This window comes from Pelobates fuscus, chromosome 4, assembly GCF_036172605.1.
Source record: "Pelobates fuscus isolate aPelFus1 chromosome 4, aPelFus1.pri, whole genome shotgun sequence".
Lineage (NCBI taxonomy): Eukaryota > Metazoa > Chordata > Amphibia > Anura > Pelobatidae > Pelobates > Pelobates fuscus.
The window spans coordinates 375,861,844-376,006,022 of NC_086320.1; the positions used below are offsets into that span (position 1 = coordinate 375,861,844).

The 144,179-nt window shown below is 42.8% G+C and overlaps 1 protein-coding gene across 5 annotated transcripts; it reads left to right on the plus strand.

Annotated features, from left to right (window-relative positions):
- The first annotated feature begins 13,225 nt into the window (after positions 1 to 13,225).
- On the plus strand, positions 13,226 to 110,373 carry GJC2 (gap junction protein gamma 2). Of its 5 annotated transcripts, XM_063452793.1 has the most exons (3): positions 13,226 to 13,241; positions 41,301 to 41,396; positions 107,828 to 110,373. In XM_063452793.1, the coding sequence occupies exon 3, from the start codon at positions 107,848 to 107,850 to the stop codon at positions 109,078 to 109,080; it is 1,233 nt and encodes a 410-aa protein (XP_063308863.1). In that variant the 5' UTR covers positions 13,226 to 13,241; positions 41,301 to 41,396; positions 107,828 to 107,847; the 3' UTR covers positions 109,081 to 110,373. The 5 variants fall into 5 exon arrangements, with proteins under 5 accessions (XP_063308863.1, XP_063308865.1, XP_063308866.1 ...); XM_063452795.1 differs by lacking the exons at positions 13,226 to 13,241; positions 41,301 to 41,396 and adding an exon at positions 46,187 to 46,357; XM_063452796.1 differs by lacking the exons at positions 13,226 to 13,241; positions 41,301 to 41,396 and adding an exon at positions 54,342 to 54,360.
- The last annotated feature ends 33,806 nt before the right edge of the window (positions 110,374 to 144,179 follow it).

Below are 144,179 nucleotides of genomic sequence, written 5' to 3' on the forward strand. Positions count from 1 at the left end.
CTGTATACATCAAGCTATACTATATACATTAAACTATACTGTATACATCAAGCTATACTCTATACATCAAACTATACTGTATACATCAAGCTATACTATATACATTAAACTATACTGTATACATCATGCTATACTCTATACATAAAACTATACTCTATACATAAAGCTATACTCTATACATCAAACTATACTCTGTACATCATGCTATACTCTATACATCAAACTATACTCTGTACATCATGCTATACTCTGCACATCAAGCTATACTCTGTACATCAAGCTATACTCTGTACATCAAGCTATACTCTCTACATCAAGCTACACTATGTACATCAATCTATACTCTATACATCAAGCTATGCTCTGTACATCAAGCTATACTCTGTACATCAAACTATACTGTATACATCAAGCTATACTATGTACATCAATCTATACTCTATACATCAAGCTATACTCTGTACATCAAGCTATACTCTCTACATCAAGCTATACTCTCTACATCAAGCTATACTCTCTACATCAAGCTATACTCTGTACATCAAGCTATACTCTGTACATCAAACTATACTCTGTACATCAAACTATACTCTGTACATCAAACTATACTCTCTACATCAAGCTATACTCTCTACATCAAGCTATACTCTGTACATCAAGCTATACTCTGTACATCAAGCTATACTCTGTACATCAAACTATACTCTGTACATCAAACTATACTCTCTACATCAAGCTATACTCTCTACATCAAGCTATACTCTCTACATCAAGCTATACTCTGTACATCAAACTATACTCTGTACATCAAACTATACTCTGTACATCAAACTATACTCTCTACATCAAGCTATACTCTCTACATCAAGCTATACTCTCTACATCAAGCTATACTCTCTACATCAAGCTATACTCTCTACATCAAGCTATACTCTATACATCAAGCTATACTCTATACATCAAGCTATACTCTATACATCAAACTATACATCAAACTATACTCTATACATCAAACTATACTCTGTACATCAAACTATACTCTGTACATCAAACTATACTCTCTACATCAAGCTATACTCTCTACATCAAGCTATACTCTCTACATCAAGCTATACTCTCTACATCAAGCTATACTCTCTACATCAAGCTATACTCTATACATCAAGCTATACTCTATACATCAAGCTATACTCTATACATCAAACTATACATCAAACTATACTCTGTACATCAAACTATACTCTCTACATCAAGCTATACTCTCTACATCAAGCTATACTCTCTACATCAAACTATACTCTATACATCAAGCTATACTCTATACATCAAACTATACATCAAACTATACTCTATACATCAAACTATACTCTATACATCAAGCTATACTCTGCACATCAAGCTATACTCTGCACATCAAGCTATACTCTGCACATCAAGCTATACTCTGTACATCAAGCTATACTCTGCACATCAAGCTATACTCTATACATCAAGCTATACTCTATACATCATGCTATACTCTATACATCAAGCTATACTCTATACATCAAGCTATACTCTGTACATCAAGCTATACTCTGTACATCAAGCTATACTCTGTACATCAAACTATACTCTGTACATCAAGCTATACTCTGTACATCAAGCTATACTCTGTACATCAAGCTATACTCTGCACATTAAGCTATACTCTATACATCAAGCTATACTCTGTACATCAAGCTATACTCTGTACATCAAGCTACACTCTGTACATCAAGCTATACTCTGTACATCAAGCTATACTCTATACATCAAACTATACTCTGCACATCAAGCTATACTCTATACATCAAGCTATACTCTATACATCAAGCTATACTCTATACATCAAGCTATACTCTGTACATCAAGCTATACTCTGTACATCAAGCTATACTCTGTACATCAAACTATACTCTGTACATCATGCTATACTCTGCACATCAAACTATACTCTCTACATCAAACTATACTCTATACATCAAGCTATACTCTATACATCAAGCTATACTCTATACATCAAACTATACTCTGTACATCAAACTATACTCTATACATCAAACTATACTCTATACATCAAGCTATGCTGTATACATCAAGCTATACTCTGTACATCAAGCTATACTCTATACATCAAGCTATACTCTCTACATCAAACTATACTCTATACATCATGCTATACTCTATACATCAAACTATACTCTCTACATCAAACTATACTCTATACATCAAGCTATACTCTATACATCAAGCTATACTCTATACATCAAACTATACTCTGTACATCAAACTATACTCTATACATCAAACTATACTCTATACATCAAGCTATGCTGTATACATCAAGCTATACTCTGTACATCAAGCTATACTCTATACATCAAGCTATACTCTATACATCAAACTATACTCTGTACATCAAACTATACTCTATACATCAAACTATACTCTATACATCAAGCTATGCTGTATACATCAAGCTATACTCTCTACATCAAACTATACTCTATACATCAAGCTATACTCTATACATCAAGCTATACTCTATACATCAAACTATACTCTGTACATCAAACTATACTCTATACATCAAACTATACTCTATACATCAAGCTATGCTGTATACATCAAGCTATACTCTGTACATCAAGCTATACTCTGTACATCAAGCTATACTCTATACATCAAGCTATACTCTCTACATCAAACTATACTCTATACATCATGCTATACTCTATACATCAAGCTATACTCTATACATCAAACTATACTCTGTACATCAAACTATACTCTGTACATCAAGCTATACTCTGCACATCAAGCTATACTCTCTACATCAAACTATACTCTATACATCATGCTATACTCTATACATCAAACTATACTCTCTACATCAAACTATACTCTATACATCAAGCTATACTCTATACATCAAGCTATACTCTATACATCAAACTATACTCTGTACATCAAACTATACTCTATACATCAAACTATACTCTATACATCAAGCTATGCTGTATACATCAAGCTATACTCTGTACATCAAGCTATACTCTATACATCAAGCTATACTCTATACATCAAACTATACTCTGTACATCAAACTATACTCTATACATCAAACTATACTCTATACATCAAGCTATGCTGTATACATCAAGCTATACTCTCTACATCAAACTATACTCTATACATCAAGCTATACTCTATACATCAAGCTATACTCTATACATCAAACTATACTCTATACATCAAACTATACTCTATACATCAAGCTATGCTGTATACATCAAGCTATACTCTGTACATCAAGCTATACTCTGTACATCAAGCTATACTCTATACATCAAGCTATACTCTCTACATCAAACTATACTCTATACATCAAGCTATACTCTATACATCAAGCTATACTCTATACATCAAACTATACTCTGTACATCAAACTATACTCTATACATCAAACTATACTCTATACATCAAGCTATGCTGTATACATCAAGCTATACTCTGTACATCAAGCTATACTCTATACATCAAGCTATACTCTATACATCAAGCTATACTCTATACATCAAGCTATACTCTGTACATCAAGCTATACTCTGTACATCAAGCTATACTCTATACATCAAACTATACTCTGCACATCAAGCTATACTCTGCACATCAAGCTATACTCTGCACATCAAGCTATACTCTATACATCAAGCTATACTGTATACATCAAGCTATACTCTATACATCAAGCTATACTCTATACATCAAGCTATACTCTGCACATCAAGCTATACTCTGCACATCAAGCTATACTCTGTACATCAAACTATACTCTGTACATCAAGCTATACTCTGTACATCAAGCTATACTCTATACATCAAGCTATACTCTGCACATCAAGCTATACTCTGCACATCAAGCTATACTCTGCACATCAAGCTATACTCTGTACATCAAGCTATACTCTGCACATCAAGCTATACTCTGCACATCAAGCTATACTCTGCACATCAATCTATACTCTGTACATCAAGCTATACTGTATACATCAAGCTATACTCTATACATCAAGCTATACTCTATACATCAAGCTATACTCTGCACATCAAGCTATACTCTGCACATCAAGCTATACTCTGTACATCAAACTATACTCTGTACATCAAGCTATACTCTATACATCAAGCTATACTCTGCACATCAAGCTATACTCTGCACATCAAGCTATACTCTGCACATCAAGCTATACTCTGTACATCAAGCTATACTCTGTACATCAAGCTATACTCTGCACATCAATCTATACTCTGTACATCAAGCTATACTCTGTACATCAAGCTATACTCTGTACATCAAACTATACTCTGCACATCAAGCTACACTCTGTACATCAAGCTATACTCTATACATCAAGCTATACTCTCTACATCAAACTATACTCTCTACATCAAACTATACTGTATACATCAAGCTATACTCTATACATCAAGCTATACTCTATACATCAAACTATACTCTGTACATCAAACTATACTGTATACATCAAGCTATACTCTATACATCAAGCTATACTCTATACATCAAACTATACTCTATACATCAAGCTATGCTGTATACATCAAGCTATACTGTATACATCAAGCTATACTCTATACATCAAGCTATACTCTATACATCAAGCTATACTCTGTACATCAAGCTATACTCTATACATCAAGCTATACTCTGTACATCAAGCTATACTCTGTACATCAAGCTATACTCTGTACATCAAGCTATACTCTATACATCAAACTATACTCTGCACATCAAGCTATACTCTGCACATCAAGCTATACTCTGCACATCAAGCTATACTCTGTACATCAAGCTATACTCTGCACATCAAGCTATACTCTGCACATCAAGCTATACTCTATACATCAAGCTATACTGTATACATCAAGCTATACTCTATACATCAAGCTATACTCTATACATCAAGCTATACTCTGCACATCAAGCTATACTCTGCACATCAAGCTATACTCTGCACATCAAGCTATACTCTGCACATCAAGCTATACTCTGTACATCAAGCTATACTCTGTACATCAAGCTATACTCTATACATCAAGCTATACTCTGCACATCAAGCTATACTCTGCACATCAAGCTATACTCTGCACATCAAGCTATACTCTGTACATCAAGCTATACTCTGCACATCAAGCTATACTCTGCACATCAAGCTATACTCTGCACATCAAGCTATACTCTGCACATCAAGCTATACTCTGCACATCAATCTATACTCTGTACATCAAGCTATACTCTGTACATCAAGCTATACTCTATACATCAAACTATACTCTGTACATCAAGCTATACTCTGTACATCAAGCTATACTCTGTACATCAAGCTATACTCTGCACATCAAGCTATACTCTGCACATCAAGCTATACTATATACATCAAGCTATACTCTATACATCAAGCTATACTCTATACATCAAGCTATACTCTATACATCAAGCTATACTCTGCACATCAAGCTATACTCTGTACATCAAGCTATACTCTGTACATCAAGCTATACTCTGCACATCAAGCTATACTATATACATCAAGCTATACTATATACATCAAGCTATACTCTATACATCAAGCTGTACTCTATACATCAAACTATACTCTGCACATCAAGCTATACTCTACACATCAAGCTATACTCTACACATCAAGCTATACTATATACATCAAGCTATACTATATACATCAAGCTATACTCTATACATCATGCTATACTCTATACATCATGCTATACTCTGCACATCAAGCTATACTCTATACATCAAGCTATACTCTGTACATCAAGCTACACTCTGTACATCAAGCTATACTCTCTACATCAAGCTATACTCTGTACATCAAGCTATACTCTGTACATCAAACTATACTCTGCACATCAAGCTATACTCTACACATCAAGCTATACTCTACACATCAAGCTATACTATATACATCAAGCTATACTATATACATCAAGCTATACTATATACATCAAGCTATACTCTATACATCATGCTATACTCTATACATCAAGCTATACTCTGCACATCAAGCTATACTCTGTACATCAAGCTATACTCTGAACATCAAGCTATACTCTGCACATCAAGCTATACTCTATACATCAAGCTATACTCTGTACATCAAGCTACACTCTGTACATCAAGCTATACTCTGTACATCAAGCTATACTCTCTACATCAAGCTATACTCTGTACATCAAGCTATACTCTGTACATCAAGCTATACTCTCTACATCAAGCTATACTCTCTACATCAAGCTATACTCTATACATCAAGCTATACTCTGTACATCAAGCTATACTCTGTACATCAAGCTATACTCTCTACATCAAGCTATACTCTCTACATCAAGCTATACTCTATACATCAAGCTATACTCTGTACATCAAGCTATACTCTGTACATCAAGCTATACTCTCTACATCAAGCTATACTCTCTACATCAAGCTATACTCTATACATCAAGCTATACTCTGTACATCAAGCTATACTCTATACATCAAGCTATACGCTGCACATCAAGCTACACTCTGTACATCAAGCTACACTCTGTACATCAAGCTATACTATGTACATCAAACTATACTCTGTACATCAAACTATACTCTGTACATCAAACTATACTCTGTACATCAAGCTATACTCTGCACATCAAGCTATACTCTGCACATCAAGCTATACTCTGTACATCAAGCTATACTCTGTACATCAAGCTATACTCTGTACATCAAGCTATACTCCGTACATCAAGCTATACTCCGTACATCAAGCTATACTCCGTACATCAAGCTATACTCTGTATTTTAGACTACATTTTCCCATTTCAGTTTCAATTTGCTAGAATTCTGAGTTTACAGAGAATATATGTCATCACAGTTTTATTGACGATGTCCTGCTACATATACATTCTCTTGTATGTACGTAGTGGGGAATTACGATGCAGTATAAACATAACTAACCCCATTCAACCCCCCAATAACGACAGACAACTTAGTATGGATGAACAGGCCACAGTATTTATTATAACATAAATAAATTACTGCATAACACATCCATAACTTTATTTATTAAAACTCTTCTTTTCTGTAACCAAATTGTTAGAAATAAATAATCATAAATTAACATATATACATATATAACTCAACACATAGTGTTATACAGTGACCCAACCGGCCTTGCCAATAAACATACAGTGGTTCCTAATCACCACTTCCTCTTACCTCCCCCCTCGTCATAAATCAAATCCTTCCAATGCCCGCCATCAGCCAACCTTATCCACGCTCGATGGGCACGACACCTCAGGCAACCTAATGTTAACCCTTTGAAGCAGGGGAGGTTGAGACCTGCCAACTTATTAAACTCACTCCACCCATAAACATAACCCCTTAAACTTAATTGGCAAGGACATACTCCCGGCTCGCTGTGACTAACTAATACTACACGGGGTGGGCGTGCGGGAAGCTGTTTGCTGGCCCGAATCCCAAGTGGCACTGAGATAAGACCTCCCCCCTACTAACTCACATAGACCTAACCCCATCCACACACTCTTCCCAAGACACTCCCATGCATCTCTCCCCACACTCCTATATGTGCCCTTGTCCGCGTAGCTGCGCTATCTCCCCAGGGCCTGAACTTGCTGCAAAAATGTTTGTTATTGAAAACTCTTTTCCAAGTACCGCCAACCCTTGCCTGAGCTTGACTGGAGTTATATTCCACAGAAACTTGTGAGCAAGAGGTTACAGCTGCTCCTGGTCTGTACTCCCACCAACCTCAGCCAGACACTAACTGAACATAATAGAGAGCTCTACTCCAACAAGGGGAGGCAACTATTGACAGCTATTGGTGCATGGCCTTTCTGCTGACACATACTGTTACTAGGAGGCTGAATGGGGAAAGATTGATAGTTTTCAAGACCTGCTGATGTTCACATTTTATTTTATGTGTAGGTCAGTATACTGAGAGCTGAAGCCATGAGGCCACTATTCAGGCACTGTGAGATCTCCATTCCCCTCTCTCTCTCTCTCTCTCTCTCTCTCTCTCTCTCTCTCTCTACCCACTGCTGCAATGCCGCCAGATGACCTATGAGAGGCGTCTCTGATCCTCAGTTCAGCCAGGAAGATGAATCAGACTGAAGAATAATACCAGGAAGACTGATAGACTAGATCTTCACACCTTGGCAGCTACAGCTCCTACCCCAAACTATCACAGGGAGAGCATGTGCCCTGGTTCTCTCCCTCTGGATCCCCAAACTATCCCAGTGGGAGCACATGCCCTGGTTCTCTCCCTCTGGAGGCACCTCGGTTTGGAGAAAAGTAAATTGCAGGAAACCCATTTAATAACTTTTCTTTGTCTCCCTGACCCTAAACCCTGTTATGCCAGATTATAATATATATATATTTTTTAAACCATTTCCTGAACCTTTAATGATCACTTTGCACACAGTGACTTTTATTCTGAGGATCAAACATAAGGCAGAATTTTGTAGAAACCTTTGGATATAGCACGGGATTAATTCATGGTTAAATTAAATACTAAAGAAATTAAAGAAGAGCAGAGACTTACCCATGATCCTGTGGTGAGGTCAAGTTCTGCCTGCAGCCCAATCCACCTTCGGTGACGTCACGCGCCCTCACTGCTGTGAGTAAATGTCATGGAGGCTGAGCCGAAGAGGGGAGGTGTGCTGTCATTGGATATCTTTTTATACACACGGTCTGGGCCACTAATGACATTGCCAGGACTTTGTGCTGGGATGCAGGACATGCACTAAGCACTGGGCCCACTAGGTGGCACTGCTTGACTGATATATATTAATTGTAACACTACATGTACATAACTATATGCAACCTCTAGTCCAGAACCGATGCCATGCTGACAAAAAAAGGATAAAAAATATACAGGCCTATTCTTTTAATTTTATTGGTTTCGTATTTTTAATGAGTTTCTAATTCAGTCATTAAGTGTGTAAGATGCATTTGGGTGCCAGTTGTCCCCACTGGATTCAGTTTGAATCGTGAAAACAATGTTATTTACAGATCGTTTACCCTCCTCAGCCACTTGGAAGCTTTCTGCCGTTTATATGCTCAAGAAATTGTGTCCCTTTTTGGCAGGGCTGGATTAAGAGCCTATTGGACCTGGTGCTGACAATTATGATGGGCCTAATTATGGAATCTTATGGACAGAAAACACTAAAACAGTCATACCTCCCAAGCGTCATGTATCTGTGGAGGTGGTGCTGGAGAGAAACTCACAGGTTACAGCTATCAGTAAACACAAACCCTATAATAATCTCTCGCCCTTTATCTTTCAAGTAAATCCATAGCCAATAAAAGCAGTTTCGGTGATGTAGGATTTCGGTGGACAGGGTAAAAGGGTGGACCACTGATGTGAATCACGTAACCAGAACCGTCCAAAAGGGACAAACATGAAGGATGACCAACCAAGGGTTCCAACAATACCCCCTCATTCACACACACATTCACACACACACTCACACATACACCCACACTGACATGCCACATAAGAACACCCTCACATTCTTACACACAGCCACTCAACAGAAGACTACCCCACATTCCCACACAGTCACACTGTCACGCTACACAATATTATCCCCACATTCACACACTGTCATGTTACACAATATTGTCCCCACATTCACACACTGTCACGCTACACAATATTATCCCCACATTCACACACTGTCACACTACACAATATTATCCCCACATTCCCACACTGTCACACTACACAATATTATCCCGACATTCCCACACTGTCACGCTACACAATATTATCCCCACATTCACACACTGTCACGCTAAAAAATATTATCCTCACACTGTCACACTACACAATATTATCCCCATATTCACACACTGTCACACTGCACAATATTAACCCCACATTCACACACTGTCACACTACACAATATTATATCCACATTCAAACACTGTGACACTACTCAATATTATCCACACATATTGTCACGCTACACAATATTATATCCACATTCCCACACTGTGACACTACACAATGTTATCCCCACATTCACACACTTTCACACTACACAATATTATCCACATCCCACACTGTCACACTGCACAATATTAACCCCACATTCACACACTGTCACACTACACACTATGATCCCCACATTCACACACTGTCATGCTACAGAAGATCACAAACAAATTTACACAACACACAGAACATCTTGCATTCACACACTGTCATGCTATTCAAAAACACCCCTCACATTCACACATCCCACGTTATGAAAGAACACTCCCACATTCACACTCAGTAACTTAGTATAGATTGTTTTAGAGGATGAGGGACAGTTTGGGGTCAGTTGCTTAAAGCTGGCTGCTTTGTATTGTATATAAACTATGTATATCCCATGAGATGGAATGTACATAGAGCTGGTATAGGTATTTACTAGATACTTTATAATCCTTTAATTAAGTCTTTAATAGATTTTCATTTGTTATTAATTCACCGTGTGTAGCATTTAATCAATGTCACTGCCTAGTGAGACAATGAGCAAGTACCTTAGTGATCAATGATTGTCAAATCCTCAACTATAGTAAATAATCTTTGACCCTAACATCTAATTCCTGTATCTAACCAAACCTCTACACCAGTGCCTAATCCAAGTGCACGTAACCTACAGATACACATATTTGGGAAACTGCAACCATTTTTAGAGATTTGACTCCACCCCTGATGTGGTTACCCAATCAGAGCTCGATAATTAAGGGAAAAAAGCTGACCTGTCTTTGAGGGCGTCTTGGATCTGACAGCCCAATGCAAAGTCAATGAGTGACATCAGAAGTCCTGTTAGAGCAGACTATTAGACGGGTCTATACCTAGAGAATGGGGCATGTTTTACATAATTAGTCGTCCCCTCAGCAGCATCTCCAGCCATCAATACAGAAGGGGGGGCGTGGAAACTGCAGGATTCATTACGACAGACACACATTTATTCTGGTTCAGTAAATAAATATTATTTGTTTAGTAAATAAAAGTGTTAAAGAATTTTCAAACCTGGCTATAGTCACAGTATATGTAATCCAGCCTCTATTTTACCGTTTAGATTTGGTTCAATTCAGAGTTTATTAAAATTCCCTGAAGAGTTTGAAATGTAAATCGAAAATTATGAAAAACTTACAACAACAGATTTTAGGTGAGAATTTAAAAAAAATCTCAATTTCAGCTCCTTTCTTTTCATCTCAGCTATATTCACCTACAATGCGCTCTTTGCTATTTCTCCGCCGATCTCCGTTTAGTGAATAAGACCCTCTGATAGATGCCTGCGCTGCTCTGTACTTGGTCACTAAAGCGCGATCGCTCGTCTCCTGTCAGCGCCAGCTTCACTGCCAGCCAGTCTCTCTGTTTCCTTTCATTACTGGAGACGAATGTCAGTTGGTGAGCGCGTTCCAGGCTGGTTTATTCCTGCTCAGTATGAGCTGTTCCCAGGGATTTACAAGCAGCAATGCTGGCAGCCAGATATGTATGCTATACATGCCTACGGAAAATATGCAGCGGGGCTACTTCTCACTGGTTCCATTAGTTCACTCTGCCCTGATATTGCAACATTCTCTACTTAGTGAAAACGGAATGAAAAAAAGATCAGAGCTGTATTAACTATTAGGATACTCTAGCCTGCTAGGCTACTGCCTAGGGCCTAGGGGTTTCAGCATGTAGGCCCTGTATTAGGCCCAGCATACAGGATGGATTATGGGATTTGAATTTGCTTAGTTTGGTTTTCTTTTTGAGGTTCGAAAATAAAGCTCAGATGATGCATGTTAACAGCTATTATCCTAGTTTATTTGGTTTCTTTTTACTTCTGAACATGTTAATGGCGTCTGACTGAATCCAAGGCGCAAATTATTCGCTTAATTCTTTGTAAGGAATTACGTCAGGTAGGATATAAGCTGGTGAGTCTAATATGGTTAATGGAAAACACTATTGAAAAAGACGAATTGTTGAGTGAAACTCAGACATCATGACTTCTTCATTTTTGGGGGTAATTGTAACAAGACACAAAAATATGTATTAGTTTTAGAAAGACTTAATACGTATCCATTCAAAATTTTGCTCGGAATAAAATGTTTCTACAATGTCTTGCGTTGTTTGAGTGTATTTCAAATGGTTTCGCATTTGGTTATCACAGTATCTTTAATGATGATGTCATTTAACTGTCGCGGTTAGAGTTAGCGTTTACTAGTGGGCAGGAGGTATTTTGGGTTATAGGACAATCCAATTACATTTAGGAAATTATTCATTTGTTAACATAAACTTTAAGTCGTAATATGTAGATTTAGACAGACAGCAAAGTTCTACAGTTTACAATAATGTCACAAATATGACTGTCAGCTTAAATAAGTTAACATTCCCACTTCAGCCACTATTCATTATATTTCTATGTTTTAAAGTGTAAAATAAAGCAAATTCATACCCATACGTATCGATTCTATAGAACTCAGAGCTCCAGGAAAATCAACTCATAAACAGGCCGTGTCCTATAGTGAGAATGAACTCGTCTCTGACATCATCAACCGCATCATAAGTCAATTTTAGTTAAATGGAGAGAAGGGATTTTTTTAAGTGCTTTAACGATAAAAAGGCATTGAAAACAAATCATTACTAGAAAGTATACACATTTAAATATATATATATATATAAAAATAAAATATGCAAACAAGAGCATTGTTTGAAAAACCGTTTTGACAAGTTACATGCGATTATCAGAGTTTTATTAAATGGTAGAACTCCCAGAGGAGTGATCGTTCCCCTTTATAATAACTCTGCCCGTTATAGCTCTGGATAGCTCCAGTTTAAGTAGCTCCCTGTTTTACAGATCGCTATTTACTTATAGACGTGATGTAAACGTTAGAGATACTGGCCAGACTCAGAATTAGATCCAATCACTAGCTCCTATAAAATCTCCTAAAATACCAGGTTCTCCGGCAGTGCTCCTGTCAGTTCCTCTGTCGATAGATGTAGGGTCTACATGTGCAAACAGGATGATAACGGGGTGTGGACGGTGGAAATCAGCCAGGACATGCCCTCATTTATATGGCTTGTTGGATGTTTAATGTCCACATCACACCGAGGAATCCTCTCTGACACGGCTCTGTAAGTACCAGCTCTGCCCAGCCTCCATCAGCTGAAAAGAGTTATTCACGAATTGGAGCATCGTTAGGAAGTCAAAGTCAATTTCAGATTCTTAGACCAAAGTAGCTGAACTGGACGCATAGCTGACTTGGAGAATATTTCGAGTTCGGCTATTTTGGACTGAAATGTGAAACTTTGAATTCTCAACAATTCTTACTTTATTGAGTAACTCTGTCTTGTTTAGCAGAGATACTATGTATCGCGTTACCATTATTAAGAATCTAGGAAGAAATAGACTATATTTGTAACTCAGTAGTGTAAACAGTTTATCAGGTTATTCATTACACTGGGAATTGCTGCAAATTAAAAGTAAATTTCAACATTTAGGTCACAATACCTGATGGTAAAACAGCTGGAGAATGTTTCCAGATTTGAAAATTCTAACCTAAATTTCGAAATTCACTTTAAATTAATAAATTCCTGACCTGGCTATGTTGGCTTAAACTTTGCAAATCTGTAGTTTAGCAAAGAGTAGGCAATCTGTGGCACTCCAGATATTGTGGACTACAACTCCCATAATGCTGGCAAAGGGGGAGATGTAGTTCACACATCTGAAGCACTGAAGGTTGCCTATCCCAGCGGCCTAGGCCATGCCATGGTGTAAGATATGGTTGCATAATCCAATTCGATGGTATAATGTGTGTCTGGGTTCTATGTCTGTGCTGTGTAATATGTGTCTGTGCTGTGTAATATGTGTCTGTGCTGTGTAATATGTGTCTGTGCTGTGTAATAGGTGTCTGTGCTCTGTAATAGGTGTCTGTGCTGTGTAATGTGTGTCTGTGCTCTGTAATAGGTGTCTGTGCTGTGTAATATGTGTCTGTGCTCTGTAATATGTGTCTGTGCTGTGCAATAGGTGTCTGTGCTGTGTAATATGTGTCTGTGCTGTGTAATATGTGTCTGTGCTGTGTAATATGTGTCTGTGCTGTGTAATATGTGTCTGTGCTGTGTAATATGTCTGTGCTGTGTAATATGTGTCTGTGCTGTGTAATATGTGTCTGTGCTGTGTAATGTGTCTGTGCTGTGTAATAGGTGTCTGTGCTCTGTAATAGGTGTCTGTGCTGTGTAATGTGTGTCTGTGCTCTGTAATAGGTGTCTGTGCTGTGTAATATGTGTCTGTGCTCTGTAATATGTGTCTGTGCTGTGTAATAGGTGTCTGTGCTCTGTAATAGGTGTCTGTGCTGTGTAATGTGTGTCTGTGCTCTGTAATAGGTGTCTGTGCTGTGTAATATGTGTCTATGCTGTGTAATATGTGTCTGTGCTCTGTAATAGGTGTCTGTGCTCTGTAATAGGTGTCTGTGCTCTGTAATAGGTGTCTGTGCTCTGTAATAGGTGTCTAGGCTGTGTAATATGTGCCTGTGCTGTGTAATATGTGTCTGTGCTGTGTAATATGTGTCTGTACTATGTAATATGTGTCTGTACTATGTAATATGTGTCTGTGCTGTGTAATAGGTGTCTGTGCTGTGTAATAGGTGTCTGTGCTGTGTAATAGGTGTCTGTGCTCTGTAATAGGTGTCTGTGCTCTGTAATATGTGTCTGTGCTGTGTAATATGTGCCTGTGCTGTGTAATATGTGTCTGTGCTGTTTACTATGTGTCTGTGCTCTGTAATATGTGTCTGTGCTGTGTAATAGGTGTCTGTGCTCTGTAATATGTGTCTGTGCTCTGTAATAGGTGTCTGTGCTGGGTAATAGGTGTCTATGCTGTGCGATTATCTTTTAGAATCTTTTTGCTTTTATATTTATTTTGCTAACAATGTTTACTGTTTATTGTTCGTTGTGCAACTTGTAGGATATTTTCTTACATTAGTTTTATGGTGTGTGTCTCTCTGATGTGCGACACCAACTCACTCACTTCATTGTGAAATGAAAAGAATACAGTTTTGGCTAAAGTTGCAATTATTGCTATATCGCTGAGTTGGAGAAAATTTCGGTCTCCGATCTTGTGGTTTAATGTCACATATTCCATTTTAACAATTCACATTTACTTTAATTATAGTCTTCATTCTTCGCTTTATATTTGTTTCTTGTTTTCTCTTTTAATTTAAAATAAAAAGTTTGAATTGTCCGGGACTTAAAGAGAATCCCAAACTAATTTCAAATATTACAACAAAGTAGCCAAACCGACAATAAAACTGTAGTATTTTTCCGATTTGTCTCTCACCATCTCTAACATGAAACTCACGTTGAACCCCTGACAATTCACACATTAGTGAATAACTCTGTGGAAGGTGACATTTCAGAGTGTGCAATGAATATCAAGCAGGACCTGTGGGATTGTGCATAAATAATGTTTTTAGCAGGAATTTTTACAGATTGCATCTCGTTTTGTACCTCACCCCAGAAATGGATCTTTATATTTACCTCCAAGTATTTTCTAAAATTATTGGGAGAGATTTTTTTTTAAAACGTGTGACAGTAGGAAAACTGGTGAGAGATTGTGAAGTGGAGCAATCGCTGTGGAAACCAGTGGGATCAGATCATCTCTAGTTTTACATTTTTTCAGCACTTGTCTGATCGCAATGCCAATGTCCACGTACAAACCCAGAATCCCTTTTAGTTACTGTAAGTGGCTTAAATGGGTTAAGGAAGAATTATAAAAAAGAAAAGGCTACTGTATTACACCATACATGATTATTCCCTAACTTGAGCACGTTAACATCATACATCCCTCTATATATAGGGGTTAGTGGTTTTGTAGGGCTCCACTGTATTCACTGGTGTGGGCTTTTGTCACTCATTAAATTTTAGTATTTTTAATGAATAATTAATTAAGATGTGTTTCTGCTTTTGGAACACACACCTTGTTTGCAAATATGTCAGTGGGAGAGAATTACGTCTGAGGATAATGAGAAGCACAGATGGGGAGAAGGGAACATGGCGGGGGGGACAGTGTTGCGAGACTGTAAGTTGGGGGAAATAGAGAGGGCATCTAACAAGACACATGGGGCGTTTGTCACAGAGAGACTGAAAGAGGGGGTAAAATACACAGGTCGTTGACAGCGGTAGGTTAGCTAAAGAGGTCGGTGGTTGAGTTAATTTATTTTTTTGGGACTGTAAAAGATCTTTTTTTAATACTTCTGCAGTCACTGACCGTACTGGTAAGAATGAGTTTGTTCGCCTACATTTTTCGTAGTTGTTTAGTACATATCCTACTTTAGACTATTTCAATATGTAAGAGCAGTGAACATGATGGTGAAATGTCATTTAAGTAAATGATTTCAAGGTAGAGTTTGCATGAAGAATTTGTGTGGATGAATTGAGTGGATGAATTGTGTGGATGTTTGTGTGGATGTTTGTGTATGAAGCACAGTTGGAGAACGTGACTCCCCGGTTACTGACATGCGCACTAGACTCATTCCTGGATTATTTACACCCGTGGGAGGAACGTGAGCTGTCAGCAGCCGGTGGCGAGACCTCTCATACAGCAGGTGCTTCCAGGGTAACACGCATTTATTTAGTGTAAAAAAATACTTATATCAGTACAATGGGTACAGAGAACTGTTATATTCCCCTGGAGTGTAGACAGTAATCCAGCCGTATGAACAAAGTAACAAAGAAATATATCCCCGGTGGCAAAGGGGTCATATTTCCTTCAATGCAAAAGTATATCACGCATTCAATAAAGCCCCAAACATACACTGAAATAACTATATTTCACCAATTGTGCAGGCGGTTTGTACTTTACCTTCTGAACCACCACAAACCTTTTATATTTAAAGTGTGCATGGTATCCTTAAAGGAACACTCTGAGCACCATAACAACTTCATTGTAATTAAGTTGTTGTGGTGCCAGAAGTGTTCCTTTAACCCTTATTCTAAAGCCACTGCCAGATACAACGAAATAATAATTTCTTTTTATTTACTGTTTTATTTGAAAAAGGAGAAAATGAACAACACGACGATGACTTCAAAGAAAGACAGCTATGATTGCAAATTGGTTACCCCGGCCTTAAAATTTAAATTCACTTTGAATTCACTTGAAATTCTCGTTTTAGTGAATAATACTGAATGTCTGGAATGTTGCTATTTGGTTTTAAGGCGTAATATAGTTACAGAATGTGTAAAATAAACACATCAGGGAACGGACATTCTGGAGGACAATGATGAGACATCTTAACGAAGATACAAATGTTTATATCCAGTAATTGTCTATTCAGAAGCCTTTCCAAGGGACACTGGGGTCACTGTCAATTCAGATCACTTGGGTGTGGGGTCATCGTGGTGACACTAATAACTACAGACTCTGCTGTCCCACCTTGAGTCTGCATCGTGTCCTTTCAAAAGATCACAATGAGGTTATTCAATAAATCAGGTGTCATTGTTGCTTGTTTTAGTAAAGGGACACTCTGCTGCCCAAATAAAAAATAGAAATGTAAAAAATTGCAGTTAAGCAGATATATCCCAATAAAAATAGGAATGTACTGCATTTTTTTCATTGTGGGTATATCTAAAACAGCTTTCAAAAATTGTAGATCTCTTGTCTGCAGCATTTGCAAGCCCTCCCCTTCTAACTCCACCCAGACTTTTTGTGGCTATCCAATCGCAGACTTCCTAATGCAGCTCAATGAGAAGTCTTTGCAAGGCAGGTGCTCTGGGCAATTGCTGCCTCTTGAGTTTATCTCCACTGAGCTAACCAAACCAGGAAGTAAAAGGACTGGGTGTCTGATTGACAACCAGATGGGTGTAACAAGGTTAATTTATAAAAGTGCCAATTTCTATGGAAATAATGTACAGGTCCCTTATCACTTCTCTACAAGTCCTGGGCTAATGAATAAATCTAATCTTTGCTTTCCTTAGGGGCCCCTATGGAAGCCAAACATGGCTTTGTGCCAGCAGCTATCAGGTAGAACTTGCTAATCTCTACTTCATAGGCAAGATATGTGAAGAAGTTCTCAGTGCATTTACACAATGTGTAAAGAAAAAGAATAACCCGCCTTCAAGTCTAGAACCTTAAACAAACCCTCTAACCTCCAAAACCAATAAAGCTTTATGTAGTGGGGTTTGTGTCTAGATGTGGTCCCGCAGTCTGACATTGCTCATTTTAGTCAGTGTGCCTCTAGTGGCTGTCAATCAGACAATCAATCAGAGAGTCAGACAATCAATCAGAGAATCAATCAAACAATAAATCAGACAATCAATCAGGCAATCAGAAAACCAACCAATCAGACAATCAATCAGAGAATCAGACAACCAATCAATCAGAAAATCAATCAGAGAATCAGACAACCAATCAGAAATCAATCAGACAATCAATCAGATAGCCACTAGAGGCACTTCCTAGCGATGACTATAACATATTTACTTGATGCAGATTAAGAAACAGCGCACTCATAAAAATACAGTTTTCAATTTTATAAGGCTACTTAAAATCACTTATTGCAACAAATATGGGGATTCGGTTCCACCATACGGCCATATGGTGTTAAGCCCACCACTACTTCACAGTACCCCAATATCGGTGTGTCCTACACTAATTCCAAACGTGGAAGACAAATTAAATAGTGCTGGTTCACTGCTAAAGTGTATTTCAATAATGTGAAATGCAGGTTCTCCGCGTGCCCCCAAATCCCATTTTGTCTTTGCTGTAAAATATTTACTGTCTTCACACTCTGCGTCATGACGGTGCCAAACCCAGTTAAATCTCTCTATAGAGGAGTATAAAGATTTTCTCTATAAGGAAAATTTGATTGGTGCAGTGATTGCCGTGTGTGTGCAGTAGGCCCTCTTTCTTTTGTATGTAGAAGCAATTGACTGGCTAAGATCCTCCGACAGGATGGCCTCACACTAAAGAGGCGGCCAGAGCGAAACTGGGAAGCCGCTGGACAAAAGGTGAGTTTTATTGCATTATTTTACTGTCCATAGGGGGGCTGAATAATCAAACAGGCACCAATAACTCCCTTACGCTATAAATACATATATGTATTGATAAAATTTGAGTGTTTCTTAAAGAACTGTATTTTATTTCTTTTATTTTATTTAGACCAGTGGTTTATAGCCAGTATTCTACGAATGCACAGAGTATGAATATTTTGATAATTGCCAGGATTAAAATCTTGGTTAACTTTGGACAATATTGTTTGTTGTTATAATTGTTTATTATTGTTACATATCTTTTTTAGGAAGGCTATAAGTAAATATGGCCGTTATAAGCCACTGATAACAGTAAATAATATCACGTGTGCCGTGGAAACTTTGCCTCTCACTGACGTGTGACCCACTGGCCTAAACAATCAGACATTTAATTAAAGTAATCCGAATTGAATCATGACTAAGATTTTGCCGTCGGATTGTGTTCAGTGTCAGAATGAGCTCAGCAAAGTCTCTGTTATTGTCAGACTGTAAGATGTAAACTCTCCCTCAATACTCCAAGGCTAGCGAACAATTACTGATATCACGGGACGCGCAGCACAGAGTCACAGCTGGATTAACCCTTCAAGCAATACGCAATAAACGGGTGTATCACGCATTAGATACCACACCGGCTTTCAAGGATTTAACGAATTATCATGTTAACTGGTGCTGTAGAAAATGCTGGCACTATAATATATATATAATAACAGTAATAAACACAGAAGCTTTGTATAAAGTACCAAGCAAATGTCAGTGTGATGATCCTCTCGCTTATAATTTACTGACAGTGACCATCAGTGGACAAATGGCCAACATTGGATGGAGCGATTTTAAGGACAAATGTTATATATTTTCACTTGTCATTTTTTATTATATTTAATGAACCTTAAGGATGTAAAAAAAAAAAAGTGATCATTGATTTCCCTTTTATCTGGTTGAGTGTCCATGTTGGGTCAAACTCTACTGTTATCTGACCAACTTCCTCTCAGCCTAACGATTCACACAGAAGATATAATTATATTTTGCTCTGCAGGGAATGTCTGAATGGGTAAGACAGCCGAGGTGGCCCATGGTGGTCTGGACAGACTGACCATTTGTCTGGACTGATATCCAGATGACCGCTGCAAAAAGCTGGTCCGGAAATCAAAGTATTTTATTTTAATACAGCACACTTTGAGTCACATTGTTGCCATCAGTCCAAAAACCCTGGTACATTCCTAAATAATCACATGTTGAAAATGCCAAAACCAAAATCTACACAGCTATTCCAGCTTATGTTACTCATACGCCCTTTAACCCCTTAAGGACACATGACATGTGTGACATGTCATGATTCCCTTTTATTCCAGAAGTTTGGTCCTTAAGGGGTTAAAAGAGTGAGCAGATACCACTGAATCACCACACCCTGTCCAGTGTACCCAACTGCACAGTCAGAGAGACAGGACACCAATCCCAGAGTCATGTACCCTATCCCACAACTTTCCCCCAAGGGAAAGTGAACTCACTCATCCCACAGTTGTGTACCTCATTGCACATCTAATGTACCCCATCCCACATCTAGCATACCCCATTCCACATCTAGGGTACTCCATTGCACATCTAGCATAATCCATTCCACATCTAGCGTACACAATATCACATCTAAGGTACCCCATTCCACATCTAACGTACCCCATTCCACATCTAAGGTACCACATTGCACATCTAGCGTACCCCATTCCACATCTAAGGTACTCCATTGCACATCTAACGTACCCCATTCCACATCTAACGTACCCCATTCCAAATCTAGTGTACCCCATTCAACATCTAGCGTACCTCATTCTACATCTAGCGTACCCCATTCCACATCTAGGGTACCCCATTCCACATCTAGCGTACCCCATTCCACATCTAGCGTACCCCATTCCACATCTAGCGTACCCCATTCCACATCTAGGGTACCCCATTCCACATCTAGGGTACCCCATTCCACATCTAGCGTACCCCATTCCACATCTAGCGTACCCCGTTCCACATCTAAGGTACCCCACTCAACATCTAGTGTACCCCATTCCACATCTAGGGTACCTCATTCCACATCTAGGGTACCCCATTCCACATCTAGCATACCTCATTCCACATCTAGCATACCTCATTCCACATCTAAGGTATTCCATTCAACATCTAGCATACCTCATTCCACATCTAAGGTACTCCATTTAACATCTAGCGTACCCCATTCCACATCCAGCGTACCTCGTTCCACATCTAGCTTACCCCTTTCCACATCTAGGGTACCCCATTCAACATCTAGCGTACCCCATTCCACATCTAGGGTACCCCATTCAACATCTAGTGTACCCTGTTCCACATCTAGCATACCCCATTGCACAGTCAGGGTACCTTTCCCACCTATGAATACCCAAATGCAAAGTGAATGCGACCAACCCATAGTCACACATCTCATTCATTAGCCAGCGTGTTCCATGAATATGCATTTAATTTGTTTTGCATGTTTTCTTTGGGAATATAGAAATGTTTGGCTTTCAATAGCTGCAGATCTAGTATCTGCAGCTACTACAAACCCTTCCCAGATTTTTTGTAACTGTTCCCGGCCTTAAAATTTAAATTCACTTTGAATTCACTTGAAATTCTCGTTTTAGTGGATAATACTGAATGTCTGCAATGTTGCTATTTTGTTTTAAGGCGTAATATAGTTACAGAATGTGTAAAATAAACACATCAGGGAACGGACATTCTGGAGGACAATGATGAGACATCTTAACAAAGATACAAATGTTTATATCCAGTAATTGTCTATTCAGAGGCCTTTCCAAGGGACACTCGGGTCACTGTCAATTCAGATCACTTGGGTGTGGGGTCATCGTGGTGACACTAATAACTACAGACTCTGCTGTCCCACCTTGAGTCTGCATCGTGTCCTTTCAAAAGATCACAATGAGGTTATTCAATAAATCAGGTGTCATTTTTGCTTGTTTTATTAAAGTAACACTCCGCTGTCCAAGTAAAAAATAGAAATGTAAAAAATTGCAGTTAAGCAGATATATCCCAATAAAAATAGGCATGTACTTAATTATGCATTTTTTCATTGGGGGTATATCTAAAACAGCTTTCAAAAACTGTAGATCTCTTGTCTGCAGCCTTTGCAAGCCCTCCCCATCGAACCCCGCCCAGACTTTCTGTGGCTATCCAATCGCAGACTTCCCAATGTAGCTCAATGAGAATTCTTTGCAAGGCAGGTGCTCTGAGCAATTGCTGCCTCTTGAGTTTAGCTCCACTGAGCTAAACAAACCAGGAAGTAACAGGACCGGTTGTCTGGTATTTGCTTTAAAATCTGCACTTTTATAAAAAGAGAAAACAAGTACATACTCTTTACACATAAATTACTTCAGCGGGCTTGAATGCCTTGTGTATTTGGAGGGATCCTTTAATTCAAATAATGTAATAATTTTATTTAAATAAAGTGTTAATAGGAAGGAGGCTCCACACAGTACAAGGTGTAAACTTTTTATATTGGGGATAATAAGTGAGGATTTTGGTGATTTCAACTAAAGCATTTTATATTATTGTATCTTTTTAGCACTAGGAGACTACAAAGCAGATTACTAGTTATTGTGTGAGTTCACAAAGCGGAATAGTTTCAGATTCATTCAGTGATGCTGAACTGTGACATTGAGAGTTTCTCATTCACTCTGAAGGTGATACAATGTTATTTCATGAAGGTTCACGTTACTGTGAAAACAATATTTAGCAGAGGCTGCTGGGAGATACAGTCATGTGACTTTGACTTTCAACTACAGTATGTGATCAGTTGTAGAAATTTTGAATTAGTTCAACTACTTCGTGCACTAATGTCTGTCTGTCTATCAATTTATTTTCACGCCAGCTAGACCATATAGATATCTTCTCTAAATCCATTGTACAGCGCTACAGAACTTGCTGGCACTATAGAAATAATAAAATAATAATAATAACAGACACTTGTGTAACATTCAGAATGCAGGAAAGTCCTTTGTATCTGCCACGATGACGGGACCCTGATCACTTCACTTTACAATAAACAGGTTTCACCACAATTTTCCTCCTCCATTGTTAAAAAATAAATAATTCACAGTTTGCATCTAGGTTATTTTTTTAACTATGTGATTTTCTTTGCTCACATTAAAAGATATACTAAGATCACTTCTTCCGTACACAACATAAAGTCCTGAAATGAATAGAACAGCTGTGTTTGTAGAAAGCCCACCTGCAGATAATGTGCAAATGTATCCCACAACTCCGAGCATGTGGGTACACGCTTAGAGACATTGTATGCAGCCGCATCTTATGGCGGCTATACACACAGGTGCGGCAGACCTCTGTGTTTGCATGCTGACGGTAAAATATCGGAAGTGTAAGAAATCGAAACTTTTATATTTTATTCTCTATAAAGTGACACCAACAGAATTGTCCGGAAATAAAAGGGAATTTCACATTTAAGTCCAGGATACTGAATACTGAAAATATAGCCAACTTGTTTTTCCTCTACGGCTATTTTTACCGTAAATTTGAAATTCACTTTGAATTCTCACTTTACTAGTACAGTCGTGATTTGGAGCCCTTTCCTGCCTTCCCGAGGGTTTTCTTTGAAGTTTGATTTCTGAGGTCATCAGGTGAAAGTTCCCAGAAAGCGCAGAGCTATGACATCATAAAGAGCACTCCTGGCTGAGTCAGGATATTGCAGGACATGTCGGCCCACATCTCAGCACTTTCATAGCACTCTGCGCACAAGCAGTCCCAATCAGCGTCGTGGGTTGTGAGTGATGTATATTGTATCACTTCCACATCAGACTGCCGTCCAGCTACCATCTACCACAGTTCACACATCTCCCAGTGTTAGAAAGTTCGATTTAGTACCTGGCTACTATTTGCTTACGAGTTTCCGGCTCTCTATTGTCACTAATAGAGGCGGAGAGTGGGTTCTGTGGAACCCAGGTAAGAAGTCAAATCATTCTATGGCACCATGGCAATCCATGCACCATAACCACTTCAGCGAGGTCTAATGATTATAATGCTTAGCGTGTTCCTTTAAATCAGATCCATATCTGTTTCCTCCATGTATTCTTTGTTTTAATGAGACATATATGATTAACTGGTGTCAGCCTTTTCTTACTTTTACATTGGCCAGATTAGTGCACCCCCCTGCACCGGCCCAGTCCTGTTTGAATGTTTGCTCCTTGTTTACGTCCCATTTCCCAGTTTAAAATCTCTTCCAGCTGTTTAACTGTCATGTGGCTCACACAAACACGCTCAGAAACAGAGCACTTCCCTTCCTACATTAACATTTAACGGGACAGTAAGGCCTGTGCTGGCTTTTGGGAACGTTCGGGGTTAATCTCTCCCTCTGCGATGCTTTGGTTCTGTAAGCTTTCCAAGCAGTTAAAGGGACATACACTGCACCCATACACGATGTATGCCCAGCTCCAAGTTCCATTAGTTAAATCTCTTTAAGGGATATAGATCTGCCCACACCCCCTGCCTCCATTCCTCCCTAAATACACTCTTAAATACAATAAAAAGTACATTTATACAGTATATTTCTTCCCAGAGTATCAGTACCCCCAGGGGCGGACTGAGAGACTTTGGGGCCCCGGGCAAAATTAGATCCCAGGCCCTTTCAAGGCCAAATATATGTGCATTAAATAAATGTTAAATATAACTCATAATACGGCATTCCTTTGGATGTGTATATTGTGAAGACCTGTGTATTAATGCATGTTTGTATTTGAGTCTGTGTGAATGCACTTGTGCATGTCTGGATGACTACATTTGCTTTTTTTGTATATAGTGTCAGTGTGAATGCATATGTGACAGGTGACAGAGTGTGTGAGGGAGAAGGTGACAGGTGGAAGAGTGTGGGAGGTTGTGACAGGTGGCAGATTGAGGGGGTACCTGGTGGCAGAGTGAGGGAGGGGTTGAGTGGTGGCAGAGTGAGTGGGAGACACAGTGAGGGAGGTGTCTGGTGACAGAGTGAGGGAGTGGGTGACTAGTGACAGAGGGAGGGAGAGGCGGTGACTAGTGACAGAGTGAGAGAATGGGTGACTAGTGGCAGAGTGAGGGAGGGAAGAGATGACTAGTGGCAAAGTGAGGGAGGGAAGGGATGACTGGTGACAGAGTGAGGGGATGACTGGTGACAGAGTGAGGTAGTGACTAAGTGAGAGAGGGGGGTGACTGTCACTAGTCACCCCATCCCTCTCTCTGTCACTAGTCACTCCCTCCCTAACTCTGTCACGTGCTCTGTCACTAGTCACCCCCTCCCTCACTCTCACTAGTCACCCCCTCACTCTGTCACTAGTCACCCCCTCACTCTGTCACTATGTCACCCCCTCCCTCCCTCTGTCACTAGTCACTCCCTCCCTAACTCTGTCACTGTGAGGGAAGGAAGGGGTGACTGGTGACAGTGAGGGGATGACTGGTGACAGAGTGAGGGAAGGGATGACTGGTGACAGAGTGAGGGAAGGAAGGGATGACTGGTGACAGAGTTAGAGAGGGGGTGACTAGTGACAGAGTGAGGGAGTGGGTGACTAGTGACAGAGTGAGGGGGTGATTAGTGACAGAGTGAGGGAGGGAATGGGTGACACAGTTACAGAGGGAGGGGGTGACTAGTGACAGAGTGCGGCAGTGGGTGACTAGTGACAGAGGGAGGGGGTGACACAGTGACAGAGTGAGGGAGATGGTGACTAGTGACAGAGTGAGCGAGGTGGTGACTGTCACTAGTCACCCCATCCCTCCCTCTGTCACTAGTCACTCCCTCCCTAACTCTGTCACTAGTCACCCCCTCCCTAACTCTGTCACTAGTCACCCACTCCCTCTGTCACTGTGTCACCCATTCCCTCCCTCATTCTGTGTCCCTCACGCTAGTCACCCCTTCCCTCCCTTACTCTATCACTAGTCACCCCCTCCCTCACTCTGTCACTAGTCACCCCATCCCTCTGTCACTAGTCACTCCCTCCTTAACTCTGTCACTAGTCATCCCCTCCCTCACTCTGTCACTAGAGTGAGTGGGTGACTAGTGACAGAGTGAGGGAGGGGATGACTAGTGGCAAAGTGAGGGAGGGAAGGGATGACTGGTGACAGAGTGAGGGGATGACTGGTGACAGAGTGAGGGGATGACTGGTGACAGAGTGAGGTAGTGACTAGTGACAGAGTGAGGGAGGGGGTGACTGTCACTAGTCACTCCTTCTCTCTGTCACTGTGTCACCCGCTCTGTCACTAGTCACCCCCTCACTCACTAGTCACCCTCTCCCTCACTCTCACTAGTCACCCCCTCACTCTGTCACTAGTCACCCCCTCACTCTGTCACTGTGTCACCCCCTCCCTCCCTCTGTCACTAGTCACTCCCTCCCTCCCTCTGTCACTGTGAGGGAAAGAAGGGGTGACTGGTGACAGAGTGAGGGGATGACTAGTGACAGAGTGAGGGAGGGGATGACTAGAGACAGAGTGAGTGAGGGAGTGGGTGACTAGTGACAGAGTGAGGAAGGGGGTGACTAGTGACAGAGTGGGGGAGAGGGTGACTAGTGACAGAGTGAGGGGGTGATTAGTGACAGAGTAAGGGAGGGAATGGGTGACACAGTGACAGAGGGAGGGGGTGACTAGTGACAGAGTGCGGCAGTGCGTGACTAGTGACAGAGTGAGGGAGTGACAAAGTGACAGAGTGAGGGAGATGGTGACTAGTGACAGAGTGAGGGAGGTGGTGACTGTCACTAGTCACCCCATCCCTCCCTCTGTCACTAGTCACCCACTCCCGCACTCTGTCACTAGTCACCCCATCCCTCCCTCTGTCACTAGTCACCCCCTCCCTCTGTCACTGTCACCCATTCCCTCCCTCACTCTGTGTCCCTCACGCTAGTCACCCCTTCCCTCCCTTACTCTGTCACTAGTCACCCCCTCCCTCCCTCTGTCACTAGTCACTCCCTCCTTAACTATGTCACTAGTCATCCCCTCCCTCACTCTGTCCCTAGAGTGAGTGGGTGACTAGTGACAGAGTGAGGGAGGGGGTGACTAGTGACAGAGTGAGGGAGGGGGTGACACAGTGACAGAGTGAGGGAGGACGTGACACAGTGACAGAGTGAGGGAGGACGTGACACAGTGACAGAGTGAGGGAGGGGTGACATGGTGACAGAGGGAGGACGTGACTAGTGACAGAGGGAGGGAGGGGTGACAAGTGACAGAGGGTGGGGGTGACACAGTGACAGAGGGTGGGGGTGACACAGTGACAGAGGGAGGAAGGGGTGACTAGTGACAGAGGGCGGGTTGGGGTGACATAGTGACAGAGGGAGGGAGCAGGTGACAGTTAGGGAGGGAGTGACTAGTGACAGAGGGAGGGGTGACTAGTGACAGAGTGAGGGAGGGGGTGACTAGTGACAGAGGAAGGGTCACTAGTAACTGAGGTGACAAGTGACACAGAGTGAGGGGGTGACTAGTGACACAGTGAGGAAGGGTGACTAGTGACACAGTGTGGGGGTGACGAGTGACAGTGAAGGGGGTGACTAGTGACAGTGAAGGGGGTGACTAGTGACAGTGAAGGGGGTGACTAGTGACACAGTGATGGGGGGTGACTAGTGACAAGGGGGGTGACTAGTGACAGGGAGGGGTGACTAGTGACACGGGGGGTGACTAGTGACACGGGGGGGTGACTAGTGACGGGGGGGTTGACTAGTGACAGGGGGGTTGACTAGTGAAAGGGAGGGATGACTAGTGACACGGGGGGGTGACTAGTGACACGGGGGGGTGACTAGTGACACAGGGGGGTGACTAGTGACACAAGGGGGGTGACTAGTGACACGGGGGGTGACTAGTGACACAGGGGGTGAGTAGTGACACAGGGGGGGGTGACTAGTGACAGAGGGGGGTGACTAGTGACAGAGGGGTGGTGACTAGTGACGGGGGGTGAGTAGTGACAGGGGGGGTGAGTAGTGACAGGGGGGGTGACTGGTGACAGAGGGGTGGTGACTAGTGACAGGGGGGGTGAGTAGTGACAGGGGGGTGACTAGTGACACAGGGGGGGTGACTAGTGACACAGGGGGGGTGACTAGTGACACAGGGGGGGTGACTAGTGACACAGTGGGGGGGTGAGTAGTGACACAGTGGGGGGGTGAGTAGTGACACAGTGGGGGGGTGATAAGTGACCGGGGGGTGACTAGTTACACAGGGGGGGGTGACTAGTGACAGAGGGGTGGTGACTCGTGACAGAGGGGTGGTGACTAGTGACAGGGGGGGGGGGTGAGTAGTGACAGGGGGGTGACTAGTGACAGAGGGGGTGAGTAGTGACAGGGGGGTGACTAGTGACACAGGGGGGTGAGTAGTGACAGGGGGGTGACTAGTGACACAGGGGGAGACTAGTGACGGGGGTGACTAGTGACACGGGGGAGACTAGTGACAGGGAGGGGTGACTAGTGACACAGGGGGGGGACTAGTGACACAGGGGGGAACTAGTGACACAGGGGGGAACTAGTGACACAGGGGGGAACTAGTGACAGGGAGGGGTGACTAGTGACAGGGAGGGGTGACTAGTGACACAGGGGGGGTGACTAGTGACACAGGGGGGGTGACTACTGACACAGGGGGGGTGACTAGTGACACAGGGGGGGTGACTAGTGACACAGGGGGGGTGACTAGTGACACGGGGGGTGACTAGTGACACGGGGGGTGAGTAGTGACACAGGGGGGGTGAGTAGTGACACAGGGGGGGTGAGTAGTGACAGGGGGGTGAGTAGTGACAGGGGGGGGTGAGTAGTGACACAGGGGGGTGAGTAGTGACGGGGGGTGAGTAGTGACGGGGGGGGGTGACTAGTGACAGGGGGGGTGAGTAGTGACATGGGGGGTGACTAGTGACACAGGGGGGGTGACTAGTGACACAGGGGGGGTGACTAGTGACAGAGGGGTGGTGACTAGTGACAGAGGGGGTGAGTAGTGACAGGGGGGGTGAGTAGTGACGGGGGGTGACTAGTGACACGGGGGGGCGGTGACTAGTGACACGGGGGGTGACTAGTGACAGAGGGGTGGTGACTAGTGACAGAGGGGTGGTGACTAGTGACAGGGGGGGTGAGTAGTGACAGGGGGGTGAGTAGTGACAGGGGGGGTGAGTAGTGACAGGAGGGGGGTGAGTAGTGACAGGGGGGTGAGTAGTGACAGGGGGGGTGCTTAGTGACAGGGGGGGTGAGTAGTGAGGGTGGGGTGAGTAGTGACAGGGGGGGTGACTAGTGACACGGGGGGTGAGTAGTGACACGGGGGGTGAGTAGTGACAGGGGGGTGACTAGTGACACGGGGGGTGACTAGTGACACGGGGGGTGACTAGTGACAGGGGGGGTGACTAGTGACAGGGGGGGTGACTAGTGACAGGGGGGGTGACTAGTGACACAGGGGGGGTGACTAGTGACAGGGGGGTGACTAGTGACACAGGGGGGGTGACTAGTGACACAGGGGGGGTGACTAGTGACAGAGGGGTGGTGACTAGTGACAGGGGGGGTGAGTAGTGACAGGGGGGTGAGTAGTGACCCCTGTGGGTGACTAGTGACAGGGGGGGTGACTAGTGACACAGGGGGGGTGACTAGTGACAGAGGGGTGGTGACTAGTGACAGAGGGGTGGTGACTAGTGACAGAGGGGTGGTGACTAGTGACACAGGGGTGGTGACTAGTGACAGGGGGGGTGACTAGTGACACAGGGGGGGTGAGTAGTGACAGGGGGGGTGAGTAGTGACACGGGGGGGGTGAGTAGTGACAGGGGGGGTGAGTAGTGACACGGGGGGTGAGTAGTGACAGGGGGTGAGTAGTGACAGGGGGGGTGAGTAGTGACAGGAGGGGGGTGAGTAGTGACAGGGGGGGTTATTAGGGACACGGGGGGGTGAGTAGTGACAGGGGGGTGAGTAGTGACACGGGGAGTGAGTAGTGACACAGGGGGGTGAGTAGTGACAGGGGGGGTGAGTAGTGACGGGGGGTGACTAGTGACAGGGGGGTGAGTAGTGACAGGGGGGTGAGTAGTGACGGGGGGGTGAGTAGTGACAGGGGGGGGTGAGTAGTGACCCCTGTGGGTGACTAGTGACAGGGGGGGTGACTAGTGACCCGGGGGGGTGACTAGTGACAGAGGGATGGTGACTAGTGACAGAGGGGTGGTGACTAGTGACAGGGGGGGTGAGTAGTGACAGGAGGGGGGTGAGTAGTGACAGGGGGGGTGAGTAGTGACAGGGGGGGTGCTTAGTGACAGGGGGGGTGAGTAGTGGGGGGGGGTGAGTAGTGACAGGGGGGGTGACTAGTGACACAGGGGGTGAGTAGTGACAGGGGGGTGACTAGTGACACGGGGGGGTGACTAGTGACAGGGGGGGTGACTAGTGTCACGGGGGGGGTGAGTAGTGACAGGGGGGTGAGTAGTGACAGGGGGGGTGACTAGTGACACAGGGGGGATGACTAGTGACACAGGGGGGTGAGTAGTGACAGGGGGGGGTGAGTAGTGACCCCTGTGGGTGACTAGTGACAGGGGGGGTGACTAGTGACACAGGGGGGGTGACTAGTGACAGAGGGGTGGTGACTAGTGACAGAGGGGTGGTGACTAGTGACACAGGGGTGGTGACTAGTGACCGGGGGGTGAGTAGTGACAGGGGGGGTGACTAGTGACAGGGGGGGTGAGTAGTGACAGGAGGGGGGTGAGTAGTGACCCCTGTGGGTGACTAGTGACACGGGGGGGTGACTAGTGACACAGGGGGTGAGTAGAGACAGGGGGGGTGACTAGTGACACAGGGGGGTGACTAGTGACACGGGGGGTGACTAGTGACACGGGGGGGGTGAGTAGTGACAGGGGGGGGTGAGTAGTGACACAGGGGGGTGACTAGTGACACAGGGGGGTGACTAGTGACACAGGGGGGGTGACTAGTGACAGAGGGGTGGTGACTAGTGACAGAGGGGGTGAGTAGTGACAGGGGGGGGTGAGTAGTGACGGGGGTGACTAGTGACACGGGGGGTGACTAGTGACACGGGGGGGTGACTAGTGACAGAGGGGTGGTGACTAGTGACAGAGGGGTGGTGACTAGTGACAGGGGGGGTGAGTAGTGACAGGGGGGGTGAGTAGTGACAGGGGGGGGGTGAGTAGTGACAGGGGGGGTGAGTAGTGACAGGGGGGGTGCTTAGTGACGGGGGGTGAGTAGTGAGGGGGGGTGAGTAGTGACAGGGGGGTGACTAGTGACACGGGGGGTGACTAGTGACACGGGGGGTGAGTAGTGACACGGGGGGTGACTAGTGACAGGGGGGGTGACTAGTGACAGGGGGGTGACTAGTGACACAGGGGGGGTGAGTAGTGACAGGGGGGTGAGTAGTGACAGGGGGGGTGACTAGTGACACAGGGGGGGGGTGACTAGTGACACAGGGGGGTGACTAGTGACAGAGGGGTGGTGACTAGTGACAGGGGGGGTGAGTAGTGACAGGGGGGGTGAGTAGTGACCCCTGTGGGTGACTAGTGACAGGGGGGGGTGACTAGTGACACAGGGGGGGTGACTAGTGACAGAGGGGTGGTGACTAGTGACAGAGGGGTGGTGACTAGTGACACAGGGGTGGTGACTAGTGACAGGGGGGTGAGTAGTGACAGGGGGGGTGAGTAGTGACACAGGGGGGTGAGTAGTGACAGGGGGGGTGAGTAGTGACACAGGGGGGTGAGTAGTGACGGGGGGGTGAGTAGTGACACAGGGGGGTGAGTAGTGACAGGGGGGTGAGTAGTGACACGGGGGGTGAGTAGTGACAGGGGGGGGTGAGTAGTGAGGGGGGGGTGATTAGGGACACAGTGGGAGGGGGGGGGGAGTAGTTCCTACCTTTCTCTCCGCTCCCTCTGGTCTCTCCCAGGCTGCTGCTCCTTCCCCTGCTGATCGGGCTCTGTGTGAGAGGAGTAAACCGGAAGTAATGTCACTTCCTGTCCCGCCTCTCCCATCACACAGAGCCGCGAGGGACAGGAGAAGGAGACCCCTGAGTACCCCAAATAGCCCCTCATTGCTGTCTCCGGGGTCAGTAAATAGATAGGATTTAAAACTGAAAGATATTTCCCCACTAAGTCCGTTCATTATACAAATGGCAGCATTTAATCAGCACGATAAGGCTCTCCCATTAATCTGTAATAAAGAGATCCAAGATCTAAACAGGCCTGTGAATACTTACTGTATTATTGGCGGGGTTAACGGATAACAATCTGCAAAATGGTAAATATAACAAAAAAATCTTTTTATGTTTTTCTTTTTCCTTTCCAGCAAAAACATATAAATGAGCTGCAAGTTATTTCAGCATTCTGACTCCGGAATGAGTTAATTAGATAATGTTACAAAACGGCTGGCAATCAGCAACATACTTATAGGGACACTAATCACCAGAACAACTACAGCTTATTGTACAGTATACAGCTTAATGTATAGTATAGAGCTTATTATACAGTATACAGCTTATTGTATAGTATACAGCTTAATGTACGGTATACAGCTTATTGTACGGTGTTACGACACTCGCCGCCTGGAGAGTGAAGCCGCCGTTTAGCCGATAGTCCCCTTTCTCCTGAAATGCAATTCCAGCATAACCGATCATAAGACTCCCGACCGGAGCATACGAACACGGTCTCTCCCGATCAGCAATCCATCCGAAATCCTTCCACAGCTAGAAATAAACGAAAACGCTGTCCCAATAGTCAATCCCTCCACAAACGAGACAAAGCTCCGTTTTGAAGGTCAAGCAGAATGTGTTTAATGGGGGCTACCTGCCCAGTATTTATGCAGGTCTCCACCAGGTAGACACTCCCCTAGGGGACCTGGTGGAAGACTGTAAAATATATTAAGCAGTAGCCAATCGCAGTGGCTATAACACAAGCCCTCCCCATTTTACCCATAATACATCTCTGCCTATCCCGGAGATAATTAGGGAGAAACCTAATTAACTCCGAGGATAGGAACCATCGCCATTTTAAACACAACACACAAAATGCAATAAAATACATAAAATCCGAAGTACCGAAGATATAGTGTTCGTGCAACGTATCCCCAGATAGCCTAAATCTGAGGGCATATTCCTGCCGAATAGCGCTCGGATCCGAAGTACACAGTCCAATCGCCATGGAGTCAAAGTCTCTCATAAGTCTTTCGGTGTACGAATGACTCCATGGGACGGCTATCTGGGTGAGTTCATACGGATGAAGAAAACCCCCGAACGGGACAGTGTTCGTATGCCTCCAAGGGAATAGAAGGGGAGACGGCCGTCTCCAGCGGTGTTCGGTAGATAAAGAGTCCGTTTTAGATCCATGGGTTTTGCACCGAACACCGCTGATTCGCCTCGTGTCCAAAATGGCCGCCGCCTCGTGGTCGGCATACGAACGACGACCACCCGTACGATGGAATGGAGAGGTGTTTGCGGTGAACCACAGCGTTCTAATTTGTGGTCAAGGTGTTAATGAGCCGCACACTCCTCTCCTGGGTGGCCGATGTTCGGTAGTTTTACTCGGTACTTTAGGAAACGAAAAACCAACAGCGTACGGACAGGAAATCCACGAATCCAATGGAAACAGAGGAACCCGCAATACAGGTCTAGGTAGCAGGGTTCGTCACACGGCTCCCCCCTTGTGGAACACTCCGGCAGACCCGGCTTGGCCCTTTAGCGGGTCAACGTGGGGATGACCGGACTAGGAAGTAGCAAGGACGTCGGTTTGCCGGGATAACCCATCTGCATTCCCATTCTGCTTACCGGGTCGGTAGCTGATGGTGAAGTTATATGGTTGTAATGCTAAACTCCACCGCAGCAGTCTACCATTGTCTCCCGAGACCCGGTTAAGCCAAACAAGGGGATTGTGGTCCGTGATAAGGGAAAATTCCTGTCCATACAAATAGGGGCTCAATTTCTTCAATGCCCAGACCAGGGCCAAACATTCTTTCTCCACTGCCGCATAACTCACTTCCCGAGGTAACAGCTTTCGACTGAGGTATGCGACAGGGTGTTCTCCTCCATCTTCCCCGACCTGGCTTAGCACAGCCCCCAGTCCATACATGGAAGCATCTGTATGGACGAGAAAACGTTTGTTAGGAAGGGGGGCAGCCAGGACAGGGGCATTCACGAGGGCCTGCTTAAGTGCTCGAAACGCAGCTTCACAAGCTGGAGACCACAGGACCTGCTTAGGGAGGTTCTTCTTAGTCAGGTCTGTCAGGGGTTTAGCTATCGAGCTATAGTCGGGGACAAAGCGTCTGTAATATCCTGCAGTCCCTAGGAAGGCCAATACTTGGGTCTTGGTTATAGGTGTGGGCCAGTTTGCTACTGCCTCTATCTTGGCCGGCTCTGGTCTCTGGCTCCCACACCCCACCCTGTGACCCAAGTATTGTACCTCAGCCATGCCTAGATGACACTTCTCTGGCTTCAACGTCAGGCCAGCGGCCCGAATTTTATCCAGCACTACCCCTACGTGTACCAGGTGTTCCTCCCAGGACTCACTGTAGATCGCAATATCATCCAGGTATGCACAAGCAAATTCCTGGAAGCCATCAAGGAGCCTATCCACCATCCGTTGGAAGGTAGCTGGGGCGTTCTTCATCCCAAATGGCATAACCTTAAATTGGTATAAGCCAAAGGGGGTGACGAAGGCCGACTTGGGGATGGCGTCCTTGGCCAGGGGAATCTGCCAGTAGCCCTTACACAGGTCTATGGTGGTCAGGTAGCGTCCCCTGGCAATGCGGTCTAATAGCTCGTCTACCCGTGGCATCGGGTAGGCGTCAGTGGTGGTCCGCTCGTTGAGCCTCCTGTAGTCCACACAGAACCGGGTGGTCCCATCTTTCTTAGGCACCAGGACTACAGGGGAGGCCCAAGGGCTATCGGAGTGCTCGATGACCCCAAGCTGGGTCATCTCCTCTATCTCCTTCCGCATTCCTTCTCGGACTGCTTCAGGGATACGGTAAGGGGGTTGTCGTAAGGGGTTCTGTCCAGGGGTCTCTACCTTATGTACAGCTAGGGTAGTGTAGCCGGGTTCTTGGGAGAACGTCGCCTGCTTCTCCCACAGAAGCTGTTTCGCCTGTTCCTTCTCCGCGGGGCTTAACCTGTCCCCTAGCTGTACGAGCTCGGTCAAATCCGTCTGGGCACCTCTGGCTAATAGGTCGGGTAAGGGTAAGCTTTCGGTATCGTCTGCAGCGGGGGCACACACTGCGGCTACATCCTCAGGTCGTTCCTGATACTCCTTTAGCATGTTCACATGAAAGGATCGCTGGATCCTGTCATCTGAACAGCTGGCTATAAGGTACGTAGTATCGCACACCTGGGCTAATACTTTATACGGGCCCTGCCAAGATGCCTGCATCTTGTTCGCCTTCACAGGTTTGAGCACTAGTACCTTCTGCCCAACCTGGAATACTCGCTGTCTGGCACCCCGATCGTACCATTCCTTCTGTCTCCCCTGGGCCACCTGGAGATTCTCTCTTACCATCAGAGACAGTTTCTCCATGCGGTCCCGAAGTTCCAGAACATACGGTACTATGGGGGTACCTTCCTGCTCCGTCTCCCCCTCCCAGTGGCCTCTAATGAGATCTAGAGGTCCGCGGACCCTTCTCCCATAAAGCAGCTCAAAGGGGGAGAACCCAGTAGATTCCTGGGGCACCTCTCTGTAGGCAAACAACAGATGAGGCAGGAATCGCTCCCAGTCTCGGCAAGTGTCAGAAAAGGTCCTCAGCATCTGCTTGAGGGTGCCATTAAATCGCTCGCAGAGACCGTTAGTCTGTGGATGGTATGGGGAACTAAGTATCGGTTTAATGCCGCATACCCTCCACAGCTGCTGGGTGAGCACAGCGGTAAATTGGGTTCCCTGGTCGGAGAGAATCTCTTGAGGGAACCCGACCCTGGTAAAAATCCTAACCAGGGCGTCAGCAACTGTCTCTGCCTCTATGTTAGACAGCGCTACTGCCTCTGGATAGCGAGTGGCATAGTCCACCACGGTGAGAATGTATTTCTTACCAGATGGACTAGCCCTGGCCAGTGGACCCACAATATCAACGGCTATGCGGGCAAAGGGCTCCCCAATAATAGGCATCGACATAAGCCTACCTTTTGGGTGGTCCCCCCGCTTCCCTACCCGTTGACAAGTGTCACACGTGCTACAATATATCCGCACAGCCTGGTTAATACCTGGCCAAAAGAAGTTCTGCATAATCCTATGGCCTGTGCGGCGGGACCCTAGATGACCGGCTAGCGGGACATCATGCCCTATCCGCAGAATCTCCCGCCGGTATTTCGCGGGCACTACCAGCTGTCGATTCGGCGGAGGGGCAACACTTTTCTGGGACGGCTTAGGGATCCGATATAACCTGTCCCCCACCCACTCATACCGCTCCCCCTCTGCTCCTTCCTCTCCAGTGTCTGCTCTGCCTCTATACCTCTGGAGAGATGGGTCTGTCTGGGTTTCCCTCCCGAACTCCTCCGGGGAATCCCAACTAGCTAACGTCGGCCCTGGGGTGTCAGTCGGGGAATCGGTTCTTACCTGGGTCTCAGCAGCAGGTGGGCCGGTTCCAGCAGCACGGGTCTGAGCCCGGGTAGTCACTGGGTTGGCTTCGCCAGGTCCCATAGTAGCATAGGCGGAAATCAAAGGGGCCAAATCATTTCCCAGCAAAACATCGGCAGGCAAGTCCTTCATAACCCCCACATTCACATGTCCAGCTCCCGCTCCCCAGTCCAAATGAACCCGGGCAACATGCAGACGGAACACGGCGCCTCCTGCCACCCTTACTGCCACAGTATTCCCGGTGTGTTGGTGTTCCGAAACCAGGTTCTTTTGAAGTAAGGTCATAGTAGCTCCGGTGTCTCTTAGACCAGTGACCTCTTTCCCGTTCAACTTAACGGTCTGCCTGTGGTGTTGGCGGTTGTCCTGCTGAGCTGCGTGAACTGGGTCTGCTTCGTGAAGGAAACCCCAAAACTCCTCCTGCTCAAGGCAGTGAGCAGAAGGCTGAGGTGGCTGCTGGGCTCCGCCGGCTGGGTTCCTCCAGGATGGTGCTTGGTTGGCGTTGTTTAAAGGGCATTCCGGTCTTTTATGTCCCATCTGCTTGCACCCAAAGCACTGGACCTGGTTGGAGTAACCCCGTTTGTTGAAGCGGGCTGACTGCCCATGGTTGGTTGCTGGCGGTATAGCGGGGGTACGTTGTGCTGGGGGGTGATATAGGTTGGTGGTTGGAGGTGCTGCCGGTTTGTATTCCACTCGGGCAGGGACCTTGGCTGCTGTCTGATCGAGCTTACGGGCATCAGTGTATTCGTCAGCCAGACGAGCAGCTTCATGGAAGGTAGCGGGTTTACGGTCCCTGACCCACTCTCGAACTCCTGCAGGCAATTTGTCAAAGCAGTGTTCTAGCAGGAACACTTGCAGCACCTCTTCCCCAGTTACCGCTCGACACCCTGTCATCCAGTGGGCTGCCGTGCGGTGTACCCGGCATGCCCATTCCACATAGGAATCACCAGCCTGTTTATTATTGTCCCGGAATCGCCTCCGGTACGCCTCAGGGGTAACAGCGTACCGGGTCAACAGAGCATCTTTTACTGTCCGGTAGCTAGTGAGTTCCTCCTCTGGGATGGCCCGAAAGGCTTCACTAGCCCGGCCGGATAACTTCCCAGAGAGGATAGGAACCCATTCTTCTGCGGGTACCTGGTGTAAAGCACACTGTCGTTCAAAGTCCGCCAGGAACCCGTCTATCTCTCCTTCAGTCTCAATAAAGTTTTTAAAAGCAGCAAATGGTACCTTTTTCTTCCCATTGTTATTATGGGGTACCTCTGCTGTTGCAGCTCCGCTTCTCTGGAGCGCCTGTTGTGCTGCTACTGCGGCTTGTACTTGCACCACAATATCCGCTGCAGGGTTGGGGCCAAAGTGTGCCAGTCTGATCTGAACTGCCCGGTTAAACGCTATTTCCTCGGGTGTTAGATCCAGCAGGCCAGGCACATTAGCTATCTCCCTTCCCTGTGCTGTATCCATCTCTACCAATATAGCAATAATCTCTCTTTTCTTGAGATTGCTCGCTGATCGTCCTCTGCGCTCCAAAATGTCTTTAAGGGTAGCACGCCTTAACTCCTCATATTGCATTTCCAATCCGGGGTGTGTAGCTGGCCTTCAGGGCGGTGGGATTCATCCCGTCGCTTGCCACCAATTGTTACGACACTCGCCGCCTGGAGAGTGAAGCCGCCGTTTAGCCGATAGTCCCCTTTCTCCTGAAATGCAATTCCAGCATAACCGATCATAAGACTCCCGACCGGAGCATACGAACACGGTCTCTCCCGATCAGCAATCCATCCGAAATCCTTCCACAGCTAGAAATAAACGAAAACGCTGTCCCAATAGTCAATCCCTCCACAAACGAGACAAAGCTCCGTTTTGAAGGTCAAGCAGAATGTGTTTAATGGGGGCTACCTGCCCAGTATTTATGCAGGTCTCCACCAGGTAGACACTCCCCTAGGGGACCTGGTGGAAGACTGTAAAATATATTAAGCAGTAGCCAATCGCAGTGGCTATAACACAAGCCCTCCCCATTTTACCCATAATACATCTCTGCCTATCCCGGAGATAATTAGGGAGAAACCTAATTAACTCCGAGGATAGGAACCATCGCCATTTTAAACACAACACACAAAATGCAATAAAATACATAAAATCCGAAGTACCGAAGATATAGTGTTCGTGCAACGTATCCCCAGATAGCCTAAATCTGAGGGCATATTCCTGCCGAATAGCGCTCGGATCCGAAGTACACAGTCCAATCGCCATGGAGTCAAAGTCTCTCATAAGTCTTTCGGTGTACGAATGACTCCATGGGACGGCTATCTGGGTGAGTTCATACGGATGAAGAAAACCCCCGAACGGGACAGTGTTCGTATGCCTCCAAGGGAATAGAAGGGGAGACGGCCGTCTCCAGCGGTGTTCGGTAGATAAAGAGTCCGTTTTAGATCCATGGGTTTTGCACCGAACACCGCTGATTCGCCTCGTGTCCAAAATGGCCGCCGCCTCGTGGTCGGCATACGAACGACGACCACCCGTACGATGGAATGGAGAGGTGTTTGCGGTGAACCACAGCGTTCTAATTTGTGGTCAAGGTGTTAATGAGCCGCACACTCCTCTCCTGGGTGGCCGATGTTCGGTAGTTTTACTCGGTACTTTAGGAAACGAAAAACCAACAGCGTACGGACAGGAAATCCACGAATCCAATGGAAACAGAGGAACCCGCAATACAGGTCTAGGTAGCAGGGTTCGTCACACGGCTCCCCCCTTGTGGAACACTCCGGCAGACCCGGCTTGGCCCTTTAGCGGGTCAACGTGGGGATGACCGGACTAGGAAGTAGCAAGGACGTCGGTTTGCCGGGATAACCCATCTGCATTCCCATTCTGCTTACCGGGTCGGTAGCTGATGGTGAAGTTATATGGTTGTAATGCTAAACTCCACCGCAGCAGTCTACCATTGTCTCCCGAGACCCGGTTAAGCCAAACAAGGGGATTGTGGTCCGTGATAAGGGAAAATTCCTGTCCATACAAATAGGGGCTCAATTTCTTCAATGCCCAGACCAGGGCCAAACATTCTTTCTCCACTGCCGCATAACTCACTTCCCGAGGTAACAGCTTTCGACTGAGGTATGCGACAGGGTGTTCTCCTCCATCTTCCCCGACCTGGCTTAGCACAGCCCCCAGTCCATACATGGAAGCATCTGTATGGACGAGAAAACGTTTGTTAGGAAGGGGGGCAGCCAGGACAGGGGCATTCACGAGGGCCTGCTTAAGTGCTCGAAACGCAGCTTCACAAGCTGGAGACCACAGGACCTGCTTAGGGAGGTTCTTCTTCAGAATAACAAAGCATCATGGAAGCTGTAGTTTTAAAACATCTGGGGATCTACCTTTTGGGCACCCATGATTAACCCATTAATTGTGCATATTCCTGGAACGTAGGGGGTTAATACCTCTACTGAAGGTAATGTGCATTTGTGGACCAGTTTATGTGGAACGTATGAATACATAGAATCTATTATTTTATTTATTTTTTATTACATTGTTTATGTTTATAATAAAAGCCCAAACAATCTGACATAATTAAAATATGACAATGTAAAAGTGCAAAATCTCAGGCTCTTTTATCTAGAAAATGGAGCTATTTTTATTGGCGTCTTTGCTGAACCAGGAAATTTCCGATAATTGACAAGGGAATTGTAAATATTATCTATTGTACCCAGCGTGACTTTTTGCGTCATGGTGGGCATGATCTAATACAATGTCACATATATAACACTAAATATATATACAGCACTACAAAACATGAAGAATTATTACAGCCACTTTACAGCACGCAGATGTCTTCACAGAATTTAGACGCCGCTTATCAAAAATGAAACTTGGTTCTTCAAACACCTATATCACTTTAGCTTTCAGAAGTGTTTTTTTTTTTTTTTTAAAGTTTTACAAAAAGTGGAGATTTCAATAGAAATTTACACTTTTATGAATTAACCTTTTACACTCCACCCCTGCTGTCAGTCAGACAATCAGTCCTGTTACTTCCTGGTTTCATTAGCTCAGTGGAGATAAACTCAAAAGGCAGCAATTACCCAGAGCACCTGCCTTGCAAAGACTTCTCATTGAGCTGCATTGGGAAGTCTGTGATTGGACAGCCACAGAAAGTCTGAGCGGGGTTAGAAGAGTTTTTGCAAAGGCTGCAGAAGAGAGACCTGCAGGTTTTTCTTGATTTAGCTTGTAAAAAAAAAAATAACTCCAATGAAAAAACGTATAATTAAGTACGTGAATATTTTATTGGGGTATCTCTACTAAATGGTTATTTTTTTTATTTGAGCAGTAAAGTTTCTCTGAAACATACAAGCATACCTTTCAAAATTACAAAAAACAACATTTTTATTGCTTAATTTAGGCATTAATAAATAATTGATAACTTTGTGTTTAAAAATGTGAATAAACAGCTTGTGTTTGCTTTGTCCTGTCCGGCTCCCATCAGGTAACAGCTGTGCAGGATGAGAGGACACACCAGCAGTTACAAGTGTGCCCATCCAGCGATGCTCTGACTCACTGGTACAATTGGCTAATTGAAGGATGACATGACATTCATTGTGCTTGGTGGAGAAAGGGTGACCAAGTCAAGGAAAATAATACTGAATTGTGTCTTTTTCTTTCTTTGACAGAGCTGCGGTGATCATTAATCACACACATTTCATCTTCCTGGGGAATGCTGTGAAACATCAATTGTACGGTCCTGAATTTCTCCTCTAACTGGAAAGGTAAGATCTACATCCATTATCTAACTTTGCAGAATAATTTATCTGTTGTTAAAATGTCCTATTAGTCACTTCTAGGAACAAAATTGGAACTAGGGGGATTTAAAGCAAACCTGCGATGGTTCTTGATTCCCTCACCCCAGTAAAAGTAGATGAAGCATTTAATGATGTGACTAGTGCATGCGCAGTCCGCATACCTTTCATAGTGAGTAAAAGGTTACATTAATTTACACAGAATGCCATGGCTGTGCCAGGGCTGTAAGGCACACACTGTACATAATAATCTAAAATGTATTGAGAGTTCTTCTTCTAAAAAATGCACATCCCACAGGTAACTTTTAGTTAGCCATAGGATTGCGCAAAAAAAAAAAAGCTACACTGCTCACAGTGTAAATATTTAGGGCAAAACATCCTTGCACGGTCTCTGAGTTTAACACAGTTTTACTTGGTGAAGTAATCAACCACTGGCCTCCTCCTGACTCCGTTCCGCCAAGTGTGAAACTACTTTCATAGATTCTAAAATACACAAAATAACTAGTCTATTAGTAAGAGGATAACAAGAGCATTATGCGAGGAAGTTATATCTAAAATGACATTACTGAACATTTTCTGAGAACATATATTTTGATATATTGATTTGTGTAAAAACAAAACAAAAAAAAACTAAATCTCCACACATTGGGGGAGGTTAGATAATTTAATATAGTATTAGAAAACATTACATTTTATATTCTGAATAAACAATCCCTGAAAAGATATCTAGTCTCTCAAAAATCATGTATGTTGCTCCTTCTACATTTTAGCAGAATTAAACGTTTCTGAAATGTTCATTGTCTATTTTTTCGAAATATAGAGGAAATCATTTTTTTTTTTTTACAAACCTTCATCTTCTAGCATCTAAACTTATTTGAGCAGGGCCCTTAACCCCCTCTGTTCCTGTGTGTTTAGCTCGTCTTGTTGCGAATACTTGTCTGCTAGTCCACCCATTGTACGGCGCTGCGGAATTTTCTGGCGGTATATAAATAATAAAAAGTATTAATGTAATGTCTAGAAGTAAGAGAAACGTATTTCTTATTGATAAAGAAATTAACCAGAATTGAGAGCTGACATTTTGTGCCGTCTCCGTGTTAATATTTTATTGTTAAACTCAAAGACATGATTCCTAACATTAAGGTGAAGGGGGGTACAGTGCTGTGACAATGATCCCTCCCTCTTACAAACTGCGCCCGCATCGGCACTGCCTCCATTTCATGTCAGTGCACTTTGGTCATATGTCCTCATTAAATAAAGTTTGCGACGACGGCTAAAAAGGCCGATGTATTTCCCGACATACATCCCAGTCCAGTACTTGACGATAACAGATGCTGATTATTTGACTAAGTCAGGGGTGCCCAAAAGGTAGATCTCCAGATGTTTAAAAACTACAGCTCCCATCATGCTTTGTCATTTTAAAGGCATGCAGAGCATCATGGCAGTTGTAGTTCATTAACATCTGGGGATCTAGCTTTCGGACACCCCTGTACTAAGCAGTATGTATTGCTGGGCTGTGAGTAAGCCACTCACAAGCACCGTCTCTACATGTGAAGACCCTGCATGCTCTAACGCTACAGGAACAAAGACCAAAAAAAAAGGAATATGCAAGGAGTTTCCTGTTTTCCTGGTCTATATTTAGTGCGCTATATTTAGGTTATCTGTCAGCCTTAACACAGGAGAGATCTTTGGGATATTAATAATAGCAGGAGCTGTTAGTCATTCCAAAGATTCGGCGGACGGTCTGCGATACCTTTAGTTATAGCCACGGTACCCTCTTTCTGTGGCTCTCCCCTCTATATTGTGTGTCTCTTTCTGACACCGTATTGCTTTTCATATTTTTATGTACAGCAATGCTAAAACTACAACATGCGCAGAGAGGTGAAAGGTGAATTACCCTCTCCTCCCCCCCAACCTCCGTCACGAAAAAAATATGAAATTTTATTAGAAGATTTGAAAGTTTAAAGTCCTATGCTGTAATGTTACTTGTCACTAGGGTCTTAGAGGGTCCATGTCACACCCACCAAGGCTTCATTTTAACTCGTCAGGGCTAAATTGGCACTTGCCCATGGCTAGTGGCAAGTGGAGGCCTGACATGATTTATTTATATTGCACTAACATATTCTGTAGCGCTGAATAAATTGAGTAAATAAAAGAACTACATTTAGGGTGACAGAATAACAACTTTAGTAGATTTAAAAGCCCTATCTGCAAACTTACATTCACATGGGCGATATCCCTATTTCATTTGAGAAAGTCAAATCAAATTACTGCAGGGCCCCGTATAACCAACTACGATATAAATCACTGGCAGTTTACTGAGCTCTGAATCTGAACTAGCAAATTCATATGAAATCATTGGGGGGGAAATTCAGGAATTATTGCATTTTGGAGGACTGGTCAGAGCGAGGGGAATACCTTGCAGTGCGTTCCTGGTAAGTATGGGTAAGACTATATATCTATAAACTTTCTGATTAGCTGTATTTATCTTAAGGATTCATTTTCAAGTTTAGTGCACTTTCAGACAATTGGGGTAATTCACGAAATTTAGGAGCAAAATTGAAATCATGGCTGACAACTTTTTTTTCAAATTTGGCTACTTTGTCTAAAATGTAAAATCTGCACTATATTGAGTAATCTATGAGGCTTTACTGGCCCTAGAATTTGAAAAAGAGAGTTAATATTTTATGTATTTTTTATTTGAGTAAATTAAGTTGTCCTTCTGGTATCTCGGTGAAGATATATTTCCATTGAGATAGTGTCATTTTTGGTGTAAACAGCATCTGAAAGAATATTTAATTTATATTACAGCTGATATTATAAAAAGTGCTCATTTCAGCATCGCGCCAGGCGGAATTTAGGAAGGACGTACGACTGGTGAATGATTCAGGAGAATACTATATGTTACAAGCCAGGCAGGAAATTTGGCGAGCCAGCTGAACTTAAAGTGATAGTGTGCACCTCTTCCCGAAAGTGATGGGCTAACTTTTCAAAATATCAACATTTCAATCTTCTGAATTCAGAGAGAGTCCAGGCACACATATCGCATCGTACTGCACACTTTTTATTGGAGTAAGAATAACATGACAACGTTTCGGCTGATGACTTAAAAAAGGCTGTCGATATCATCCAAAACGTTGTCATGCTATGCTTATCCAATGGAAAAGTCTGCAATTTGATGCAATCTGTGTGAACTCTCTCTGAATTCGAAAGATATTTTGACAGGTATATGCCAGATATTCAGGGCTGGTAGAGACCGAGCTTTAACCAGATATACAGGGTTAGTAAATAGCTGTATCCCAGATATACAGGGTTAGTAAATAGCTGTATCCTAGATATACAGGGTTAGTAAATAGCTATATCCCAGATATACAGGGTTAGTAAAGAGTTGTATCTCAGATATACAGGGTTAGTAAATAGCTGTATCCCAGATATACAGGGTTAGTAAATAGCTGTATCCTAGATATACAGGGTTAGTAAATAGCTATATCCCAGATATACATGGTTAGTAAATAGCTATATCCCAGATTTACAGGGTTAGTAAAGAGTTGTATCTCAGATATACAGGGTTAGTAAAGAGCTGTATCTCGGATATACAGGGTTAGTAAATAGCTCTATCCCAGATATACAGGGTTAGTATATAGCTATATCCCAGATATACAAGATTAGTAAATAGCTATATCCCAGATATACAGGGTTAGTAAAGAGCTGTATCCCAGATATACAGGGTCGGTAAAGAGCTGTATCCCAGATATACAGGGTTAGTAAATAGCTGTATCTCAGATATACAGGGTTAGTAAAGAGCTATATCCCAGATATACAGGGTTAGTAAATAGCTGTATCTCAGATATACAGGGTTAGTAAAGAGCTATATCCCAGATATACAGGGTTAGTAAATAGCTATATCCCAGATATACAGGGTTAGTAAATAGCTGTATCTCAGATATACAGGGTTAGTAAAGAGCTATATCTCAGATATACAGGGTTAGTAAAGAGCTATATCCCAGATATACAGGGATAGTAAATAGTTATATCCCAGATATACAGGGTTAGTAAATAGCTGTATCTCAGATATACAGGGTTAGTAAATAGCTGTATCTCAGATATACAGGGTTAGTAAAGAGCAGTATCTCAGATATACAGGGTTAGTAAGGAGCAGTATCTCAGATATACAGGGTTAGTAAAGAGCCGTATCCCATATATACCGGGTTAGTAAAGACATGATAAATAAAACATATAACTAAATTGTTATAATATATTGTATTATCCTAAAAAAACAGACAGACATACATTCACAAAATATAAATAGTAGCTGCACGCTGGTTTTATTTTCAGTTATAGAAATATTCGCAGCATTATCACCAAAATTGCCAAACTGTAAAAGTAGCTGAATTGGAGAATTTTTCTAGTTAACTAAAAATGGTAAAATGTATCTGAAGTTTGTCACAGTGTCCACGTAGGTGAATATAAGCACAATATTTAAAAAGCTGAGATATAAACCCAATCCCTACTTTTTGCTGAATAGACTGCGGTTTCCAGCTAATGACAAGGTTAAATATCTGCTTATTACACATTTTTTTTTATGTGTCCAGAAATCACATTTTCACTAAATTAAAAAAGCCGAACATTTCTTTCTTATAATCTTTCTTTCTCTCTTTTTTTTGGGTGGGGGTTCTTCAAGTGATTCAGTGTGAGCACTGGGGGTGTTTTAAGTGTATATTAATGACTCATAGATTCCTGCCCATTACTCTAGAAAGCTAAGCAACGCTTTAGGAGAGAAATGTTGAAAGTCTTCAAAAAAACTTGTTGATTATTTGAGAGACAGTTCACGAGCTTTTCAAACTGGTAAAAGAGATCGGTACACGGGCGGTTAAAACTTCAATTCCTGGAAGAAGACAAACAGCTGGAATATGTATCCGTGGCTGATGTTCTGAGTATGTAACATTTATTATTGTAGAATTCTTATAGCCAGATGGTGAGGTGGGGAAGGCACACATAATGGCTGTGTGGCTACTGTAGATTATAGAAGTCTAATATATGTCTTTTATTATTATTGAGGATTGTCTGAATACGCTAACATTATTTATTTTCTTTGATTGCCTTTGGAAATTAACTGTATATTGAATGTTAACCCTCTGAGAGCCAGTGGGATATAAATTCATTGCATCTTAGCACATATCAGCTGTGCGTTCTGAATGAAGTAATTATCTCATGATGGCATAGACGGATTTTTTGTTAAATCTTATATAAGAAAACATACGTAACAGTTTTAGGAAATTCGTTTACCTTTTGTCATGAATATGTTAAATACAAAGTTTGTTTTTGCAGCATAACTTCTCTCCAGCATTGCAAAGGTTAATAATATATACTTATTTTATTTTGTGATAGATAGATACATAGATAGATAGATAGAGAGATAGAGATAGATAGATAGATAGACAAAGATAGATAGAGAGATAGATAGATAGATAGATAGACAACGATAGAGAGATTGATAGATAGAGATAGATAGATAGACCGAGATAGAGAGATAGATAGATAGATAGACAAAGATAGATAGATCGATCGATAGATAGAGAGAGAGATAGATAGATAGACATAGATAGAGAGATAGATAGAGAGATAGATAGAGAGATTGATAGATAGAGAGATAGAAATATAGATCGATTGATTGATAGATAGATAGATAGATAGATAGATAGATGGATAGACTAAGATAGGTAGATAGATAGATAGACTAAGATAGATAGATAGTAGATAGATAGAGAGATTGATAGATATAGATAGACAAAGATAGAGAGACAAAAGATAGAGAGATCGATAGATAGAGAGATAGGACTTATAGTTTATGGAAAGCTGGAGAGCTGCATAACAATCAGGGGCATAAATACTTGATATACATACAATGTAAGGTGGAGTTTCTTCTTGTTTACAATAGATAACAATTAAAATGGGATTTCTTCTTATTAAAAATAGATACCCTAGAGATAAAACACAGAAGGACACATCATAGTGCAATATTGTCTGAATGTTCTATAAATATCAGGGAAATGTGTGAAAATAAACTCACAAAGCGAGAGCCTATGGAATAAGGCTCAATCACCTCCTGTACTAACCTGTGAGAGGACATCATATTACCCATCACCTTCAGGCAGCACAAAGAAGGGAGTGGGAACCTTAATCCCACAACGCTGGAAGATTGAGCCTCATTCCATAGGCTCTCGCTTTGTGTGTTTATTTTCACACATTTCCCTGATATTTATAGAACATTCAGACAATATTGCACTATGATGTGTCCTTCTGTGTTTTATCTCTAGGGTATCTATTTTTAATAAGAAGAAATCCCATTTTAATTGTTATCTATTGTAAACAAGAAGAAACTCCACCTTACATTGTATGTATATTTCGTTTATTGTGAGGGCGAAGGGTACTCACTAAGGTGTATGAGGATCTCTTGGTTTATTTCTATATTTGTGTATCCCACTGGTTTTACTGTATTTCTTTATATTTGCATAAATACTTGAGAATGTGTTCACACCAAAAGACCTTGCCCCATGAATCTGTAGCAAGAGACACAGAAATAAATGATGACACTGCCAAGGGGCACTTGGTCCTCGAGTCAGGCTGGTGACACAATGTATTGGCTTTCCAAGGCTTTCTGGAGTTCTCAGTTATTTGGGCTCTCATTAGCATTGAATGGCAGCCGACCTATATTAGCAAGAAAATTAGTGCCTGTCCTTATATTAGCAAGAAATCTAAGATCTGTGCCAATTCTACCAACTCAGAGACATTTAATCTTCGTTCTTTTATTAACTGTCGCACTACTGGGGTTATCTATCTCCTCACTTGTTCATGTGGCCTTATGTATGTAGGAAAGACCTTTCGGCCTTTTAAATACAGGATTAGGGAACATGTTAACTCAGTGAGGAGACGTTTAGAAACCCCCTATTTTAAGACACTTACGTCTCCTTCATAACCACTCCTCAGATGGAATACGTTTCATAGGGATTGAACATATTCCTCAGCCTCCACGGAAGGGTGGTTGGGACATCAAACTTCGTCAAAGGGAGGCATTTTGGATTTTCAAATTACAAACATTATCACCTAACGGTCTCAATGAGGGGTTCTCCTACACCCCCTTTATCTAATTATGACCTGTTTATAGTAACTTTATGGTTTTTAACGCTATTTGTGATCAATTATGATTTAATTATTTTCTGAAGCTTTAATTTATCACTCGTTCTTATCAGTATTCACTACCTAGGGATCATTATGCTTTATGCACTTTCATTGACTATCCTTCATACAATGTTGTACACTGGACCATTTATATATGCATGCATTCATCTGTTTCACTACTCATCCCCATTATAACAGGGGGACTTAAATTGAGTGCACCACTCTTATAGTGAACTATTGATACATGCTGGGTTAAATGTATCTACTTGTGTACACACACTGTTTACATGTGATCCAGTCCTCTTCTCTAACTAGTCGAGGACTATGTTTACATTAGATCCACGTTACAGTGTTTAGATTTATTCACTTCCCTGTCAGAGTTTGCTTGTGGAGCACTCATAGGGACATTATTAATTATGATCACAAAAATAAATAAAAATGAGACAGCGCTAGGTAACTAAAAAGCAGCAACCTATTAAAAGGGGATCCCTCAAACCCTTTAGAGCTAGATAAGTAAAAAATAATAAAAAGGCTGCGCTTACGATAAAAGCAGACACAGTGTAAAGTCCAAAGGGAGGAAAAAGTCCAACTGGTGTGTCCTTACAGGAGGTCTTTGCTGGTGGTGTCCTCTACCAATGTAGTAGTTCCTCTCATATGAAAGACAAAAGGGAAGAGATGGACAACCAATAGTGTAGTTTGCACAATACTGATGTGGATTGAAATAATAATAATAGTTGAGAACTCACATTTACCAGAGCTACTGTCCTAGCTCTGGAATAAAGCGCATACAGCGGTATAATCCCCGCTTATGGGATTTAAATGGGTTCCTCTCTGTGTTCTTGGTGTCCAATTCTCAAAAAGATAAAAAGAAACATCCGATAGTGCTCACTGTTTGGCAAAGTGAATAAAATAATAAAAGGGTATACTCACAAACCAAGAGCAGACCGACTGCTCTGTGTAGACAGCTTTGGTGGATTGATCCCCACCTAGGATTTCTTTAAAATGCAGGAAACTTCCAGGGTTTTTATCAAGGTGTAATAAAACCAATAAAGATTAAAAAGCCAGGGTAAAATAATTAAGTTTCTATAAAAAAGATATTTTGGCACAAACAAATGTCCAAAAAATACTTTAATATATTATAAAAACACAAATATAAATATCCATAACGCGTTTCGTCAGAGACTTTTTCAAATGGATTAACAGAAATTACCTGGCTAATAGATGTTATATAGGAGCATAACTGGTTTAAATTTGGCGCCAAAAATTGGTCTGACCAATCAGAAATAAGAACATATTAAAAAGCTTTAAAACGTGTGTTTAAAATAATCATATGTAGTTTATAATAGTATAACTTATTCCTGATATTTCTGAAGAAAAACGAGGGCAGGAAAGTATAGATTTAATCCTTTAAAGATAGTCATGTGACAAGGTACTTCCGCATTTTCGGAAGTTTTAGCCGCAATGTCTTATGGGAGTTGTAGTTAAATTTTTTTATTTTTTTTTTTTTTTTTTTTTTTTTCCCAAAACGGAAGTTAAACCGAACTGACTCATGGGAAATGTAGTTATAATCCCAGAGTCAGTAAAAACTGGCCAATAATAATTGCTTAAGGGAGTTAAACACTGCAGTTAAAAACTGGATGAATGATAAGAGATATTAAAGGAAATAGGGACTTAAATAATTAATTGGATAAAAACAAATAGTTTTTAAAATAAGAGCAAGTTATTTTGCAGTAAAATGGAAGTTAGGAAACAGCTTAAAATTATAAGTCTATATGGAAAACATTAAGAACATATACATTTAAAGGTACAGGCATAGTTAAACATACAAAATCATAAAAAGTTGTGTAAATCAAAATCTGCATTAAGACCATGGGGTATAAGAGTCTGAAGATTATACACCCATTCCATCTCTGTTTTTCCAAGCAGCTTTTTTATATCACCTCCACGCCAGGAGGTGGAACATTTTTTTATACCAATGCATTTTAGTAGGCGTGGGTCTTTATTGTGCATAATGAAATGTTTGGATACTGTATGATTTAAGTATCCATTTTTTATATTCCTGCAATGTTCGCTCAGTCTTATCTTCAGGCACCTTGTGGTCATCCCCACATATTGGAGGCCACATGGGCACTCAAGCAGGTAAATCACATTTTTTGTGTTGCAGCAAATAAAATCATAAATACTATACACTTTTTTTGTCCGATTCGACATAAAATTTGTGACTTTGGATGGAATAAAATTATCTGTAGTTTTACACACAATGCATTGTTTACATTTATAGAAACCTTTCGTCTGGGGAAAAAAGGATAGATTTCTGGGAGGAGATTTTTTAGTAAAATTTGTAGTTAAAATAGATTTAAAATTAGGTGCTCCTCTGAAAACAATATTTGGATGATTGGGTATGATGGGATTAAGTATTTCATCGTGTTTCAGTATATGCCAGTGTTTTCTTATTATTTTTTTGACATCATTATTTTTGTTATTAAAATTAAAAATAATTGGGAGTGCTATTGGTTCGATATTTTCTTTATTTTTGTACGTCAGAAGTTCTTTTCGTTCTTTTTGTTTAACTGTATTAATTGTAGTATTTAGATCTGACTCTAAATATTTTTTTTCCATAAATTTACTTTTTAAAAAATCTGCTTGCTCATTAAAATCAGTGAGTTCAGAACAGTTTCTACGAAGGCGTAAAAACTGACTTTTAGGGGCACTCTCGAGCCAAGGCTTATAATGGCAGCTTGATCTGTCTATAGCCGTATTTACACATACTTTTTTGAAGAACGTTTTTGTTTGAAGTTGTCCCTTGTTAATAAAAATATTGAGATCTAAAAAATTAATGGATTTATTGCTAAATTCATGTGTAAGAATAATACCCCTATCGTTATTGTTTAAATGATTAATAAAATCAATAAGATGGTGCTCTGGTCCATCCCAAATAAAAAAGAGGTCGTCTATGTATCTGAAGTAAGAGACTAGGTTTGCCCGCCATTGGTGGTTGCCCCAAATGGCTATAGATTCCCAGTCAGCCATAAACAAATTGGCATAACTGGGGGCAAACCTAGTCCCCATAGCAGTACCTCTCTTTTGTAAGTAAAATGAATCTAAAAACCAAAAGTAATTATTTTTTAAAATAATATTGATACCTTCTATTATAAAATCTATTTGAGTGTCAGGAATCCTAGCTTCATTAGTTAAAATTTCTTTTATAGCTCGACAACCAATGTCATGAGGAATAATGGTATACAAAGACTGTACATCACAAGTGACTAATATAAAACTGTTTTTCCAAGTAAAATCATTTAAAAATTTTAAAAGCGACATAGAGTCTTTTAAATAAGATTTCATGAGTTTAACCGAAGGCTGGAGAAGGATATCAATATATTGGGAAAGGTTACATAAAAGTGAACCAATCCCTGAAACGATTGGTCTACCTGGGGGGTGTTGTTCATTCTTGTGAATTTTGGGAAGAAAATAAATAACAGGGGTGATCGGAAATTCTATATTTAAAAAGTTAAATTAATTATGATCAGCACGGTAACTTGAGGTCTTATCCAGGCCGTCACATGTATTGTTCTTAGTATTCTCGATCGGAGCAAGGAGGAGTTCTGAGTAGTGGTTACCACCCCCTTCTCTTTCCTCCCGCCCACGTGACCTGGCATTTGATGTAGCCACCACGTGGGACATCGGTGATTGGTGTAGGCGAGCCTCTCAGTCCAGCTCACCAATTGGTGAGAATGCTAGATGGAAGTCAGCTGTCCGGTATGTTTAATCGCATACCGGCTATTTAAAGGCTGCAAGTAGCGATAGCAGGTTTTATTTGCCCCTGACGACGGCGTCTAGAGACGCTGAAACGCGCGTCGGGCTGTTCTTTCTAATTTAATTTAATTTGATTTCTTTGTTTTTCACTGGGGTGAAGGGTGGTAGAGCTTGGACTTTAGCGGTTTATTTACTTAAGAGTGTCGGTAGGCATTAGCTTTGTGGCTATTGCCGAGGTAATAGGGTATTCAGTCTAGACAACGTGTTGTGGTGTCAGTATGGAGCCTTAAAGAGGGGTATAATTTGACTTATTAATAAGGATTTCTACATAGGGATATAGTTTACCGCTTATCTACACCTTTTGAAATAGGTTTATATTCACCCTTTCTGGTCCGTACTTTGGACTACCTATATAGAGACTGCAGGCAGCAGGGATTTTCCCCTTCTAGCATTTGCTGGTTTACGGAGTTACTCTAACGGGTTATTTGGTTAATATAGTGGACATATATAGGGTGTAGCTTGCTACACACATCCAGTGGGTCCGTATTGAGTCTTTAACTCTCCGTACTTTTGCTACCTGTACACCTACCGGCAATTGTGCCTTTGATAGCTTAACCTACCTGCTCCAAATGAATAAGTTGGAGTCTAAGTATTTTTTAAAGCTTTGACATCAATAAAATATTGACATTTTTTTAGCAGATTTAAAAAGGGTTGTACTGCTCTTTCTTCTTTTCCTGAGATAGGACTTATAGTTTATGGAAAGCTGGAGAGCTGCATAACAATCAGGGGCATAAATACTTGATATACATACAATGTAAGGTGGAGTTTCTTCTTGTTTACAATAGATAACAATTAAAATGGGATTTCTTCTTATTAAAAATAGATACCCTAGAGATAAAACACAGAAGGACACATCATAGTGCAATATTGTCTGAATGTTCTATAAATATCAGGGAAATGTGTGAAAATAAACTCACAAAGCGAGAGCCTATGGAATAAGGCTCAATCACCTCCTGTACTAACCTGTGAGAGGACATCATATTACCCATCACCTTCAGGCAGCACAAAGAAGGGAGTGGGAACCTTAATCCCACAACGCTGGAAGATTGAGCCTCATTCCATAGGCTCTCGCTTTGTGTGTTTATTTTCACACATTTCCCTGATATTTATAGAACATTCAGACAATATTGCACTATGATGTGTCCTTCTGTGTTTTATCTCTAGGGTATCTATTTTTAATAAGAAGAAATCCCATTTTAATTGTTATCTATTGTAAACAAGAAGAAACTCCACCTTACATTGTATGTATATTTCGTTTATTGTGAGGGCGAAGGGTACTCACTAAGGTGTATGAGGATCTCTTGGTTTATTTCTATATTTGTGTATCCCACTGGTTTTACTGTATTTCTTTATATTTGCATAAATACTTGAGAATGTGTTCACACCAAAAGACCTTGCCCCATGAATCTGTAGCAAGAGACACAGAAATAAATGATGACACTGCCAAGGGGCACTTGGTCCTCGAGTCAGGCTGGTGACACAATGTATTGGCTTTCCAAGGCTTTCTGGAGTTCTCAGTTATTTGGGCTCTCATTAGCATTGAATGGCAGCCGACCTACAGACACTTTGTAAGCAGTAAGCCAGGCATGGATTGTTACTGCACAGAATGGGGCAAAGTCAGGGAATACCCCGGGGTAATACGTCATGGGCCCTGGGTGGCTTAATCCCCTCTGTTTACACAGATTGCTTTATCTGCAGAAATACCATAGTGAGAAGCGTTTTCCATATTCCTTTTTTCCTAAGAATATATTTATTCTTTAAATAGCAAGCAGGACAGAACTGACAAAAAACAGGGCAAAAAGTCACTGGAAGAAATGTGAAAAATGTTTATTTCCAGTTTGTTTAAGTTTTGCTATTGAGTTATAGGTTCAGTACAGCTCAGACAGATTATTGCTTAATCCCAGGAATGAGGAGAACTGACCAGGGAATCGGCAATTTTAGGGTAAAATCGTGGATGTCGAATAATGGTGGTAGAAGGGAGTTTATACGTGTTTGGTGCTCGTTTGAGAGCCAGGAATAACAGTAGAGCTGGAATATAAAAAATGTTTTACATTTGACTGTTTTTGCCTAAAATGTGTATTTCTTCTGTCAGTTCCTGGGTTAATCAATAATCACTAGCCACTTACTAGACCCATCACTAGCCACAAAGCTTTCTAACAAGTAGCATTCCAATGGGGTCCTCACGCAGGAGCTCACCTGGGGGATACATCATTTGGGATCAGCTGAAGGCCAATCGGACCATTTGTGAGATTTACCTTCTCGGGGGCAAAGCAGCATGGGGGTTGTAGTTTTAAATAGTTAGAGGTAGGTATACATGCTGCCTACTACTACTCTAACAAGTCTGGACATTGTCTAAAGCAGGTAGGGCCAACAGTGGCCCTTCAGATGACAATAGGGTACAATATATCATTCTCTTCTAGCCAGCAGTTATGTTGGTGGGAGTGTTTGGAGAAGCTCGTGGTAGCGAGAGTGGAATTTCGTGGCTTACACAATGATGCATTTAATGGGCTGATGTGGCAGATGTTGCATACGTGTGCACATTGCATTCTAAGCACTCACTGCCCACAGGTTTTGAAGTTCAGCATTCCTGCACGGCATATTCCTCCATAATCACAGGTTTTAACTCGAACTCTAGAAGATGAATGATAGGTAGAGCTTTATTTTCGGCTTCATCCCCTCAGTTAATCCCTCAGGATGCTGTTACCATTTTTCATTACAAAAACTGTACATCTAGGAAGAGTCCTGGTTTATTAGAATCAAGACAGATTATTTACAATTATCTAATGAATTAATATTCTTCATATTCAGAAAACTCAAAAACTAACTTTTTTTGGTTTAAATGTTTATTCCATTTGGGGCTTGATTACATTAGATGAGCTAAGTTATATCTTGTAACTGAATAACAAAGATATACTCAGAGCTTGGGGTAATTTATAACTGATGGTCCATCTGCTGCACAGCTGTTTAAAGCCAAGTGGGGAGTCCAAGTTAACCCAAGGTCATAAAGGTGACCTCTTACACGGGAGAGCTGAGGGCTGGGGGTATGTGGGATAGGGAATGGATTAAATCACCAGTAAAAGTGCTGTTTTTGTGTAAAGAAAATAAAAAAAACAAATAAAATGCACACTTTGGCCAGCGTTTGTGACTAAGTGGCTACTACAAAAGACTGGACATTTTGAATACCGTGGGTTGTCTACTTTTACAAATGGTATGCCATGATAGGATTGATTTTCATTCCTGGGCTGCTTTATGGTCTCAAAGGCAACATAGGCCCAGCAAATCAATCTGGCAAAATTCAATGTGCAAACATGGAAAATGGGAAAGCTTACCCCTGTAAGTTTGCAAAAACCCATAAAACCTGTACATTGGGATCACTGTTGTACTCGGGAGATGTTGCTGAACACATATTGAGGTGTTCTGAGAAAAATAACACAAAACAGCGACTACCCAAAAGTTTGACAAAGACTGGTGGTAGAATTAGTGCATGGAAAGTGTTAAATTACCACCATTTGAAATACCCTAGGGCAGGGACAGGCAACCTTCGGCACTCCAGATGTTTTGGACTACATCTCCTATAATGCTCTTACACCCATAATGCTCACAAAGCATCATGGGAGGTGTCTGCCCTAGGGTGTCTACTTTTCAAAATATATGGTTTGATGGGGGTAAATTATATTGTCCGGCTTCAGAAATGTCCCAAATAGGACATGGGTTCATGATGACCAGCTGTAAAAATTCCAAGTTGGAAAACTGGAATGCGCACCCTCCAAATAAGATCTTTTAGCCCCCAGAGAACCCGACACACCTATACATGGTTGGTATCACTGTACTCAGGAGATGTTGCTGAACACATATTGGGGTGTTCTTTGGCAGTGACCCTTAAAGTTCTCCGTACATGTATTTTTAAATTGCTATGTGTGTCCAAAAAAAAGGTAAACATTTTTTTTTTTACATTTGGCATAGATTGGTGGTAAAATGGTTGCATGAAAAGAGTCAAAATACCCCAAGTTTAATACCTTTGGTGGTCTTCTTTTAAAAAATATATACATGTGAAGGGTTATTCAGGGATTCCTGACAGATATCAGTGTTACAATGTAACTTGCGTTAATTTTGAAACAAAATTTTTTTTGTAAATAGCAAAGTGCTACTTTTACATATTGCCCTATAACTTTCCAAAAAAAGCTAAGAACATGTTAACATTGGGTATTTCTAAACTCAGGGAAAAAATTTAGAAACTATCTAGCATGGGTGTTTATTGTTGTAGATGTGTAACAAGTTTTTGGGGTCAAAGTTAGAAAAAGTGTGTTTTTTACAACTTTTTCATCCCATTTTATCATTTTTTTATAGTAAATTATATGATATGATGAATATAATGGTATCTTTAGAAAGACTATTTAATGGCGGGAAAAAGGTATATAATATGTATGGGCACAGTAAATGTGTAAGAGGAAAATTACAGCTAAACACAAACACGGCAGAATTGAACATCAGAAGTCTTTTCCCTTAGAACAACTTCTATCCTACGCATGGTGATATACCTGAGTTGTATACAGGCTCTTGAAAATGTGAGTGGGATACAAGAAAGAGTTTATAGAATATTTTATTTATATATACTGTATTGTGAGCATTTTATCTTTCAGAAACATATTGGATATTCTGCTAGAGGGTATATATATATATTTAATGTTATTTATTCACCTATAAGTGTATAGTCATATGGTGATATACTGATCACAACAGATTTAGGATTCCGTATAGTGACTATCCATCATTTGGAGCTTTGTGTTTATGAAAGTAGTTTCGATGCATATAGTATATGTTTAACTTGTGGATTAGGACCCATATTAGGTCTTGTTTTTATTTTATTGGGGCCTCTATGGGTGGCAATAGGACATATCAACAGGCCCTATGATATAGTAACAGGTATTTACTGTGGCAGTACTGCTTTCCCACCTCCAGAAATTATCCACGTGTTCCAACATTGAAAGCAATGCAATGGGGATGGGTGGGCAAGCTTTCAGATGGGGGATTGACGCAAGTGACACAACTGTACACAGTGATACAACTAGGAAGTGGCCGTATATGCCCACTGATGAAGAGTGTCAGCCTAGCAATAAACACACCATGCTGACTGGTAGGGTTCTGGACAGCCCACTGCTGAAGAGCTCTCTGCATGGTCCTGGTGCCCATCGCACTGTGCAGGCGCGTCGTATGATGCACTCATGCTGTGCGGCCCAGGGACAGTTTCCTGCTGTCCTCGGTTGGCTGTGGGACAGGACCTGAAATAAGGACTGTGCCACCAAAAGCAAGACAGTTGGAAGCTCTGATGTCCCCATTGATAGTGAGAAGATTCTGGAGAAAGCATTTTCAAAGCTTATTTTACAATAATTTATATGGAATGTAGAAAATGTTTGAGCTTTTACAACTTGCTATTTATAACAGCTACAGATGTTACATATTCTGTTTTGACTTCCTATAGCTTGGTTAGATGATAATAATAATAATCTGTTGGGAATATATTATTGCTTTAAGCTGTCCTTAACCCCTTAAGGACACATGACGTGTCACTGATTCCTTTTTATTCCTGAAGTTTGGTCTTTAAGGGGTTAAATAAGTTTAAGGTGACAAATCCATTTGAGACACATTGCTCTGCACGATGCAGAGTGAATCACGAACAATCTCCAGAAAGTATCCGGTTTGTTCAGCTCTCTTTAATTACGTTTTTTTTATTGCACAATTACAATGAATAACAAAGGCTTAGCTTGTTTAAAAATTATGTTTGGATGACTTTCCGTGGCTGAGCGCCATGTCCACACGTGGCGCTGAACGGGTAAAATCTTTTCAAACCCTCGGGCTGTGGATTTCTGGCAAACAGCAAAATAAAAGGCTTATTTTTCTGCTTGTTCCCTTTTATAGCAAATGGATAAATGGAATTAGCCGCGAGGGATTGGATTCAGATGCCAATAAACGCAGCTCACTGGAGGGTACTTGTTTTAGTGGCATGTGGTTTAGATAATAAGTAAAATATAAAGATATCTGGAGCAATTCTGGGGGAAAGTTCTCAAAGTGGAACAATTTTTATTACATACATCAAACTGCGATGGTGTTGTGGTCCCACTGGTCAGTATACATAGGGGCATTCACATGTGTGTGACCCCCTTACACACACATCCTGGCAATAAAATAGTTAAAGAAAATATTCAATTACTTTATCATTTTTAAGATATATAGTTTCTTGTTTCTCGAGTGCAACAATTGCAGAAAAGTTTAAAAGTATCAAGCATCTCTCATGACTGAAGATATTTCACAATAAAGGACATCTATACTCACTCAGACTACTTCATCTCAATGAAGTGGTCTGGATGCAATGCACCTTTCGTTTTAAAGTTTTTAGAATCTCATTGCAGGTAATCCACCTCTAGTGGCTATCTAGCTCCCAGCCGGCGCTTCCACCCGTCAGACTGAGTAAAACTTGGTCTGGGCCGCGCATGCATACCTACCTCCAATTCATTGCTTCAGTGGAGGAATTCCTGGGCTGAGAACAAGGGGAGTCATTTTTATTTCATTTTATTTTCAAACTCAAAGCGGGAGTGGACAGAAGGGTGCCTAATAACGACTTGTTATTCACGAGGCTATACGTTTCTTTTTAGAAGCTTCTTATGAGAGTTCGATATATTTATAGAGAAATACGTCAGATTCACGCTCAGTGAGATAATCTCTGCAGCTGTATATTATTTTAACGCACGCACATTGTGCGTCTTGACAGACATTACATACAGCTAATTGTTTAGTAAGACACTGGAAACGTTAAGTTAGCAGCTCACTTTTGGGAGGGATCTTCCTGTCTGTAATTGTGTGGTGGAAAAAACGCTGAGACCATTAATGCCAGAGTTTTATGGCAACTGAACTCCTGGTAACTACAACATGAGTCACGGTTCTTAGAGAGGAGGACACATTGACAAATGATACATCTCACTTAATTCCCAGCACTCGGTGACTGAAACCTCTGTGAGAGTCCACCACGGATAGGGAATGAAAAGAATTACAGCTGTCACATGCAGGTCACTAGAAGATCGGTCCCTTATGTGGGATCTAAAATGTGATATTAAGAAATGCAGCAGCATGCGTTTGGTGTGAGAAAACTCTGCAATGTATCCATTAGATATAACATAATAACTAATAAGCCAGAGCGAAATGTCATTGTGTTTGGTCTCACATTTTATTCAGTACTTGGTATATGTGAACATTATTATTATTATTATTATAATTGGCATTTATGTAGCTATAACTTATTCCTCAGTGCTATAGATCTACATTGCATTACTGAACAAGATGTGTTGAAACCACACGTGATACAATCTCACATCGGTTTAAACAAATTTAAGATTTACTCTAATGCATCATCTATATATCGCAAGTATTACATCGGGAAATGTAAGGCTTTGCCACATTAATTCTGAGAAATCGTGTTTCAACAATTCTCCCAGAATTCCCAGCTCTACATGCAAATGAGCACAGTCAGAATTATGTTTCAAACCTCATCCTGCGTTTTGACAGACACCCTTGGTCGTGAAACGGTGTTTTAAACACAGCTTTTTACATAAAAGCATGGATTGTGATCCAAAGGGAACAATCATCAGAAACTGATATGTAGGATGTACAATAGTAATATCTTTATTTATGTCTAAACCAGTATGAATAAACTGAAACATGCAATGCTAAACATATCACAGATGTGTGTCATACAGGCCAGGTATAAGTGATGTAATGTTAGTCAGCTAATAACAGAATGCAATCAGGGTTATATTTACTAAGCTGAGAATTCAGAGTGAATTTTAAACCTAAGGCCAGAGTAGTCGAGCTGAAAGCACTCACTATTCTCAGTGAATAGCCCTGAATGTGTTTGAGATGAGCCTTGGTAGCCTCCAGACAAACTCCGACTCAGATATATATATCATCCTTGGTACTAGAAAGGGATGCATAGATTGGTTATGTATAAACAGTGCCAGTGCGTGTGACCATGTGACAGTGCACAACAAACAGAGCCTGTGATCACATAAATCAGCAGACAGTCACACTCTGTCCCAGCTCATCACAGGAGCCATGGGAAAGGAAAGGATGTCTGGACATATAGCACAGAGCAAGTCAGTATAGGAAACCATACCTCCCAAGTGTCCCTATTTACGAGGAACAGTCCCTATTTTGGACCCAAATCACTCTGCCGCACCCCCCCACAGTTTTATGCCAGGAATAGCACAGGATAAACAAGGCAAATTTTTGTTCACAATAGCTATGCTTGGAATACAGCTGATAATATAAAAAAAAACTATATATTAATATCAAAGTTCAGTTAATCTGACAGCTAACAGTACACCCAGTCACTGCTCACCCTCTCTCTGCCTTTCTATAGGTACCGGTTATCTCATACTCAGCATGTGATATATTGTTATTGGTTAGATTAGATCTGGTAGAACTCGTGCCCTAAAGATTCTGTTAGACTACAACTCTCACCACCCTCAGCCACACATGGACAGCCTGCACGATTCAGACTTCTGACATGAATACAGTTTTTTTGTTGTTTGCTATTTAAATAGATTAGGTCTCAGCCTGAGCTGGGGAGCGATAACCTCTGGTAATGGACATAGTACGTGATGCTGATAGCTCGAAAGGCGATCAAATGAGTTACAGAGCAGACGTTGGTTCTTAGCTACGGGAGTTGTAGTGCGCAGTAGCTGATATGCCAGGCAATACCCAGCCCAGCTTCTCCCTCTGCAATTGACCCTTGGCTGTGTATAATGGGAGTTGCAGTGAGCAGTAGCTGATATGACACAGGACGCCATTCCCAGTTGGTTCTCCTAATTCAGTAGTTGGTCCTTGGCTGTGTGTAATGGGAGTTGCAGTGCACAGTAGCTGATATGACACAGGACGCCAATCCCAGTCAGTTTTCCAATTTCCTTAGTTGGTCCTTGGCTGTGTGTAATGGGAGTTGCAGTGCACAATAGCTGATATGACATTCCCAGTCGGTTCTCCTAATTCAGTAGTTGGTCCTTGGCTGTGTGTAATGGGAGTTGCAGTGCACAATAGCTGATATGACAAAGGATGCCATTCCCAGTCGGTTCTCCTAATTCAGTAGTTGGTCCTTGGCTGTGAGTAATGGGAGTTGCAGTGCACAGTAGCGGATATGACACAGGACGCCAATCCCAGTCAGTTTTCCAATTTCCTTAGTTGGTCCTTGGCTGTGTGTAATGGGAGTTGCAGTGCACAATAGCTGATATGACATTCCCAGTCGGTTCTCCTAATTCAGTAGTTGGTCCTTGGCTGTGTGTAATGGGAGTTGCAGTGCACAATAGCTGATATGACAAAGGATGCCATTCCCAGTCGGTTCTCCTAATTCAGTAGTTGGTCCTTGGCTGTGAGTAATGGGAGTTGCAGTGCACAGTAGCGGATATGACACAGGACGCCAATCCCAGTCAGTCTTCCAATTTCCTTAGTTGGTCCTTGGCTGTGTGTAATGGGAGTTGCAGTGCACAGTAGCGGATATGACACAGGATGCTAATCCCAGTCAGTTTTCCTAATTCAGTAGTTGGTCCTTGGCTGTGTGTAATAGGAGTTGCAGTGAGCAGTAGCTGAAATGACACAGGATGCCAATCCCAGTCAGTTCTCCTAATTCAGTAGTTGGTCCTTGGCTGTGTGTAATGGGAGTGTCAGTGAGCAGTAGCGGATATGACACAGGATGCCAATCCCAGACGGTTCTCCTAATTCAGTAGTTGGTCCTTGGCTGTGTGTAATGGGAGTTGCAGTGAGCAGTAGCGGATATGACACAGGATGCCAATCCCAGTCGGTTTTCCTAATTCAGTAGTTGGTCCTTGGCTGTGTGTAATAGGAGTTGCAGTGCACAGTAGAGGATATGACACAGGATGCCAATCCCTGTCAGTTTTCCTAATTCAGTAGTTGGTCCTTGACTGTGTGTAATGGGAGTTTCAGTGCACAGTAGCGGATATGACACAGGACGCCATTCCCAGTCGGTTCTCCTAATTCAGTAGTTGGTCCTTGGCTGTGTGTAATAGGAGTTGCAGTGCACAGTAGCGGATATGACACAGGATGCCAATCCCAGCCGGTTCTCCTAATTCAGTAGTTGGTCCTTGGCTGTGTGTAATGGGAGTTGCAGTGCACAGTAGCGGATATGACACAGGATGCCAATCCCAGTCAGTTTTCCTAATTCAGTAGTTGGTCCTTGGCTGTGTGTAATAGGAGTTGCAGTGAGCAGTAGCTGATATGACACAGGATGCCAATCCCAGTCGGTTCTCCTAATTCAGTAGTTGGTCCTTGGCTGTGTGTAATGGGAGTTGCAGTGCACAGTAGCTGATATGACACAGGATGCCATTCCCAGCCGGTTCTCCTAATTCAGTAGTTGGTCCTTGGCTGTGAGTAATGGGAGTTGCAGTGCACAGTAGCTGATATGACACAGGATGCCAATCCCAGCCGGTTCTCCTAATTCAGTAGTTGGTCCTTGGCTGTGTGTAATGGGAGTTGCAGTGAGCAGTAGCTGATATGACACAGGATGCCAATCCCAGTCGGTTCTCCTAATTCAGTAGTTGGTCCTTGGCTGTGTGTAATGGGAGTTGCAGTGCACAGTAGCGGATATGACACAGGACGCCAATCCCAGTCAGTTTTCCTATTTCAGTAGTTGGTCCTTGGCTGTGTGCAGTGAGCAGTAGCTGATATGACACAGGATGCCAATCCCAGTCGGTTCTCCTAATTCAGTAGTTGGTCCTTGGCTGTGTGCAGTGAGCAGTAGCTGATATGACACAGGATGCCAATCCCAGTCGGTTCTCCTAATTCAGTAGTTGGTCCTTGGCTGTGTGTAATGGGAGTTGCAGTGAGCAGTAGCTCATATGACTCAGGACGCCAATCCCCGTCGGTTCTCCTAATTCAGTAGTTGGTCCTTGGCTGTGTGTAATGGGAGTTGCAGTGCACAGTAGCTGATATGACACAGGATGCCAATCCCAGCCGGTTCTCCTAATCCAGTAGTTGGTCATTGGCTGTGTGTAATGGGAGTTGCAGTGAGCAGTAGCTGATATGACACAGGATGCCATTCCCAGTCGGTTCTCCTAATTCAGTAGTTGGTCCTTGGCTGTGTGTAATGGGAGTTGCAGTGCACAGTAGCTGATATGACACAGGATGCCAATCCCAGCCGGTTCTCCTCACTCAGCAGTGAGCAGTAGCTGATATGACACAGGATGCCATTCCCAGTCGGTTCTCCTAATTCAGTAGTTGGTCCTTGGCTGTGTGTAATGGGAGTTGCAGTGCACAGTAGCTGATATGACACAGGACGCCAATCCCAGTCGGTTCTCCTAATCCAGTAGTTGGTCTTTGGCTGTGTGTAATGGGAGTTGCAGTGAGCAGTAGCGGATATGACACAGGATGCCATTCCCAGTCGGTTCTCCTAATTCAGTAGTTGGTCCTTGGCTGTGTGTAATGGGAGTTGCAGTGAGCAGTAGCGGATATGACACAGGATGCCATTCCCAGTCGGTTCTCCTAATCCAGTAGTTGGTCCTTGGCTGTGTGTAATGGGAGTTGCAGTGCACAGTAGCTGATATGACACAGGATGCCAATCCCAGCCGGTTCTCCTCACTCAGCACTTGGAAGCTAATCCAGAGCCAGACTCCATGTTTCCACGTTAGATCGTCCTTTGTTGCCTCCTTTCGTATTTGCCAGCCCATTGTTTTACCTAAATGTTGTTTCAAGTGGAATGCACAGACAGGACTCTATTATCTTCTTTTTCCTGTGCTAAACAATAGCATTGCGCGCAGTACGTCCAGCGAGCTTCCTCTGATCCAATCGAACTGGACAATAACAGGGTCTCCCCATTTCAATAAATGTCGTGAACCGAAACAGTTCAATGGACTGGGCTGGCTGCTCACGTGACGGGCGTGGAGCCATTATTACTGCTATCTGTCTACCGTCCATCACCAAATTCTTCCCATTTGGACACATTACTTTGCATTGAATTTAAAATTACTTTCAACATTATTTTGCTTGTTAAGCGTTACATACTAATCGTGTGAATTGCAGAAATTCAATATGAATCTAAAATGGCCAATCTAGTAAAACTCTCCATGTACCTATATTTTCATGTGCACTAATTTGGTCTAAAATGTTAAATTCACTTTAAACCGAATGCACATCACGCCTTTCCCATAGGCAGGCATTGAGTCAAAGAGTGAAGACGTCCAGCGTCGTTGCAGGAAGTGCCTCTAGTAGCTGTCCCTAATATTGCTGGGCTAAGGGGGACAGGGTCACTGCGCCCAGATCATTGAGATGACGTGGTCTGTGTGACTATAGTGTTCCTTTAAATCCCTAACAATCTACGTGTGTGGATAACCCTGTCCAGTACATGCAGGGTGATAAATAAACTAAACTCCCGCTGTTTGTGGATTGAACACAATTCATGATTTAGTCAAACCGTCCTTCAAATCATCAAGGTAACAGTTACCATAAATTAAAGGATTGTTAGAATCCTGCCACATTAATGTCACCGCTCTGTCATTAAACCCGAATATGAGAATGCAATTAAAGCAGCTCTATCACCTTCTGAGGTTTTTGCATATTTTGCACAGACCCCATATAGTGAACGCTCTGCTTGTCTTCCGGTGACCGGGGAGAGCACGGGAAGGTGAGCTTTTACCAACCTGGACCTGTTTTTCTTGGACGCCGCCATCTTCTTCTGTGAGGTCCTGTTCAGTTCTTGGCCCTTTATCTGCCAGGAGCTGACGTCATCGCTGTACTCTCGCGCATGCATGTGTTTACAACTCCGATGTCTATGGAGGATCCTGCGAGCCCCTCCATCTAAAGAACCCTTTTTATGTCAGCCGTCAGCTCAGGCTTTTCTCAGGTCTAGTCCCTACTTTTGCTTTGTAGACCTGTTGGTTCCGTGTAATTGTATGGAGTCCCCTTGCTGGGGGTCTGTGTATAACTTGGATGTACCATGTCCCATTAAAGATTTAATTCCAGTTGTACTCCCAGAACTATGTGTCGTCCAGTTACTGGGGGATTCTGTCTTGGATATTTTACTGATTCTTCAGCTACAAGGGTTATACAGCGGAGATACCGCTACATCCCCTAGCCCTTAACAACCCCTAATCCCTAAACCCTAGATCTCTAGGGATGCACCGTTCCTGTGATCCTCCCTTCCCCTCTCTGTTCAATTTCTCCCAGTCTCCACTCCTTAAAAAATCATTGAAAACTCACTTCTTCAGGAAAGCGTATCAATTAAACTAACAGCTTTCCTTCCCCGCACCCTGATTCCTCTCCTGCAACTGTCATCAAAACAAAACACTGCTATGCCCCCAGTGAGTACTTTTCTAGCAACCTACTTTCCTATCCTACCCTTAGTGTCACTATAACCCGACTCCCTCTGGCATGAAAGCTCATTGAGCAGGGCCCTCAACCCCTCTGTTCCTGTGCGTCCATCCGTCTGGTTAGAAGTACCTGTCTATTAGTCCAACCATTGTACAGCGCTACGGAATTTGTTGGTGCTTTATAAATAATAATAATCACCAGCACCCCTATTACAATATACATGCCAGGAAAGCGATTCCTTTCTTGGTAAAACATTGACTGTCTCTATGAATGCAGATTAAAACATAATAAAAACCAAAACATTTCTTATTTCTAAAGAGGAGATTGACAGTTATAGACTCCCTGTGTGGATCAGCCACATTTAAACAAATGGTCTGTTATCATTTATTGAGACAAAACCACGTTACGTTACAGCTCCACGGTGCATCACTCCACGGCTCGGTATAATATATAGAGTGATTGCTTTAGCACACAGTATTCCATAAACAAAGTTATCTCTGTAAGTAAATACTGGATTCACGCACATACCCTGCATGAGATGACTTTAAAGGATATTATGTTACAGGTAATAGGCTGATTTATCACTGATGGCAAATCCTGCAGTTTAACCTTGAAATCAACATGAATGTTCTATTTATTTCACTATTTCACCAATTAGAAGATTTCCGAGAAAAAAGACAAGGGGAAAAAAGTGGTAGAATAAAAATATGCAGATCAGGGAATAAACCGAAAAAGTAAAATGGGAAGAGGACCAAAAAACACCTACAGAGTGAACAGTGGTGGAACTAATGTAGAGAGGGCTCTGGTTCAAGAAAGTTTTTAGGATCCCCCTCTAACGCAAGGGTCCAACAATGCTGTGCCAGCTGGGGATCTACCATTTGACCATCCTTGCAGTGTTGTATTTGTGAGCAGTGTTTGTGCGTTTGAATGTAATCATGTTTTGTATAGAGCAAGCATGTCAAACTCAAAGGCTAACACAGGTCAAATAAGGTTTAAGTCTATGTGGACCGCAAAAAAACTAAAATGCTATTGTGCATGTGTGGCAAAAAGATGCCCGGCCAAACAGCATCTCCATGGGGAGTGTTCATCACCTCCATTGAGGGAGGAAAGACCAGAAGTTTTAATTTGGACAGGTTCATTTTAAGGAAATGAGCAGTCATCCAGTTGGAAACAGCAGAGAGGCAGTCTGGAAGCTGAAGGAGCTAACGAGTTTACCAAGGGAGGCAGTGTAAATTGAGAACAATAGGGGACCAAGGACAGACCCTTGGGGAACACCAACAGAGAGGGGTTGGGGAGAAGAGGCAGAGCCCAAGAAAGAAACATTGAATGAGCGCTGGGAGAGGAAGGAAGAGCAACAGGAGAGAGCAGTATCTCATAGACCAAGATTACAGAGGATGAGAAGAAGATGTTGGTGATCAACAGTGTCAAAAGCAGCAGAAAGGTTGAGGAGAATTAGGATAGAGTAGTGGCCATGGGATTTTGCAATGATAAGATCATTGGATACTTTGGTCACAGCTGTTTCAACAGAGTGACGAGCATGGAATCCAATGTGGATAAATGTGAATAAATATGGATATACATTTGTGTGTAGTGTTTGTGTTTGAGTAAAGGGGTGTGTTTGTATATCACTTTTGTAGTTTGAACTCAGGAATGTGTTTGCATCTTGTGTTGTTGCGTGGTTGCTTGGATGTATGCACCTATACATATACACTGCCACATACATACTTACACAGATATACATGCACATTAATACACATATACGCCCATATAAAGACACTGACACATACACTGACACAGAGATTCACTGACACATGCACACAGTTTGACACACAGATATACACACTGACACACAAATATACACACACAAACATACTGACACACGCACACAATCTGACACACAGATACACACACTGCTTTGGGTGCTGCTGGCTGAGGGTAGCGAGTGTGAGGGTCTGCAGCAGCTCACGGCTTTCTCTCTTCACTGCTACCTGTGACTCCTCCCTCCAGTGCGATGCTCTCTGCATGAAGCTGGGAGTAAGTGACGGGCTGACCCATACACAGCCGCAGCAGTGGTGGTTTTACCGTGGAAAGTAGACTCACGATACTATTTATATATAAACCCCAGTGTTTCTGCTTCACGTTCTGCAATGCAATGTGTGCGGCAGAGTTAATCTTATTTGCATGGACGCGGGGCTTTCTGTGATTCCCTTACGTCATCCCTGTGCCCCAGTATCCCATCTCAGCAGGGTGACACAGGGATCTTCTCTTCCTTAAAATCAGAATTGTCATGTCTCTGGATATGTGACAAACAATACCTCATTTTTCATCCCAGTAAACCCTTAACTCCTTAAGGACATATGACATGTGTGACATGTCATGATTCCCTGTTATTCCAGAAGTTTGGTCCTTAAGGGGTTAAGTGTCTACGGTGTCGTGATCAGCACAAGATGAGTGTGGTGCACACTCAGGAGTCTACTCAGAAACGCAGTACAAGTGCGTGCATTGAAACATTCCTTCTATAGCGCTGTATGTACGTGTCCTTATGTATTCATCGCGCACAAATAATTTGCTTAATAAGCTCTGGTTGTCCTGGAAGCTTGGCACATGATGTAAATTAGTTTTCAAACAGCATGTTATTCATACAATAACACAAACCAACCTTTAATTAACCATCAGGTTTTTTCAAACAAACTTAACTGACTCCAAAATCTTTTAGTGGAAGATTAAGACATGGGTAACTGGAAGAATATTGAGAGATCGGTGCACGCTTTTTATTTACACTTCATAGAAACATAGAAACATAGAATGTGACGGCAGATAAGAACCATTCGGCCCATCTAGTCTGCCCAGTTTTCTAAATACTTTCATTAGTCCCTGGCCTTATCTTATAGTTAGGATAGCCTTATGCCTATCCCACGCATGCTTAAACTCCTTTACTGTGTTAACCTCTACCACTTCAGCTGGAAGGCTATTCCATGCATCCACAACCCTCTCAGTAAAGTAATACTTCCTGATATTATTTTTAAACCTTTGTCCCTCTAATTTAAGACTATGTCCTCTTGTTGTGGTAGTTTTTCTTCTTTTAAATATAGTCTCCTCCTTTACTGTGTTGATTCCCTTTATGTATTTAAATGTTTCTATCATATCCCCCCTGTCTCGTCTTTCCTCCAAGCTATACATGTTAAGATCCTTTAACCTTTCCTGGTAAGTTTTATCCTGCAATCCATGAACCAGTTTAGTAGCCCTTCTTTGAACTCTCTCTAAGGTATCAATATCCTTCTGAAGATAGGGTCTCCAGTACTGTGTACAGTACTCCAAGTGAGGTCTCACCAGTGTTCTGTACAATGGCATGAGAACTTCCCTCTTTCTACTGCTAATACCTCTCCCTATACAACCAAGCATTCTGCTAGCATTTCCTGCTGCTCTATTACATTGTCTGCCTACCTTTAAGTCATCAGAAATAATCACCCCTAAATCCCTTTCCTCAGATGTTGAGGTTAGGACTCTATCAAATATTTTGTACTCTACCCTTGGGTTTTTACGTCCAAGATGCATTATCTTGCACTTATCCACATTAAATGTCAGTTGCCACAACTCTGACCATTTTTCTAGTTTACCTAAATCATTTTCCATTTGGCTTATCCCTCCTGGAACATCAACCCTGTTACATATCTTAGTATCATCCGCAAAAAGACACACCTTACCATCAAGACCTTCTGCAATATCACTAATAAAAATATTAAAGAGAATGGGTCCAAGTACAGATCCCTGAGGTACCCCACTGGTGACAAGCCCAAGCTTCGAATATACTCCATTGACTACAACCCTCTGTTGCCTGTCACTCAGCCACTGCCTTACCCATTCAACAATATTGGAATCCAAACTCAAAGATTGTAGTTTATTGATAAGCCTTCTATGTGCAACAGTGTCAAAAGCCTTACTGAAATCTAGGTAAGCAATGTCTACTGCACCACCCTGATCTATAATTTTAGTTACCCAATCAAAAAAATCAATAAGATTAGTTTGGCATGATCTCCCTGAAGTAAACCCATGTTGTCTCTGGTCTTGAAATCCATGTGTTTTTAGATGTTCAACAATCCTATCCTTTAACATGGTTTCCATCACTTTCCCCACTACTGAAGTAAGGCTTACTGGCCTATAGTTGCCCGACTCCTCCCTATTACCTTTCTTGTGAATGGGCACAACATTTGCTAACTTCCAATCTTCTGGGACTACTCCTGTTATCAATGATTGGTTAAATAAATCTGTTAATGGTTTTGCTAGTACACCACTAAGCTCTTTTAATAGCTTTGGGTGTATTCCATCAGGTCCCATTGACTTATTTGTCTTTACTTTTGACAGTTGAAATAGAACCTCTTCCTCTGTAAACTCACGTGTAATAAATGACTCATTTATCCTTTTTCTTAACTGAGGTCCCTTTCCTTCATTTTCATTTGTAAATACCGAACAAAAATATTCATTGAGGCAGTCAGCTAGACCTTTATCCTCATCTACATACCTTCCTTCTTTTGTTTTTAATCTAACTAATCCTTGTTTTACTTTTCTTTTCTCATTTATGTATCTAAAAAAAGTTTTGTCCCCCTTTTTTACTGACTGTGCTATTTTCTCTTCTGTGTGGGATTTGGAAGCTCTTATAACTTGCTTAGCCTCTTTCTGCCTAATCTTATAGGTCATTCTGTCTTCCTCACTCTGGGTTTTTTTATAATTACTAAATGCTAACTTTTTGTTTTTTACTATTTTGGCCACATCTGCGGAGTACCACAGTGGTTTCTTGAATTTTTTGCTTTTACTGACAAGCCTAATGCAATTTTCTGTTGCCTTCAGTAGTGCAACTTTTAAATAATCCCATTTCTTTTGGACTCCATATAAATTGCTCCAGTCTGATAATGACTCCTTTACACATATTCTAATTTTAGAAAAGTCTGTTTTTCTAAAGTCTAAAACTTTTGTTTTTGTGTGGTGTGACTCAGTCACTGTTCTTATATTAAACCACACTGACTGATGATCACTGGATCCTAAACTTTCACCTACAGTAATATCTGATACCAAATCTCCATTTGTTAACACTAAATCTAGTATGGCCTCTTTACGAGTTGGCTCCTCAACGACTTGTTTTAGAGACAATCCCAGTAGGGAGTTTAGAATATGTGTGCTCCTGGCACAAGTAGCTATTTTTGTTTTCCAATTCACATCAGGAAGATTAAAGTCACCCATGATGATAACTTCCCCCTTCATTGTCATTTTAGCTATTTCTTCAACTAGTAGATTATCTAACTCTTCAATTTGTCCTGGGGGCCTATAAATCACACCTACACGAGTTACTGTGTGATTACCAAATTCTAACGTAACCCAAACGGACTCTATGTTCGCCTCACTAACCTTTATTAGGCTAGATTTTATGCTATCCTTTACATACAGGGCCACCCCTCCCCCTTTCTTGCCTTCCCTGTCTTTTCTATATAAAGAGTACCCTGGTATTGCTATGTCCCAGTCATTTTTCTCATTATACCATGTCTCAGTAACAGCGACTAAATCTACACTATCAGTTGCCATTATTGCCACAAGTTCATGGATCTTATTCCCTAAACTGCGAGCATTTGTAGACATGACTCTAAGCTTATCATTTTTTAACACACTTGCTACAGGCACCTTCTGTCCTTGTTTTGGGGGACAATTGGATTGATGTTTTATCACCCTTTTGCCCCCCCCTCCTAGTTTAAAAACATCCTAGCAAAACCTCTGAACTGCTCACTGAGAACATTTGTTCCCTTTTGAGAAAGATGCAAACCATCTTTTTTGTACAGTTTATTTCCATTCCAAACAGAGCTACCATGAGCAATAAAGCCAAATCCTTGCTCCCGACACCATTCACCAAGCCACAAGTTAAAGTCCCTAATACGCATCCGCCTGTCGTTATGCACAGGCAGAACTTCAGAGAATGACAGTGTGGAAGCAACCTGCCGTATATCATTGGCAAAAACACTAAAAACTTCCTTAACCTCTGAAACCTCATTGCAAGCCAAGTCATTTGTCCCTAAATGGACAAGTACATCCAATTCCCCTTCCTGCTTTGCTTGCAAGTTATGTGTTACATATCATTGTTGTGTGTTCATAAAGATTATACAGTATTTGAATCCACGGACTTTAAGAGTTAAATGAATTCTGCTGATACCAAATGGCGGGGGGAAGGAGGGAGATCTCTTCTTAACCCCTTAAGGACACATGACGTGTGTGACACGTCATGATTCCCTTTTATTCCAGAAGTTTGGTCCTTAAGGGGTTAAGAAACCGTTCGGTAAGAGGATGGCATCAAATGTTTAGAAAACTAAAGCAAAAGTTTAATAAAAAGTTTCCAACGCATCTCACAGCCCAGCGAGAGACAGCAACGTTGATGAGTTAATAATACATAGGTATTGTACATGCATGGAGTATTTATAGGGAATTACTAACTTTTTCCATTCTTTCTCATTATTCTGCCAAATCTATCCTGGCACAGGCCAGCTGGCATCACACTTGTATAAATTGTACGGAGCGTAAAATAAACCTATCCTGCTCTGCTCTGGTCCCCCGGTCACATGCAATGTTAGGTATGAGCACAGCTCACATAGAAAGGCCTGGTGATATTCACAGTGTGCCACAGAATATCAGCCCCCAGGGGCATACGAATGAACGTTTGTCCAACGGTGGCCCACTGGGATGTACGCAGCCCACAAGGGCTTCTGTATAACTTCTTTCTTGTCATATCAACCTAAAAACGTAACTCGAGCAAGCCTGCTTGGAACAGCCATTAGGACCATGCAGAACGCACGTCATGGTCCTGTAAGTTGGGGGCCGGCCAGACAGGCTGTCAGTCAGTCTGACACTAGATTGGCATGCCCATTAAGTGAGCAGGACACCTATTTTATTGCGAATATCCTCCTCTTAAGCCCACCCATCTGTCCAGATCTCATTCATCCCAATGCTGAGAGTATACTAGAGCACCATGTCACCCCAAATTACAGCACTAGAATACCATGTCCCCCAAATACCAGCACTAGAATGCATGTTATCCCAAATTACAGCACTAGAATACCATGTCACCCCAAATTACACCACTAGAGCACCATGTCACACCAAATTACAGCACTAGAATGCACGTCCCCCCTAATTACAGCACTAGAATGCCATGTCCCCCAAATACCAGCACTAGAATGCATGTCACCCAAATTACAGCACTAGAATACCATGTCACCCCAAATTACAGCACTAGAATATCATGTTATCCCAAATTACAGCACTAGAATGCATGTCCCCCAAATACCAGCACTAGAATACCATGTCCCCCAAATACCAGCACTAGAATGCATGTTATCCCAAATTACAGCACTAGAATACCATGTCACCCCAAATTACAGCACTAGAATACCATGTCACCCCAAATTACAGCACTAGAATACCATGTCACCCCAAATTACAGCACTAGAATACCATGTCACCCCAAATTACAGCACTAGAATACCATGTCACCCCAAATTACAGCACTAGAATACCATGTCACCCCTAATTACAGAACTAGAATACCATGTCACCCCAAATTACAGCACTAGAATACCATGTCACCCCAAATTACAGCACTAGAATACCATGTCACCCCTAATTACAGAACTAGAATACCATGTCACCCCAAATTACAGCACTAGAGCACCATGTCACCCCTAATTACAGCACTAGAATACCATGTCACCCCAAATTACAGCACTAGAATGCATGTCACCCAAATTACAGCACTAGAGCACCATGTCACCCCAAATTACAGCACTAGAATACCATGTCACCCCAAATTACAGCACTAGAATACCATGTCACCCCAAATTACAGCACTAGAATACCATGTCACCCCAAATTACAGCACTAGAATACCATGTCACCCCTAATTACAGAACTAGAATACCATGTCACCCCAAATTACAGCACTAGAGCACCATGTCACCCCTAATTACAGCACTAGAATACCATGTCACCCCAAATTACAGCACTAGAATGCATGTCACCCAAATTACAGCACTAGAGCACCATGTCACCCCAAATTACAGCACTAGAATACCATGTCCCCCAAATACCAGCACTAGAATACCATGTCCCCCAAATACCAGCACTAGAATGCATGTTATCCCAAATTACAGCACTAGAGCACCATGTCACCCCAAGTTACAGCACTAGAATACCATGTTATCCCAAATAACAGCACTAGAATACCATGTCACCCCAAGTTACAGCACTAGAGTACCATATTAATACATTTGGCTTCACAAGCAAAAATGTTGTTAATCTGTCTAAATAGGCAAAAACATTCATAATCTCAAAAATATGTAATTAAATCTCAAAAAAGAGAATTCCTAGCCTGGTTATTATTTTAATCAATTCTCACAGTAATTACTCATTGTTCTGTGTAATCTCATCATGTGTACTATGGGGGGGACGTGGTCTTTGGATAAATTATCTCAAGGACCAAGCAGCCTGGGAACTCCATACAAAGAGACATGGTTTCCGATATTTAATTTATTACTGATCTTAAAATTGGCATGTAATGCCATTCCCATGCCCAAACACGAGCTACCAAGGTCACCCCGCGGGAAATGTCATGAAATACGTAACAATGGGAAGGAACCTCGCGTATATGGTCAGAAGAATGGAAACATCGTGGAACATCTCCAAAATGTAGCAATTGTTTTCAAATGAATTCTTTTTTTTTTTCAATCCCTTCTTTGTCGCACTTGCTGGACCTCCGTTTAACTTGCTGACTATTGATAAGATTTTGGAAAGAACCTCTTTGCTTTCATTGGCTTATTGAGTATGGAGGGTCATTTGTCTACAGTCCATAGTGGGAGCAGCAAATCTCATTATTTTATAGGAGGCAAGTATTTACTGAATGCCAAATAACTATTAAACAATAAAAACATGTAACATGCAGAACTTTTTTGTCCAACTTACCTTTTAAAAATGTGTAATAATAAGAAAATCACAATGTACAAAATGCAATATTTTTTTCTGTAGTTATAATCAAAGTTTGTATTTTTGTGGTTTGAATTTAGGTTATATTTAAAGGAACACTATAGCGTATTACCCAGCAGGGTTATATCGAGAAGGATATGGCTTATTTGAGATGAAGTGGTCTGGATGCCTATAGTGTCCCTTTAAAAAAATAAAAAAATAGAGTGTTAGTTTGCTGTTCACTTTTAGTAACAACACGACTATTCTATACTGAATTCACGCAATTCACTTTTTATTGAACACGCCCATTATAATCCATCTTGGTGGCAGCTGGTACATTCGCTGACGTTCTAACGCAGAGTTCTTTTCAGTTGCTCTGCCAGTGATATAAAGGCGCTGGTGCTGTTTGGGAATAGAACGTGCGTACCAGGGTTGGATCGTGCAGAGCTCTGGCATTTCCTATACATTGTAAATGCCAGCACTGTGCGGTGATTAATAGAAACCTGCCATTGCTCGAACAGATGTTCTTGCTGGCACAGTAAGAGGCCGTTATAAGGAATCACATGAATCGGTTTTTTTCTATTCCGTAGCAAGCATTTTGCATGTAATAACTGCACCAGGCTTATTTTGTCAGCAATGCACAGATTGGTCGTGATGTTTAACCTGTAATATACATAAGTCAGGTTATATATAACACAGTCTGCATTGCACAGCACAGTGTGCGCTGTTAAATACGGACTCAGGAATATTATTTAAATGCATAAAGGCTGGTGGAACATGGCAATCAATAACTATTTCAGAGCACACTTAGAATTGAAGTCATCGGCAGTGACCACAAACACCTACCGGCTGGACCAGGTTCCAAATTCAGAGATCCCTGGCAGAAAAACTACAGGCACCAAAACGTGTCACTAAAACAAATATAAATTTCATTGAAATGGTTGGTTAGTGGAGCATGATGATGGGGGCTATCATCTACCCATGCTCAAATTGCTCCCACTGCACCCATAATAAATCTTCACTCTACCTAACACTGAGAGGTATGAACACAGGACAGGAAGGGTACGTGGCAATAGTAGGGCATGTCAGGGACCTAATGTGCCTTACTGCTGACATGTAACTGAGGGGCTCCCATAAAGTCGGTATGCCAGTTGCCTGGTCCTATACAGAGCAATGCGTATTGATAATCCTGATCTTGCCTTAGTACTTCAAGGATCTAATACACATCTTTAAGACCACTGGCCAATGTCTACACAGCCCACTACTCAGACTTCCCAAGCTCTTCTCTAGAACTGGTCCGTCCAAGTGACAGAAATGTCTAATTGGTACATAAAATGTTCACTGACATGAAGTAGCAGAAACAATGAGAAACATTCATTGGCATGCTAATTGTAATCACTGTGGGAAACAAAATGTTTATTTTTGGAGTCAATTGTACTTTTTATGTTAGCTCATCCCATGGTATTTAAGGATTTATACAGCCCAAGAGAATAGGCTTATTTTCCATTGTTGGATTTTTCTTTTTCCCAGCTGGGACCTCTCTTGTCCTGATGATAAAAATACTGAATGGACAGAACAAACAATCCATGTGCGCCTTAGTTTTGGGAACGTTCCCTTAAAGCAGTAATCTTATCAGAATCTACTGGTTGTAACATTAGTGCAAATGATAAGACAAAACCAACTGTGAGAGACACATGTCTCAGGTCTGAAATGAATTCTAGCTCATGCGCCATCACCAGCAGGGACGGAAATCTTTGACACCAATACCTGTCTGTCTATTCCCAATTCATGGTACAATTTGTCATACAGGCATTAGAGCATTTAGCAGTCATTTCAGCAAGTGCTGGAGTAAGCATTTTACTGAAAGGGTTATTCCATTACCACTGCAGCCCATAGTGGTTATCATTCCAGGAGTATAATAACTAACTAATGTCGCTGCCGGTGGTAGAGTTATAACTCTGGCAGCAGAGGGGTTAACCCCTTAAGGACCAAACTTCTGGCATAAAAGGAAATCATGACATGTCACACATGTCATGTGTCCTTAAGGGGTTAAACTCGGCATGTGCCGTCTTTCAAAGTGAAATTCTGCACATACAGACTTAAGGCACCATAACCACTTCAAACCACTTAAGTGACCATGGTGTCTGGAGTAACTCTAATTTCAAGAAAAGAACACATCATTCTGACTAAGTACTTTCAAACGACCATTTCAATTACATAAGCTCTCCACCTAATAGGAATCTCCAATGATATTACTGGCTACAACTCTAACTGGGAGTCTAATCCGTGTGTCCCGGCCTATCCTAGTGTAGGACATAACTGACCTCTCTGTTCACATATTCAGCTGGCAACATGGTTGTAAGATGTGGAAAATCGATTCCAGTTAGTTATTTCGTTATATCTACATTAGTGATCATTAGGTTTAGCCTTTCTCACATCTAGGTTTTGCTCCAAAAGAAGGCAAACAAATAACAGTTTGAAGCACATCCAATTTTGCAACAAACTAGGAAAAATGTATTCTTGACCCCAGAATGTCTGTCAGATCCCTGCTTGGATCAAGAAGCTGTAACCCCACATATTAAACATTATATCCCTGATTATTATTATTTTATTTGCAAGTATTTATCCAGTTGCTGTTTAAACATCTGTATAGACTCTGATAAAACTACTTCTTCAGGCAGAGAATTCCACATCCTTATTGTTCTTACTGTAAAGAAAACCATTTACGTTTCCTTAGACGAAATCTTCTTTCTTCCAGTCTAAACGCATGACCTCGTGTCCTATGTAAAGTCCTGTTTGTGAATAGATTTGCAGACAACGGTTTGTATTGGCCCCGAATATATTTGTAGAATGTTATCATATCCCTGCTGGGATGCTGTTTTTCTAAACTAAACAGATTTAAATTTGTTAAACGTTCTTAGTAACTAAAATGTTCCATTCCTTGCATTAATTCTGTAGCCCTCTTCTGCACTCTTTCTAGTGCTATAATATCCTTCTTTAGAATAAGTGCCAAAAATTTCACAGCATATTCAAGGTGTGGTCTTACTAGTGATTTATAAAGAGGCAACACTATGTTTCCATCCTGAGAATTATCATCCTGACCCTTTTTATACATGACATTAACTTACTGACCTTAGTAACTGCTGATTGACATTGCACATTATTGCCTAGTTTGTTGTCTATAACAACTTATTCATAATTCATTGCCATTTAGGGTGTAAATTGTTTGTGCATTCTTTATCCCGATGTGCATAACTTTGCATTTCTCTACATTAAAGGGGCACTATAGTGTCAGGAACACAAATGTGTATTCCTGACACTATAGTTCTAAAACCACAGTTTAGGTCGTTGGCCCCCCCTTACCTTAAGTTAGAAAGATAATTTACTCACCTTATTCCAGCACCGCCCCTGATACGCCTCCTTGACTTTTCATCCTATGCTTTCCATAGGAAAGTATTGGATTAGCTCCAATTGTCAATTCTGATGATCTCAGTCAAGGAGGTGGGGTGGGGGCAGAGCCAAACTCCGCCCTGGCCAATCAGCATCTCCTCATAGAGATGAATTAAATCAATGCATCTCTTTGTGGAAAGTTCAGAGTCACAGCTTGAAAATGTACCATTAATGACAGCTCTCTATACTCTATCTTTAGCTAATGTTCTACAAACGAACAAGAGTTTTCATCCAGACCAATTTCTTTTGGTTTGCACACTAACATATTGTGAGGAACCGTATCAAGCGTCTTGGCAAAGTCCAAATAGATCACATCCACTGCAACACCCCGATCTGTACTTCTACTTTTTCTGAGGATGCAATTAGAGTAAAAGTGTATATTTTTTATATGAATTGTTTTTGGATTAAAAAAAATAATTAATAAAAAGGACTTTATCATTCTGTATTTATATATGTAAATATTAAAATTGTAGAACCCCTCCTCAACTAAACACGGTTGCACCTGCGTACAAATCCCATTGCCATGATGAAAGTCATAGTTGTTGATCTGTTTCAGGATGTGGATTCTTTCTGTGTAGACCAAGGCTAAATTCCTTCTTCTCATTTAAAGCCCTGACATGATGACCTTTCCCCATATTATCTAAACAGGAAGTGATAATCTAGGAGTCGTGCATTGTATATGATTGTGCTGGACCACTTGGTAGGGATGAGTTATCAGGATATGAAGTAGAATAAGGGATGACAGCAGTAATATTGTGTGTTCATTGTCCTGGACTCACATTTGACCTCCGCGGGAAAGCTTGTTACACAGTTGACAGGATAGCAGGAACCTAATAAGGACTTCAGTTTATCAGTCTACAGAAGCTGCTTCTGTCTGTCTAATGTAGACTCCATCTCCATGTAATTAGATTTACTAATAAAGAAATTTCATATCCAGCTAAGTGGAGTCATTCAGTTAAGAGACACTACACATATACTAGTGGCATGTGTAAACTTATGGTTGGAGAAAGGAAAGTGGATCCAGTCTAGAAGGAGGACTTTATTGAAATGTCCATTTTTAATCTACCAGATTCTCAGATATAGAGGGATATCACTAGTAATTCTGTACATCTACACTGGAAAAGTCTAGAAATCATAAAACTAGGTCACCAGTGAGTACACCAGGCACCAAGAGAAATCCTAAATTCATAGGTTCCTCGGATAGATAAATACTGGGGCCAAAGGTCTCCGTTAGAGGATTGTGAGAAGCAAAGTAGCAACATCTGGTCATCCTTAAGCAAGACTAAATTGGGCCCAGATAATGCTAGCAAGCTACAGTTAACAGAAAAGCATAGATTTTGAAGTCAGATAAAATCCATTTGTCCCATCTAGTTGGCCAATTTCCTGCCTTGAAGTTGAAGCACGCGTTGTTCTTTCCTTGTGTTTCCTGCTCCGGACTGCAGTGCGTCTCTCAACAGTTTTCTTAAACTCCTCCACCTCTGCAGGAAGGCTGTTCCATCCGTCCATATACAATTATTTCTACTTAAAAATGTATTCCCTCTCCTTATATATTGACCCATTCACTCCCAACCATTTGCATACACATGTTTCATTTAGCTTTTTATGTCCCAAAAAAATATTAATTTCAATTACTCTCCTTTTTGCTTCCACTTTCTACGGCCTACATGGCTCACAAAGTACAGTGCTGGTAGCAAGCAGCCAAGGAAGATTCATGTAATATTACTGGGTATAAGTGCTTCAATATATTATGTCCTCACACATTCTGTTTGTTGTTTGTCAATTTGCATTCGCACAAAATATCTGCAGATTAGGGACACTGTAGACATCCAGACCACTTCGGCTCATTAAAGTGGTCTGGGTGCTGTGACCCTTTTGCACTTAGTGCTGCAATGTAAAACATTGCAGTTCCAGAGATATAGACCCCCAAAAAATATAAAAATATGTAGCCTAATTAATAAATTGGCAGCTTCCCAGAGTAACCCTTCCCAAAGGGTCACCAGCAGATCTGTATATAGAATGTAGACAAAAACTGGGATACAGCTGTAAACCTAACAAAATAACATAGTGTAGTATCCTTAGAAACACTTAGTAACACGCCAATTATCGCTGGGATAAGATAGGTAAATAAAGGGGGCGTGAGGAAGGGATCGGTAGTGCCAGGAATACAGCTTTGTATACAGTATCCATTTAATTAAAAATACCAATAAGCAGTCCATTTGCTTTAAATATGTTGGTTACCTGCCAGCTGATAACAAGGTAAACCAAACATGTATATTGGTACTTCTTTTGTGAACATGTGACCCTGCATTAGGGCTTCCCCATAGGACGTTGGGGATTTTCAAGATGCTGATTGTCCTCATACAAAGCGTGAGGACGTCCAGCATCGTTTCTTGGAGATAAACTTTGTGAAGCACCATTATCTGACGGACAGCCATTGGAGGTGGAGTTAGAAACATAGAAACATAAAATGTGACGACAGATAGGAACCATTCGGCCCATCTAGTCTGCCCAATACTCTCATTAGTCCCTGGTCTTATCTTATAGTTAGGATAGCCTTATGCCTATCCCATGCATGCTTAAACTTAGTTAGCCTTGCAATGTATATATCCAACTCAACGTCAACGAGATGAAATGGTTATAGCGCTTATAGTGTTTCTTTAAGAGATTTTAAAGGTTCTACCAGCCAAATGTATGAAAGTTCTATTTTATACAAAATCAAACTTCCTACCCCCCAAAAAACATATTTCTGAAAGCAATCCTGCCACTTTATTATGAATAAAACTCATGGTGAACTCCCATTGACATTGGAATAAACCTGGCAGAGATTTTTTATTTTATTAAACTGTAAATTGTTAAGAATGCAAAATTTTGGACCAAAATAGCCGACTTGCAATAATTCTCCAAGTTAGCTGCGTTTTCAGTCTGGCTGTGTTGGCATTTTGTTTGAAATTCTTCTTAAATTGACTTTGAATGCTGTTTTGCTTCTCTCCTAAATTGAGCCCTCTCGGTTTCCATCTTGCAGCTAACTGGTTCTGATCCACTACAAGTTCCACGATCCTTCCTTATGTCTCTGTGTTCATTACAGTATAAGGATCTGCGGGCTTTACTTGGCTGGATGCTGGTGTCAGGTTTCCTCTTTTCGTTTTTTCCTGTACCATGGCAACGGGAATAAACCGAGAGTTCTAGAGACGTTCCCCAGATCACCCAGCATTCAGTCATCGTCCCATAGCACTCAGTATTACTGTACCACACTCTGACACCGCCTCATTAAAGGCTATTTCCTTTATTACTCACAGGAAAATGAGTCTGAATCAGACTTCTAAGGAACATATGAAGACAAAATGCTTACAGAATAACAAATACTTTTATTATTAGTCAGAATAGAACCAAGTACGATAGGGCTATTCCTGGGGGGAGCAAGACTTTACGGAATGATTGTGTGTGATGGGTGGGCGCTGTATTGCTCCAAAGACAGAAATCAAATCTTTTGGGATTTCTTATATATATTACAGATATATATGTATGTGTATAGCGTATATAGCTCCCTGTCAGGGTACCTGAGGTCTCTACCTCCGAGAGAGGTAGAGACTTAGACGTTTATCCGTCCGGACGCCATGTTTCTCCTGTTCCTCGCGGTCGACCCGTTCACATAAACGCCGGCCGCGAGGGACTTACTTCCTTATGTAGCATGGTGCCCGGAGACCGACGTCATGACGCCAATCCGGAACGACCTGTCACTCAATCCGTTGGAGACCAATCAGGACTCGTCGGAGGCGTGTCTATCCTCTCTAGCCAGGGTATTTAAACATACTTCGCCCTGTTGCTCATTGCCCTGTCGTGGTTCTAGCCTGTCTAGTCACACAGTGCTCTGGTGTTTTTCAGTTATCCTTTTGGTTTCGACCCGGCTTGTTTGACTTACTCTGTTTACCTCTGTTATCCTTGACCCGGCTTGTTACTCGCTTACCTGTCCTCTCGTTCCCTCGACCTCGGCTTGTCTCTGACCATTCTCTATACTCTCTGTACGTTAGTCCGGCCATTCTAAGGTCCGGTATACGTATCCTGTACCTGTTTGTACTTTGCGTGTTGGATCCCTGACCCGATCCTGACATTACGACAGGGCCAATGGATCCTGCAGGTACAAACAGTCAGGTTTGTCCCTCTGATTCCAGGTTTGATGCCATGGAACACAGAATGGACCAAATGGCCTTAGCACTACAGGCGTTATTATCTCGTGCTAATAACCCACCAGAGGAGACGCGTACTACTCCAATTTCCTCTGTAAATTCAGGCCTAGAGGTAGCCACTGTAGGTGCCTCTTCCCGTATTACCCCACCAGTACTTTATGGTGGTTCACCGGAGAAGTGTCGTGGTTTTTTAAACCAGATCAGTATTCATTTTGAATTGCAACCTCGCTCCTATCCTACCGATAGTGCAAAGGTTGGATTTATTATCACCTTACTCATTGAGAAAGCTCTGAGATGGGCCAACCCATTATGGGAGAACGATAACCCGTTGGTATATAATTATAATGCCTTTGTAGCTGCCTTTAGAAGAACTTTTGACCCGCCTGGTAGGAAGGTCAATGCAGCCAGATTACTGTTGCGCCTGAGACAGGAGAACCGAACACTTGTGGATTATGCACTAGAGTTCAGGTCTCTGGCGGCAGAAGTCAAGTGGAATGAGCAGGCTTATATAGATGTATTTTTGAACGGGTTATCAGATGTTATCCTTGACGAAGTTGCTACTAGGGAGCTGCCTGAGAATTTAGAGGACTTAATTTCGTTCATTTCTCGCATTGATGAGCGTTTAAGAGAGAGACAGAACACTCGAGAGAGGAATCTTAGACCTACCTTTAAGTTAGCACCCGCATTTCAAAGTCCTGATTCCAATACCTCACTGTTTCCTGAACCTATGCAGATAGGCAATACTCACCTTTCAGAGGAGGAGAAACAGTACAGGAGAAGGGAGGGATTATGTATGTATTGTGGAGTCAGAGGTCACTTGCGCCTGAATTGTCCTATTCGCTCGGGAAATGCCCGCACCTAAGTTTCTCTAGAGGACAGGCCTTGGGTGTTTCTATTTTGTCCTCTACTCATGATTATAAAAATCACAGGTTGCTGTTACCAGTTTCTTTAACGTGGGAGAAGGGAGTGCTAAAGACCATGGCCTTGATAGATTCCGGTGCTGCTGAGAATTTTATCGACCAAGCCTTTGCTACTAAACACACTATCCCATCCCAGTTAAGAAAGATACCTTTGGCCGTTGAGGCCATAGATGGTAGACCGCTACTCGAGCCTGTTATCTCGCGTGAGACTATACCTATTAACTTAACTGTTGGTATCTTACACGAGGAGAACTTATCACTTATGCTCATTTCGTCTCCTTCTGTTCCCATAGTTCTGGGGTACCCATGGTTAAGGAGACATAATCCTATTATCGATTGGGAGTTAGGGGAAATACTCTCATGGGGTCAGGGTTGTCAGGAGAGGTGTCTACGCAGGGTATCCCCATTGGCTGTAATTAACACACCAGACAGTTCTACCCAGTCTAAGGGGATACAGATACCCTCTCTATACCTGGATTTAAAAGCAGTGTTCGACAAGAAGAACGCTGATACGCTACCCCCACACAGGACATTTGATTGTAAAATTAATCTATTGCCTGGTACCATGCCGCCCAGGGGTCATGTATACCCTCTATCCACTAAAGAGAATGCTGTTTTAGAGGAATATATTCAGGAGAATTTAGACAAGGGATTCATTAGGAGATCTTCCTCTCCTGCCGGGGCTGGATTTTTTTTTGTTAAAAAGAAGGATGGTTCACTCAGACCTTGCATCGATTACCGAGGTTTGAATAAAATAACCATCAGAAATGCCTATCCTATTCCCCTGATTACCGAGCTCTTTGACCGGCTAAAGGATTCTAAAATTTTCACCAAGTTGGATCTCAGAGGGGCATATAACTTGGTGAGAATTCAGCAAGGCCACGAGTGGAAGACAGCGTTTAATACCCGCTATGGTCATTATGAGTACACGGTCATGCCCTTTGGTCTTTGCAACGCACCTGCAGTTTTTCAAGATTTGATTAACGAAGTTCTTAGGGAATTCCAACATGATTGTGTTATTGTCTACCTGGATGACATACTCATACACTCTAGAGAGATTGAGACTCACCATAGACAAGTCAGAAAGGTGTTACACAAACTTCTGCAACACGGTTTATACTGTAAGTTGGAGAAATGCAGTTTTGACCAGACCCAGATAGACTTTCTGGGATACGTGATTTCTGGGGAAGGCTTTAAGATGGATCCTGACAAACTCCAGTCTATTCTAGATTGGCCATTGCCTAAGGGACTCAAGGCTATTCAGAGGTTTATTGGGTTCTCCAATTACTATAGGCGCTTCATTAAGGGTTACTCGTCTATTATTGCGCCCATTACCAATATGACCAAACAGGGGGCGGATACTAAGACGTGGTCTACTGAAGCTCTCGTTGCTTTCAAGAATCTCAAGGAACTTTTTGCCTCTGCTCCAATTTTAGTCCATCCTGATACGACTTTGCCGTTTCTACTCGAGGTCGATGCCTCTGAGACAGGAGTAGGTGCGGTTCTGTCACAAAGGTTAGGGGTGGATAAACCACTACACCCGTGTGGTTTTTTTTCCAAGAAACTTTCTGGGCCTGAGAGCAGATATGACATCGGAGACAGGGAACTGTTAGCGGTCATTAAAGCCTTAAAGGAGTGGAGACATTTATTGGAGGGGACCTTACACCCTATTACTATTTTGACGGACCACAAAAACTTGTCCTATATTGGGGAAGCCAAGCGTCTGTCTTCTAGGCAAGCGTGTTGGTCCTTATTCCTGACTCACTTCAATTATGTGCTGACTTACAGACCTGGTTCTAAGAACTCTAAAGCCGATGCTTTATCTCGCCAATATGAACCTTCTACTATACCGGAACCGGTTCTTTCTTCTATAGTTCCGAAATGCAATATTGTTGCTAATACGAGTCTCAGGATTCACTCCCCGTTACTGGCCAAGATCATTAAGCTGCAACATCTAGCACCTAAACAGACTCCTGCGGGTCGACATTTCGTTCCTCCTGCTCTTCAACTGGAACTGTTGCAGTGTCTCCATAACAGCAAGATGGCGGGACATCCTGGTATTCGCAAAACATTTGCTTTGATCTCCAAAGACTTCTGGTGGCCTGCTTTACGTAAAGATACTAAAGATTTCATCGCTGCTTGTGAGGTTTGTACTAAAACCAAACAACCCCATACACTCCCTTGTGGATTCCTACATCCCTTAGAGGTTCCAGAGAAACCATGGTCCTGTTTGGCCATGGACTTTATTGTCGATCTACCTATCTCTAAAAAACAGACTGTTATTCTCACCGTGGTTGACAGATTCACTAAGATGGCTCACTTCATTCCTCTGCCTAAACTACCGTCTTCTCCCGAATTGGCAGAGATATTCGCTAGGGAGATTTTTCGTCTACATGGGATACCCTCCCAAATTGTATCTGACAGAGGCTCTCAATTTATTTCCCGATTTTGGAGGGCCTTCTGTTCACAACTAGGTATCAAGTTGAACTTTTCTTCTGCCTATCATCCTCAGTCTAACGGAGCTGCTGAACATACCAACCAGAAAATTGAACAATATTTACGATGTTTTGTTTCCGAACACCAGGACGATTGGGTCGGTTTGATTCCTTGGGCGGAGTTTGCACACAACAATCTCGTCTGCGATTCTACTCATTCAAGACCCTTCTTCATGAATTATGGCTTTCATCCGTCTATTCTTCCTTCGGCTTCTCCTTCCCAGGGAGTGCCGTCGGTTGATGTTCATGTGGCCAATTTGAGGAAGTTGTGGGACCAAACTCGACAAATCCTTATGCACAACTCTATGCTGGTTAAGAAACACGCTGATAAACGTAGAAGGGCAGCTCCGGTCTTTGTTCCAGGTGATAGGGTATGGCTGAGCACAAGGAACATCCGTTTAAAAGTGCCCTCCATGAAGTTCGCTCCCCGTTATATTGGTCCTTACAGGGTACTGACTCGAATCAACCCAGTTGCGTACCGTCTAGCTCTTCCTACTACCTTACGCATCCCTAACTCGTTTCATGTTTCATTGCTGAAACCACTTATATGCAACAGATTTTCCTCCACAACAGCCCCTCCTCGCTCTGTTCAGGTGGAGGGTCAGGAGGAGTATGAGGTTAACTCTATTATTGATTCTCGAATCTCACGGGGGAAGGTTCAATATCTGGTCGATTGGAAGGGTTATGGTCCTGAAGAGAGGAGTTGGGTACCTCAAGAGGATGTCCATGCTCCTCGTCTCCGCAGGGCGTATCACTCCCGCTTCCCATCTCGTCCCGGTTCCTTCCGCCCGGTGGGCGTATCTGAGAGGGGGGGTACTGTCAGGGTACCTGAGGTCTCTACCTCCGAGAGAGGTAGAGACTTAGACGTTTATCCGTCCGGACGCCATGTTTCTCCTGTTCCTCGCGGTCGACCCGTTCACATAAACGCCGGCCGCGAGGGACTTACTTCCTTATGTAGCATGGTGCCCGGAGACCGACGTCATTACGCCAATCCGGAACGACCTGTCACTCAATCCGTTGGAGACCAATCAGGACTCGTCGGAGGCGTGTCTATCCTCTCTAGCCAGGGTATTTAAACATACTTCGCCCTGTTGCTCATTGCCCTGTCGTGGTTCTAGCCTGTCTAGTCACACAGTGCTCTGGTGTTTTTCAGTTATCCTTTTGGTTTCAACCCGGCTTGTTTGACTTACTCTGTTTACCTCTGTTATCCTTGACCCGGCTTGTTACTCGCTTACCTGTCCTCTCGTTCCCTCGACCTCGGCTTGTCTCTGACCATTCTCTATACTCTCTGTACGTTAGTCCGGCCATTCTAAGGTCCGGTATACGTATCCTGTACCTGTTTGTACTTTGCGTGTTGGATCCCTGACCCGATCCTGACACTCCCGGCGTATACATACAGACGGTTTGACTAAACATCAAATCATAGCAAATTAGAAACCAAATCACAATATCTGCTTGGATATATAAGCCTAATTTGAGTAATTCACTTTTTAGTGAATAATCCCTTTAAAGGGACACCCCAGCTTGCTGAAGTGCTCTATGTCTGAAGAGTGTGTCCTATTTTTCATTTTACAAACAGTGTGATTAACCTGGTTACACCCCTCTGGCTGTCAATCAGACAACTGTTCCTGTTACTTCCTGGTTTGGTTAACTCAGTGTAGCTAAACTCAACAGGCAGCAATTGCCCAGAGCACCTGCCTTGCAAAGACGTCTCATTGAGCTGCATTGGGGAGTCTGTGATTGGACAGTTACAGAAAGTCTTGGTGGGGTTGGAAGGGGAGGGCTTGCAAAGGCTGCAGACAAGAGATCTGCCACTTTTTGTGAGCTGTTTTAAATATAACTCCAATGGAAAAAAATAAATCATTATTAAATGCATACTTGCTTTCTCTGGGTTTTTTATTTGTTTTTTGGACAGTGTAATGTCCCTTTAATGTCCATTTCCTGTGCAACAATAAGGTGAAATGCCTAAACAGCAAGGTGGAAAGAAAAATCTCTAGTTAAGCTGAATTGGAGATTCCCCTCCCCTATTTGGCTATTTTATATATTTGGGCTACATGCATCGAGTCTTCTCTGCTCACTGAACTCGCTATTTATTGAATGGAAATGTATTATGGTAACTATACAAATTGGCTTTACTTCCACAATAAGGTGTAAAAAATCTGTTTTATGCTATATAATGATTCGTGGGAAAAAGTGGGACTTAAACATCAGTAAGTTTCAGACATTCTCGGTTCTCCGGGTACCAAGCTGAAAATTATTTTTTAATTAGTGAATAAATGCTGTTAAAACTCTTTCCACTTCTCTCTAATCGTTGAACAAAGAACAAACATTACTTACAAATCTCCAAGTTAACTGAGGTCACTGGCACTATGATAAGTCACTTTTTAAAGAATGGAGCCCCTAATAAATCATTCTATTGAAAAAACAATCCTTTTAGTTTAAGTTTTATTTACATTTTGGCTGACCTGAAATAGCTTCTCAAAAAAAAGTTTAACTCAGAGAAAAAAAAGTGACCGTGTTGCTTTAAGAATGTTGGCTTTTCTCTGCCTAAATTCTGCAATTTTTTTTTCTTACATAAAAGGTCATATGAGAAAAGACAAAATTGTGGCATTAAAAAAATAATTAAAACTGAACTCTCTGATGGACTAAAGGACAAAGTAACAAGATTGATAAACCCATTGTATCACTTAAGATATATACCCCTTTTCCTTGTCCCTAGAAGAGGGACATCACAATAAAACCACTGGATTATGGATTCCGTATAAGGACTGTTTCAGCAGATCTGGGACAGTGATCAGCTATGATTAGAGGAGGGAGGGCAATTCCCCATCTGTTTTCTTGGGAATCGTCATATCCTTCCTGCTACTCTTTATTTCTCTTGATGGAAAAATCTTACAAAACGTTATGGATTAAAATTGGCAACTGACTTTTGCAGATAGTGGCAAATGATAATTCTTCTGTCGACTATCAGACACATTACAGTGAAAATGTCCAAAATGATATGAGCAATAACATTGTTTGCTTCTATTTACACATACAGAAATCATGTGTTTCATTAAGTATCACATATGTCCTATATATTTAAATATAACATATATACATGTTTGACACTTTTTACATGGCTTGTTAGAATTATTTTTCACTTGTTTCCCGGAAGGATTTCCTTTTGCCTCAACGCTGTGAATTACGTGCAGGGATATCCCATTGGGGAAAGACGGTTTGGCTTTTCACATTACAGAGACACTTAACGTGGATTTTACTGGCCGCTCTCGATGCATTATATTAATAATGTATTATAAAGATGCATTTAAAGGAAAAAAACAGATGCTTATTGTATCTCTGTAGCAAATCCCTGGGCGTCAATCCTTCCTGTGTGCAGTTAGTGTGTGGATTTTAGGACGTGGAGATGTATTTAACAAGGGCCAAGGCACAAAAGGTGCAGTGTTTACCACTAGTCTACCTGTGTGGATGCCCTGGGATATACAGAGCTGCGTGCCCAACCACCTTTTATCATTGACATAAGCTGTATGTTTAGCAGCTTGTAAGGAGTGGCATGTGCTCCGAATCAGGACTATTTAGCCAGATCCTCACCCCTTAGGAGCTCTGCCAGTGATATTCTGCCTCAGCCAATCCTGGTGTCCATTGTAAACTCAATTACAGAGCATGTATTAGTGGATGGTGTCGCACAGTTAAAGGGACACTCCACACCCCTAAACCACTACAGCTTGCTGAAGAGTACTTTATGTGTGAAGAGCATCCTCTTTTTTCATTTTACAAAAAGTGCAGATTTCAATAGAAATTGACATTTTTTATAAATGAACCTGGTTACACCTCCTCCCCCCGGCTGTTAATCAGACAATCAGTCTTGTTACTTCCTGGTTCGGTTAGCTCAGTGGAACTAAACTCAAGAGGCAGCAATTGCCCAGAACACCTGCCTTGCAAAGACTTCTCATGGAGCTGCATTAGAAAGTCTGTGATTGGACAGACACAGAAAGTCTGGGCGGGGCTAGAAGAGGAGAGCTTGCAAAAGCTGCAGACAAGAGAAAATGCAGGATTTCTAACCTAATTTTAGATATAACTCCAATGAAAAAAATGCGTAATTAGATGTGATTTTTTAAACATTTTTTTTTTTTGCATTTGGGCAGTGGAGTGTCCATTTAGTAATTCTTAAGTCACATTAATGGAAATCACTTAAATAAGTGCAATGCCGGCGTTCAAATATAATTCTACTGAATGGAAATCAGCACTTGTATCATCATTTATAACGATATCAGGGACATTAGAGGGCTTTAGGTGCCAGAAAAGCCCGGATTTGTCAAACACCAAAACAATGGGGTTTTAGGTACATATTATGGCCATCAAAATCCCGAGTCTGTCAACAATTAGTATAATCACAACTACATCATAGTTACTAACCTAACTCATATATATATATCATGGGTAACTAGGCAACTGTATTGTTGATAGTGTTGCTGGTGTTTGATCATAAAGAGCTTTTTTTATATATGTTCACCACGTGGGGTATTTGTGGGAGGTTTGGGGGGATGTTGGGAGAGCACTACACAGTCCAGAAACTGCTTTCTGACGTGATTAAAGAGCTTTCTTTTCATGTGGTATGGTTCCTATTAAAACCCCCCTCTCTCTCTCTGTCTCTCTCTCTTTCTTTCCGTCCACCTTCCAATAGCATTCTGCTGACTTGTTTACTCTCCTGAGAGCAGTAGAGAAAAAGAAAAAAAAAAATTCCAGGCATTACTTTAAGGCAACGGGTTTCCTCGTCACTACCCCTTGTCCCGCAGCGAGATTTCTCCCAAGTCATCCACAGGCGATTTTGTCCTTAGCCGGACTTGGGTCAGAGTGGACGCACAGCAACTTCCAGCCAAGCGTTAAACGAGATATTTTAAAAAAAATCTATATATTATATATATAGCAACAATCGGGACGGAATATGTAAACATGCCGAGGCAGGATGTACGGAGACGGTCCATGTATAGCTCATACTGACAGGATGTTTAAAGATTCACAGAGGCTTTCGCCTCGCGGCTGCAAAGTATATTTTTCGAGCACCGTCATATATATTTTGTTTCTTTTCTAAATGTCTACAGCCGGCAGATTTCTAATCGCTTCTTTATTGTTATCTCGATCGGATTCTGAAATCAGAAATACAATGTTCGGCTCCTGATATGGAAATTCTCCTGTGAAGACGAGAAGCTCTGGTGAGTATATTCAGTTCCTGCCTTCTTTTTGGAACTTTACAAAATCCAGTTGTCTCGTTGTTGTTTTTTTTGTTAACCTCTTCCCGTTCCCTACAAAAACTGTCTAACAAACTGTGGTGAAATATCCTAGAAATATAAACGTTTACTTCAGATTTGAAATAGAGAATAGCTCTTGTACACGAATAGCCTTTCTTTTCACTTTTATGAAGTTAGTTGAGCACAAACGTCAGCTGCTCTCGTGGTTTCTTCTTACAAAGCTAGATCGATTAAATTCTGCCCTAGGGCAAAAAAAAAAGTTACATTTTCAACCTTTGGATATTTTGTCATCGTTTTATTGTATCCGGAGTGTTTTTTTGATGTTTGGATGCAGTGGAATATTTTTTTCCCGAAGTTAAGAAAGTTAAGAATAAGTCTACACGTGGCAAAGTAAGAGACCCCAGTTTCAGTTGGTCCCTTCTTTTTATAAGGGGGGCCAACTGATAATCAGACCTTGTCCCAGTGACAGGCACGTGGCCTTGTGTATTGTTCCTAAAATCTATCAAATAACTTTCTGTAGCCGGCAGGGCTCACTGAATTTGCTGAATAAGCCTACAAATGGCAGCCAGTATCCTTTAGGAGGAAGTTGAATTGTGCTTTAAGAAAAAAAAATCATTTACTTGACATATCTATTTTTTCAAGAAACTTTTAACTGTAAATTAGGCTTCCGGAGGGCTTATTTATCTAAATAATTTGTTGAGTTATTCAAAGCTTTTTCTCTGTCTGTCTGTCTGTCTGTCTATCTATCTATCTATCAATCAAAAACAGAATACCCTGCACTCAGGTCCTGCACATATGCATGATTAAGGCTCTTATTTTGGTGAGGTGGTGAACCCACAAATAAATTCACCTTCTATATCCTGGAGTGCTGCCTGTGTTTCTCTTCTTTGTCTGTCTATCTATCTATGTCTATCTATGTCTGTCTGTATATATTGTATAGTGAACATTGAAGGCATCATTTAGTCAATAGCTGAACTTCGAAATTTAGGCAAAAACAACCAAGCTGGAAAAATAGCCAATTCTCGTGCTTATTTTGTATAATTCTTGCAGTTTGGTTTAACGTTTGCCTCGGTTTGCTGTTTAGTAAATAAGTCCTGTAATTGCAATTTCACTGTGAGTCCACGAGTTATCTGTGATGGGACCCAATCAGGTTTAACCCGTTAAGGGCACATGACATGATTCCCTTTTATTCCAGAAGTTTGGTCCTTAAGGGGTTAAGCTGTATGTTTGCAGATACTAAACGTCCTCTCACAGGGGAACATGTATTAAATGAACGCTGCTACGAAAGCAAATGCATCAAATGCTGCTTCCCCACATCATCACACGATAAGTTGCCAACATATGAAAACATGTCCTGGGACACTTTGCAACAGAGAAATCAAGTAAGTGTTGCTTTGCCCAGCAGTCTAGACAGCCTCACACACTATGCCTCTACTATAGGACACTAGCTGTGTAATGTATAGCCATACCAATATATAATATCATTTAACCTATTAATTGCTTATAATGCAGATTATGTCACCACGTTCCCAGCATATCCCTAGTATAGGAAGGTAACCTCCAGCATTAGGCAATTAAACCATATTTCATTCCAATTACAACTACAGATTTAGCAAGCTGTGTTTAGTGGTGTCTTCCAGAATTCTTGTAACGTGCACTTAGAGCGCGTGCAATTAATTGTTTTTTTGGATGCCATTTTTTAAAATGTGGGTAAAGTACTGGGACAACTATATTGTGGGACAAAAGACTACAAACCAATACTGTCCTGTGAAAATCAGGACATTTGGCAAGTATGCACATGTGCTTTCAATTATCGCTGAGATCAGAGAAGGCTGGTACCAAGATAAAAGGGGTCGTACGGTACATGTGCTATTTAGGAGATTGGGAAGTTTTTGTTGCACCCATTTTGCATTCTAAGCTCTATTTTAGTGGGGCTGGATGGTATAATCCCCGTCTAACGATATCGTAGTGGAAGTCCTTATTATACCATCCAGGCCCTCTAAAAAGGGGATAAATAGTGCGTGTGTTCCATTGGAATTTACTTATCAGTATTTACACCATTATTTTATTGTGCTGCACTATTATTTGTCCCTTTCTTCCTTTCCGAAGTTGCTCTCCTTTATTACGGATGTAATGTGTCACCTTTTCCGTTGGTTTTGTATTACACAAGGGTGGGAGAACAGTTACTGTATCAGACAGAGAGCGCTCATTCTGTATATCATCTTGTACCCGTTTTTCATGTAAACATCCATTTATAGTTCTTACATGCAGCATGAAACTCATTGCAGTAAATTGAAACATGAACTGCACACATTAGACTAAAGTAGTCAAACTGTGAGAATTTTTCCAAATTAGCTATTTTAACCTAAATTTGTATTTACTGAATAAATCCTGCTGCATTGATACTACTAAAGGAAATTGTGTTATCTCTAACCAGAACTACACCAGTATAATTTAACGTATGTATTTGTTGGGTTTGTAAGACACAATCTTATAGCCAGTTTTTAAACAGTAACTAGTGAGGATGTTAACAGCGTAGCTACCAACTGGTGCTTGTTCTGGACACCATTATTTATCCCCTAGCATGTAAGCTCACTGAGCAGGGCCCTCAATCCCTCTGTTACTGTGTCACTATACCCCACTCCCTCTAACATGTAAGCTCACTGAGCAGGGCCCTCAATCCCTCTGTTACTGTGTCACTATACCCCACTCCCTCTAACATGTAAGCTCACTGAGCAGGGCCCTCAATCCCTCTGTTACTGTATTACTATACCCCACTCCCTCTAACATGTAAACTCACTGAGCAGGGCCTCAACCCCTCTGTTACTGTCACTATACCCCACTCCCTCTAGCATGTAAGCTCACTGAGCAGGCCCTCAATCCCTCTGTTACCGTGTCACTATACCCCACTCCCTCTAACATGTAAACTCACTGAGCAGGGCCTTCAATCCCTCTGTTACTGTGTCACTATACCCCACTCCCTCTAACATGTAAACTCACTGAGCAGGGCCTCAATCCCTCTGTTACTGTGTCACTATACCCCACTCCCTCTAACATGTAAACCCACTGAGCAGGCCCTCAATCCCTCTGTTACTGTGTCACTATACCCCGCTCACTCTAGCATGTAAACTCACTGATCAGGCCCTCAATCCCTCTGTTACTGTGTCACTATACCCCACTCCCTCTAACATATAAGCTCACTGAGCAGGCCCTCAATCCCTCTGTTACTGTCACTATACCCCACTCCCTCTAACATGTAAACTCACTGAGTAGGGTCCTCGATCCCTCTGTTACTGTGTCTCTATACCCCACTCCCTCTAGCATGTAAGCTCCCTGAGCAGGCCCTCAATCCCTCTGTTACTGTCACTATACCCCACTCCCTCTAACATGTAAACTCACTGAGTAGGGTCCTCGATCCCTCTGTTACTGTGTCGCTATACCCCACTCCCTCTAGCATGTAAACTCACTGAGCAGGGCCCTCAATCCCTCTGTTACTGTGTCACTTTACCCCACTCCCTCTAACATGTAAACTCACTGAGCAGGGCCCTCAATCCCTCTGTTACTGTGTCACTATACCCCACTCCCTCTAACATGTAACCTCACCGAGCAGGCCCTCAATCCCTCTGTTACTGTGTCACTATACCCCACTCCATCTAGCATGTAACCTCACTGAGCAGGCCTCAATCCCTCTGTTACTGTGTCACTATACCCCACTCCCTCTAGCATGTAAGCTCACCGAGCAGGGCCTCAATCCCTCTGTTGCTGTGTCACTATACCCCACTCCCTCTAGCATGTAAACTCACTGAGCAGGCCCTCAATCCCTCTGTTACTGTGTCACTATACCCCACTCCCTCTAACATGTAAACTCACTGAGCAGGGCCCCCAATCCCTCTGTTACTGTGTCACTATACCCCACTCCCTCAGACATGTAAACTCACTGAGCAGGGCTCTCAATCCCTCTGTTACTGTGTCACTATACCCCACTCCCTCTAACATGTAAGCTCACTGAGCAGGCCCTCAATCCCTCTGTTATTGCCACTATACCCCACTCCCTCTAACATGTAAACTCACTGAGCAGGGCCCTCAATCTCTCTGTTACTGTGTCACTATACCCCACTCCCTCTAACATGTAAGCTCCCTGAGCAGGCCCTCAATCCCTCTGTTACTGTCACTATACCCCACTCCCTCTAACATGTAAACTCACTGAGTAGGGTCCTCGATCCCTCTGTTACTGTGTTGCTATACCCCACTCCCTCTAGCATGTAAACTCACTGAGCAGGGCCCTCAATCTCTCTGTTACTGTGTCGCTATACCCCACTCCCTCTAACATGTAAACTCACTGAGCAGGGCCCTTAACCCTTCTGTTACTGCCACTATACCCCACTCCCTCTAACATGTAAACTCACTGAGCAGGCCCTCAATCCCTCTGTTACTGTGTGACTATACCCCACTCCCTCTAACATGTAAGCTCACTGAGCAGGCCCTCAATCCCTCTGTTATTGCCACTATACCCCACTCCCTCTAACATGTAAACTCACTGAGCAGGGCCCTCAATCTCTCTGTTACTGTGTCACTATACCCCACTCCCTCTAACATGTAAGCTCCCTGAGCAGGCCCTCAATCCCTCTGTTACTGTCACTATACCCCACTCCCTCTAACATGTAAACTCACTGAGTAGGGTCCTCGATCCCTCTGTTACTGTGTTGCTATACCCCACTCCCTCTAGCATGTAAACTCACTGAGCAGGGCCCTCAATCTCTCTGTTACTGCCACTATACCCCACTCCCTCTAACATGTAAACTCACTGAGCAGGCCCTCAATCCCTCTGTTACTGTGTCACTATACCCCACTCCCTCTAACATGTAAACTCACTGAGCAGGGCCCTTAACCCTTCTGTTACTGTGCGTCCAGTTGTCAGGTTACAATTACATGTCTGTTAATCCACCCATTGTACAGTGCTACAGAATATGCTGGCACTGTATAAATAATAAAATAATAATAATAATAATATAAACCTGCAGACACCAATGAATTTATATGTAAAAACAAATGTTGCAGTCACCAGACAATACTCTATTCTGGCTTTTAAAGGGTAAATACTATTTGTCTCTGAAATGCCACAATGCTAGGGTTTTGTTTAGATTTTTGGATTTTCCCACTAAAATGTGAATTTTGGTGAATTGAAAAACCAAACTGTAAACTTTAGACCAAAATAGCTGATCTATCGGTGCAGCCTCATATAGACTCTACTAATAGATACAAATAAACCAGCACAGCTGCTGCAGAACCTCATAGGAAGCAGATTTGGTTGCTGGCATTCGTTTTCGGTAAGTGAGCTTTTGAAAACAGCACTTGTCTTACTGGCAACATGTGATATCTCAAATATGGTCTTATCATGTGATGTCTGAAATAATGAATTAGATCCCCTTCCCGCTGCCACCATGATAATTATCTACATATATACCCAGCGATGGAGAAGACAAAGGAAATGCTGTCTTTGTTTAAACAAATATCCTGTGACATGGATTATCATACAGAAATGGTAATGGTAACAATTACCGCAGTATGAAAATGCATTGTGAATTCAATTCAATAAACAGAGCAGACTTCAGATTAGATTCACCATTTAGTAGCAGAGACAGAGTGAAAAAGAATTCCGAATTTAGACCCTGTCGAGATTTAAACTGCATTACTTACACCCAAAAGTAAGGTACTGCAATGTGAAGTGTAAAAAGGCCCTCTCTACCTTTTGTATTTGTCTGTGCATATTGTACGTCCCCCACTAATTGTACAGCGCTGCGGAATCTGATGGCGCTTTATAAATACCCGTAATAAATAAAATAAATAAATAAAAATAAAGTAGTTGCCCAATTTGTACATTCACACTTTGCTCGTACCTAGTGGTATTTATGGTGGGTGCATAGGGTGTCCAGTGAAGGTCTGACACTATCAAACTCCAAACATTTTCATTAGAGCAGTTCGTCACTTTGCAGATCTTGCAGAGTTAGATAGTGGGATAATCTGTGCTTAAAGTTCTGTGTGATGCGGTCGTCACTATATTGCATTTTCATGTTACTATCCGTTTGAATTTCCAAGTTCTTTGATAAGCCTGTGAGTGTCCTCGCGTGTCTGAATGCTGGTCAGTGCCGTATTATATAAGCCAACAAATAAGGGTCACACATAATCCTATTAATCTGAGTTTACTTACTAAGCTTGGCATTCTCTGACCACTCCGGTTACCCATATTTAAAACGTGGGTATTCTTTGCTATATTGCTACTGTCACGTATCACCTTCAGGCCACAATAAAAATACAGGTTGACAAAAGAAAAGGTAGTAGGGAATGCATTTTCCTGGGTGGTGGATATGTTATCAGAGGATTGCATGACCTGAAGAACACACCTGTTCTCAAGCAGTGCACAGTATATTCCCATGGCATCTGGTGGACACCTTGGTGGAATATGGCATAAAATCCCACATGTGACAGAGCAGGTTGAAGGTGGCTGAAGGGGTATATTTTTCAAATCTCAGTTCTCATAGGACAGTGACAGCTAATTCTTGCTCTGTAAGTGTTTGCCAATTCTGACTCTTATTAAGTGAAGGCATGAGGTGCCCTTGGGCGGCACACAGAGCCGGACAGCAGATTTTCACCATTGTTTAGCTCTTGCCCTGAGCATTTCAATCCTCACGTGATGGTAAAATGTCTCTGTAAAAGGCTGGGGGCCCACAAATTGGAATGGCTGAAGGTTTTCCCACTAAAAGAAAACATGTGAGAATCAGCAATCCTGACTCCACAGAAAACGTGTGCCTATTGCTAGTAAGGGATACTCTAACCAAAAACAATTAATTATTAAACACTTTTTTCTGTAGTAACCCCTCCCCCTTTTAAAACAATATTACTATATTAGAGTTATAAACAGTTGGCAGTTTGGTTGGTCAGAAATGCTACAAAGCAAGCCCTGATAGAGACCCCCTGCCCCTCCCCCTTAATGCCATCCAAAGTACAATGAATAAAATACAAGTAAATGGGATGTGGATGTTAGGACCTGCAGATAAAGAGGATCAAGGCCATGATCAAATTAAAGAAATGGTACGGTATTTAAGGTAAAGCAGAAAGTAAGAATAGGGTTTGGAGGTGTGCTGAGTGCGATTACTCAACACAATAAAAAAGTGGAGTTTTAGAGATTTCATACAAGGCCAGGGCCGTGGAATCATAGCGCAAGAGACGTTCTGTATGTGAAAGATGAGAATGCGGAATTGAACAGACCTATCATTGGAGAGCAGAGAGCCTACTCTTTGGGTTCTACTTGCTGATTATAGGGACATGTAGAATGTAACACAACGGTTTTAAAACGACTCCTAAAATATGAAGGAAACAAGTTTAAAGAGTAACAGAGGGACAAGATGTGAGCAGAGCGAGGTGGACACAGGGATGATGTGTGATCAGAAAGGGATTGACACAGAGGAGTTCGGTGTAGAGCGAGAAAGACATGGATGAGGTATGAGCAGAGCATGATGGACACAGGGGTAAGGTGTGATCAGAGTGGGATGGACACAGAGTAGGTGGGGGGGGGCATAGAGTGAGATAGGCATGGATGAGGTGTGAGCAGAGCGGGATGTACACAAAGGAAATGGGTGGGACATAAAGATGGTGTGAGCAGAGAGGAAGAGACATGGATGAGATGTGAGCAGAGCGGGATGGGCACAGAGGAAGGAGGCGTTGAGCAAGATAGACACGGAGGAGGTGTGAGCAGAGCGGGATGGACACAGGAAGGAAGCGTTGAGCAAGATAGACACGTAGGAGGTGTGAGCAGAGCGGGATGGACACAGAGGAAGGAGGCGTTGAGCAAGATAGACACGGAGGAGGTGGGTGGGCATAGAGTGAGATAGACATGGATGAGGTGTGAGCAGAGCGGGATATACACAAAGGAAATGGGTGGTACATGAAGATGGTGTGAGCAGAGAGGAAGAGACATGGATGAGATGTGAGCAGAGCGGGATGGGCACAGAGGAAGGAGGCGTTGAGCAAGATAGACACGGAGGAGGTGGGTGGGAATAGAGTGAGATAGACATGGATGAGGTGTGAGCAGAACGGGATGGACACAGAGGAAGTAGGCGTCGAGCAAGATGGACACAAGTGTGAGTAGAGTGGGATGGACACAGACTAGCTGTGAGCAGAGCAGGATAGTTGCAGGGACCAGGTGTGAGTAGAGTGGGATGGACACTAGCAGTGAAGGTGCCTGTTTTATCACTTTAAAGGGACACTATAGTCACCCAGGCCACTTCAGCGCAATGAAGTGGTCTGTGTGCAATGTCCCTCAGGTTTTAACCCTTCACATGTAAACATAGCAGTTTACATAGCAGGGTTAATCCAGCCTCTAGTAGATGTGTATGGAGAATCCCAAAAGAGTACAGGATCCTCCGTAGACCAAGTTTTGCCACCGTGAGAGTCTTTCATTGAGTCTTGTCAACTTCAGTCTTGACCACAAGTCAATAATCTTGCTCTTTCTTTTCTAATTTGACGGCATTGGAATTTTAGTGAAATAGCACCGTCAGTGGAAACAGATTGTATCCTTAGGAAAACCTTGAAAAATTAAGAAATTGGGGGGTATACTTTTTAATGGATATTTTTTAATGCATTGAAAATGAGTTAAAACAAGTTCACCTTAAAGTGGCCCTTAAATTGATAAGACAGAGTGTTCTTGATAGTAAATATTTCCATTGATGGTCTATAGCCACAGTGCCTGCATGTGGACTATAGCCATCCCATCTGTAAGTAGTCAATAGCCGCAGTGCCTGCATGTGGACTATAGCCATCGCATCTGTAAGTAGTCTATAGCCGCAGTGCCTGCATGTGAACTATAGCCATCGCATCTGTAAGTAGTCTATAGCCGCAGTGCCTGCATGTGGACTATAGCCATCGCATCTGTAAGTAGTCTATAGCCGCAGTGCCTGCATGTGGACTATAGCCATCGCATCTGTAAGTAGTCTATAGCCGCAGTGCCTACATGTGGACTATAGCCATCGCATCTGTAAGTAGTCAATAACCGCAGTGCCTGCATGTGGACTATAGCCATCGCATCTGTAAGTAGTCAATAACTGCATTACCTGCACGTGGACTATAGCCATCGCATCTGTAAGTAGTCTATAGCTGCAGTGCCTGCATGTGAACTATAGCCATCGCATCTGTAAGTAGTCAATAACCGCAGTGCCTGCATGTGAACTATAGCCATCGCATCTGTAAGTAGTCTATAGCCGCAGTGCCTGCATGTGAACTATAGCCATCGCATCTGTAAGTAGTCAATAACCGCAGTGCCTGCATGTGAACTATAGCCATCGCATCTGTAAGTAGTCTATAGCCGCAGTGCCTGCATGTGGACTATAGCCATCGCATCTGTAAGTAGTCTATAGCCGCAGTGCCTGCATGTGGACTATAGCCATCCCATCTGTAAGTAGTCTATAGCCGCAGTGCCTGCATGTGAACTATAGCCATCGCATCTGTAAGTAGTCAATAACCGCAGTGCCTGCATGTGAACTATAGCCATCGCATCTGTAAGTAGTCTATAGCTGCAGTGCCTGCATGTGAACTATAGCCATCGCATCTGTAAGTAGTCAATAACCGCAGTGCCTGCATGTGAACTATAGCCATCGCATCTGTAAGTAGTCTATAGCTGCAGTGCCTGCATGTGGACTATAGCCATCGCATCTGTAAGTAGTCTATATCCGCAGTGCCTGCATGTGGACTATAGCCATCGCATCTGTAAGTAGTCTATAGCCGCAGTGCCTGCATGTGGACTATAGCCATCGCATCTGTAAGTAGTCAATAACCGCAGTGCCTGCATGTGGACTATAGCCATCGCATCTGAAGTAGTCTATAGCCGCAGTGTCTGCATGTGAACTATAGCCATCGCATCTGTAAGTAGTCTATAGCCGCAGTGCCTGCATGTGAACTATAGCCATCGCATCTGTAAGTAGTCTATAGCCGCAGTGCCTGCATGTGAACTATAGCCATCGCATCTGTAAGTAGTCTATAGCCGCAGTGCCTGCATGTGAACTATAGCCATCGCATCTGTAAGTAGTCTATAGCCGCAGTGCCTGCATGTGGACTATAGCCATCGCATCTGTAAGTAGTCTATAGCCGCAGTGCCTGCATGTGGACTATAGCCATCGCATCTGTAAGTAGTCTATAGCCGCAGTGCCTGCATGTGGACTATAGCCATCGCATCTGTAAGTAGTCTATAGCCGCAGTGCCTGCATGTGGACTATAGCCATCGCATCTTTAAGTAGTCTATAGCCGCAGTGCCTGCATGTCGACTATAGCCATCGCATCTGTAAGTAGTCTATAGCCGCAGTGCCTGCATGTGGACTATTGCCATCGCATCTGTAAGTAGTCTATAGCCGCAGTGCCTGCATGTGGACTATAGCCATCGCATCTGTAAGTAGTCTATAGCCGCAGTGCCTGCATGTGAACTATAGCCATCGCATCTGTAAGTAGTCTATAGCCGCAGTGCCTGCATGTGAACTATAGCCATCGCATCTGTAAGTAGTCTATAGCCGCAGTGCCTGCATGTGAACTATAGCCATCGCATCTGTAAGTAGTCTATAGCCGCAGTGCCTGCATGTGGACTATAGCCATCGCATCTGTAAGTAGTCTATAGCCGCAGTGCCTGCATGTGGACTATAGCCATCGCATCTGTAAGTAGTCTATAGCCGCAGTGCCTGCATGTGGACTATAGCCATCGCATCTGTAAGTAGTCTATAGCCGCAGTGCCTGCATGTGAACTATAGCCATCGCATCTGTAAGTAGTCTATAGCCGCAGTGCCTGCATGTGGACTATAGCCATCGCATCTGTAAGTAGTCTATAGCCGCAGTGCCTGCATGTGGACTATAGCCATCGCATCTGTAAGTAGTCTATAGCCGCAGTGCCTGCATGTGGACTATAGCCATCGCATCTGTAAGTAGTCTATAGCCGCAGTGCCTGCATGTGAACTATAGCCATCGCATCTTTAAGTAGTCTATAGCCGCAGTGCCTGCATGTCGACTATAGCCATCGCATCTGTAAGTAGTCTATAGCCGCAGTGCCTGCATGTGGACTATTGCCATCGCATCTGTAAGTAGTCTATAGCCGCAGTGCCTGCATGTGGACTATAGCCATCGCATCTGTAAGTAGTCTATAACCGCAGTGCCTGCATGTGGACTATTGCCATCGCATCTGTAAGTAGTCTATAGCCGCAGTGCCTGCATGTGAACTATAGCCATCGCATCTGTAAGTAGTCTATAGCCGCAGTGCCTGCATGTGGACTATAGCCATCGCATCTGTAAGTAGTCTATAGCCGCAGTGCCTGCACGTGGACTATAGCCATCCCATCTGTAAGTAGTCTATAGCCGCAGTGCCTGCATGTGGACTATAGCCATCGCATCTGTAAGTAGTCTATAGCCGCAGTGCCTGCATGAGATTCACTTTAAAACGTCAGCTGTCTTAAAAGCTACGAAGCAATGGTTATGGATTCATCAGATCACACTGTCGTTATAGAGCCATATATTATGGTTGGCGTAATTACAGTGGGTGGTGGGTACACACCGCTCTCTAGTGGTAGTTTTTTCAAATTTAAAATCCATTTTTGTGAGACGTATTGTCTGGCTGTTTGTGGCATCAGGGGATATCCCTGCCTAAGGGCCTGGTGAACTACTCCTTCTGTGAAATGGTTAGTTTATATGTATGTACCTTCTTAACCCCTTAAGGACCAAACTTCTGGAATAAAAGGGAATCATGACGTGTCAGACATGTCATGTGTCCTTAAGGGGTTAAATATAAACCCAGTGTTTGACCCCCATAATGCACCACAGCCTCATGGCTTTTTAATGTGCAAATATACCGCCTCTTACTCTAATTTTTTTAATCATGCATATTCAAAAAAAGTTGTTCTACCATTATTTTATTTGTATTTATTTTTTTATTTATGAGCTTTTTGGGCCGTTTTGTCTGTTCTGTAATCCGGCGGTAGGTACACATCCTAATCCTCATGAACATTGGATGCTGGACCTGGTGGAGAATAATGGTTACAGTCTGCAGCATCTTGAAAGCAGGCATTTCCTAACTCTTTCCTCAGACCCCCTGACACATTTCACCTTTTATCCTAGCTACTAGCCCTCTCTCTCCCCTAACATTAAATCTAGGGGTGTAGTTTAAAATGGCGCAGTGACACACTGCTTGGTAATGATGTTGTGCTCTCACAAATGCGGCTCTATAACAGCACTGCTCAAACGCCAACTGACACTTTAAACCCTTTATGGCGACTCAATAATCTATGAATAAGGATATTTTGGGTGAGTCCATAGTACAGATCTGTAGGCTTTTCATGCAGTCTATTTTAGGTGCCACAATGTCAGTTATTCTCCATATTAAGGGGTGTTGGATTTAGACATTTTCAGAAGCTTTTTCACTTAGAATTTAGACAGCTGTGTTAATATGACTATAGAATTTTTCCAAATCACTATTTCTTGGCAAATGTTTGCAATTTGTTTTTTTTTTAATTCTCATTTTGTTGTTCAGTCAATAAACCCCTGTGTGTGTAATTCAGGCAAATCTTGACGGAATTTACCTTGATTTGTATTTGAGACTTAGCTTGATTTGTATGTGCTGTAATATATGTATGGACACACATTTGAATGTTCTGATACAAATAACCAGATGTTTTAATAGCATCATTATGTGACTGCAGATACGTCTCATGTACAAAAGAGAATTGCGCCAGGCTAGTGGTTGATATACGGATTATAAAATGATATAACGGATAATCTTTACCCTCTGGTACAGATAGAGAATGCCTTTTGTTTATTACATTGAAACTCGCAAGAGGACATATCATAGACATTGATAGGGCGGGCTTCAGGGACTAATCACCCAGATGTTTACAGGGATTAAAGACTGTTTTATGAGAAAGGTTAACCTCAAAAATATTAATTTATTTCTTCAAATACCTGCCACTTCCTACTGGGTCCTTTATGCATATTAACTGCTAGAGTGGCGAATGAGTCACTCGCTCACCGCCATGGTGCCTATAGTGATTTATACCATCACTAATGTTTTTGTGACCTTTATGACATTCATCATCATTATATTAACAACAACGATCATCCGTCATTGTTTATATTCTTTCTGGCGAGTTCAGTAAATCTCATTACGATGCACGAAGGAAGCGTTTTCATGTTGGAAGGAACTGGAGGTCACCATGGAACATCTGATAATGTTCTAGTGATTTTAATGACACAATTTTTGTTCTTAGATTAACTTGAGTCTAAGAAGGAAGACGTATTAAAGTCAGGTTCCTGTGCTGGGAGTGTGCTTTAAGCGCTAGAAACATTAAGTTCCTTTTAGTCCATATTGTTTTCTCTGGAAATTCTGTGGGACAAAAGTTGAGCAATCAGTAGAACAAGTCTATTGGTTTCCAGGGTGATTTGTGTAACTTTGCCCCAGAACCATTTTGTATACATGGGCCCCTATTGTCCCCATATGTTTTGTTTTAGTCCCTCTTGCACCATCCCCATTTATTAGTTATACCATTGTCACATATAATTTATCTCATACTTTTCATGTCCCATATTTTGTATCTCCTACTGCCCAGTCTAGCACAACCTGCAAAGAATATGTCAGAAGCAGAGAGATAGGAATAGTAAAGGATAGCCACGTATTACCAGTTCTTGGGGACCTTATATAATTGCCTTAAGGAAGGTGAAACACTGAGCCTGGAAAGGCAGCAGAATAGTCAAAGAGACGCTGAGAAGAGATACAGATTAGCCCAAATTTGGATAACAATCCAAAATGGAGGTATACCAGAAATCAGAAACTACATAGAGTCAATAACCAAGGAACAAATACATAATCAGGGGTACAAGAAACACATCAGGGTAGGGGTAGGCAACCTTTGACACTCCTGAGGTCGTAGACTACATCTTACATTTCCTCTGATGCTTTCCCACCATTATGGCTGTAGAGCATTATAGGAGATGTAAACTGCAACATCTATAGTGCTGAAGGTTGCCCACCCATGCATAGTGCGTGTGAATTGATGGACCCGTATGACTGCACATCTCATGGTGCTGGTTATCATTACTCTATATTATACTTAGAACTCAGCTTTAAGCATCCAATTTGCTGTGGGAAAAAAAGACATGAAATTAACAGGTGACCAAATACCTAATTCTAAATTCCCCATTTATTTTATCTCCTACATCCCAAGACCCCATATTTTTTTTATCTCTTTCTTCCAATTTCCACTTATGCCCAATGACCTGTATGTGCTCTGTGTGTGAGCCCCCAGGAGCAGGACACCATAGAGAAATCCAGGGATGGTAGGACGGGAGACCAAAATTGTGACTGTCCAGCATGATCTAGGATAGACGGAAGGTATGCTATTTGCTACATGGAATGTATAGTTAACTGCATTTATAAGAGAACTGCCCTTTTACACGATGCTGAGAACCTAGATGTACTTGGAATTGGTGTTAATGATAGCCAGACAATAGTTATGGTTAGGAGGTGATCTAAGTACACAAGGATGTACACCCGTAGTACGCTGTACTGTGATGGGAGGTACAGTTCATGACATCTCCAGTGTCTGTGAGAATTTAGAAGTGTACTGTTTTAAAAAAAATAACTGTGATCACTTTGACTAACGTTTGCACCAAAACAGTTTGCAGCCTGCTTTCATTGAATAAAGTACAGAAGAGAAAGTTCCTGTAAAGTTGAGTTGAGAGCTATTGCCCATCACTGGGCAGACGAAATGACTGGTCTTGATAGGATTTCACCTAGTTCCACCCCAATACATCTCCTACTGGACTGGAAGGATTACAGATTCAGCACAGATTGCAATTCTCCAGCTGAAATTCCAGTGTGTTTATAAGGACACATTCTTGACAGCGAAGCCGGGTTGGAGATATCCCAAAGAATATATTAAAGCAATCACTGTAGTCTTTCCAGGGTAAACAAGGGGAAATCCTCTCACATCAAACATTTTTACACTATTTCACATTACGTGAGATATTAGATTGGATTAAGGGTGTATGATTTCCCAGAGCATTAATAATACTCTTCACGGTTCCAAACACATAAAAAAATATTCTTGCCATTAAATAATTATTGTAAAGTTAGAATTTCAATGGCAACATTTGGGAAGGTTAAATCAACACATTATCAATCTTTCGATGATCCTTTTTCGTGCGGGCTTTGTTGTCAAATACATTCCATTGGAACTCGGAGTGAATATGACGTGTTCTAGAACCTTAGAGAACTGTAATATTGAGTGGAAAGAAGAGTATTTAAAGCTGGCTGAATATACCTATGGAAGCTTATTATGCTGTCAAATCATTTTAAGACTCATTGAGATAAGATCAATGTTTTTCTTCCTCTCTCTACTTTTCTTTCTTCAACAAAGAAATTGAAAGAGGTGGTTGTGAGAAATCTGTGTCTAGAATGAACAGACTTACCAGGTGGAACGGCTAATGGTGCTTGTTCCTAATATTACAGCATTGCTCTCCATGTAATAACTAATATAATATATATATAAAATTAAAGGCCGTGAATGCACATACAACGTGTTGAACATTTTTCATGTAAACCTGTTTTTTTTTTTTTTAAATGTGTAAATTAAACATTTAGCAAATGCTATTCCAATCTAGTTAAATCTTGGCACCGTCACGGCGCACATTCGTTTAGAGGAGGAGAAAAAAACATTGTTTTTTTATATTCTTCCTCATCTTGCTCTCTATGCTGACTGCCAGGTGCAAAGGGCAGAGTTTATAACAATTATTATAGCACTTACAGCCAGCAAGCAGGGACACTATTTCTCTCTGTCACACTCTAGAACACGGGCTACTGGATTATGACTCCTACTGTGCTCAGGCAGGTGGCTTATAGGGTAAAATAGAATGGGTTTACTTTTGTTATAACTGTCTTGTTCATAATATTTAATGGTTTATTCTTTTTGATTGGCTGCTAGGCCTGTAACCTTTTAAGTGTTTAATCCTACGTTTACAACTGGTGCGGGACTCTGGAGAGGAAAAGCTTTTCTGGGAAACCCAGGTTTACTTAGTGCAGTACATAGAACAATGTGATTAACAGCACAGAGTTCAAAGTAAGTTATTAATAATAGCTTGAAAACCAACGTAAAGTCTTAAAAAACATTAGCAATTCTTAGTTCTTAATTGATATTATTTCAAATTGCTTGGCGTTTAGTGAAGGATCACCAACTTTAACTTTCAAAGTGAACGCGTCATATCTCTGGATTTTTTAAAACAGTTTTCATTATCTTCTATATTTAACAAATATATGTTGGTAAATTCTTGAAAATAAAATTAAACTGGATTGTGATGTCGTTTTTTCACAGGGTTTTTCACTAAAGTGAATTTAAAATTGCTGGTCAAAATAGTCAAAACTGGAAAAAATGGATTTAGTGAATCATCCTGTATAACTTTAAAATGCGTTTAAGAGAAAATAGAATAATAATAAGTAATAATATTAATTATACACAAAAAAAAAGTTAACACGGGCTATTCATGATTTATACAGCGGTTTAATGTCCACAGAGAAAAGAATGTCAGTAGTAAGTCAGTAGGTTACCTTTATAGTCAATATCGTGCCAGCCTATCCTATTAAACATTTTGAAAACATTGTCTTGAGTTGAAATAATATGAATGTGACTGTATGTTTTAGCATTGATGTGATACATTGTATAATTGTATGGTATCTGTCACCCACAGGTTATAAATGAGTAGTCCTTATGCCCAACATGAGCTGGAGCTTTTTAACCCGTCTTTTAGAAGAGATCCACAATCACTCCACCTTTGTGGGGAAGGTGTGGCTTACTGTTCTCATCATCTTCCGAATAGTATTGACTGCCGTTGGAGGGGAGTCCATTTATTCAGATGAACAGAGCAAATTCACGTGTAACACCAAGCAGCCGGGCTGCGACAATGTCTGCTATGACTCCTTTGCTCCCCTCTCTCACGTCCGATTTTGGGTCTTCCAGATCATCATGATATCAGCTCCATCGGTGATGTATCTGGGTTATGCCATTCACAGGATTGCCCGATCTACAGAAGAAGAAAAAACACATAAGTCATTCAAGAAGAAAAAATCCTTCTCAAGATGGCGGTCAGGTCAACATGTTGATGAGCCAGAAGAAGAAGAAGAGGAGCCTATGATATACAATGGGCCAACTGAGCCAGAGAAAGCAGAAAACAAAGAAAAGGAAAACAAGAAGCACGATGGCCGTAGACGCATCAAAGAAGAAGGCTTAATGAAAATCTACGTATTCCAGTTGTTAAGCAGGGCTGTGTTTGAAGTAGCTTTTTTGACTGGTCAGTATTTTTTGTATGGTTTTAAAGTTCTACCATCTTTCCAGTGTAGTACACACCCGTGTCCTCATACTGTAGACTGTTTTGTTTCTAGGCCAACAGAGAAGACAATATTTCTTCTAATTATGTATGTGGTGAGCTGCTTGTGCTTATTACTTAATATATGTGAGATGTTCCACATAGGTTTTGGAACCCTGAGGGATGCTATTCGCAACAAAAGGACTAACAAGCACAGGCAGCTACCTTACAGCTACTCCTACCCAAAGAATATAACCTGTCCTCCAGAATATAACATGGTTGTGAAAGCAGAAAGGTCTAACAAAGTTCCAGTTGGTATGATGGACCACGAGCAGAACTTAGCCAACGTTGCTCAAGAACAACAATGCACAAGCCCCGATGACAATGTCCCTTCAGATCTTTCTGCTTTACATAAACATTTGCGGGTTGCACAGGAACAATTAGACATTGCTTTTCAGAGCTACAACACACAAGTCAATGCTCTCCCTTCAAGGACAAGCAGCCCAGCTTCAGGGGGGACAGTAATAGAACAGAACAGGGTCAATACAGCACATGAGAAACAAGGAGCTAAGCCTAAAACCAGCTCCGACAAAGGCAGTACCAGCAGCAAAGATGGAAAAACATCGGTATGGATTTAAACTGACCAGAAATCTACTGGAAGTTTGTGGATTATTTAATGTGCCAGCAATGTTCCGTGGATCAATGCAGAACCCAAATATAATTTACGAAGTAACATTTTTTTTTACGAGATATAACTATTTTCATTTTTTTTCTAACAGAATTATCAGGATTTAAACTAGTATTGTACATTGCCAGCCTTGATTCTATATTCCATGGGCCTTTAAAACGATTGAGAAAAATGGAACTATGTCTTTAATTACCATTAGTTTGTAATTAACCACCAGCTTGTTGGGCACAAGATCCATACAACAGCTGTGTGGTTTTTTAACTCACACGAAAGCCCTAATGCATTTTGCTTTATAAAAAAAAAAAAGCTCTGTACAGAGTTAATAGAATACAGACTTTGTAGGGTGGGGATGTTCTGTAACAAAATTTTAATTGTCTTTTATATAAAACAAAACAACATGAATGTGTTTTCACAATTGTTTGTTCCTATAAAAACTGTTTCAAACTTGGAAATAGTACAATTTAAAGTGGCACTGTTACCTGAAAATGCTTGTCCATAAGTTAAAAGCAATGATACAATTAGATTTATATTACTTTCCTCTTAGCTGGCTATATTACGCTTAGCTAGAATTACCACTGTTATATATATCTGTGTTTTAGCATGTAGGCGGCCATCTTAGAATTGTATCAGAAATGTAAATCCACATGATGTCAGCAACCAATCAGAATCTGTGATTTGCAGAGGTGCTCTCTGCAGTCTACTGCGCAGGAAACAGGAAATGGTTCTTGGATCACCGCAATGACGCTCTGTGATCAACAACTGGAATATTGAAAATCAAAACTATTGTTTTAAAAGTAATCAATACACGATGTAGACATTTTAATATACTATATGATGGTGCCTTTACTTTTTTTTATAACAGAGCCACTTTAAGGAGAAAAAGGTAACAAAACGATGTCCTGTGCCTTCCAATTCCCAGGGAGAGAGAGAGAAATTAAGAAGAAAACGAGACTTTTAAGCCATTTTCTACTTTTTTTTTTATTATTATTAAACCATAAACATGTTGTACATAAAAGGGTCTCTATAATAAAGGGTAATTATTCCAGTAATGACTATTCCAAACATTTGAATTACTGGTAAATGTCTGTTATTAGGCCAAAGTACTTTTCCGATACTGATTAGGTAGCATTTTGTACATCGTGGTTTAGTAGGACTCTATAAAACTGGTAAAAGGAAAGCTGCACTAGATTATTTTTAAGAAAATGAGTCTCAATAAATAAAATGTTTGCTATGTTTTATGACATGCACTTTTTACCGTTGGTTCCATCCTTCAAAGCATTGTGTCTGATTTAGGAGATTAGAATACCATCTCATCATTACAAAATATACAGAGAAAAGTAAAAAAAAATTATAATAAATATATATATATACACACACACACACTGTAAACACACATATACAGAAAATACACAACGATAATAAGAATGTTTGCAATGTTCTACAGGTGAGAATAGGAGAGTGGTAGACTGGTGGCCTAGTGGCAAGGTATTAGTGGTCATGTATTTCTGTTCCTGGGCTTCCTGAATAGCTCAATCACATGATATCAAAAGTAACTGCCCATGGGCATCAGCCAGAAATCAGACATATCTGTGTGTCCTTGCTACATTCAGGGCCGGACTGGGAAAAAAAATCAGCCCGGGCATTTTTTTTTATTAAAGCGGCCCAGTGAGAAAGGGCGGGGCCAGAGAGATGTCTTGCCATCACCAGTAACAAGCACGGCCCCTCTCAAAGTGAGCATGTTGGTTCAGTGCTCTTCCAGGGCAGACCATGTGCAGAGAACCACTGAAGAGAAAAAGGCCCTGTGTTTGGTCTGCAAATGTGCTTGTGACTTGGAGACAAAAGGACATTTTGTTTGTATATAGGGTCTGTAATGTGTGTATGACTGCTGTAGTGTGTGTTGAGAGGGTGTTTGCATACAGGGAATCATGTGTGTGCATAGGAAATGCAGTGTGTGTGTGTGAGGGGTGTAGTGTGTGTGTGTTGGGGGTGCAGTGTGTGTGAGGGATACATTGTGTATGTGTGAGGGGTGCAATTTGTATGTGTGAGGGGTGCAATGTGTGTCTGGAGTGCAGTGTGTGTGAGGGGTGCAATGTGTCTGTGAGGGGTGCAGTGTGTGTGTGTGAGGGTAGCAATGTGTATGTGTGAGGGGTACAGTGTGTGAGGGATTCAATGTGTATGTGTGAGGGGTGCAATGTGTATTTGTGTGTGTGAGTGGTGAAGTTTTGTGTGAGTGTAGCAATGTGTGCAGGCTAGAGCCCCTAGGTCCTCCTCTCCCTCTTCCGGATTGAAGTGCCAGATCTTTGATCTCCCCACTGGCCCATCATGACACACAGCAGGACTGACGCTTGGATAGTGTGGGCTCTGTATGGGCCTGCAGGAAAGATCCTGTGATCTCCCTGTTGGCCTTGGCCCATGACCATTGGGCATTTGCTAGGTTGTCCGCTGGCCAGTCTGGGTCTGGTTACATCACACACCAGACACAGATAATATGAGGATTTTTTTGAACTTACCATCCCCCATGACATTAAATATATTTGAACGTGGCTTTCAGAGCTACTGAATTTGTGGGACTTTCAGCTTTAGGTGTACAGACATGTCCATGCTAAAACCAGCATCAGCAAGGATACTTCTCCATACACCAGTGTATGTATGTAAATGTAAAGTGAATGTAAAATTCTCAATGCAGCTCTTTGGCCTAATTTGAAATTAACTTTGAATATTTAACAATTTACAGTTTAGTGAATAACCTTGGCATTGGTCCCTGTGCCCCAGTTTGACACCAGCAGGACGCTGATAACCAAAATGTTTATAAATATATTGACTTCCTATTTATTATGTTCCAGGATGCAGCTCTGAGCTGAGTGTTATGACATTAGCGGAATTTCATCAATTTACTGCTGTAACAAACGGACTGATGGGGGCACATTTACTCTCTTTTATGTCTGTTTTTATTAATGCATTCACTTTTATTATGTTTTATATATCATTTACGTCTGCTTTATCATATCTTCTATATCTATTAGAGTGGAGCACAAATACTTTTCACCTGCAACGAACAAATACGATTCCTGTAAATCTACGCCCAATTAATAATAACAACAAAGTATTTAACCAGGAAAGGTACATTCAGATTACTCTGGTTTCCAAGTACGTCCTGGAGATGTTACTATTACCCAATTTAATGACACTTAAATCAATCAATCTCACCAGGATTCACATGACTGATTTACAGGATTTCTGTACCGGTCTAATATTGATCTATCTATCTATTTATCTATCTATCTATCTATCTATCTATCTATCTATCACACATGTGTATATATACACTTACATATAGGTTATCCATAGGAGTAAGCACATTTCATTAATACCAAAGGCTTAACATTTTGTTATTTTATTCAATAAATCTGATAATTTCCTCTCAGTTCGTAAAACGACCCTGAAAGTCTCCTTAAAATAATACATTGTATAAGAGGCAGAATTGCTTTCCAGAGCACTTGGCATGCCCCGCTGGATATCAAAGCAGTTTCGTCCTGAAGAAGTGTCGTGAAAAATGTCTTCCTCCTCTGTCCCCCAATCATGCCCAGATATATTTAAAGTCAGTCATGTTACCATGTAAAAATTACATTAGTCATAGTACGGAAACATATGCATATAATATACAGTAAGAATGTTCCACAGAACGCCATGCAGGGAGAATATTCCCTAGAAAGCCATACGGTGAGGATATCCCATAGCATGCTTTACAGAACGGAGATTTAATAGAATCTTGTACAGATATTACAGCCATTTAATACTGGACATATTGCCACGTTTATCACTATAAAAACTGAATATATGTGGTCTGATTCCCATTAAGCATTTCATGGGTTAATCCCAGAGGTGGAGGAGTTAACATCTCTCAGCGTTAGAGGCCTGTGTTTTCCATACATCATAAACCATTGTTACACAACCTCTGTATACTATATACAAAATAAACCGCAATGGTGGGAGACAGAGTCCGGGAACTATAAAAAAGCAGAATATCTGCCTGGAAATATTGTTTAGCAAACTATCCTGGAATAAAAACATCCAGGAGGATTTATCTGGGTTTTGTAAAGGTAAATATTTATTTACACAGTTCCTGTTTCCTGGGGTTTGTTACATGATATAAAAAAGAACCTTTTTCTAACTTTACGATTACCAGAGGTGTCTATGGTACGTTGCTAATAAGTTATAAACATTTATTCTTTAGAACAATTTCCACAAGTTTAAATGCTATATTTAACTCCGCTAAATAACTGTGCAATGTAAGGAGCTACAGGTACACTACCACTAAAACCACTATAAATAAACCGTATATACACATGACAGCACAGCACTGCGTCCTCAATGGTAACGTTTTATCTAAACTCTGAATTGTACAAACTGAAATCCCAAAGGAAAAATTACATTTAAAATATTTGGTTTGGAAACAAACGTCCAACTCAGTGGAAAACTGAATATTCTGTGTGTATTGGGGTAGGCAGTACTGCTTTTGATGATGTCACAAATTGAATACAGCCATTTTGGACTGCAGCCATTACCATAACTAGAGCACTATACCATATATTGAACAAATATACAAATTGTTGTAGCTTTCATTTCATTTCCAGTGCTGTTGTGTGCAATTATTGTTACCCCCCAAACTGCATTTTATTGTTGGTCTGTACATTAAATTAGTGATACAAAGTTTCACTGCTGTTAGTGTCCCTTTCAGGGCACATAGTTTGCTCAGTGTTCCACTGTGATTGGTGGGCGGTTGCCTGTGCCTTGTTTTAAGAAGAGACAGATTGCATGTCCCCCTTTGCATGTCTGGTGGTTATACTGAGGGAGGTAACAAGGTTATGTCAAAGTGAGAGACCTAGCTGGGATATATGTCATGGGGGAACAGCTGGAATATATGTCAAAATAAAGACATTTACAGCATATATGTAACAGTGAGGAAGGTAGCTGGGATACATGCCATGGGGGGAACAGAACAGCTGGGATATATGTCATAGTGAGAGACCTAGCTGGGATAGATGCCATAGTGAGAGACCTAGCTGGGATAGATGTCATAGTGAGGGACGTAGCTGGGATAGATGTCATAGTGAGGGACGTAGCTGGGATATATGCCATAGTGAGAGACCTAGCTGGGATAGATGCCATAGTGAGAGACCTAGCTGGGATAGATGCCATAGTGAGAGACCTAGCTGGGATAGATGTCATAGTGAGAGACCTAGCTGGGATAGATGTCATAGTGAGAGACCTAGCTGGGATAGATGTCATAGTGAGGGAGGTAGCTGGGATAGATGTCATAGTGAGAGAGGTAGCTGGGATAGATGTCATAGTGAGAGACCTAGCTGGGATAGATGTCATAGTGAGGGACGTAGCTGGGATAGATGTCATAGTGAGGGAGGTAGCTGGGATAGATGTCATAGTGAGAGACCTAGCTGGGATAGATGTCATAGTGAGGGACGTAGCTGGGATAGATGTCATAGTGAGGGACGTAGCTGGGATAGATGTCATAGTGAGAGACCTAGCTGGGATAGATGTCATAGTGAGAGACCTAGCTGGGATAGATGTCATAGTGAGAGACCTAGCTGGGATAGATGTCATAGTGAGGGAGGTAGCTGGGATAGATGTCATAGTGAGAGACCTAGCTGGGATATTTGTCATAGTGAGGGAGGTAGCTGGGATAGATGTCATAGTGAGAGACCTAGCTGGGATAGATGTCATAGTGATGGAGGTAGCTGGGATAGATGTCATAGTGAGAGACCTAGCTGGGATAGATGTCATAGTGAGGGAGGTAGCTGGGATAGATGCCATAGTCTAGCTGGGATAGATGTCATAGTGAGGGACGTAGCTGGGATAGATGTCATAGTGAGGGACGTAGCTGGGATAGATGTCATAGTGAGGGACGTAGCTGGGATAGATGCCATAGTGAGAGACCTAGCTGGGATAGATGTCATAGTGAGGGACGTAGCTGGGATAGATGCCATAGTGAGAGACCTAGCTGGGATAGATGTCATAGTGAGGGACGTAGCTGGGATAGATGTCATAGTGAGGGAGGTAGCTGGGATAGATGTCATAGTAAAGGGGGGAAACTGGGATAGATGTCATAGTGAGGGAGGTAGCTGGGATAGATGCCATAGTGAGAGACCTAGCTGGGATAGATGCCATAGTGAGGGAGGTAGCTGGGATAGATGCCATAGTGAGGGAGGTAGCTGGGATAGATGCCATAGTGAGGGACGTAGCTGGGATAGATGTCATAGTGAGGGAGGTAGCTGGGATAGATGTCATAGTGAGAGACCTAGCTGGGATAGATGTCATAGTGAGGGAGGTAGCTGGGATAGATGCCATAGTGAGAGACCTAGCTGGGATAGATGTCATAGTGAGAGACCTAGCTGGGATAGATGCCATAGTGAGGGAGGTAGCTGGGATAGATGTCATAGTGAGAGACCTAGCTGGGATAGATGTCATAGTGAGGGACGTAGCTGGGATAGATGTCATAGTGAGGGAGGTAGCTGGGATAGATGTCATAGTGAGGGAGGTAGCTGGGATAGATGCCATAGTGAGAGACCTAGCTGGGATAGATGTCATAGTGAGGGACGTAGCTGGGATAGATGCCATAGTGAGAGACCTAGCTGGGATAGATGTCATAGTGAGGGACGTAGCTGGGATAGATGTCATAGTGAGGGAGGTAGCTGGGATAGATGTCATAGTGAGGGAGGTAGCTGGGATAGATGTCATAGTGAGGGAGGTAGCTGGGATAGATGCCATAGTGAGAGACCTAGCTGGGATAGATGCCATAGTGAGGGAGGTAGCTGGGATAGATGCCATAGTGAGGGAGGTAGCTGGGATAGATGTCATAGTGAGGGAGGTAGCTGGGATAGATGTCATAGTGAGAGACCTAGCTGGGATAGATGTCATAGTGAGGGAGGTAGCTGGGATAGATGCCATAGTGAGAGACCTAGCTGGGATAGATGTCATAGTGAGGGACGTAGCTGGGATAGATGTCATAGTGAGGGACGTAGCTGGGATAGATGTCATAGTGAGGGACGTAGCTGGGATAGATGCCATAGTTAGGGAGGTAGCTGGGATAGATGTCATAGTGAGGGAGGTAGCTGGGATAGATGTCATAGTGAGGGAGGTAGCTGGGATAGATGTCATAGTGAGGGAGGTAGCTGGGATAATTGTCATAGTGAGGGACGTAGCTGGGATAGATGTCATAGTGATGGAGGTAGCTGTGATATCACAGTGAGGGAGGTGACCCGGATATATAGTGAGGGTGGTAACCTGGATATATATAATGGTGATGGAGGTAGCTGGATATATATAATAGTGATGGAGGTAGCTGGATATATATAATAGTGAAGAAGGTAGCTGGGCTATATGTTATAGTGAGGGAGATAGTTGGGAAATACAGTTGAAATCAAAACTATTCAACCACTATTGAAAATCAGGGTTATTGTCAAAATGTACAGACTTTCAGCTGTTTGTAATTAACAAATAAAAAAAAAAGCACTTGAAATAGCGCAACACAACGAATGCTTCAAGTGGTTTTCCCAAATTCAACTAAAAATGCAACTCATCATGACGACTGCTGTATAGAATCATCCAGTTTAGACAGGTGGGTCTGCAAATCCACAATTTCCTCCTCGGTAGCCTTCACTCGCTCCCTGACAGAGTCAGCTGCCAACAGTTTGTGTATGACCACCAATAAGACCTTCAAGTCTCGCTTAGTGGTTGGGGCAGAGTCGACCAAAGACTCAGGAGGTACCTGCTCTTCTTCAACCGGCAACAGGGTCATGGTCTTCAGCATGTGGATCTTCCACGGGCGCCGGTCTGGGTTGTGCAGGCCTCTGAAGCACAGCCACAATATCTCTGCTATCAGCTGCGAATGTGGTTTTTTTGAGAACACCGACCCAAAGCCAGCATACAAGCTGGTGAGGTAGTGGTGAAGAGTGGAGGCATGCTCGGCCCAGTCTGCAGCAGCACCTCCCAGGAATTCTTCTAGGCCCGAAAACTTCGGCAGGAGGTAGGCCTCAGGACTGTGTCTCCGTTGGAGCAGTTCCTGGGAGATTAAGAAATCTATCGTTGCAACTTGCCTTGTAGTATATTTTGACAAATAAACATAAGTTATTAGTCCTTTAAAATCACTTTAATAAAGTTCTAATAAAAACCAACATTGATGCACACAATCAGTAAAGCCTGTATTTTAAGGACTTGGACAGTTGGTTTTGTTTGGTCTGTCTATTTTCTCCAACAGTGTATGATAACTAATCATAATAGGGATAAATACAGTCTCCAAGCACTCAATGTTTCGTTTATTTAAAGTGTATTCTGGTTTATAATGCAAACAAGGGAATATGAAGAAAAATCAATAATTGAGGATCAAAAGGACTGACAAAAAGACAAACACTCGGCATACTCATACCCTTTGCTGTTTGTCATCTTTGTTTAGAAAGATACATTGGATTAATGGGATAATTGGCCTATTTGGTACCTGGCACTGGGCTTGCATAATAAAGAATTGTTTATTTAACTGGCATATTCCTCAAATCATTCATTCGCTGGTTCCTTTATAAGCTGCTATTTTAAATAAAGGAACATTGTAACAAAACATTGATTGTCTGCTCTTTGCTGTTGTTTGATACATGTCTGATAAAAATATGACAATTATCTTGTTCTTCATAAAATAAGCTTATCTGTAACTTGGACTGTGCCAAGGACACCTGCTAGGAGAAATTTCACATATCTAACGCATCTATATGTTAGGCGCAGCGATATATTTGGGGAAATCACATTTTTTTTGTTTTTTAAATCCTTCCTTCACTATAAGTTTAAGTAGAAAATAGATAGAAACATAAACATAGAATGTGACGGCAGATAAGAACCATTCAGCCCATCTAGTCTGCCCAATTTTCTAAATACTTTCATTAGTCCCTGGCCTTATCTTATAGTTAGGATAGCATTATGCCTATCCCACGCATGCTTAAACTCCTTTTCTGTGATAGAGAATATGGCATTTTGAGGGTTAATTAAACAGGCACTCAGGCTTGAATTGACCGATTATTTTTTTAATGCAAAATAAGTTTAAACAGTATTCAATAGCAAGCAATTACAAAATATATTTTTTTCTGAAGTTCCTTCTTATAGCACATACTACATCACTAGCCTTGAGCCTTGCCCACTCCAGGACGTAGCTTGGCCAATTAGGATCCTTTCTCTTTGTCTTTGGTACCTGAATTGTTATAACTCTGCACCGCAACTTCTAAAGTGTACGGGTTGGGGATGGTTAGCAGGGATCTCAACCCTGCTGCACAGTATGGGAACCAACAAAAAATAATGTTTCATGAATGGAGAAGGTGAGAGAGGCATCAAGCTTCAGATTAAAAATGCAGTAAAAACTTTTTTTATTTTTTTCAGAATTTATGCATAACTAAGCACGCAAGAAATACAGCTATTTGTTTAGGCCAGAAGCTATAAAATTTATAAATGTTTTGTTTTGTTAATGTGGTTACTGAACTGTACGATCAGGGAGATTGATCACTCACTGGTTACTGTTTTGTGACACAGTGGAAAATTCTGTAGGAGCCTATATACATCGCAGCAAGTTTTGTAGTGGGAACATTAAAACGTATGATGAGAGAACTTAACCAGGCCCGATCATCTACTTGGTATAAAGACCTGGTCGACATTTGTCTGCATGTCTTTTCTGGCAAGCTGTACTGGTAGTCAAGATGCCCTGAACCTGCTCACATTCATTACATAGTAGCTCTGTTAAGGAGAAATGCGCTGGGAACATTTAAGAATGGAACTCATGTAACCCATAGAAAACATAGAGATGAGTATGTCCAGTATTGTGGCATTATTCCCATCAAATTCTTTGATATGTTAATGATCATTGGCTTTAAAAAAACAACAACCTTGTGTTCCAGTATCATAGCCAAAGAAACATTAATACTTATCTGCAGATTAATAATTAAGCCTCATTTTTATTATATTTAGAATGGGACAAGCACAACCTTCTAATCAAGCCAAAACAGGATGTGTGGAACAAGGGGACTACACAGATAGGGAGATCCCCAGCATGATGACCTGAAAACAATAAGCAAGTGAGTGGGCACATGTGAGCATGGTACTCAGTGACGGCATTCCGTCACAACTATGTCATGTGTAAAGCCATGAAACTTGACCACTTCCAATATAAAGTCTATGGAAATGCCAGCCTATGGTTTGTCTAGTAAAGGCATGGGTTAGAGAAGACCAAGTTGGATGGATTCTTTGCTTGGGCATATACAAACGTAAACATATTCTCTTACATCCACTTGATAGGATGGTAATCATTACAAACAGTTTAGAGGAATCTGGATGTACCAAAACAAGGACCCTAGAAAAGGCCTCCTTAAGTTGTTTAAAAGCAGAAAGAGCTTCAGGGGACCAATTTTGTGTATCAGAATCTTTTTTCAGTCATTGGTGTCAGAGGCGTTGGTATACAGGAGATTTTTTTAATGAATATGTGATAATAGCTAGCAAAACAGATGGGACTTAAGGCCATGGGGCAAGGGCCATTTTAATACAGCTCCAGGGTTTTTGGATCCGTGAGAATCCCAGCACTAGAGATTGGATATCCTAGAAACTGAACTTGAGACAGGTCGAAGAAACCCTTCTCTAGTTTACAATAGAGAACATTCTGAAGGAGAGTCTTCAACAAAGTCCGAACATGTTCGTCAGGTTTTCTGGTCAGGGGAATGGACCAGGATATTGTCTAGATAAATAATGATGAATGTGTGAAAATAAGCAGGGGCATTACATAAACCAAAAGTCATAACCGTGTATTCGTAAAGTCTTTTCCTGTTGTTTAATGTTTTCTTCCATTCATCCCGTTCCTTGATTCTGACCAGGTTTTATGCCCCTCTAAGGTCAAGCTTGATGAAACTATGGAACCAAGAAGCTTATAAAATAACTTGGTTGTGAGGAGAATATGGTATGTATTTTTATGGTTAATTTATTTAACCTTCTATAGTTGATGCATAGCTTAAAATCCCCTCCTTTTTTTGGAGACAAAAAATAATCCCACTCCAGTAGGAGAGGAGGAACCCTTCAGCCAAGACTCATTTTTATTACAGACATTTATAAAGTGACAACATATTCTGCAGCGTTGCAATATACTGCACTATCTGGTTTTCTTTGACAGACAAGTCATAGAACATACCTGTAGCGGTACTTACCCTTTCCAGGGTCCGTCCGGGGTCCTCTGTTCAAGCCGCGCGCGGTCCTGCTGCTGCACGAGCCGCACGCGGCTCATCCGCCGTCTGTGACAGGAAGGCGGGCATTGACCGCGAGAAGCGGTCACGTGTCCCGCCTGACTCTAAGAGCGCGCCGCGGGTATCGGGCACGCTCTTAAAGGGACAGTGGGAGCCTAAATTGGCAAAGGCCTCCTATTGGTCCCTGTCATGCCACACTCCCCATACACTTACCTTTGGGGGGCGTGGATATGACAGGGGCCAATCAAAATAGATGTTACGGTATATATACTCACCTTTTTCCCTTAGTTCCTTGCCCTATCGTGGTTTCTGTTTTAGTTCTCTTTAGCGCTTGTTGTGTTCAGTTGTGTTTCTTCGTACTTGACCTTGGCTTTGTTTCTGACTACGTTTTCTCTTTATCCTTATCTGTTCTGTTTGCCGGCTTGCTGTTTACTGTGTACCAGACCCTGGCTAGTCTTAGTTTATGCTGTCTCTTTGTGCCCTTGACCTTGGATCGCTCCTGACTCTGTACTCCTCTCATATACGTCGAGTCCGGCCATTCTAAGGTCCGGTAGACGTATCTCCCTTCTGTGTTGTCTTCTGTTGAGTTGAATCCTGCGTGTTGGGGTATATTTTCGTTACATTACGATAGGGCCATAGACCCCGCATATTTAGCTCAGAAGATGGCTTCTCATGAGGCTAGATTTGTAGAGCAGGATCACCGTATGGATCAGATAGCCCAGGCTCTCCAAACGCTCTTATCTAGAACAATTTCAGTAACCGTACCAGATCCTCCTGCTCCTCTTCTTCCTGATTTATCTACTTTGCCTAATGCTTCGGCCCATTTAACACCCCCTCCTAGGTATGGAGGGGAAGCTAAGACTTGCAGAGGATTCATTAATCAAATAGAATTCCATTTTGAAATGTATCCACGTTCCTTTCCCACAGATAGGTCTAAAGTAGGGTTCCTTATGCACCAACTTACCGATAAAGCACTTGAGTGGGCAAATCCTATTTGGGAGGCTAATGGACCTATGGTACATAATTTCAATAGTTTCCTTACAGCTTTTCGTAGAACTTTTGTCACAACTAAAAGGTCAAAGAATGCCGCCAGAACATTAATGAGAATTAAACAGGGCATGCCAGTTCTGGATGAGCATTTGGCTGGTTTGCGTAATACTTGGGAGCAGGTTCAGCGTTCTTTGGTGGATTCCGCTGCTCGCCAGAAGGTGCAGTCTGACAAGTGTTGCAGGGCGGCTCCTTCTTATGTTGTGGGGGACAGGGTTTTGCTTTCCACGCGAAATATTCGCCTCCGGATGCCTTCTATGAAATTGGCCCCCCGCTTTATTGGTCCTTATCGTATTTTGCATAAAGTTAATCCTGTTTCGTATGCCTTGGGTCTTCCTAAGAATCTGCATATTCCTAATGTCTTTCACACCTCGTTGTTGAAGCCTTACGTACGCAACCGCTATACCCGGCATACTCCTCCTCCCCCTCCTGTCTCTGTGGAGGGTCATGAGGGGTTTGAAGTTTCTGCCGTTCTTGACTCTCGTTTTCTTAGGGGTCGACTTCAGTACCTGGTGCATTGGAAGGGCTATGGGCCTGAGGAGAACAGTTGGATTTCCGCTGACGCTGTTCACGATCCTCGCCTTGTACGTTCCTACCATTCTCGTTTTCCTGCCAGGCCTGGCCCTCCCCGCCCGGAGGGCATGTCCTCAGGGGGGGGTACTGTAGCGGTACTTACCCTTTCCAGGGGCCGGACGGGGTCCTCTGTTCAAGCCGCGCGCGGTTCTGCTGCTGCACGAGCCGCGTGCGGCTCATCCGCCGTCTGTGACAGGAAGGCGGGCAGTGACCGCGAGAAGCGGTCACGTGTCCCGCCTGACTCTAAGAGCGCGCCGCGGGTATCGGGCGCGCTCTTAAAGGGTCAGTGGGAGCCTAAATTGGCAAAGGCCTCCCATTGGTCCCTATCATGCCACACTCCCCATACACTTACCTTTTGGGGGCGTGGATATGACAGGGGCCAATCAAAATAGATGTTACGGTATATATACTCACCTTTTTCCCCTTAGTTCCTTGCCCTATCGTGGTTTCTGTTTTAGTTCCCTTTAGCGCTTGTTGTGTTCAGTCGTGTTCCTTCGTACTTGACCTTGGCTTTGTTTCTGACTATGTTATCTCTTTATCCTTATCTGTTCTGTTCAGGGCCGCCACCAGAAATTTTGGGGCCCCTAACTCAGCTCAGGGTCTGGGCCCCCTGGGGCCCGCCTCCAAATACCGCCCACTGGGTCCACACACAGACACAAACGCACAACTGATACAACTGAACTGATACAAAAGGACACAGATACATACTAACAGACACACATACTGAAACAGACATACACGCATACATACTGACACACACATACTGAGACATACACACAGGCATACATAGTGACAGACAGACACATACTAACATACATACAGACACACATGCAAGAGGACATAAAGACACATACATACATACAGACACCGACATACATACATACACACACACACACACACATTCATTCATAATGGCATACAGACATACACAGACATACATTCATAATGGCATACAGACATACACAGACATACATTCATAATGGCATACAGACATACACAGACATACATTCATAATGGCATACAGACATACACAGACATACATTCATAATGGCATACAGACATACATACATACATACATACATACAGACTGACATACATGCATATATACAGACATACTGACGGACAGACATACATGCATACAGACATCCTACACACATACACACAGACCTACGTTCATAATGATATGCAGACATACATTCATACTGACATACAGACATACAGATATAATGACATACAGACATACATGCATACAGACATACATACATATATGCAAGCAGACAGACAGACAGACATACACAGACAGACATACATACATACATACACATACATGCATCCAGACACACATGCATACAGACAGACATAGACATACAGACATACATGCATACAGACACACAGACATACATACAGACACACAGACATACATACAGACAGACAGACAGACACACAGACATACATGCATATAGACATACATGCATACAGACATACACATACAGACAGACATACATACAAATACATACATGCATGCATACAGACATACATAGACAGACATACACATACAGACAGACATACATACAAAGACATACATGCATGCATACAGACATACATACACAGACAGACAGACATACATACATGCATACAGACACACACAGACATACAAGGTAGGTGTCTACTCTGCCATAGTGCAGACCTTGTGAGGTGCCCTATGGGTGCCAGCTGACCGGCTCTTGGTTCCCTGTGACGGACAGAACACAGAGGATCTGGTTGCACGCTCAACTTTAGCGACCCCTATTGTTCCGCCACTGGATCCAGCACAGAGGCCTATAATTGGTATATTCCCTGGCACACTCCGTTTTACAAGCTGTTTTTTCTTATTGAAGTTGCAAAAGACAGATCAATTATATTTTTGACTGCTCCTGAATCAAGCAGAGCTTTGGTTTGTATTTTTAGGTTTCCCCCAAATTAGGGTTATGGGAAGTAGATGCCTTTGTGACACTAGTCTGGAGGACATAGTCATAACACCCAATTTAGCGCGAAAAGTTAACCTAGAGGAAGGACCCCCTCTGTCCGTTCTTCGTTCCCTGCAGAAGATGTGATGCTAGGTGTGTCCTACATTTTGGCCTGGAAACATGCAGTACGGTGAAAGAGCATCTCCAATGCTTGGATCTGTATAACAGGGTAGGCACCTCTACAATTGGACTGCGAATGTGAGACATGCTAAAACTGTAATCCAAATTTTGTTTCCCATCCAGCACCTCCCACTATAGCAAAGCCTTTCTTATGCTAAAACTATAAATATTAACATCCATCCTTTTCCTTTAACCCCTTAAGGACACATGACATGTGTGACATGTCATGATTCCCTTTTATTCCAGAAGTTTGGTCCTTAAGGGGTTAAAGAGGTGCCATTTATTTATGGTTAAAATATGTTTAAAATTAATTTAATCTTTTTTTTTTTTTACTTTTTTTTTTACTAAAGATATATTTACAAATTGTATTAAATAAAAAAGCATTCAGGAATTGTACCAGCTATTTTCATATATCATTTAATGTCATAACTTTGGATTTTGAAACACTAATAAGTAGAAAGGTCCTCCCTGCCCGCGCCAATAGGGTGAGCAAGTAAAGTCAATCTGTAAATCAGTTGTAGAATAGAGAGTGAATTGTCCAAGCACTGCATCATCACTATTATTTGACTATTCCAAAGCCTGGTGTGGAGCTATAGGAGCTGCATTCCAACAACTGGACCAATATAGGCAATGAAACCATCCTTCCAAAAGGTTTCTACGCACTAAATGCAAAAGTACAGAATGACATCTAGAGGTTAATATTTTGGGAATTAATGAATGCTTCTATTAACCTTAATACCTTCAAATATTATTAATGCTTTAAAGGGGAATTTTCACTTCCTAGGATTTATAATATATATATATATTGTTTACTTACCACTATACTCAACAGGTGCATGGAAGTTCTAGCGATGTTCGAGCCATCGAGTGCATGGAACTCAAGTCGGGCACTCAACGGCGCGAACACCTCATAAAAGGCCAGTGTGGTTACCAATAAACCAGTTCATGCTTACCCTCAACATAGAGTCTCATCTCATGTTTGTAGGGAACCAATATACCTGCTATAATCACCAGCTCTTGGGATTTGGAAAGCATCACTCTGAATAGGGGGAAAGAACATCTCTGGTGGCGAAACCCCTGATCCTCTCGGGGTGACCGCCACAGTGACAGTGTGCTGAGTTATTTCATTGTATTCTGTGAATAGATGGACTATCATGGATGCATATTTCAACATAACTTTACGTATGCTTTGCCCAGCATTGAACCTCTAATCACCTCTTTAATGCCACAGGCCAGTCTGCTGTTTAAAGTCTTTCCAAGTAACATCCTCTACTTAAACAAAAAGGGGGGGAGAAGCCTTTGTGGAAGGATTTTAATTACAAAAGGCAATGACCTGGGCCTTGCACTGTTACCTAACAGAAGGAAGTGACAATGGAAATAAAAATTTGGACTCGGCAGAAGCATAACATTACAAAGTTGAAGGATGCCGGAATACTGTAAAACAGGAAATAATCTCCAATCTTAGTTCCCAAACTTTTATACATGAAACATATAAAATGGCTATAAATGAGGTGTCGTAATTAGTGGCCGGCGTGGAGTCCTGTGTCTCCAATCATACATCGATTAGTTTACTAGATTGCTGGCTTGATAGGAATGTACATTCTTCACTCGAATGGAATGCAAACCTAAACTAGAAAGCCCAGATGCAGGATGCTGGGGGAGAAATGCCTGTGAAGGGGTACACCTTATTAGAATGGTTTAAGAATTCAATCATACCCAATGATGCCAAATCAAATACAACATTCCAAACACCCACTGACTCAGTTTTCCTTTGAATCAGATGTGTTATGTTTAGAGTGAAGATAAAGGCATTGAAGTATCTCAAGGGTAATCACTGCACAGGACTATAAATGTACAACACATTATTTCGGCAGTCAATCTAAGATATGATTAAAGATTAAGCAGAAACCGTAGAGTCCATTCTGTGAAATATTGCAGTGCCCTTTAATTAGGCACAAAATCTCCCTAGGGGATCAGATAGCTGACAAAAACATTAATAACGAAAACAACCATGAACCACTGATAAAACAATTCAAACTAAATGGCACGCAATGATTTGAAGAATCAGCATACCAAGAGATAAATATAATAAAATAAATAATAATTAAAATCTCTATTTCAATGCATGTTCATACCCGTACAATGAGATCACAGTCCAAGGTAATCTTAAATAAAGTTGAGAAAATGAGGCCGCCGTTTTACTTTGAACATTTTAACAAAACACAGGCGCACTGTGATTGCTATTTTGCACATGGCTCGGCTCACAGACTCGTTAGCTCACAGGGTTAAGCCAAAACCCTGGTTCAGGACCCGCTTATCCTCTAAATGCTTTAGCTTGAATACGGAGACAAATAATGAACCTGAGGAGCACTTGGTCACCCATCCCGGTTTGACAAAGCTTGTCATAACAGGACCAATATTGGGAATAGAAGCACGGAGGTCACATCGTATAGGAAAACGTTATATGTGGCCATATTGCTCTCTGAATATTTTATCGCAAATGGAACAGTATCATATAATATTGTGATTGATTTATTTTCAAAATCCAAAAGTTCATTAAGTAGTACACTGTCATGGGTTGGTAAATAAGACGGAAAAAGTAGGCTAAATAATCATGTACAAAAATGTAAAAAAAAAAAATGTTCTGCTTTTTAGGCTTAAATTTAGCAAGCTCGTTATCACTGCATCACAAATGATTGATCAACGAGAATAATAGAAGTATTGTAATTGCAAGGAGAAGACCAAATAGACTATAACAGGGGTCAGCAACCTATGGTATGTGTGCCATGCTTGGCACTCAAGGCGTCCTTGCACGCACTCAAGGCGGCCAGAGACAAAAAGGCTCTGGCCTATCAGAAGTCCCAGTGGGACTTCAGAACTTTGCTACTGCAAACCGAGCAGTGATTGCAGGTGATGTCAGACACTCAATTCACACATTGCAGCACATAGAGAAAGTGATCTCAGAGTACTTCCTCCCAGTACTTGTGAATGGGAATCTGCAGTGGAGTAGAGCAGCCCGCAGCAGCTATAACAGCTCCTGCACTTGACTGCTACCTTGCCAACCCGTTCCCCACTGGACCCCAGCAAAGCCATCCACACTGGTAGATAACAGAGCTGCAGAATAAGCCTCCTCCTTATCCAAATACAAACAGCTCACACACAAACACACACACAGTGCCCACAAGCTCAACGCCACTGTCAATCCACATACAAGCACACAAGTAGCCTCTCATGGAATACCACAAGCAGCACCACACAATGTGACATATCATCCAGATGCGCAATTCCACAAACAGCCCCCATTCATAGGTATCATACACAACAACACAGACTACTCGTGAACAGGGCCGGCGCTACCATAAGCCGGCCCAGGCGGCCGCCTTAGGGCGCACCGGCCCTGGGGGCGCAAAACCAGGCGGACCGGAAGGAGGGAAGCGCACTGCACTCCCCTTTATCCGGCTACTACTTGTAGCGCGGCCGAGCGCAGCCCTTACCGTTCCGCCTGCAGATCCCAGCCTCCGCCCACCCACCTCCTATCCTGCTGTCTGCCGCAGGCTGTGTGGAAGGGGCGGGGATATGACATCATATCCCTGCTCCCTGTGGATCACACAGCGTGGCTGGCGCACAGTGATGAGGCTGCGCTGCAGGACAGGACTCCAAGGAGCCGAACAGCATGCACCCCAGGGACATGCTTTAACAGATGTAAGTATGTAATTTTGTATGTATGCATGTATGTATTGTGGCAAACCTAGCCACTTCTGAACTATATTCATTACAGGTTGTCCGTAGGCTGAAGGTATACTGTGTAACGTTAAATGTATATGTCTTGTCTTATGGCCGTTCGCATGCGGGCAGCCGTATGCTGCCAGCATACAAAGCATTCGTACGACGAAACACGGCTATCCTGGCCGTTCGCCGTACGAATGTGGACTCCCCAGGTAGACCACACATTCACAGGTCGTGTGGCACCAATTAACCGATTGCAACATTGTTGCAATCGGTAATTAAGGGCTCTCCTAGGTGGCCGTCGTTCGACTACCGACCATGCGGCGGTCGGCCATCTTGGATCCTTTGTCTCTGCAGCGGTGTTCGGTCGTCGAGAGCCTGGACCTGAAAACGGCTACTCAATGATCCGAACACCGCTGGACTTCCAGAGCGTTCGAGAGTTCCGCGTTCGGTACATTATGTGTCCCGTACTTATTCGGTACTTTTAAACCCACTTTAATGTTTAACTGTATTATGTGCGGCGTTCGGTTAATTCAGCTGGGATCAGAGCGGTATTCTCACAAAATGTGCGCTCCGACCCCAGCTATCTACCGAACGTTCGGTTATTCCAAAGTACCGAATATTATGTGAATTGTGTATTTTAATGTCAATTGTCGGTTTTGCTGCACGAGGGGATAATCCACTTAATCGTCCATTTTGGTGGGAGTATCCTTCTCGTGCAGCAATGCCTGTTGGGAAAGTCACGATGCATGTTGGGAGAAATCCCCTGGATTATCTGTATGGAAACCCCTTGCATGGGGAACTGCATAAATACGCTGCTTGTGAATAAACCTAGTTAGTTGACTCCCAAACTGTGTTTCGTCCGGTTATTGGGAGGATTGGGAATATTGCCTTGCTTTCTATTCTGACTGTGGATTTCCTGGATATACCAACGGATATCGTATGCTACTATACTGCATTCCGTTACAATTGGTGGCAAGCGACGGGATCCGAACCTTACAGCCGAAAAAGCAGCGTTCGTGTAAACTGGAACTACCGAACAAGGAAAGCAAGGGCAATTCGTATGGAGATTGATTATACCATACTAAAACGACAGACTTTAAAGGAGCTACTGGAAGCCAGGGGTAAGATAGCCAGCAACAAATCTAAGGCTGTGCTGATCGCTGAACTGATGGAGGGAGACAGAGCCCGCAGCGCTACACCCCCACCAGCCATGGAAGAGACCCCATTCCAAAAAGAGCTACGAACCAGGTTGGCGTTCCTACCGCAACCAGTACCGCTGGAAATATTGACCGTGATGGTATCGGATGTACAGGATTATCTGATGGCAACCAGCACACCAGCGACACCGCCTAGGACAGAGTCTGTTACTGCCTCCACCTACGGACAGGTAAAGCCCAAAGTCCCACATCACGCATTTAAAGCGTTTTGTGAAGAAAAGGACGAAATTGATGGGTATTTGCAGGACTTTGAGCGGCTGTGCGATTTGCACGATTTGGAACCCGCAACATGGGTGCCGCTGCTGGCAGGCAAATTATCGGGTAGGGCAGCTGAATCCTACCGCGCTGTACCCTGAGAGGACAGCAAGGATTACCCTAAAGTAAAGAGGGCGATCTTGGAGAGGTATGCTATTACCCCAGAGGCGTACCGGCGGAAATTCCGGGGCTTGCGCAAGCCTGAGAAAGATTCTCATGCAGAATGGGCGCACAAGCTAGACCAAGCATCACTAGGCTGGATACAGGCCAGCAACGCTACTAACATGGAGGAGTTGAGGCAGTTAATGCTGCTGGAACAGTTTTTTAATGGTTTGTCCCCAGAAGCACAAGAATGGGTGAGAGACCGGAAACCACTCACCCTACCCGAAGCCGCTAAATTGGCGGATCAGCATTTTGATGCCAGGAGGCATCACGGTGCCCAAAATAAGACTCTCCCTCGGATTACAGGGCCACCCAATAATTTTATCCCTACTGGCCCCACCGCACCCCTGCACAGGCCGGCACTGAATACTCAACCACCCCCCTCCCGATACAACGGCCGGGCTAACATTCAGTGTCACACCTGCAAGCAGTGGGGGCACATTTCTCGAGAGTGCACCCAAAACCGGAGCCGACAAGCTTGGAATCAGGTGCGACAAAATTTGGCACCCAGGGCTGCTGCGCACCATTACCAGGTAGCACCCGCCACCCAAGAATTGCTGAGCGCTCAAATTGAGGAGCCTCTAGGGGTGCTGCACGAAGTAATGTCAGTCCGAGCCACCGACAACCGACAACATCATCGGCAGTTAGTAACCCTGGAGGGGAAGGAGGTACAGGGGCTCCGGGATTCGGGAGCCACTTTAACTTTGGTTGCACCACATTTGGTACCAGGCGCAACCCACACTGGCGGCTCCGTGGCAGTACGGGTGGCCGGGGGAGCAGTATACCGGCTACCTACTGCCAAAGTTCATTTGGATTGGGGTGTGGGAGAGGGGACCGTAGAAGTGGGGCTGATGCAGAATTTACCTGCCGATGTTGTACTGGGGAATGACTTGGGCCAAATGACTTCCGCTTTTATTCCCCAGGCTCCGTACCAGGAGGCCCTCCCCGTAACCACCCGGCAACAGGCTCGCACCACGGCTACACCGATACACTCTGAGGCTCAGGTAAGAGACCATGTTCCCCAACTGACCCCCATGTCCTGGGATACCCCGACTACCTTTGCGACCGAAGTCCAGACCGATCCCACCCTCCAAGTATATAGGGACCGGGCACAAACAGACCAAGCAGGGTTAGAGGGGGAGCGGTTCATCTGGGAGAAAGAGTTGCTATACCGTGTCACGGCAAAAGATGTGGGGGGGTCTGTCACCTTAACTAATAAACAGCTAGTGGTACCCCAGAAGTATAGACAGGAGCTGCTGAGAATTGCTCATGACATCCCCTTGTCAGGACACCTAGGGATGACCCGTACCCGATACCGTTTGACACATGCCTTCTTCTGGCCCGGGATCTCTCAGGATGTGCGCCAGTATTGCACCTCCTGCGACGTCTGCCAGCGTGTAGGTAAACGAGGGGATCGCCACAAGGCCAGGCTATGTCCCCTACCCATCATAGCAGAACCCTTCAGCCGAGTAGCAGTGGATATCGTAGGGCCCCTGCCAAAACCCAGTCCCTCTGGCAAAAGATATATCTTAACTATAGTGGACTACGCCACCAGGTACCCCGAAGCTGTAGCCCTCTCTAATATCCACGCTGAGACCGTAGCGGAAGCATTAATGAAGGTATTTTCCCGAGTAGGGTTTCCCCAAGAGATAATCTCGGACCGAGGTACCCAATTTACGGCCGAAGTTACCCAACATATGTGGAAGGTGTGTGGCATTAAGCCAATAGTTAATTCCGCCTACCACCCCCAGTCCAATGGGCTATGTGAGAGGTTCAACGGGACGCTGAAGCAGATGCTTCGGACGTTCGGGGAAACCCACAAAGACTGGGAGAGGTTTCTGCCTCACCTACTCTTTGCCTATAGAGAGGTTCCCCAGGAGTCGACAGGATTCTCCCCGTTTGAACTACTATTTGGAAGGAGAGTGCGGGGACCCTTGAACTTAATTAGGGAACACTGGGAGGGAGAGAGTACCACTAACGAAACCCCTATCATATCATACCTCCTGGAGTTCAGGGACCGTCTGGAGGCGCTAACTCAGGCTGTACACACCAACCTCCAGGCGGCCCAGCAACGCCAGCGACGCTGGTACGATAGAGGAGCCAGGGACCGCAGCTTTCAGGTGGGACAGAAGGTTTTGATCTTAAAACCCGTCCGCACAGATAAGCTGCAGGCCATCTGGCAAGGCCCATATCAGGTAGTGGAGCAGCGATGCGACACTACCTATGTGATCGGCCCCTGCTCAGGGGTAGGGAAGAGACGCATGCTCCACGTGAACATGCTCAAGCCCTACCATGAGAGGATCGAGGATGTGACGGCAATCTGTGCCTCCTCCTTAGAGGATCAGGAGAACTTACCCTTACCTGACCTACTGGAACCCGAGGAACAGATAGAGCCCTCCCGGGGAGTTCAGCTGGGGGAGCGGCTAAGCCCCCAGGAGCGTGCCCAGGTACAAGCACTGATTGTAGCCAAAGGGACTACCTTCTCCAATTTACCTGGATACACTCCGCTAGCCACCCACCGGGTGGAGACCCCGGGACAGCTACCTATGCGCCAGGCTCCATATAGGGTTCCGGAATCAGTCCGTACCCATATGAAAACCGAACTAGACGAAATGCTGCAGCTAGGGGTTATCGAACCCTCCGATAGCCCCTGGGCATCGCCGGTAGTCCTGGTACCTAAAAAGGATGGCACCACCCGATTCTGTGTTGACTACCGGAGGCTAAATGACAAAACGGTGTCTGATGCCTACCCGATGCCCCGGATAGAGGAGCTGTTAGATAAGATGGCACGGGGCCAGTATCTCACTACCATTGATTTGTGTAAGGGGTACTGGCAGATCCCTCTAGCCGATGACGCCATCCCCAAGTCGGCGTTTGTCACCCCGTTTGGCCTGTACCAGTTCAAGGTCATGCCCTTCGGGATGAAAAACGCTCCGGCTACCTTTCAGCGGATGGTAGATCGGCTACTGGATGGTTTTCAGGAGTATGCCTGTGCCTATCTAGATGACATAGCCATCTTTAGCCAGACCTGGGAAGACCACCTACACCACATAGGGGCGATCCTAGATCGCATTGGGGAGGCTGGGTTAACGCTAAAGCCTAGCAAGTGCCACATAGGTATGGCCGAGGTGCAGTATCTGGGCCACCGTGTAGGGTGTGGGCAGCAGAGGCCCGAGCCAGCCAAGATTGAGGCCGTAGCCAAGTGGCCTACCCCCAGGACTAAGACCCAGGTGCTGGCGTTCTTAGGGACGGCCTGCTATTACAGGAAGTTTGTCCCCGACTATAGCACCCTGGCCAAACCCCTAACGGACCTGACGAAAAAGAACCTTCCCCGACTGGTTGTCTGGGCCCCAGAGTGTGAGCAGGCATTCCAACGACTCAAAACAGCTCTCACTAATGCTCCTGTGTTAACTGCTCCTGATCCAACTAAAAGATTTCTTGTTCACACAGACGCTTCAATGTTTGGATTGGGGGCAGTACTGAGCCAAGTGGGAGCCGATGGCGGAGAACACCCTGTAGCCTATTTAAGCCGCAAGTTACTACCCCGGGAAGTGAGCTACGCCGCCATCGAGAAAGAATGCCTGGCCGTGGTGTGGGCCCTTAAAAAGTTACAGCCATATTTGTACGGACAACCTTTTTCCTTACTCACAGATCACAACCCGTTGGTGTGGCTAAACCGTGTGTCTGGAGACAATGCCAGGCTGCTGCACTGGAGCTTGGCGCTGCAGCCCTTTGACTTTACTATCCATTACCGGCCAGGAAAACAAAACGGTAACGCTGACGGGTTATCCAGACAGACTGAACTCGAGAAGTGATCTGTGAGTACTCTCCCGGACATCCCCAAGCCGATCCGTTGGGATCAGACTGTGTATGCCGGCTTGGTTCTGGGGGAGCATTGTGGCAAACCTAGCCACTTCTGAACTATATTCATTACAGGTTGTCCGTAGGCTGAAGGTATACTGTGTAACGTTAAATGTATATGTCTTGTCTTATGGCCGTTCGCATGCGGGCAGCCGTATGCTGCCAGCATACAAAGCATTCGTACGACGAAACACGGCTATCCTGGCCGTTCGCCGTACGAATGTGGACTCCCCAGGTAGACCACACATTCACAGGTCGTGTGGCACCAATTAACCGATTGCAACATTGTTGCAATCGGTAATTAAGGGCTCTCCTAGGTGGCCGTCGTTCGACTACCGACCATGCGGCGGTCGGCCATCTTGGATCCTTTGTCTCTGCAGCGGTGTTCGGTCGTCGAGAGCCTGGACCTGAAAACGGCTACTCAATGATCCGAACACCGCTGGACTTCCAGAGCGTTCGAGAGTTCCGCGTTCGGTACATTATGTGTCCCGTACTTATTCGGTACTTTTAAACCCACTTTAATGTTTAACTGTATTATGTGCGGCGTTCGGTTAATTCAGCTGGGATCAGAGCGGTATTCTCACAAAATGTGCGCTCCGACCCCAGCTATCTACCGAACGTTCGGTTATTCCAAAGTACCGAATATTATGTGAATTGTGTATTTTAATGTCAATTGTCGGTTTTGCTGCACGAGGGGATAATCCACTTAATCGTCCATTTTGGTGGGAGTATCCTTCTCGTGCAGCAATGCCTGTTGGGAAAGTCACGATGCATGTTGGGAGAAATCCCCTGGATTATCTGTATGGAAACCCCTTGCATGGGGAACTGCATAAATACGCTGCTTGTGAATAAACCGAGTTAGTTGACTCCCAAACTGTGTTTCGTCCGGTTATTGGGAGGATTGGGAATATTGCCTTGCTTTCTATTCTGACTGTGGATTTCCTGGATATACCAATGGATATCGTATGCTACTATACTGCATTCCGTTACATGTATGTATGTATGTTTGTTTGTATGTAACTAATACATGACATGCGCACAGTCGATTATTCGGCAGGTGCGCTGTTTACCCCAACCCCCCAATAACTTACAGACACCGTATTTCTGTTGGAATAAAAAAGTCCACAGCTTTATTTATTATTATAAACAAGTTAACAAATTGGGGTCATTGCCACAAAAGTAAATATACCTCCACCCCCCACCGTACATAAATTACCCCCGGCAAGGACCCCGCCAATAACAATAAATAACATTATAAATAACAAATAACACATAACACATGGCCTACCAAAGAGGCCCCATATCCATAACTTTTTAAACTGTAGGGGTGTACCGAGACCCCCCTACACCACCTGGTTCGGAGCCACCGATGAGCTCGAACCCACAAACCATTTCACACTCCAGTTTAATCCAGCCTAACCAATTTATACTCCTCCTACCTTCCAATTACCCAAGCCCTATCCCGCCGCTGTGACCAAACGGGAACTCCAAAACAACAGGGAGGGTGGGAGGGACAATTACCAGGTAAGTGTCAGTTTAGTTAAAATGTCCCTTAGTCATAAAATGGCCGCTTAATATACTCCTATAGTCCAACCCCCATTTACCAATAACCACACCCCTTTAACTGGTTACTCCCCTGCCTACTCCTGGCTCTGTCAAGGCCCACTCCCCTGACTGCGCTGTTCCATGGGCTACAGAGTAATGGGGAAGAAAACTAGGGCTTAAATGGCTAAATGTATTTTTACATTGCTTTGTAATAAAAAAAGGAAATGAAGACTGTGTAAACATGGTGTTGAAATAAAAGAGGTTTACATTTTCGGAATGAGAAATTATGGATACATTTTAAACATGTGTTGAATACTGCTGAAGGAAAGTAAAAAAAAAAGTACATTACTGTACAATATACATTTGTGAATAAAGCTAAACTATTACCTTTATAATAAACACAATATATACCATTGAAACACATAGGAAAGTGCTTCAAGTTAGGTTTAGAAGTATAGTATAATGTGGAAAAAAATGATTAAGATTTTTTGTTGCTTAAAAAATCATAATATTCCAGTCCTAAACCACATCTATTTTGATTGTATGTTTGTCTCTGAATGTCTATATATATGTCTCTGTATTCATGTATGTAACTGTATGCCTTTATGTTTCTGTATGTATGTATGTGTCTGTATGTATGTGCCTGAATGTCTTTGTATGTATGTTTCTGTATGTCTGTCTGTATGTATGTATCTGTATGACGGTATGCCTCTGTATGTATGTATGTGTCTGCATGCCTGTATGTCTTGTACGTATGTTTCTGTATGTCTCTGTATGCATGTATGTAACTGGATGTATGTTTGTCTCTGAATGTCTGTATATATGTCTCTGTATGCATGCATGTAACTGTATGCCTTTAAGTCTCTGTATGTGTGTGTCTGTGTGTCTCTGTATGCCTGTATGTCTTTGTATGCATTTTTCTGTATGTATGTATGTGTCTGTATGACGGTATGCCTCTGTATGCATGTATGTCTTTATATGCTTGCATGTCTCTGTATGCATGTATGTCTCAGCTTGTATGTCTCTGACTGTATGTCTCTGTATGATTATTTCTGTCTTTGTATGCCAGTGTACCTGTATGACTTTGACTGTGTGACTGAAAAATGATGCCTGTGTGCCTGTGGCTTGGGAGGAAAGACACACAGGTGAAGATGCTGTGGCGAAACCAACTTCGCCACTGTGAACTGGAGAGGCCTGGCTGCTAGCCTCCTGCCCTGCGACTACGGCCCATGGACATATTGCTCTATAAACACTATATTTGGGCATGTAATAATTTATATTGCTGCTACTGGCCCTTTAAAATCAGCGATGGACATATTGGGACTTTTGGGACTAATGTCCCTTTAAGACTTTGTAACATATCACAGTAATACTGTCTTAAATATTATGTAGGTATTTATGTGTTCAGTTAAACTGGGGATATGTAGAAATGGGTGTTTTATGTGTTAAATGTATCAGTATGTAAGTTTATGTCTTTTACTGTCTTTTTGCAACCATGTGGTTAATGGAGTCTGACTCTAGTCCTAGATAATTGGATTACTTCTCCAATTATCTCCAGGGCAGAAGGGAGGAAGCCGGGATGCATTGTGGGGGATGTTTTACTTCTGTTTGAGCCAGATTGTGCCATGCTGCAAGCCAGGGCCCAAAAGATACTTTTAGTAACTTTTAAACCCCTGGTCGGATTCATGCCATTTTTTAATATGTTGTTCCCCTGAATGGATTGATTGTGGATATGTATTTTTATGTGAATGTGATGTATGGTTTTAAAGTTATGAAAGTTGTGTAAAAGTATATTTTACTCTGTATGCATAATGGGATTATGTGTCACACTAAGGGGAGGGGATGTGTGGGAGGTAACATCTATGTCATTGGTTCTTTTATGCCTCCCCCTGGGTGTGGCCTGTATGTGTGAGTTGGAAATAAAAGCCAGACTGGGTGTCCCAGTCTAGAGTTCTTGCTTAACCCTCAAAGCGATGTGTCGTCTCGTTCTTTGGGGGAATGGGATTGTTTGCTGACTGCCAGGAGTGTAAGCCAATGTCTGCTTTTCTTGTTCAGCTGTCCCAGTGTTCGTGTGGTTCCAGTCGGGAGAATGGTGTTTGCCGTAGCTGCCTGTGCATCTGGAAAGGGGGATATCGCCTAAACTGGGTTTTATCCTCTTGTAAGTGAAACGGTCCGTTACAATTGGTGGCAAGCGGCGGGATCGTTCCTACAACCAGAGGGACAACTACAGACAACACCATTTCTGGATTACAAATTGAGGGCAACGCTAGTATCCGTACAGCGACCCTATCTACAAAGGAAATCAGGAAAATGAAAGGAGACAGAGTCGCAGCTGCTGCAGCACCTCCGAGGGAGAAGGAGGAATCCGAGTTTGCCAGGGAATATAGGAGCAGGATGGCTCTATTCTCACCAGCCCGAGCGGAGCGGATGGCAGACCGGGTCTACAACGATGTACAGGCGTACCTCATGCTGCGAACGACGCAGAGGAACCAACAAGCTGCGGGATTGTTCCCACAGCCAGAAGGACAGCTACAGAACACCAATTCCTTGGAGTTACAAATTGAGGGCAACGTTAGCATTCGTGCAGCGCCCCTGGCAGCAGAGGTATCCAGCGACTTGGAGCAGACAAGTATGGAAGGCTCTGACGCTGAAGATGATTTTATGGCCAAGGTGAGGCAGCAAGTGGCCCAGTATGGGGGTTATATATCCATGGACACATTCCAGGGGATCTGGAACCAGGTCATGGCTGAGCAAAACTCAAAGATGGACGAAGAGTATGATGAGCAGGAAGAGTGGTACAGCAGCAGAGTAGAGGCTGCATCCGAGGAGGTTAGCCGCCCCCCCCCCCGAGGCGGCAGGAAGAACCCGAAGTAGGGGTCCTCATAGATTGGTCCTGTGAGGAACCACAACAGGCAGGTGGAGATGGGACCGAGGTCTCTCTACCGGCCCTACAGGGATGCTGGGCAGTCGGCCCAGATCCCCAGCGGCAGTGTGTCACCCAGGGAGCTGATGGTGTCGGCCATCCTCCCCAGCGGCAGAGTAAGTCCCAGGGAGCTAAAGGTGTCGTCCTTCCTCCCCAGCGGCAGTGTGTGTCCCAGGGAGATGAAGGTGTCGTCCTTCCTCCCCAGCGGCAGGCTGAGTTACAGGGGGCAGAGGTTGTTGTTCCTGCCCCCCAGCAGAAAAGTGATATGCCAGGAAGGCAGTGTGAAGTAAAGGGAGAGGAGAGCAGCGTCCTCCCTCCCCAGCGGCAGTGTGTGTCTCCGGGAGCTGATGGTGTCGTCCATCCTCCCCAGCGGCAGGCTGAGTTACAGGGGGCAGAGGTTGTTGTTCCTGCCCCCCAGCAACAAAGTGATGTGCCAGGAAGGCAGTGTGAGGTGAAGGGAGAGGAGAGCAGCGTCCTCCCTCCCCAGCGGCAGTGTGTACCTCAGGGAGCAGAAGGTGCAATCCTTCCTCCCCAGCGGCAGTGTGTACCCCAGGGAGCTGATGGTGTCGTCCTTCCTCCCCAGCGGCAGTGTGTACCCCAGGGAGCAGAAGGTGCCATCCTTTCTCCCCAGCGGCAGTTTGCCATCCAGAGAGAGGAACTTGTTACACCCTCTCTCCCACGGCAACCTAACCCACCAAGGGGAGATGTTAAGCCCCACAACTGTGCAGATGGGACCGTAGTCTCTGCACTTACAGCACAAGGGATAGGGCCGGTCGGTCCTGTTCCCCAGCCTCAGTGTGATGGATCCAAAGGGGAGACAGTCGGTCTCCCCCTCCGGCAGTCGAGCTGTGCACCTAAAGGGGAGACAGCCAGTCTCCAGCAACCAGGCGCCCACCAGACTACTCCCGTGGTAGTGCTGGCAACAGGACAGAGTACCGCTGGTCTCTGCCCCCTCAGCAACCCACCAAGGCAGCCTACCCGTCTCCCACCCAGCAGTGGTGAAACACCAGAACTTGGACAAAATCCTTCCTCACCCAGATGTAGTAACCGGTTAGTGTGGGTGGGCTGCTCTGTTATTTCTGTTTCGTGGGTGGGTTGCTGGACTAACCAGGGCACTGACCGGCAGAAAGTCAGGTACCCTGTTAGTCTAATTGGCAAAGGGGAGAAATGTGGCGAAACCAGCTTCGCCACTGTGAACTGGAGAGGCCTGGCTGCTAGCCTCCTGCCCTGCGACTACGGCCCATGGACATATTGCTCTATAAACACTATATTTGGGCATGTAATAATTTATATTGCTGCTACTGGCCCTTTAAAATCAGCGATGGACATATTGGGACTTTTGGGACTAATGTCCCTTTAAGACTTTGTAACATATCACAGTAATACTGTCTTAAATATTATGTAGGTATTTATGTGTTCAGTTAAACTGGGGATATGTAGAAATGGGTGTTTTATGTGTTAAATGTATCAGTATGTAAGTTTATGTCTTTTACTGTCTTTTTGCAACCATGTGGTTAATGGAGTCTGACTCTAGTCCTAGATAATTTGATTACTTCTCCAATTATCTCCAGGGCAGAAGGGAGGAAGCCGGGATGCATTGTGGGGGATGTTTTACTTCTGTTTGAGCCAGATTGTGCCATGCTGCAAGCCAGGGCCCAAAAGATACTTTTAGTAACTTTTAAACCCCTGGTCGGATTCATGCCATTTTTTAATATGTTGTTCCCCTGAATGGATTGATTGTGGATATGTATTTTTATGTGAATGTGATGTATGGTTTTAAAGTTATGAAAGTTGTGTAAAAGTATATTTTACTCTGTATGCATAATGGGATTATGTGTCACACTAAGGGGAGGGGATGTGTGGGAGGTAACATCTATGTCATTGGTTCTTTTATGCCTCCCCCTGGGTGTGGCCTGTATGTGTGAGTTGGAAATAAAAGCCAGACTGGGTGTCCCAGTCTAGAGTTCTTGCTTAACCCTCAAAGCGATGTGTCGTCTCGTTCTTTGGGGGAATGGGATTGTTTGCTGACTGCCAGGAGTGTAAGCCAATGTCTGCTTTTCTTGTTCAGCTGTCCCAGTGTTCGTGTGGTTCCAGTCGGGAGAATGGTGTTTGCCGTAGCTGCCTGTGCATCTGGAAAGGGGATTATCGCCTAAACTGGGTTTTATCCTCTTGTAAGTGAAACGGTCCGTTACAGATGCATTTTTTTATTTTTTAATGAGGGTTGGGGGCGCCAAAATGCATCTTCGCCTGTGTAACTAAAAATCCTAGCACCGGCCCTGCTCGTGAACATATACAATATAATAGCCCACATACACACAAATAGTATGTTACAAAGCAACTGCAGCACCCATAAATAACACAAGCAGAAACACCTCAATTTAAAAAATTGGGCTGGCACATCAAGGGATTTCCAAATTCATGTTTTGGCATAGTACTACCGAAAGGTTGCCTACCGCTGAACTATAATCTCAAAGCCAGTTCAAAACTAATTATTAGATATAAGAAAAATGCAATGCAAGATTACAAGAAGATAAGAAATTAAAAAAAAAAGTAATCTAGCAGGGTTTGCTGTGCCCAGGGACTGGATTTGTGATTATTTTTTTTAATTTTTTTTTTAATTCTTTATTTTTATTGTGCACGGAATAACAAAAAATGCGTGCAATGCCACGATAGCAGTTACAGGCGATTAATAAACATGTATATGTTAACAATTGCATGGCATTTGGAAAAAGGCACAATTTTTATGATGTGTAAATAAGCTTAATACACGCTAACTTTGTATGTCTGTTGTAGAGGTTCACGTTATGATCATCAGGCTTAAGACTGCAAACATACAGAGAGTATATACTAATAATTAAGAATTGTTAAAAATTGCTTAGCTCGCTAGAGTGCCCTGTTTTAATGGCTTAACCAAAGTTTAATCAAGAGTGTCAGACAGGGTTACAGGGGAATAGTTAAGGGCTCATCAAGCTTAAGTAACTCTTGCTGCCTTAGGTCAGGGAAGTCTGCAGTGCTATAAATCATAAGTTGAAAAACAAACAACATTGAGAGACCTATAGGGGTACATTGAGCCTGGGTTATCTTCAACAATGCTGGGTACACCTGATATGGTAAAACAAGTCACTGCAGTATTGACCCCTCCTGAACTAGCATGAACATTTGAAGTGCAGTAAAATAATATAGCTTAAGGCAACAGGCCAAAATCAAAATAAAACTATCAGAACACAGTTACAACTAGTTATCATCGGTTCCCAGCCGCTTTCCTTGCAGCTTGATGTGCCGATTGGGTAATAAAGCCGTTGTGGGGTTGTGTAAGTCCCGGGTGAGAGAGCATGCTAATGTGGGAGGCTGTGTATCCCAGTCTTCATGTCCCCGCTAGTCCCCTTTAACCTATGCCTTCAGGGGTTTCTGTCCCGCACGAGGGCTCACCCTTCTCAGCTGTGCAGTCCGAGTGTGTCATAGAGGTGTTCAACCACCAGCGTGGACGTTGGCCGCTTTCAGGGTTCCTCGGGATGCTTGCCGGTGCTGTATGGCCCCTGCTCGGGCAGGTAAGTCGGTTCTTGCCGGTCCTTATAGGTTGTTGCTCTTTGGTTGCTGTTTTTGGTGGGGCTGGCGTTGTCTTGTGCGGTGCAGTGACCGTTGGAGGTCGGCTACGCTTGTGTGTCCCTGTCGGTAGGATGGGACGTCGTTTTCGGCGCCATGTTTTGGCGCGCTTAATCTGGGTGGGCAAGCCAGTCGGGCAGGAGCGGTACGATGGTGTCATGGGTGATTTTGCGACCGGGACTTGTGTAGTGTACAGACGGTCATTTAGCTTCTCCCAAAACGCTGCAAATGTGGCCTCTAGCCTCACCAGGATGTCAGCCTCTTGAATTATTTCGATTGGCTTACTCGTGTGTTCCGCCATCTTGGGTATCGCCGCTTGTAGTCTGCTCGAGGGTGTCGCCGCTACCTCTGTTTCGTCCAGGGCTGCGGTCGACCAGCTCGGCAGGGACCGGGATATCCCCCACCGGTCCAGGGGGGGGGGAGGACAATACAAGAGTGCTCCCTCTTCGGCCAGAGAACCGGGAGAGCGGCTGCCTCTCCACGGCTCCCACCCGTGTAGGCCGCAGTCTGCGATGTGGTCGGTTCAGCCACGGAGGGTCTCACAACGGGTATCCCCCGATGCAGCATCACCCCCTGAATAGGGTTGTCGCTATCCACAGCTGGTACGCTTGGGTGGTCGGGCGTTATCACCCAAATCTTGGCCTCAGGCTCAGGAGCTCTTAGCAGGCACGTCTGCTTTGCTTGGCAGGCTAGCTCCGCCCCCCGATTTGTGATTATTAATTATTATCACTATTTTTTTTAAATCAACCTATACATCACAGCGCAAAAAAAGAAATGTCACACTAAGAGATTGGTTTTAACAGAATTTGTTTTCCATATAAATATAATGTCAGTGGCGCGGTGTAAGTGACAAGGACCTACACCTATAAGTGGAGCGCTCAAACACAGATAAATCTTACCAAAACGTAGTCTCATTCAATGGTAAAATATGGGGTACATGTCAAAGTAAAATACAGAAAATACAATATAGTGTAGATGGTACTGAAAAATGGCTTCACAGTGATTATAATGACATCGTGCTGAATATGACACTCACATTTCAAGGAGCCTGTATGTAGAAAACACTGGCTCTGTATAAAGGCTTGTGTGCTGTTATGGTAGCACCACCCTCCTACTTCGGCTTGAAGAATTTCTCGGGAACACGAAAAAGAAGGGAAGAAAGCAGACCAATGTGTAGACTTATGGTGATAAATGACACAGGTATGTGTTCAATAAATGGGGTGCTCACCTGGTCCTGAGCCTACGAATCACGGCTCTAGGTGTGTAGGTTTTGTGCCAATTTGAATGGGGATGGCACTTCCCCTGTGAGGATTCCTTGGAGGCTCCAAAAAGGACTTGGATGAGGTTTTGAATAAAAATTGTGAATTTATTAGTTTAAAATAAACATAAAAACAAAGATGATAAAAGTCCTCAAATAAAAGTCCTTTAAAAAGTCATTTTAAAGGACTTTTATTTGAGGACTTTATCATCTTTGTTTTTATGTTTATTTTAAACTAATAAATTCACCATTTTTATTCAAAACCTCATCCAAGTCCTTTTTGGAGCCTCCAAGGAATCCTCACAGGGGAAGTGCCATCCCCATTCAAATTGGCACAAAACCTACACACCTAGAGCCAGGATTCGTAGGCTCAGGACCAGGTGAGCACCCCATTTATTGAACACATATCTGTGTCATTTATCACCATAAGTCTACACATTGGTCTGCTTTCTTCCCTTCTTTTTCGTGTTCCCGAGAAATTCTTCAAGCCGAAGTAGGAGGGTGGTGCTACCATAACAGCACACAAGCCTTTATACAGAGCCAGTGTTTTCTACATACAGGCTCCTTGAAATGTGAGTGTAATATTCAGCACGATATCATTCTAATCACTGTGAAGCCATTTTTCAGTACCATCTACACTATATTGTATTTTCTGTATTTTACTTTGACATGTACCCCATATTTTACCATTGAATGAGACTACGTTTTGGTAAGATTTATCTGTGTTTGAGCGCTCCACTTATAGGTGTAGGTCCTTGTCACCTACACCGCACCAATATCTACTAAATTTATTCAGTGGAATAGAGGATATTTCCACACTAGTGTATTGAGCTGCCTGTAAATCACTTTTTGACTCTTTTGAGCACTTTTGTTATACACACTCCTCTGTAAAAAGAGGCAACCTTTGATTGGTATTCATAATGTCAGTGGCGACTTGAAAGCGGTCCTTTACTGCTCGTTCAGGTGTTTGTGGAAAAGGAGACCTTTATTGTATATCATGAATACAGTGGGGTCAAGGTCGTAAAGATGTTGGGAAATGGCCACAGGGAAATGATGGCGCAGTGTGTTGTTTTAGCCTCTCCATTTCCTCGCACCTCTTTCATATCACAGCATATCCACCGTCAGCACTGGGAGTTGATGACATTCCCACCGGCCTTGCTATTGTCATCCGAGCCCATGGATAATGGCTGAAAAGTTGCCAGATGTAAAAATCGCAAAGTAAATTTCCAATATCACCCCTGCATCCAGGGTCCCTCTGTATAACTAACATCCCTCCATTGAGACGACCTAGCCATCAATATTTCAGTAAAGAGATAAGAACACAGTTACAAATACTCAAACTCCCATAATACAGATACAATGAGATGACAAATAATTCATCTCTAGCTCTCAAGTGTAGCATTGTAAAACCTTCCCAGATAGTGAGCTCTAGTGGCAGAGCTTTATTAAGCTTATAATATATGACATTTCTGTGCAC

Bases quoted from the DNA above. Each gene is read 5' to 3' on its own strand.
- GJC2 (XM_063452793.1), top strand. From the start codon at position 107,848: ATGCCCAACATGAGCTGGAGCTTTTTAACCCGTCTTTTAGAAGAGATC.